The sequence below is a fragment of the Dunckerocampus dactyliophorus genome, chromosome 12, assembly GCF_027744805.1.
Source record: "Dunckerocampus dactyliophorus isolate RoL2022-P2 chromosome 12, RoL_Ddac_1.1, whole genome shotgun sequence".
Classification (NCBI taxonomy): Eukaryota; Metazoa; Chordata; class Actinopteri; order Syngnathiformes; family Syngnathidae; genus Dunckerocampus; species Dunckerocampus dactyliophorus.
In genome coordinates this window covers 11,539,569-11,683,747 of record NC_072830.1, presented here as the reverse complement: position 1 = coordinate 11,683,747, position 144,179 = coordinate 11,539,569, and the positions used below count along the sequence as shown (strand labels likewise).

General features: G+C 42.0%; 2 protein-coding genes across 9 annotated transcripts in view; both read right to left on the bottom strand.

The window, feature by feature from the left end:
* The window catches only part of si:ch211-213d14.1 (POU class 2 homeobox associating-factor 2), a 24,630-nt gene extending 8,999 nt beyond the window's left edge, over nt 1-15,631 (bottom strand). Inside the window, exons 1-4 of the mRNA XM_054795346.1 lie at nt 15,359-15,631; nt 12,691-12,791; nt 3,267-3,306; nt 811-1,094 (exon numbers count right to left, since the gene is read on the bottom strand). Coding sequence (XP_054651321.1) covers nt 811-1,094; nt 3,267-3,306; nt 12,691-12,791; nt 15,359-15,368 — 435 coding nt within the window. The 5' untranslated portion in view covers nt 15,369-15,631. The remainder of the gene's footprint in view (nt 1-810; nt 1,095-3,266; nt 3,307-12,690; nt 12,792-15,358) is intronic.
* An 18,194-nt stretch (nt 15,632-33,825) lies between these two features.
* LOC129191217 (kinase suppressor of Ras 1-like) lies at nt 33,826-116,265 on the bottom strand. Of its 8 annotated transcripts, none has more exons than XM_054794360.1 (18): nt 116,055-116,264; nt 95,675-95,822; nt 89,063-89,333; nt 78,549-78,715; nt 78,404-78,470; nt 64,568-64,651; nt 64,439-64,500; nt 62,983-63,089; nt 61,654-61,849; nt 60,756-60,813; nt 60,621-60,681; nt 60,214-60,423; nt 53,949-54,145; nt 46,551-46,647; nt 46,325-46,458; nt 46,112-46,243; nt 43,451-43,586; nt 33,826-38,285 (listed from the first exon to the last, which is right to left on the bottom strand). In XM_054794360.1, the coding sequence occupies exons 1-18, from the start codon at nt 116,145-116,147 to the stop codon at nt 38,163-38,165; spliced, it is 2,343 nt and encodes a 780-aa protein (XP_054650335.1). In that variant the 5' UTR covers nt 116,148-116,264; the 3' UTR covers nt 33,826-38,162. The 8 variants fall into 8 exon arrangements, with proteins under 8 accessions (XP_054650335.1, XP_054650337.1, XP_054650339.1 ...); XM_054794362.1 differs by having other exon boundaries at nt 60,651-60,681; XM_054794364.1 differs by having other exon boundaries at nt 60,651-60,681; nt 61,675-61,849.
* Nucleotides 116,266-144,179: the final 27,914 nt, after the last annotated feature.

The following is a 144,179-nucleotide window of genomic DNA, read 5'->3' as shown; positions in this document are numbered from 1 at the left end:
GTTTTCTCCATGTATTCCTGCTTCCTCCCACATTCCGAGAACATGCATGTTATGTTCATTGTACAGTGGAACCTTGGTTTTCAAAATATTCAAGGAAAAGTGAAATGTACAAATGCAGAGGCAATTTTTATCATGTAAAAATTTTACAACAATGGAAATCCAATCAATGCGTTCCAGAAACCCAAAAATATGAAAAGGTAATCTATTTAATAACTATAGCTAGTTGGCCTTCAGGCCAACCTGAAATCTAATTGGTTAAAGAAACAGCCCCATTGCTAACAGTGTGTGTGTGACATGGGCCAGCAGTCCTGATTCTGAAGGCCCTGGGCAGATTACAGTACATTGACATGGCAACACATAGAAGCTGAAACGTGAAACACACACACACTGGAAGCACTGCAGCCAAGAAACACACAACTAAATGAAAATAATAAAAATAATACAATTTCCTGGAACAAATACACTGGAACCTCGGTTAATATATGCCCCTGTTAGTGTATTTTTCAAACGTACACAAAAAGTTTGCCTCGGTTTACTTCCATTTTTTAGTTAGTATACAATATGGCACACGTCTTGCCGTGTTATGAATAAAATGCTTGCGTCCAACTGTGTTTGTAAAGTGTTCCATCACAAAACATGCCTGTTAGCCCGTTAGCGTGCCCTGGCAAAATAGCCACCATGGCGCCACAGAAAGTTGCAAGTGGCATCACTTCCATAAAAAAGATGGGAAACACCATTGAATTCAATAAATAACTCAGTTTGAATGCCCATTGTTTTCCATTAAACACATACAGAATGAAAGATTCCTACCCCGTATAAATGTGAGGACTCTCCACTGAAGGGAGGCAACAGAGATGAAGGCAGGAAAGATCCTCCGGAGGTGGAGAAGGTTGCGCTGCTGCGGTAATCGGAGAAAGTCTCAGGGTAGTAGGTATCAATGAGTGAGGAGAAGGTAGACGAGTCGTAACCCAGAGGTCTGCCTCCGAAAGTGGCTGGGTACACATCTGCGGAAAACTGCTTGGTGGATGGACCCAGGTCTGGGTCTGACAGGAAGGGACGTCTCATCCCATAGTAGCTTGGCAACATATGAGATCCTGTAGGGAAAAGCCACAAATATTTCTACACAAACATCTTCAAGCTTTTGGAAGCATTTCAGTCTTTCCCCTACCTTGACATACAGCCCTTCCTGATTTCTTATTGTTTTGCATGTTTGTCACACTTAAATGTTTCAGATCATCAAAGAAATGTAAATATTACTCAATGACAACACAACTTAACACAAAATGCAGTTTTTAAATTAAACTTTTTATTATTAAGGGAGAAAAAAAAAACATACCTACACGGCCCTGTGTAAAAAAGTGATTGCCCCCTAAACCTAATAACTGGTTGGGCCACCCTTTGCAGCAACAAGTGCAATCAAGCGTTTGCGATAACTTGCAATGAGTCTCTTACAGCGCTGTAGAAGAATTTTGGCCCACTTGTCTTTGCAGAATTGTTGTAAATCAGCCACATTCGAGGGTTTTCCAGCATGAAACGCCTTTTTAAGCTCATGCCACAGCATCTCAATAGAATTCACGTCAGTACTTTGATTAGACCACTCCAAAGTCCTCATTTTGTTTTTCTTCAGCCATTCAAAGGTGAACTTTCTGGTGTGTTTTGGATCATTGTCCTGCTGCAGAACCCAATTTGGTTTCAGCTTGAGGTCACAATTTTTGGTGTGTCAGTGAATGCATCTCGTCTAGTGACAATGAGGAAGTGGCTGTGACGTGTTTGTGAGTTGGAGTTACATATATGGTGTTGGAATTGTACTGCTGTTGATGTGTTCAGGTCAGAATAAAGTTATACAAGAGCGTAAGACTCTGTGTGACTCTGTTGTGGCTCCATCTGCCATCATAAGAGAGATGTGGTTTGACATGTTGAGCATGTGTTAATGGATGCTAAAATATTTCACGTAATGAATGAAATTAATTAGTTACTGCCGTTAACAAGCTATTTTTGACAGCCCTGAGCTACATATGCATATACTAATATATACACTCCTGATTGAAATCTAAGGACCAGTTGAAAAATTGCGAGAATTTGCATTTTGCACATTTGGATCTTAATGAGGTTTTAAGTAGAGCTACAATATGCAAAAACAAGAAGGGGGAGTGAGACAAAAAAAAATTGGAGATTGTAATTTAAACAAAAAAAACCAAAAAACTGAAACAGGTTGTGTCTGAATAAAGTGCACTTTGTCGGGCCACAGCAGGTGGCTCCCTCTGCTCTATACTCTGGTTCTCCTGATAGTAGTGATGTGGTAGTAGTAATGTCATGATGTTTGATTAGGACAAATCAACAGGTACAGTTGGTCAAATCCTAATTTGTTCCAGTCCTTCTAACCTCCAGGTGTGCACAATCTACAGTTAAATCTAAATTTTAAAAAGTAGATATAAAAAATATTATCAGTACCATATCTGTCTTGAGGAGTAGAAAGGTATTGGTATTAGTTTGAAAAAAAAGATTTTGCATCTCTAATAAATATATAGCACATGACCTAGAGAGGGCCGCACGGCGGTCTAGTGGAGATCGGGAAGACCTGGGTTCGATTCTCCCTTGGGCATTTCTGTGTGGAGTTTGCATGTTCTGCCCGTGTGCGCGTGGGTTTTCTCCGGGTACTCCGGTTTCCTCCCATATTCCAAAAACATGCAGGTGAGGTTAGTTGGTGACTCTAAATTGTCCATAGGTATGAATGTGACTGTGAATGTTTGTTTGTCTATATGTGCCCTGCGATTGGCTGGCGATCAGTCCAGGGTGTACCCCGCCTGTCGCCCGAAGTCAGCTGGGATAGGCTCCAGCATGCCCCCGCGACCCTAATGAGGAGAAGCGGTATAGAAAATGGATGGATGGATGACCTAGAGAATGAGGATTGGGGTGGACTGTTCATACTGTGCTCTGAGACTGCTTACAGTACCGTATTTTCGTTGATCTGAGTTCATACTTGAGCGGGAATGTTTGGTCCAAAACGTTGCAATTTGTCTCATAGTTTCACTTTGCCACTTTTTATTAGTGCTACGCTCTCTGAGCGTCTGACACAAACCACCTTTGTGCTTCCAGAGGGAAGAAGGAACATAAAATGGCTTAACTCGCATGCAATTGGTCAGTGGATTTCCTGATGTGATCAACCAGAACCATAAAGTGTTGATATTTCGCAGTGCATGTCGTGATTACAAGTGTGTCTGTATAGCAGGCCTTTATTTCGTTGTGAAAAAATTGAATTTACTCACCTGACAACTGGACTAAAGAAGGTGGACTTGTTGAATCCCCCTACAATAAAAAAAAACAATCACGTGACTCAGAATGAAATGGATTTTTCATGTCATTTGTACAGTCATGGAAAAAATGGTTAGACCACCCTTGTTTCTTCAGTTTCTTTTTCATTTTAATGCCTACTAAAGGTACCTTTGTTGGGACAACTATAACAATGACAACATAAATAGCTCATAAGAGTAAAAAGTTTTGGCAGTACAATGCCATAGCTATTAATGTAAGAACTTACGTGATTTTGGTTATTATCAAGAAAACAATGGAAGTTGCTAGATATCAGCTCTTAAATTAAACTCTTATGAGCTATATTTGTTATCATGATCATATTCATCCAAGCAAATGTACGTTTAGTTGTACCAGGCATTACAATGGACCAATAAATTGAAGGAACAGGGGTGGTCTAATCATTTTTTCCATGATTGACATGACATAAAGCGTTCACAACTATGGAGCATGTGTGTTTTTGGAATGTGGAAGGAAACTGGAAAACCGGGAAAAAAGCCACTCCAGCACGGGGAGAGCATGCAACGGCGTGACTGTTTTTAGCTGCAGTGGAACCTTAGTTAGCGTCATTAATTCCTTCCAGAAGGTCTGACTCTAACCAAAATGTACGCTAACCAAATATATTTTTCCCATAAGAAATCATATAAATCCAAGTAATCAGTTCCAGAAAGCCAAAAATGTTAACACAAAACATGTATTTATAGTTTTACAATTACAGTTTACATGCAGAAAACAATTACAAATGCAAATACGTATGCATATATGAATGAAGTCAGTCAGTCTCTTAAAATTGTGGTGAACATTTTTGACATAACCAAAAAACAGGCTCACCGGTTTGACTTTTCAAAAATATGAAAGATCAGATGATTAGCCTTTTAATAAAGTGTATATTACATTTTAGTACGTATTACGTGAGACAAGTAGACTGGACTGACATTTCAAGAATAAAAGCTTTTTAAATGATATTTGTCCAGTCTTCAAGAATACTGCAAAGCACTAGATGTAAGATTTAAAGGAAAAGTCCACTTTTTTAAATTTTTCCATCCTCCACAATCGTTACAGTATGTGAGATATGAACACACATTTCTTTCTCTTTTCTGTGGATTCTAAAGATATAAAAACACCTAAAAGGCAGCTAATGAATGCACTTAATGGGACACACCTATTCCACCTAGAAAGCCTGCTATTAAAACACCTCCAAATAACTCCAACAAGGTTTTATGGTTTCATATCCATTCTGTGAGCATGTAGTAACAGGCACATTCATGATAACATGTAATACAGTATTCTGCCATATTGTGGTCATTTTAAGCATTAGCAGAACTTCCATCCTGGGTGCATTGACTTCACATAGCAACATAGAAAGGAACACCTAGCGTTAAGTTTTCCAAACTCAAAAACAAGTCAACAGTGGTGGCAGGTCCAATATGTAGCATTACCTTTTGGTAGTGGCCTGAGGCATTGTGAGCGAGTGTGTGACTAGCTTCAGCTAGTCGCTAGCCGGCTAGCAGCTAGCTGGAGTGGTATGGCGAGGTAAAGTAAAGTAGTAAAGTAGTTCGGTCGCATGGTTAGCATGTTGGGCACACAGTCAGGAGATCTGGAAGATCTGGGTCGAATCTCCGTTGGGCATCTCTGCTGTGTGGAGTTTGTAAGTTCTCCCCGTGTGTGCGTGGGTTTTCTCCGGGTACTCCGGTTTCCTCCCACATTCCAAAAATATGCATGTTAGGGTAATTGCCGACTCTACATTGTCCATTGGTCTGAATGTGAGTGTGAATGCTTGTTTGTCTATATGTTCCCTGCGATTGGCTGGCGACCAGTCAGGGTGGACCCCGCCTCTCGCCCAAAGTCAGCTGGGATAGGCTCCAGCATACCCGTAACCCTAGTGAGGATAAGCGGCAGAGAAAATGAATGGATGTCACTGTAGCATGGTTAATATGCAAGTCACAATATTTAAATGAAGCGTTGTTGGCGCTTTTTGAAGGTTTTTTCAGAAGGCTTTATAGGCGGGAATAGGTGCATCCCATTACGTGCATTCTTAGCTGCCTGTTTTTATATCTTTGGAATGCACGGAAAAATAATCATGTAAGGATTGTGGATGATGGACAAAATTTCAAAAAAGTGCACTTGTCCTTGAGCGGGAATGTTCTTTTTTTCCCCCCTTTTTTCCTTTTCTTTTAGCACTACTTTGAATACCTTCTTTCCTGTTTTTCAGTCTTGTTCTGTTAAAAGTGACTACTTTTTTTTTTTTTTTACAACACACACTCCTGTGCAACTTGTTTGCACAGGAGTGACATGAAAGAGTTGATATTAAGCCATGAAGGCTGACAGGCAAATTTTGAGGAGAGAATTTGAATGAGATTTGCCATTGCTAAGACTTCCTCTTATGGCCCGCATACGGCTCAGTGCATCTCTGAAGGCTGCGTATGGAAATCACACGCTCAGACTATATATGTGTGTGTGCCGTTTGTGCAAAAACATGTCCTTTCTCTGAGATTTTTTGGCTAGTAATACTCCAGCAAAAAGTGAAAATCTAAGAAAGAACAATTGTGTGTTTTTTTTTTTTTTTTTTTACTAAAATGAACTTTTGCCTAACCGGAGACTTTCTATGTTAGACCAATTTGCTTTTCTAAACTTTATTTTGTTGCATTTCCATTTTTTAGAAGCTTGGCCGCAGGAAGTCAAGGGGTGAAACTAACACAAAACGGGATCTGGAGGTAAAATAAAAGCACAAAACAGGAAGCTTTGGAAAATGAGAATGACACAAAAGAAGACATAAGCTGTCATGCGGAACATGACACTCAATTTACCTTTTTTTTTTTAAAGTTTTTGCTTTTATTGGTTTGGTTTGGTTTAGTTTATTTGAACATGAAGGTTACAATGGAATACATCTGATGAATCATTCTTTCACAGTTCCACTGAAGTTCCAAAAGGAGTAGGAAGAAGCAAAGCTTATTTAATCCTACCCCCCATCTATTCCACATCTAGTACAGTACCTGTTGTTCACTTGCTGCATTCCATGTCTATGATAATCAGAATAACAATACATAATAAATAACAGTAAGAAGACAAAAAAATGTATATATATATAAAATGTACATATATACTCATATTTATAAATAAAATAAATATATTGGTCCCTTTGGGGATGCATGATATCTTTTTTTACAAACCGATGCCGATAACTATGTGCTTCTCAAGAACAATATGGTACCTATAACCTTTTTATATCTACTTTTTTAAATTTAGATTTAAGTGTAGTTTGTACACACCTGGAGGTAAGAAGGACCTAGAACAAATTAGGATTTGACCAACTGTACCTGTTGATTTGTCCTAATCAAATATCATGACATTACTACTACCACATCAGTACTATCAGGAGAACCAGAGTATACAGCGGGAGGAGCCACCTGCTGTGGCCCAGCAGGATGCACTGTATTCGGGCACACGCTCCGAGCAGCCACATGGCGGTCTCAGGCAAACCTTTCGCACTTTTTAAATGTTGTGGTGCTGGTGTTTCAGGTGGCTGATAAGGTTTTTTGTGTGCTCGATGTTTTTTTTCCCCCCATCATTGCAGAGCATTTGATACAACTAGCACGTGAAATGTCTTCCTCGGAAAGTGAATGTTTGTTTACACGTGAGATCAGGGGCCCTTAATCTCACAGGCAGGAGAAAAAAGGACTGCTTTGATTTGCTCACCCGCACAGTGCGGTTAATGTCACCTCATTGCAGCGTTTTTTTAATTGGTAGAGCTGTTTTTAATGTTATCAGATTTATCGGTATGACGTCAAAATTCCCTCATATCGACCCAGCAACTATCATGCACCCTTACTCACTTCCCATTCTTGCTCTTTACTGAAGTACAGTGGTTTGTGTACTTTGTGGCTCCTGTTACAGTTAAGTTTGACCCCAAAGCAGAGACAGACAAAAAGATCTTATGACAATATTTATTAACAAAGCTCAAAGAAAAGCAGAAAAGGTGTACAACTAAAAGTGCAGAAAGGGGGTGCACACAATCAAAATGATCTACCTCTTACTATAAAACTTATAGCGAAAATAAAATCTAACCAGTAAACTTTGCAACTACTATACTAAATACTAATGATTAGTATTTCACATTGAAAATGTCAAAGTTTACAGGTCATCAAAATAGCTGATATCGTTCACAAATAATTCACAATTCAATTCAATATGGCAATAACGATAATTACACATAATTCCTCCATAGTTGTGTACATAAACTGAGTAATATGTAATACGAAGCGTTGATCATGTGTTCGCGATAAGGATATTGTATACGAGAAATGAAAAGGATTATGTAAAAGAAATGCAGCTGTAGTCAAGGCGATATATTAAAAAACTTTCAGCAGTGGGCACATTTTCCAATTCATCGTGAAATAGTAGTTTAACAAACAAATATGGAGAAAACACATTTCATGACGCGAAGCGCAGCCATAAAACAATTTACTTTTTTTTCTACATCAGTAACATCTACAAGTGAACGGATAACTTTTGTTATAGACATAGGCATCCTCCCCTGAGCTAGTTTATCCGTAATCGTAATAATTGTTGCATTATCCGTGTGTGGCTGCTGACGTCTGTTCTCCACTTTTTTATGCCGCCTCCGAGGCACACAAGCGAATCAGGAGGAGGCTTAATGTCAGCTGACTGATGTTATATGACATAAACAAAGTGACGGTTATGATGTTGGTGAGACGCGACCAACACTACCTTCGTGATCGCTGTAATGGGCACCCCTGATATAGCATATATGTCCATTCATACACTGTATTACTTAACATTGTTTAATGTAAAAAAAAAAAAAAAAAAAAACATAAAAACTCATTTCCAAGATCTGATATTTCCAAGATATTTATTGAGGCGTGGCGCGCAGCCACGATCCATTACATGTAGCAGAAACCCTGCCAAATATATGCAGTAATATATGCGGTATATAATCGAACATGTGCTGCCTTTATGAATTTCTCTTGGAGATAAAGTATCTATCTTAAAGTTAAAGTGGGGTGGAGGTTGGCTTTTTGCAATAATTCATTGCATTGAGCTTGTAAGTACAGTCGTCCCTCGTTTATGGCAGTTAATTGGTTCCAGACCCGACCGTGTTAAATGAATTTCCGCGATATCGGATTCAATAAATAATAATAAATAATAATGAATAAATGGAATATATTTTCAGAGTTTTCATAGAAAACCTGTTTATGAATTTCTAAATACGTTTTTTAACATTGTTAGAGGCCTATAGACATTAAATAACACCCCTATAGTTACCTTTACACTCCTATTATTCTTTGTTTACACCACGTTACAACTCTTATGCTGCAAGGACTCGCGATGTTCGCTAGCTAGCGAGCTAGAGAATTAACAAGCTAGCGAGCTAATGAGCTAGAGAGCTAAATAGTTTGCCTCAAATTTATTTCTTGTAAACCTAAGAAACGAAAAAATTACCACTTCCACATGGAATGGGAGGACACATTTTTTTTACTCTATCATGTCGGACATGCCATGCAATAGAAAGGCCGCTATTAAAACACCTCCAAAAAGCTCCTACAAGGTTTTATGGTTTTATATCCATGCTGTGAACACGTAGTAACAGTCACTTTCAGCATTAGCGGAATTTGCCTGAGGCATTGTGAGCGAGTGTGTGGTGAAGCTAGTCACTACGGCAGTAAAGTAGTCCTTCGGCAAAACAACATTAATAAAAATGTTAATGTAATGTAAGGTCATATCTCAATGTTTTGTGTCATTACTGTCATCTAGTGAGCAGAATACTACATATCACTTGTATTTCTATGTGTTTTGACTAATAATAGACCATAGTCTACCATGAAACAGCCATCATTTATTCATTAATTCATTTTTGAAAAAACGCAATATAGCGGTAATCGAACTGCAGTATTGCAAGGGACAACTGTAGCGTGCAAGTATAATGATATGATAGCTGTGTGGATTGAGAAATGTGCTATTTTAGACAGCAATGTTGTTTCATTAGGACACTAATTATGTCGAGCTTGGAGACTGTAGCTGCTGAATCAGCCACTGACTAACTAAATACACACATAAGATTTTCAATTCATTTTCGTTCATTTATGAATACAAAACCAGAAGTAGATGCGAGCGTCTTCGTCACATACACAAGAATGCACAGGCGACAGTGCGCAGGAACGCAGAGCATTTTAAGGTCAGATTTTTTTGAGAAATCATTTTTGTGATGCAAATGTATTAATCTTTTCAACGCATATTGTGCTGAGAAGGCAAACTCTTGACTGAATTGTCCCCAGCAACTAAGTGGAACTACGTTCTTCATCACAGAAATCTAACCAGAACTGGACTTATGAGACCAAGTGGGGGGTAAGTCGCAGTTAATGGACTACAATGCTGATGGGGATGTTATACAACATCATGTCAAAAAATCCGAACTATCCCTTTAAGCCTAGATCACAACTGGACCTACAATTTTTCCGGCCGTGCGATTTGTGGCATTCCCCCAAGTTTGTTTTTTTTGCTGATGGAGAATGTAGTTGTGATGACCATGACAGAGTAAGATCACCATGCACCCAACGTACAACCTGTAAGTTGTACGGGCGTACCACGCACAAAATCTGAGGCTGCTTGAATGTACTTCATTCGTAATTTCTAAATCCAACATCTGTCAAACTTACAATAAAAGTACTGACCTTGCGTGCGGGCTTCGTATGAAGGCTGCACAAACTCCGCGCAAGCTATACGTTGTGCGTACCAACGACGTAAGATCTGTACTGGAAACATGATTGGTTCTGCACATGTGCGAGACCTACGTCACTTCTTCCACTCACAATTTTTTATGACAGAGCTCCTGCGGTGTCATGTGCCATGATATTTATTGTTATTCTTTTTCAATTTATAACCATAAATGGTCAATAACCATACGTAATATGTTGCGGTGGGAATCTCTGGCCACCTCATGAGTCAGGATTACAATTCAGACGCCTGCGATGCAATGATAAAATGATTATCGATGAATCTTGATGCATCTTTTTTCGTGATCAATAGTTTGTACATTTTTTCATGTTTTTTTCTATATAGTTATTTTTACTCACTGTGTACTACTAAAACGAAGCATATTTGTAATGATCCACAATTAAAATAAACATGAAACTGATTAATTTACTTCCATTATCGTTTAATAATTGGAAGGTTCCATCTGTTTTGTATTGTATTGTATTGTACTTTATTTATCCCACAGCAGGGAAATTCACTTGTTACAGCAGCAAGCAAGATACGCAAGTAAAGAATACATAGTGACATAGTGACTACAACATGGTTCAAGTGGTGCAGGTGTTGTAGAGCCTGACAGCGGTCGGAACTATCTATCAACATATTTCCCATTGCACAGAACCAGCAGGAAAAGTAAAGTGCACTAATAGTAGCATGTATAAAATTAACAACCTTCAGCATATTCCAACATAAAAAGATCTGCCATTATTCACAAATAAATAATAGGCTTCTGAATTCAAACTAAAATCCTGAGCATAAAATCTCTGACCAAATAATGTTTTTGGTCTATAGCAAAGTCAAAAACAGCTTTCATACAAAATATACATTTCTTTACCAGCGGCTCTCATACAAAAATAATGCTTGCAGGCGTCAGTATATTATGAATAACCAAAAAACTAGGCTGCCATTATTCACCATTGCAGTGTCAGTGAAATAACGTTGTGATGGGACGTTGTATATGGGTTCCAAAGTGCGCACTAAAGCACAAAAGCCCTGCTTCTCAACAACCTAATACAGCCACAATCCTTCGCAATAAAGGTGTTTCAAGCAGAAACACTTTTCTGAGTTGGGTGGAAAATTTGTTATCACCTGTTTAATGGTTCTCTGGTTGGCAGCAACTTCAGCTGGCTGTTTTTCCTCCTGTTTCGGGTGGATTGCATGTGGTTTCTCATAGTTGTCGTGTTCCCAAAATATTGTAATAGGAATGTCCCGATCCACATTTTCTATCTGCCGATCCGATTAATTTTTTTTTTGTCTTGCTGATCCGATCCGATCCGATCCGATCTGGTACTGATCCTTTTCTTTTTTCGAATAAGCTTTTGTTACAAACATGAATTTTGTGGAATTGAATATGGTTATGAAAATAGCTCTTCAAAGCATTAAAAACAATGCAACCAAAGTATTGCTGAATTTGAAGTCATGTTCCTAATCCAATAAAAGACAAAATGGGAAAAAATGGCCGTGCAAAATACTTTTAGGGTAAAACTAATCATCTGACATGGTTATAGATCAATTTGGTGCGAGATGACTTTTTTTTAAACAAACTCCTCAGCGCAACAGTAATTTATTGTCAGTCCCCTAGTGTAAACAAGCAGTGGTTCGAGCAGCACTTCCTGTGTGAGCAGTGGCGGAGTCAGAGATTTTTCACTGAGGTGGCCAAGGTAAGACCATTTCTGAGCACCCCTGGGTTGAACGCTCTCTTGTGATATGTGCCTTCTCATCATATTTTTTTCCAGGTCATGTTATTGTGTAGATGTGCATGTGTACATTGGTAAACCTCACTCCCCAAACTTTCAGAGTCGCTGTGGCCATCAAGTGGCAGTGCAAGCTTTTAGCTCGATGGCTGAATCCCTGGATTCCGCAGGACCTGGGTTCTACGGGTTACACGTTATAACATAATTATACTTCAGCCACATGCTTCATTCAGTCATTAACTCGGATGACTTAGCTTCCTTTCAGGTATCGTTCTAGTCAGAGAGCTGTCACATAACACACGCTATGCATCTACCGCCAATTCCCGAGTTGTTTCTCACAAATCACTAAAAGACACGTCCATGTAGAGCCGACTCAAACATAAAATAAATACAGTCCTGGAAGAGACTCGTTCTTGTCTTATGTTTGTGAAGCAACAATAGAGGGGTTGTCTGTGGCCTGTGCATGGTTGAGGACAATGCAGGCTGGCAGGTGTGTGTGGATCAAACTTTGCATAGGCAACCTCCTTCTCCAGTTGTTCAGCGTCCAACCTGCTCCCTCCTCTACCCCATACAAGGTTTTTCACCATTGCGGCTATTGTATCAGCATTCTTTTGTCAGGATGGGACGCAGCCCTTTGTTAGGCCTCTCTGCACCATGCTCAACTATTTAGAGATTGGCTTTGCAAGAGCTTTTCTCAGTAAAGAAAGATGCGGGGGGGGGGTGATTACAGGTATACAAAGGCTCAACCACGGATCATTAGTCTGGAAAACAAGCTTGAACGTCAACACACGAATAGGTTTTTCAAAGACAAGCAGCAGAATGTCAACTGTGGCTGTGAGCTTTGGTCAGGGAGAAAAAAAAGAAGTGGGGACAGACAAGAAGGGACAAAGCAAAGTGGTTTGGAGGACGTTGTGCTTACACTGTATCTTGGCCCATTGGTCTGTCGGGATCGCTTCTCTGCCAACAGGTCTTTGACTGTGTGCTTGACTCGAACGCCCTGGTACACTCTCTTGGAATATTCTACAAAGGGCATTGTTCACTTATATCATGCCACGCAAATGCTCATGCATTGCCACTCATGCTTTCATTTCACAGTTTGATGTACATAAATGGATACCTCATTGTGTGTAAATGTCATGGAAGTTGTTTTTGGCTTGGTCAATGCAATTATTCAGCCAGCGAGAGCTACTTTATAACTGATGGTGGATAGAATCCAATAAAATAAAAAGTTGGATTTGATAGAGGCACAATAGATGTTTGACACTTAAATATTATACATGCAATAGAAAGTAGAGCTGCAACAATTAATCTGTGAATCTATGATTAATCGATTATCCAATTAATCCACAACTATTTTGGCATTCAAGTCATCGGTTTTTGATGTAAAAATGTAAATATCCTCTGATCTCAGCCTCTCAAATGTGAATATTTTGTCATGTAAAGCATGTCAAGCAGAGCTATTAGCTGAAGCCTAGGTCACAACTAGTTGTACGGGCTCCTACGGCCAGTCTATGTGCAAAAAACGCAAGAAACGCACGGAGTCGCAAACTGGCCAAAGAGTTTCTTTTTCATGTCAAACAAACTACAGGTGCTTACATTTTTTTCATTTTGCATGACAAACTTGTGCAATTCGTACATCTTTGTGCGTCATCTCTACGGCCAACGTGTTTCTTCCGTATGTTTTGCTGTTATCATGTTTGGGCCAGTGGTCATTTTTTTGGTACGTCGCACTTGCGGACTCCGTATGTGTGTCGTACGCCACGTATGTGTGCACGTACACCCCACATACGGAATTAGTGCAGCCAACGTATGTTCGTTCACATATGTCTTATGTGCTCCGTGTGTGTCGAGTAAGTCGGTCATTTGTTGCCCGTACCCCGAGAGTGCATCAAACACACAAAACCTTGGATATATAAAGCTGCAGGGGTGTCTATGGCTTTGTTTTACAGTACAGGCCAAAAGTTTGGACACACACAGTACAGCCCCATGGTCCCAACCCCATTAGTAAGTCAAGAAATTCCACTAAGTAACCCTGACAAGGCACACCTCTGAAGTGAAAACCGTTTCAGGTGACTATCACATGAAGCTCATTGGCTCACCAAGGGTTTGCAGGGCTATCAAAAACAATTATAAGACATACAAAATACGTCTAAAATATAACACATATTAGTTATTTACATATTTTTTTCCACGTGTTCCTTCATAGTAAATAGTCATAAAAATAAAGAAAACGTCTTGGAGTGTGTCCAAATTTTTGGCCTGTATTGTATATGCGTTATTGTATATGTATTTGTAATTATCAATGTATATTTGCTTTTTCCTCTGTTTGCTTTGTCTCTATTGTAAATTAATTCCTGTTGCAATACATATTGTTATTTACGTGACCAGATATGATTTATATACTTGTGGTACATCTGCGCATGTGCTGCATGAGGTCACGGTTGGTGAGTAAAGACAATTTACATGCTGGCAAAGTATTTTAATAAGCGTAATTAAGGAAAATAACCCCCAATATATTACCCATATTACTTTTTGGTGATTGACTATTTATGTTCATAAATTGAAAAAAATATATGTATATATCACAGCACGTGACGTCACAGAAGAAAATTGTAGAGGAAGTGACATAGGTGTCATGCATGTGCAGAACCAATCATGTTTTCGGTACAGATCTTTACATCATTGGTACACAAAACGTACAGCTTGCGCATATTTTTTGCAACCTTCATATGAAGGCCGCATGGAACGCAAGGTCAGTACTTTTATTGTAAGTTTGACAGATGTTGGTCTTACAACTTACATGAATCGGCTGTACGAATGAAGCGACAGCCGTACGCCTGAGTGGCCTCAGATTTTGTGCTTGGTAAGCACGTTCAACTTACAGGCTGTACGTTGGGTGGGCAGTGATCTTACACCTTCATGGTCACCACAACTCGATTCTCCACCAGCAAAAAAAACAAAAAAAAACGCAGTGATTTGGTAAATGCCACAAATCGCACAGCCAAAAAAAAATTGCACGTCCAGTTGTGACCTAGGTTAGCGTTTTCGCCAGACAAGATATTCATCCAGATTTGATGCTGGAAAACAGTGATGGAAATTTTTGCCTCTTTCCTAATATGTCGCCGAGCAAACCACTAACTGTGTTTTATTTGGTCTGTCTCGCTTACCATTGGAAAAAAAAGGTTCCGATTAACCTAAATAAAAAAGTAATCGTTAGTTGCAGCCCCAACGTTTGCATGGGCTACTACTGTATGAAGTATTAAAGTTGTACTGAAATGTACGTATACCAGAAAATATATAGTACCGTGTTTTAGATCAACTGTGTTATTAAATTTGGGGTTTAAGTGCAGAAAATATAGTTATGATTCCTCTACAATGAAAAAAAATGTTTGTATTATGGAATAATATATTATGCCCATGTTATGTTTATTATACATTATTATTTTTTATATTACTGCATATAACAAACTCATGACAAGAAATAAAATAGTTATTCATCCTTGAACTTTTATGTCTTTTATATATCCCCATATCCTTCAACAAAGTAAAATGTGAAAGTAAATGAAATAATAACAAAAGCTTCTTACCGGTGTCCATAATGGTGTTGAGCAGTCAGAGACACACACACACACACACGCAGTCCTCTGTGTTGCGATGCTGTATTTGCCTACAGTAACTAAATACAGTTGGGCAGTCAATGCCTGAATGGGAGCTTTAGCCACGTCGTCAGGAGGGCAGGGACGCATAGAACACGCCACATCACACTGCAAGCATCAGGAGAGATCTTTTTTTCAAAGGTCTGTACCTATTTGTTTAAATGCAAATGTTTGGTAAGGACGTTTTTTGGACTATTTGCATCTGCACTCAAGATCTGGTGTAATATACATGAGGTAAAAAAATACATACTAAACCAGCTAGTTGATGACATAATGCTGAGTACATCTGGCAAATATATTTCGTTAAAATTTATTTTATTTTATTCACTGATATGAGTAGTGATGGTCGCGTATTGACCGAATCGTTGAAAACTTGCAAGTTTTTTACTGAGCTAGGAGTCACGCGGATATTCGCCTCTATAACTCATTCACTTACCCTGCTGATGCTAGCTCAATGCAAATGGAAAGCAGGTAACAAGACATTAATTGTGCAACTGTTAAGTGTATTAAGCCCATGGAAAAAGCAACACATCTGTTTCTTGCCTCAAATCAACTCTCCTTTCCACTTCCTGTTCCTCTCTGAGCTGCTCGCTCGCAAACCTAGACTCACTAGTTTTACTTGCTACTGCCACATGAGGGCACCATCAAGTGAATCGTGAACCTGACGTGGGCTCAGGGGTTCAGTGAGTCGGGTAGGTGGACTTGTTGCGCATGTGCAAGTTTCTCAGGTGACATAGACACCGCATTGAGCTCTGAATCATACATCAACGGCACCGCCATATTGCATGTGTCAAGAGAGAACAGCGAAGATGCGAAATTCATGTTCTGCACAGAATTGTACCAACCGGTTCATTCTGTTCATAATTTTCATGGACAGAATTTCTAGGCGTCAAAGGAGTCCAGTTGGGGGGCCTTAGGACCTCGTCTCTGCTATTTGTAGACGATGTGGTTTTGATGGCCTCATCGGGCTGTGACCTCCAGCGTTTACTGGGACGGTTTGCATCTGAGTGTGAAACTTCTGGGATGAGACTCAGCACCTCCAAATCCAAGGCCATGGTTCTCAGTCGGAAAAGGGTGGATTGCTCCTTTGAGGTTGGGAATGAGGTCCTACCTCAGGTGAAGGAGTTCAAGTATCTCGGGCTTCCCTACTGAGACTGCTGGCACCCGGACCCGGATAAGAGGAGGAAAACGGATGGATGGATGGGTTTACAGTCCAAACAAGATGTCACACAGCCTTACCTTTCACAGATAAGGCTGAACAATACTTTGGCCATTCCAACATCATTATACCAACAGAATTTATCTATTTATTTTTTTTATTATTTATTTATTTATTTTCCCCCGTCCTGTCCAGCCTTTAAGGCAGATAGAATTGTAGATCTAAATGCCCTTGAGTGCTCAACAGATTTACTCTGTCAGGGAAAGTGTGAGATACACTTCCCCTGTTATATGTCTGTGTAGGCTCTCAGTCCAGAGTTGTCCAACAAGGGAAAAGCTTCTTGAGACGTCATCTGTACTTCTGTGAAGAAGGTGTCGGACGTTTCGCTCCTCATCCAAAGAGCTTCGTCAGCAAACTAACAAGTGCTGGTAGCCTAGGCCTTAAATACAGTAAGAGTGGGCGGAATTGGTGTGCAAACGCCCTCCTCCTATTGGTTCCTTACACTAAGACTGGGAGGAGTTGTGGTCTAATCCTCTCCTGCCATTAGCACCTCCGATCAAAGGGAAGTGTAGCTCCCTGTAGTTGGGTATGAACGACTCTGATACTGGCTCCCCTCATTTGCATGCCTAAGAGCTGTGGGTTTTGGTCTCAGTAACCTGCTGAACACAGGGTCCAAATTAAACCAAATTGCCATAAGGATCTTATGGCAACACAAAATTCCAACCTATAGTGCATCCTAAAGACAAGGCTCCAAACCAAAAACAGAGCAATGTGGTCTATTCCATCCACTGTAAAGATGAGGAATGCAAAGAGCACTACATTGGGGAAACTAAGCAAATGCTCCAAAAAAGGCTTTATCAACATCGCAGGGACAATTCTAGTGGGCCTCAATCAGCAGTACATCTACACCTTAAAGCAACCAATCACTCTTTTGAGGACAGCGAGGTAAAGATTTTGGCCAAAGAAAACAGATGGTTTGAAAGAGGAGTAAAGGAAGCTATTTTTGTCAAACAACAGAACCCATCATTGAATCGGAATGGTGGTTTGAGGTTTAATTTGGACCCGGTGTTCAGCAGGTTACTGAGACCAAAACCCATAGCTCTTAGTCTTGGGCCAGGGCCGAGCCAGAACAATAGATGCTAACGAGCCAGTATCATAGTCGTTCATACCCAACTACAGGGAGCTACACTGACGAAGCTCTTCGGATGAGGAGCAAAACGTCCGACACCTTCTTCACAGAAGTACAGATGACGTCTCAAGAAGCCTTTCGCCTGTTATACAGAATTTATTTGGTGGTGGTGGGTCCGGAGACCAGAGACCAGAGACCAGACCAGCAAAAAATAAAAATAAAATAAAATAAAACAGAAAAATTAAAAACAGCCTTCCCTCAACCCACCCTCCCATCCAGGGGAGATAGCTCCGCAGGAGCAGCTGGGCTCAAGCACCTGTGCCCCTGGTGAGGGGAGAGGCTGCCCCCCACATCCCACACCGGACGACCCCACGCGACAGCCAAGCAGGAGGGCCCAGGGTAGACCCCGTCCCACACCCAGAAGCAAAGGAGGCCGAGGGAGAGCCAGTGCCACCAGACGCACACGGGCCCCCCCAGCAGCAGTAGGCAGGATGCGGCTCCCCGCCCACCCACCACCCCGGAGGGCGACCCGCGCCGCCCTGGGACGGCCACCCGGACCCCTCCCCACCCTCACTCACCAGCCCCCCCAGGAAGGCAGCCCAGCAAAGAAGACCAGGGACACCAAGCCCGCGCCAGCCCGCCGCCGAGGCACCAGGGCCACCCAGCGACCAGGACCACACCCCAAGCTAGACGAGTGAGACTCTCAGGGGCAGAGCCAGACGCCCTCAGCCCCTCGAGAGTCAGGTCAGGGAATGAATTATTGGTGCCCATATAGACTGAAATTCTGACATTTGTTTTTTAAATTCAGCCGACATTCTCTCAATAGCTATATGATCTAACAGGAGATTTTTGTAAAGAGCTATGTTCAGTTTCTTCCTTGATTTCCAATTGATGAGAATGTTTTTTCTTTGGTCAATGGTGGGATTGCTTTCCCATGATATAGTCCTGAAACTTGCTCTAATTATAGATTTAATTTGTATGTATTCAAGAAATTTGTTATGATTTATTCCATACTGTGTAACAAGGTCGTTAAATGAGATAAAGTTGTTTCCTTTAATAAAATTTTTCATACAACTTATTCCTTTTTCGTGCCATGTCGGAAAATGTAATGGTTTCTTTTTAAGCAAGATGTCAGGATTATTCCAGATGGGAGTGTATGGCAAGGAGTGAGCGAGCGAGGTTATTTTTAGAAATTCCCACCAAGCTGTCAGAGTGGTGCTTATATTTATACAAACAATTTTTTTCCCGGAGGATTTGGCTAATGAAGGGCAGATTAAAAATTGGGATTTCATGGCTAAGTGATTTACTGACCAGCTAAGTGACCAACAGAATTTATTGACTTTGTGGCATAATGCTGTGGATTCCCGCGGTGAAACCAGCCCCACAGAACTTTATAGAAAGGCTCTTTATTAAGTTTGCTACATTTTCTTGCATTTTTTTCAGGGGCAGATCTAAATCGCGTTCTTCATTCTATTTAGTGAGTGACTCATAAAAATTTGAGTTTACCATCACTATAACCATGCATGTAGTACATGCATGTAGATTACAAGTGTACTACAAATGGGCTTACCTAACATGTGACTGCAGAAAATAGGCCGACCGGCTGTAGATGCATTTTGCACATGCGTAGAACCGATTGCGTTTCTGCAAACTCGCTGTAACGACAAATATTAAGCACTGAAGGCCGTTGTAAGGCAAGCTAGCAAGCTAACTGGCACACTGTGTTGCTTCGCGACAGCAACAATGCCAAGAAGAGAAGAGAAGATGATCTGATGTCAGCTCGAGCAGCTCTGGTCAAAGTGCCCCGGAGTCGATAATAGACATGGAGTCACACATGATGAAAGAAGGTGCGGCATTTATACCGGCTCCGCCACCGAGACCGGCCGTAGAGCCCTTAAACAGTCTGAAGCACCAGCTGTCCATGCACGCAGAATCACTACAGCAGAGATTGGAGACGCAGTCGTCAATGCAAATAAAGGATATGAAAACCAACTAGGAATCCTTGAACAAGTACTACTGAAACTACAGAGGCTGGATGACCTCGAACAAAACATCGAATCCATGAAACAGGAGGTTGAAAACATTAGGAATAAAGTTCAAAGTCTGAGAGTGGAGAACAAGGTATTACAGAAGAAAAAGAAAAAGAGAAAATCATTGAGCATCTTAAGAAAACTTAATAATAAGTGGTTTAATAACCACAATATTAGACCAAAACTGGAAGGAGAGATTCCAAAATCCTGGCCGGGTGGAGGAAAGGAATGAAACTATAGACAGGAATTCTAATTCCATGTTCCTCACTGATGTGAAAAAATTGTCAATAAATGTAAAGCACAAACATCAAATGATTGTAAGGAGTCAAAATGGAAATGATAAAAAGGTTCAACGAGATCATAGCACCGCGGACGTACATCAGTAATTTATAATTCCGGATTAGTAAAATTCCAAACAAAAGGAAAACAGCTAAAGTACTTCCAATTTTCAAAAATGGAGACAAAAATCAATTCACAAACTACCGACCAGTTTCCTTATTGACACAATTTTCTAAAATTATCAAGAAGCTTTTCGATAACAGGTTGGACAAATTTATTAATAAAAATGAATTACTCGCGGACGGCCAATACAGAGCTAACATTTCAACCTCCATGGCACTGATTGAAATTACTGAGGAAGTTACCAACGCTGTAGACCACAGAAAGTGTGCAGCTGCAGTATTTAAGGATTTGACAAAAGCTTGCGATACAAATAATCACAACATCCTACTTACAATATTAGAAAGATACAAAATCAGAGGGTTAGTTTTGAATTGGGTCAAAAGCTACTTAGCTTGTGAAGCTAGGAGAATACACATCTTTAAGATTAAATATTACGTGCAGAGTATCCCAGGGGTCAATACTGTGACCAAAACTGTTCAACTTGTTTATTGTGACGAAAGACTCAAAGTTAGTACTATTCGCAGATGATACTACTGCCTTTTGTTCCGGAGAAAGCACACAAAAGCTAATTAAAAAAACCATTGATGAAATATTATACTAAAAAGATGGTTTGATAAAAATAGATTATCCTTGAACATGAGTAAATAAAATAATCTGATTTGGTAATAAAAAGGATACGCATGCGCAAATACAAATTGACAGTGTGGACACTAAAATAAAATACATTTTTAGGGGTCATAGTAAATGAAAAAATGAGCTGGAAATCTCACATTAAAAATATACAGGGTCAGGCAAAATGATCTGACACATTTGTAGGTTAAATAAAAGGCAAATAAAGTAAAGAAACAAAAATGCGTTTTTATTTTCGAAAAGTACATATAATGCCATTTTTTTCATATAATGCCATTTTGTTTTGTTTCTTTATAATGCCATTGTTTATCGTTTCTTTTTCAGTTGCTGCCATGAATTGGACTGGTGAGCATCGTGTTTTCATTGTGGAAACGTTTATCAAAACAAACGAATCTGTAACTGCAACACGAGTGTCCGTTTGCACTTCAATCTTGGTAGACATGATCCCGTACCAGCTCGAAACACCATCTTGTTATGGGTTACCAACTTCAGAGCTACTGGATCTGCATTGAGTGTGTGGACAATAATGGATCCCATGTGACTGATTTAATGTTTAAAACATAATGAAACAGAATGGCATTATATGTACTTTTTGAAAATAAAAACACTTTGTTTCTTTACTGCTAATTAGTGACATCAGTGATCATCTTCCAGTGTTCACAATTTACAATGAACATTATAAGAAAAGACAGGAGGAAAAAAAGACCTTTCAAAGACTGCATACAGAGGACAGCATCCGTGCCTTCAGGAAAGGACTAGAAGAACAAAGTTGGGAGAGGGTCTACAGTGCAAAAGATGTGGATGAAGCATATGACAGCTTCCTTGGTTCCTTATATGGAGCTCTACGATAAGAACTGTCCCTGGCAAGAAAAGCCCAAGAAGCAAAAGAAAAACAACCAGCCATGGATGACAAAAGGACTAAAAAACGCCTGTAAGAAGAAGAACACATTATACAGGACATTCATCATTCAACAAACTAAAGAAGCAGAACAAAAGACTTACAAAAATAGGCTGACAACTATCTTGAGAGCGTGTAAGAGGGAATATTATAGTCACGTACTTGATAAGAACAAAAATAACATGAGAGCAACTTGGGGCATCTTAATAGTATTATAAAGAACAACATTAAGAAAGCAGACTACCCTCCCTATTTCATGGTTGGAAACACTAACAGGAATGACATGAATGAGGTAGTTGAAATGTTCAACAATTATTTTGTAAATATTGGACCAAAGCTGGAAGAAGAAATTCCAAAACAAGACACAATTGATGAAGGGAATGCTATTATTGATAGGAATCTCAATTCTATGTTTCTCACTGTTGGAACTAAAAAGGAAATCACTGACATTGTTAAACATTTTAAGGCAAAAACATCAACTGATTGTTATGGAATCAAAATGGAAACAATTAAAAGGGTCATCAATGAGATCGTAGACCCGTTATCATGTATTAGTAACTTATCTTTTCAGACTGGAATATTTCCAAGCAAAATGAAAACAGCCAAGGTGGTTCCAATTTTTAAAAAAGGAGACAAACATCAATTTACAAATTATCAACCAGTTTCCTTGTTACCTCAATTTTCAAAAATTATGGAGAAGCTATTTAATAATAGGTTGGACAAATTTATTAATAACAATGAATTACTTGCAAGCAGTCAATATGGATACAGAGCCAACATTACGACACTGATCGAAATCACAGAGGAAATCACTACTGCTATAGACAACAGAAGATGTGCAGCAGCTGTATTCATGGATCTGACAAAAGTTAATTAATCACAATATTTCAACTTCAAAATTAGAAAGGTACGGAATCAGAGGATTAGTTTTGAATTTGGATAAAGCTACCAAGCAAAGAGGAAACAATTTGTAAAACTAGGAGAATATACATCTGGGAGTTTACACACCACGTGTGGAGTACCCAAGGGGGCCATATTGGGACCAAAACTGTTTCATTTGTACATCAACGACATTTGTAAAGTAACAAAGGACTTAAAGTTAGTCTTATTTGCGGATGATACTACTTCTTTTTGTTCTGGCGAAAGCACACAAGAACTTATTAAATAGGTCAAGGATGAAATGGTTATATTAAAGACATGGTTTGACAGGAACAGATTATCCTTGAACTTAAGTAAAACAAAAATAATGCTATTTGGAAATAGCAGAAGGGATACGTATGATCAAATACAAATAAACGTAGTGGATATTGAAAAAGTGAAAGAATATAATTTCCTGGGGGTTATAATAGACGAAAAAATGCGTTGGAAATCTCATATTAAATATATACAACAAAAGGTGGCGAGAAATATTTCTATATTGAATAAAGCAAAATATGTTCTTGATCAAAAATCACTCCACACTCTGTACTGTTCCTTAGTATTAGCATATTTAATGTATTGTGTGGAGATATGGGTAATAATTACAAAAGTAATCTTCACTCACTCACTGTACTGCAAAAAAGATCTGTGAGGATAATTCATAATGCCAAGTATAGAGAACATACAAACCCTTTATTTTTACAATCACAGATATTAAAATTTGCAGATTTATTATTCTTTCAAACCACTAGAATAATGCATAAAGTTAATAATAATTTGTTACCCAAAAACCTCATACAGTATTTCTCTATCAGAGAGGAGAAATATGACCTTAGAGGAAAATTAAACTTAAAACATTTATATGCGAGAACTACGCTGAAAACCCACAGCATTTCTGTATGTGGAATTCAATTATGGAACGGATTGAGTAAGGAACTCAAACAATGTACAGAGATGAGCAAATTCAAAAAACAATACAAGCAGTTGCTGTTTGCTAAATACAAGGCAGAAGAGTCTTGATCATCACAATGGTTGTTCTGTCATGCTGTGCATTTTTTTTGTTGTTTTGTTTTTTTTACTGTTATTTATTATTTATTATTACACTGATTATTATAGAAAATATGAGATGGAAAGCAGGAAGTGAACAACATGTACTGTACAAGATGTGGATGAGGATTAAATAAGCTCTGCTTCTTCCTTCCTACTCCTTTAGGACATGTGGAACTGTGAAAGAATGATTCATGAGATGTATTCCATTGTAATCTTCATGTTCAAATAAACCAAACCAAACCAAACCAAATACTTTATTTGCCTTTTATTTAACCTACAAATGTGTCAGATCATTTTGCCTGACTCTGTACAACATGTATTAAAAAGACAACATATGAAATACAGGAAGTGAATAAATGTATTGCAATTGATGTGAAACAGACGAGGGTAGGATTAAATAAGCTTTGCTTCTTCCTACTCCTTGTGACATGTGGAACTGCGAATTGTTATGCATTGTTATGAATTATTATAATGATTGTTATGCATGTTCAAAAAAAATTAAACATGAAATGGCAGGCTTAGGAAAAGGCATTTTTTCCCAAAGTGCGTATGTGGCAGGATGGACTTGGCCATCCAGCCTAATAGTGCTTGTTGCTACTGAGGTACGCCCCTTTTCTGGTCGCCTCGTGCAATCCGGGTCCCCAGGAAATAAAGGGTAGGTAGTAGTTGTCGTACATGACCATTAGAAAAGTGTAGGTAGTTACATTGTGGCCCTACTGTCATAGAGCTCCTGTCATTGTCAAGTGGCTTGTTGGCTTCAGGGTGTCTCGTTCTCCTGGTGCTGCAGTCGACAGGTACGTCCCGGTTGTTTGTGGCGTCCAGTCACCCGTTTAACCTCTTCATTTTGTCGACAGTTTTGCCATTGGTGCATGTGCCTGATCTCCCCTTTTTGCTGTGCGGACACCTTATGGATGTGGAGTTGTTGTCGTGTGCTGTTTAAGCGCTCCCCTCTCTCCACCAGTGTCCATACTCACGGCGCCCCCCTGTAGGATAACAACCGGCTGCTGCTTTGCCTTCGGAGACTGACACGGTTACCACGTTGCCCTCTCTGTTGCCAGAGTTTTTTTTTGTTTTAACCCTTATCTTGTTGGCTGGGCTTCGCTCCTTTTAACTGATTGTGGCCAAGTTACCGCAGAAGGAGGACTGTGTGGGTGCGTGTGTGCGCGCACACGGTCGCAATTTTGGGTTGAATTAATAATGTAGTTAGTCAATAACTGTATTTATTGCTTTTGTTATGGTTGTTGGTTTGAATTTCTCTTAGTATGTATATTATATATACTGTATTTGTTTTTTGGTTCTTGATTTTTTTCTCCTCTTGTTCTTGATGATTTGGTGATTTTCTTTGTTTTTGAGTTTGACTTAAATTTTGTTTAATTTGATATTTTAATTTCCTTCGACATGGTAACTTTCAAAGTTCTTAACGAATTGTAATAAAATAACTTTTGTATCTTCGGAAACCACGTTTCTCTGCCTCATTCGTGGAATGAACCAAGTGTGCCCTTTTTAAACAGGTAATTATTTCCTTGGGTGAAACTCCCAAGGTGATATTGTCGGCTATTGTTTACAATTTACCTCTCATCACCCTCGTATTGCCACACTTAACATCACCTTATTAATTTATGTAACCCAGGTCTCATGTAGTTAATTTATAAATACTGGAGTGGTTAATACAATAAGACTGGGCCTGAGTTCGTGTGTTTTGTACACAATAATTCGGTATGTATATTTCTGTTTAATCTGTAATAATGACCTCCACAACTGTATTTTAAATATAACACATGAACACAAATTTATTTACAATATTTACACCCAAAATTGAAAATGACTCTTTTGATGAAAATAATAAATTCAAATAACATATGTCCCAAATATCAAATAAAATTTCCCAAATAAAATACCGGATGAATTTGTATGCTTTGACGTCTTTCAAATTACCTCTTAGTCTCAATAAAGTGAGCAAAACTAACTTACAATAATAACTGAAAGTGTCCAAATAGTACCACTATTTAGTTTCCTCGTTTAAACCCAGTTCAAACTTAGTTCAACCAGTTGCAGGCCTGTGTCGTTGCTTGGGTGCGGTGAGGCCTAAAACCAAAATGGCCACTTCACTCAAGAAGAGCAGAAAATAAAAGCACGTGCACAATAAGTCAATTGGGTACTCACGAATCCTTATGAGTGGTTAGGGATACCGATAAGGTGTGGATATGCAGTCTTCAGATGCTCTCTTTGATGTTAGCACACTTAGCGTCCAGCAGCAAAGCAAGGCAGAGCAGCATCACTCAGCAGGCCCAGCCCAGAATCATATCCGAAATACAGCAAACAGGGCAAGAACACAGTTCAGCAGCACAACTGGAACAGCCGAAACAGCAGGGACAGCAGAAACAGACAGAAACAGCAGGGCCCATCCACCGGGAAAGCATCATCTCCTTTAAGCACATAAACTCCATGAAACACTACCTCATGTCGAATTAGCGTTAGCTTTAGCTGGATACACATCACAATGCTAAATTATGATACCAAGGCCTAATCACATGTGCGATTGCTAGGCTAACTAGCGATTGCTAAATGGCATTACATTTCCATACTTTTACAGCTACAACAAGTAGTTACAGCATATATTCACCTTTTGCAGTTCACAAGAAGTTAATATCAGGACCACGGGTAGTCGACCTTTGATGATAAACTTGTTTGTTACTACTTAACGATGTCTCGTTGTGCACTCTCCCGACGATAACGTCTTTCTACTTCCCGCTCCCTCTGTCTAACCAGCACTTTCTCTTAGTCCCGCCCCAACACTTTGGATTGGCTGTCACATTTACAGAGACCCAATGACAATACAGAAATGAAATGATTGACAGACTGCTCCTAACACGTTAGAAAAAGAAATACATGTTGTACATCAACCACACTTTCAAATAACAGATATTGAAAATGACCATAAAACGTTATTTATTCAACTATTAAACTGTAAATAGCTTAACTTATGAAACTGTACATATGAGATGTAAATATTTTAACCATTTAAAATATTATGAACTCTTTAATGCATTATCACAATAATTAACTTCCTATCATGCACTGTATGTTGGATAATTTTATACAGGGCTACATTTATACAAGTCACAAAACATAGAATCATCAATATCACAACAAAGTTATGTAATTTACTGTGTAAGTTGTGTGCAAGGAGTGGTGATTCCGTAGTGTCCCTTCTCAGCTGCCGTAGTGCCGTAGAGTTGTGCAGTGTTGGACAAGCAAATGCGATGAAGCAATAAAGAAGATGGCTACCGCCTGAGCTCACGCAAGTCGTGTTGAAATTGCTCAGCAGTTTGAGCTCTCCCAAAAAGAGATGAGGATTGTCAGGGAGGAGGACACACATGTGTAGATTGTGTCAACAAAGCCAAAGCATTTTGTTCCCACCAAGAAAATGCACAGCAAAAGAAACGCTCACACCACGCAGAAAACACAAGTGCCAGTCAAGCATGCAAAAACCTGCACAAGTTGTGGAAAGGACCCCATGCACAAGTGGAACCAAGGAAAATGTCCTGCTAAGGCTCTATGTTTTCTTACTACCACAAGCCAAATCACTGGATGACTGTATGTCGGAAGTGTGTAACAAAGGCAGTGAGTGTTGAGCCAGAGCACTATGAAGAGGAGGAAGTACTAAATATAAATGTGACGCAGACTGAGGATGATCCAGGTGATAAATGGACAGCTGCAGTGGATGTAATGTCACAAGAAGTCGATACCAGGTGCAACACGCTGACTTTGGACAGGTGTCAGCGGCTTGAGCATCAAGGGAAATTAAAACGCTCCAGTAAAGTACTCCGCTCCTACTCCAACCACAAGATTAAACCTGTTGCTGCAGTTAACCTGCCGACAAAGCATAAATCACATAAAGTGAATGCAGAATATGAGATTGTAGATATTGTGCAAGAAAATGTGCCAAGTGGTACCACGGCTGAAGAGCTAGGGCTAATTATCCAAATTGACAAGCTACAAGCTGCTCCAACCAAGGCTAAGAAGAATAACAATGTCACATCCTCTCATGTTGTTCCAGCCGGCCTGAGTGAGTTTCCAGAACTAACTCGCACCACCGGAACCCTTCCAGGCACCTACACAATCAAAATTGATCTGGATGCCAAGGGTGTGGTCCATCCTGTCCGCCGACAGCCAGCGGCACTAAGAGAGCAGATAATAGACAAGTTAAAAGAAATGGAGAACGACGGCTACATCACGACAGTTGAGCGTCCGACAGAGTGGGTGAGTCCCATGGTTGCTGCAGTGCGCAATGGCAAAATAGGAATCTGCATTGATCCTAGCAACCTGAATAAAGCTATAAAAAGAGAACACCACCCCATGTGCACCATAGAAGAAGTCATCTCTGTGATCCCTGGTGCCAAAATCTTCACTGTACTGGATGCAAAGTCAGGTTTTCTACAGATCAAGCTGGTAATTCTTACCTCACGACATTCAACACTCCAAATGGGCGATACAGATGGCAGAGGCTAGCTTTTGGCCTAAAGTGTGCACCAGAAATATTCCAGCGCATCATGGATGGAATGCTGGAAGGCATAACAGGAGCCATCAGTGTGATGGATGACATACTCATTGCCGCCCCAACTGTAGAAGAACATGATGCTATCCTGCACAAAGTAGTTGAGAAAGCTATGAGCTACAATCTGAAGCTCAACTTCAACAAGTGTCAAGTTAACAAGCTTCAGTGCCATATGTAGGTCACCTAATAACGGCAGACGGTTTAAAGCCAGACCTCGGAAAAGTGGAAGCTGTGCGCCACATGTCACCCCCGTCAGACAAGGATGGTGTTCGTCGCTTCCTTGGATTTGTGACCTACCTGTCAAAATTAATTCCAAACCTGAGTCAAGTGGCTGTACCTTTGCGGCAGCTTCTAAAAAGTGATGTGGAGCTTGCATGGAATCCAGAACAGCATCAGGCCTTCAACACCTTAAAGGAACTCTGCACGCACCCCCCGGTGCTGAAATATTTCAACCCTGACAAACCTGTGGAAATATTCTGTGACGCAAGCAGCAGTGGGCTTGGAGCAGTGCTTCTGCAGGAAGGCCAACCTGTAGCGTACTCCTGAAGATCACAAATTACCAGATGCACGTTTGTTGCTCATGCCAAAGGCTTATGACCCCCGCTCAGTCAAACGCATACTGGACCGGACCAAAGACAGACAGAAGTTCTACCACGATGTCAAAAGAGCAGCCAAACCCCGAGTCACTCTCCAGCCTGGTGATGAAGTGCAAATGCAGCCACATCCTGGATGCAGTGAGTGGTCCGCAGCAGTTGTCGTCAGAGCCCATAGCGCCCCTCGGTCATACATCGTCAATAGTGGAGGGAAGAACTATCGTCGCAACATCCAAAATATTCGCTCCAGCACGGCAGCAGCCAACTAACACCGACACAATGCATTTAGTATTGGGTGTGGTAAAGACACCTATGGAAGTGATGTGCTGGTAACCTCTCCTTCCTAGTTCAAAATGTAAATGTTTGCACATTCATTGATCACTTGTGTAAAGTTGAGTAATTGAAAAAAAAAAAAGCTAAAGAATTTTGAATGTGAATGCTAAGTGGTAAAGTTACAAGCTACAGTTTCTTCTAGAGGGGGAGATGTAATGTACTGTGTAAGTTGTGTGCAAAAGTGGTGATTCCGTAATGTCCCTTCTCAGCTGCTTTAAATCGACACACACCTGTTAAAACAGGGATAAATGAGTGAGACGTACTATTGGTGTCTTCTCCATCAAGCCTCCTCAGTTGTGATGTGTCGGTCGTGAACGAATCGGCTGTAAGAGACGGTTCTTTGAAATGAACGATAGGAACCTGCTCACGTCGTCGGGAGCCAATTAATTCTTTCCTCGTCTTTTTTTCTTTTAAAGGCAATGTCATTGGTCAAGATGTGTGGCGGCGTCTCTGTGTCCACACTGAGCAGGGGGAGGGGAGGGGTCAAAAAAACGCTGCGGTGCTCTTACAGCCGATTCTTAAGTGAGAAATTTGTATGAAGAGATTTGACCTATTTTGACTTAACCTGTCTATTGAGATGGGTCTTTGTTTTTTTTATTTTATTTACAATATAACATTATGCATATAACATCATTAGCTGCTCAATGAGGTTTAAATAAATCAACTGAAATAATAATAATCATATTTTTTTTACGTTCGGAATTCATTTTACACAAGACACATAATTTGGTAATGAATTAATTTCAGACAACATAAAAAATCTGGGCCGCACGGTGGCTGAATGGTTAGCATGTTGGCCACACAGTCTTTGTCACAGTCACAGTTTGCATGTTCTTCCCATGTGTGTGGGTTTTCTCCGGGTACTCTGGTTTCCTCCCACACTCATTAACCTAACATTCATGTTAGGTTAATTGGCGACTCTAAGTTGTCCATAGTATGAATGTGAGAGTGAATGGTTGTTTGTTTACATGTGCCCTGCCATTGGCGGACGAACAGTCCAGGGTGTAGCCAGTCAGCTGGAATAGGCTACAGCAGGGGTGCTCACACTTTTTTAGGGTGCAAGTTACTTTTAAAATGACCAAGTCCCAAAGATCTACCTACTACTATAAATATAGAAAGTGCATATAACATACAAAATGTAACCAGTAAACTCTGAAATTCTATTGTAAATATGAATGATTAGTATTTCACATTCACATTTTCAAAGTTTACAGGTATTCAAAGTAGCTGCTATCAAAAGGTTTCACCAATGGGTACATTTTTAATTTCATCATGAAATAATAGTTTAAGAAGCGAACGTGTAGAAAATACCGATTTCTGTAGTAGAGTTCATGACGCCAAGCAAAGCCGGTAACAATACATTTTTTTTCTACGTAACTAGCCGCTACAAGTGAACAGATAACTTTTGTTATAGATATAGACATCTTACCACAGAGTTAGTTCATCCATAATCACAATAATAAAGATGAAAGTTGCATTTTCATGTGTAGCTTCAAACACTGCGGGGGAGCAAGCACGAATCAGGAGGGGAGCTTAATGTCAGCTGACTGATGTCATATGACAACTACAAAGTGACGTTTACGCGATCGACCAAAACTACCTTGCCGATCTACCGGTAGCTCGCGATCGACGTAATGGCCACCCCTGGGCTACAGCATACCCCCGCGACCCCAGTTAGGACAACCTGCATAGAAAATGGATGGACAAAAAATCTGAGGAGCCGAGCCAGAAGAACCGGCTCTCTAAAAAGTGCTGTAATTCAGCGGAATGAAGAAGTCACGTCAGTCCTTTAGCAGAGAGAATCGCTGCACTGCCCCGTAGTGGCGAAACTAGGAATGTCCCATTAATTATAATGTACTTGGCAAAAACAATATTGTTTCAATGAAAGTGAAATTGTGCTTACAAAAACAATGTCCCAAACAAACAATTTATCTGTTCTATTAATTCAGACCAAATAAAATACATCTCTTTGCGTCACATCAAACTTCTTTAATACTTGGGGTAGAGAAGTGAATGAGGTATGAAATTCAAGTTCAAGTAATGTTTTATCAGATAGAATGAATCAAAGATTTAATTCAAACTGTTAATTCATTCATTGTTAAATCAAACTGTGTTGGTTGCATTTGCCATTAATTGTTGTTTACTTGTTTGTTTATATCCATAAATAATTTGTACCGGATTCCCTTACAAAAAACAACAGGAATCTAGGAAGTTTTACCTGCACCGTCCAGTATCCAGGTATCACACTGGTTGAATTTTTGGCTAAAAAGTAACTGAATCGTTTTAAAGTTACTGAATCTTTTTGGATCGTTATCGTTCTAAATGAACAAATATCGTCCTTGAATTGTATCGGTAACCATGAATCTTGTTACGAATCGAATCATTATTATAACGAATCCTTACACCCCTTGTAAACAGGTTTTCTATGCTGTAACTATGAAAAATATTAGATTTATTAAGAAGGAATCACACTTTTGCGGAAATGTACTTATCAAGGTCGGGTCTGGAACCAATTAACCACGAGAAACGAGGGATTACTGTATCAGAGAAACACACTCAAATATTACAATCTTCACAGCAAATAAACGAGTTTTTAGACTGTGGGACGGTTCTTGAAAAAAGCTTGGTGTCTACCCAGACTGAATGGCAGAAACACTGTGCTCCCTTGAGCAATTCTTCACTCAAATTACTCTTCTATCGATTTGTATAAAACCGTTCACGCAAACCAAAAAGCAAATGAGTCTTGTGTTCACTTGCATTATGAGGACATTTGAGAACAGCCGGGGCACGTTAATTGTTACCTGTATGAAGCTCAACCTGCTTTGACGCATACAGTACAATATAATAAACTATATAACAACTCAATATCACCCTGGTTGTGTCAATGTTGGTAAAGGCAGCTACAGCATTATAGTCATATAATAGTATAGTTTTCAGACAAGGGAGGAAAGTCACTGGTTATGTGTAGTTGTAAATCTCAAACAGGTATTGTTGTTTTGTTTGTAGTTTGGACAAACAGGAAGTGATTCAGCTAGAAGATGTGTGTGATGTACCTTAAGCCAAGCATGTACAGTGGTGTGAAAAGTGTTTGACCTCTTCCTGATTTTTTTATTTCTTTGCATGTTTGTTGCACTTAAATGTTTCAGATCATCAAACAAATTTAAAAATGAATCAATGACAACACAACTGAACACAAAAAGCAGTTTTTAAATGAAACTTTTTATTATGAAGAAAAAAACTTACATGGCCTGTGTGAAAAAGTGGCACACAACACACATACGGAGTACAAAAGTGCAACATACGGAAAAATGTACATTTTGCCCAAACCAGACACCAGCAAAACGTACGAAAGACACACTTAAGTTTTTCTTGCAACCTGAGAAAATCGTAATCGTCCGTGAGTTTGTTTGACATGACAAAGAACCTCTGCAAATCAGCATGTCACACGCGCGCCCTTCGTGCGTTTCTTGCACGTAGACTGGCCGTAAGAGTCTGTGCAACGATTGTGGCCAAGGCTTAAAGCGACTGATGCGCCCCTTCAGCTAAGCAAGGGCAACTCCACTGTAGCAATGTCCAACAACCAGTTTATTTGATTTTGTTCTGTAGCAGGACTCACATCATATCAAATGTATTAATTTGTTTCAGGACACCCTGCATTTTTGGGAAAAATGCAATCCAAAGAAATGCACTTGAGCTTGTTTTGTTTTGGGTATTTTTTTTACTTTTACTGGTAGAGCTTGGCTTTTCTGAGCTATTCTTCTATGACGCTGACTGAAGAACACTAATGTACTGACTGCCCTCTGCTGGACAAAACTAACTACTGCAGCCAAGAAGAGCTACTGAACATTTGAGGAGGTTGTGTTGCGATTATTAATTTTTCATTATTAATTATTATAATTTTAATAACACTACCCCTCTGCCAGTGAAGACATTTCTATACATCTGCTTGGAGAAAACAACTACAGTAAGACAACTCGGTCCACAGCTGATAAAGGACTAAAAGAATTGCAGCCTTCTCATTTAAAGAACCGTCGAAGAATGGGATAACCTTCCAGATAGTCTGAAACTATGCTCTGACCTGTATGATTTCTCTTGAGACATCAGAAAAGCATTGCTGGGGAATCAGAAATGTCAACATGAAATATGTATAGTAGTCCCGCGGTTACTGTATTGGTTCCACAGTCGACCGTGATAAGTGAATTTCCACAATCAGTAAGAAAAATGCTGATAATACTTCTAAATCATGTATATCGTACAGAAACAATTTGGGGTGCACAATAATTACCGGGCCGATAACATTAAAAAACAGCTCTGATAACTGATCATTAAAAAGAAAACGCTCCAATGAGGCGAGATGACTGGTACTGTGCTGGTGAGCAAATCAAGCGTTCACTTTTTCCTGCTTGTGATGTTAAACGCCTGTCGTACCTGAGCTCATTTGTAAACATTTGCCAGAGACCTCCGGGGTGGCACACCTTCTGCTTGGACCGTGTGCCCGAATACAGTGCACCTTGCTTGGCCACCGCAGGTGGCATCCTCCACTCTATACTCTGGTTCTCCTGATAGTAGTGATGTGGTAGTAGTAATGTCATGATATTTGATTAGGACAAATCAACAGGTACAGTTGGTCAAATCTTCATATCTTTGTTTTGAGTCCTTCTTACCTCCGCGTGTCCACAAACTACAGTAAATGATAAAAGTAGACATAAAAAAGTTACCGGTTATTTGTATCATATCACTCTTGAGAAGCAAAAAATTATCGGTATTGGTTTGGAAAAAAAAAAAGATATCGTCCATCTCTAGAAACAATGCAACACTATGTTGTAAATTGGCTCATTATGTCTGACATGCACTGCTCTTGGTCTGGCGACTTCAACAACATGGAAGTAAGACAACGTGGGTGGCTCTTGCAACATGCAGGCTTTATTATTTTGTCTTTGACAAACACAGCAGTTCAAGCACAAACGATATTCCCTTGTGTAACAAATGCCAGCTAGTGCAGCTGTGTGAATGTATGTTGGTAAACCTCACTAAATGACACCTTAAAGGAGATGGGCACTTTTTTTAGTTTTGCCCATCATTCACAATCCTTATGTGAGACATGAACACATGTATTTCTCTTTTCTGTCTGTTCTAAATAGTGATGTCCTGATCTGATCTTCAGGATCGGGATCGGCTGCCGAGCCGCTGTATTTTGAACATCGGATAATGTCGGCTTCCGCCATGAGATTGGTCCGATCGGGTTGCCATATCACGTTCGTAACTCTGAGCCACACTCCAACATGGCAGGTGCAGTGATGCACCTCAACGCTGGTTGCCACTTGACTCCCACCACCCGCAAGAAGAAACCACAACACCACCATGCAGCCATGTCCACAGTGTACCGTGGTGAAGTTAGTTTCACATTGGAGGTTGGATATTCGGTTCCATAGCTACAGCGGTTAGTTCCGCCTCACTGTGCCTGGACTGCTGTGACATTGTGCGGGGGGGCTCGCATGCAGTGGCGGAGCTATGTGGTGGCCAATGGTGGCCGTGGTCACCCCACTGGACATTTAGACATTTCAGGTATCAACTTATTGTCAGAGAAATGGTCTCACCTTGGCCACTCCAATGAAAAATCTCTGGCTCTGCAACTGCTCGCACGAGAATTGCTGCTCTAACCACTGGTTGTTTATACTAGGGATCGTCAATAAATTTTTACGCTGAAGCGAGTATGTTAAAAAAAAGATTCATTCATTTTAAACCACCACAAATTGATCTAAAACCATCAACCAATCAACAATCTATAAAAGTATTTTGCACGCCTATTTTTTCCAATTTTATCCTTTATTCTATTATTTTATAGGATGGATCTATTATTGGATTAGGGACCTGAGGTTTGTTACAAAAGCCAGACAATATTTTGGTCAAAAGTTAATTCAACAATACTTTAGTTGCATTATTTTTAATGCTTTGAAGCTATTTTCATAACCATATTCAGGTCCACAAATTCATGTTTGGAACACAATCTTATTATAAAAAAAACAAATAAAGGATCTGATCGGCAAGACTATAAAAAGAAAATTGGATAAAAAGAGACAGCTAAGAATGCATGTAGTGGGACGCACCTCCAAAAAGCACCAACGATGCTCCATTTACATAATGCAACTTGCATATTAATCAAGCTGTTATTTTCATTATTGTTATTAAGATTGTTGCGCCCAAGAACTACTTTCCTTGTGTAGTGACACCTTGCCACACCACACCGGTTAGCTACTAGCCGGCTAGCGACTAGCTTCACCATCCACTCACTCACAATGCCTCAGACCACTAGCGAAAGGTAACGCTACATGTTCCGCCACTGCTGCTGTATTTTTTAGTTTGGAAAAGTTAAAGCTAGGACTAGCATTCCTTTCTATGTTGCTATGTAAAATCAATGCACCCAGGAAGGAAGTTCCGTTACTGCTTAAAATGACCAAAATGCGGCAAGTATTACAGTACATGTTATCATGAATGTACCTGTTACTTCATGGTCACAGGATTAATATAAAACCATAAAACCTTGTTGGAGGTTTTTGGAGGTGTTTTAATAGCCGGCTTTGTAGGCGGAATAGGTGTGTCTCTTTACATACATTAATTAGCTGCCCCTTTTTTTAGCTGGTTTTATATCTTTAGAATGCACAGAAAAGAGAAAGACGTGCGTTCATGTTCACATAAGGATTGTGGAGAGATGGGCAAAATTTAAAAAAAAAGTGAACTTTTCCCTCAAGAGTCGCACTGGTCATCGGGTTGACAGCTTGGGCTTTTAGCTTTTAATCAACTTTCAGTCTGCAGACCTTGGTTCGAGCCCAGGCGGAACACGGGGCTGCTTGAACTAGGTGGATTACACTTGCGCACCTGCCTTCTCCAACTGACGCACTCCCATTTTGACCTGAATGACTTTCCTTATCCAAGTCACTGCTGTCGTGCCTTTGGGCAAGACCTTGCCCCCAGTGTCACCCACACAGGCATGCTATAACCTGGATCCGCTTCCCAGCTGCAGCATGATTGAAGTTGTTTGAAGCCTTAAAGCTGGGGTGGGCAAACTTTTTGACTCGCGGGCCGCATCGGGGGGCCAGACTATATATTTGATACATGCACTCTATTTTACGCTTATAATTATCACAGTCCACCTGGAATTATAGTGTCATACAATCTACTATATGTATGTGTTTGTGTCCCCTTTTTCAGGCGCACTTTAAATATCAAACCTTATCAAATAACATAATAAATTTTACTGTTTTTTTTTACTGAATAAGACACCAGGTATGTACATGAATAAAAGATGTGATATACAATATGAACTATGAACCCTAAAACGTTGACGATTAAAGAGAGAGACGATTAAAATTCCCTCCTTTTTTACTTCCCAGACAGTGCAGTGGGTAGGTTAAGTTGTGTGACACTTATTTTTTTTACTTGTGTTTGTTTGGCACCATGGGTAAGGTAGTTGTCTGGATCGCTGCGAGTGAAAAGCTACTTAAACCATCAAAAGGTTGTCTCAGATTGGCTGATTACTAGCAAGTCATGTTGCCAGCTTGTATGTTATTTAATTACTTTGGAAGCAACTGGCGGGCCGCATGTGGCCCCCGGGCCGTAATTTGCCCACCTCTGCCTTAAAGGGTCCCAGACATGATTCATCAACTTTGCTTGAATATGTTATACATTGCTTGTAATTATGTTCTACATTGTTTGATTTCTTGAAAGCTAGCAGTAACTTCACAAAAGGCTCCATCATACCCGCAACCCTAATAGGATAAGCAGCATAGAAGATGGATGGATAGTAGTCACGCCAAAACGTTGGGTTGCTCCTGAATGTTCACAGTTATCCAAGTGATACTGTAAGTTTATTTTCTTTTCCAAAAGACGAAGATTTAAGACAACAATGAACGAAGCGCAGAGAACGAGAGGCAGATGGATGGCCGCCTCGAGATCCGTCCTTTGCAGTGATCATTTCACTAACGACTGCTATGAAGGAACATCTTTCCAAAAGCATTTTGCTTGAAAGTACGATATAAACACATTTTGAAAAAGGATGCTATTCTGCTTGCTTCGTCAATTGTTGTCTTAAACCTCCGTCTTTTGGAAAAGAAAACAAACTTACATTATCACTCGGATACTATAAACATCCAGCAGCAACACATTTGGCATAACTACTATTTTGATGAAAATATACTGAACCAAGTTGATGATCTACCTCAAGAAGCATTAATTACTCTGCTTTAGCTGAGAGGTGTCACCCCGATGATGTCACACCCGGAAATGAGGCTCAACTGATGCCATGAACTACAAATGTAGTTTTTGCAAATTTACCGTTCACCTTCAACAAATTGAACAATGTAGAACATTATTACAAACAATATATGACATATTCAAGCAGGGAATCTTTAATCTTTACTGCTGATCAGAAAATATCTTCATCCTTGGTCATGTTTGCAAGAATTCCAAACCAGGCAAATTAACAGCACACAACCCTTGAACAGTGGTAGGTTCTGCCTTGCCTTGAAGATCAGAACAGAATTCTTAGCACTAAGAACAGCATTATAGCCACAATATTTTTGCATCATCCATAATGATGGTCATAACCCATAACCCAACCCAAGACAAAGAAAGAGGAAGAATAAATAAGTGGAATAAATAAAGAGAAATATTTGGATTCCAAGGGGGATCATGGTGATCATGTGTAGCAGGAGCAGGGAAAGTGGATGGTTAAATATTCAAATAACAGACAGAGGAGTGATATGGGGCCTAATAACAAATAACAGAACATTTTCATATTATAAAGACAATCCCAGTCCACCTTACTTCATAAATGTACAAACTTAGCAGTCACAGGAGAAAAAGTCACTTACTGTACATAGTAATGTAGTAATACATGCTAATACGGCATCATTACATTTCTTGCAAAAAATCTTTACAAAAGCTGATCAAAATTCCTCTTTCTTTACATTAAAATATGTTGATTTACCCCAATTACATACTCCCTTCTTGAATATACCCAGTTGCCCAGTAAAGTTCTAGAAATGTCCAGGGTGGGACAGCCGGCGGTTCAGTTTTGGTAGCCTGTCCAGTAACTCAGCAAGTTCAGTGAAGGTTGGCCTGTCAGCAATTTCAAAGGACCAGCAAGCAGAAAGGATCTCCTGTTGTGGCACCACATGTATAACATGATGACAAAGTTGCAAATCATCACAAAGCTTATAAATATACAGGTATGACTCTTTGCATGAGAATTAGGCTATCATGAAAGCTGAATGTTTATTCCTGTAAAAGCGTTTTTGTTTTTTTTTTTAAAGGAAAAAGCCGAAAGTATAAAGCCTTGTTTACACATAGTCTCTGCAGTGGTACGCAATTTTGTGTGTCAATGGTCAAATGGTCAGTGTCAATTGGTGAAATATTCCAAATTTGTGGCATGCAGAATTTCTGTGAACAAGTTTGCACGTGAACATTGTTTGCACAACCTATGTGATTTTCTGTTTTCTGTTCAGAACTAATCCAATTCCCTCTCTCACACTGTCTGTATATATATTCTTTTAGTTTATTGCCTCCTTCCTGCTCTTTGCTCAGTCTCTACCTGCAGCTGGGAGAAAATATAACATACCTTTCTTTATTGAATGAGCTTCTTCAACATCTTGTAGGTGCCTTGCAAATAGAGGAATTAATGAAGCCATAGGGCTGATGCCCATCAAGCAAGACGCAGCGGGACCAAATAATGCCACGACTGCTTCACAGATGTGTGAAGTGGTGGTGACAATGCATACCCATGAGGGAGCAATGCACGTCGTGTGTACTATTGTCGTGCACTACACGTAAACAGTACTTGACAAGGTGTAAATAAGTTGTGTGGGAGCGTGGTCATTTTGTACCAAAGCGCATAATTTTCGGTCAGGAATTGCGTGCCAAGTGCATAATTTATGCAAACTGTGCACAAATTACTCTTCACGCTTTTCAGGCGTGCCATAAATAAATAAATAAATAAATGACACACATTGCCACAGCAAATTGCAGGACAATGCAGATTCAAAATGCGTGCACATGTAAACGCCGCTTAAGGTATATTTAACAGAAAAAAAGAGTAGAATATAGAGTTGTAATTTTATTCTGCTTGTCCGGTTAGCAGTCTGAACAAAGTAACCCATATTTTCCTGTCTCCTGCCACCTCCTCCAGTCCATTCAGAGTATCCTCCTGGTTGGGCATGACCTGATTACTTCACCAGGAAGGCATTGAGGAGGCATCTGAAACTGAGCGTGAGTCCAGCCATAATGTGGGTGTAAACTCATTTAACCTGCTTCTATCCACTATCTTGCTCTTTCGGTCACTACCAAAATCTTGTGATCATATTTGATGGCAGTCATGTGGAAAATTGACAGCTTTGCCTTCTAGCTCAGCCGTCCCACCACAACGGTCCGGTACGGCGCCTGCTTGACTGCAGATGCTGGACTGATAAGCCTGTCAGTCTCACATTTTGGCATTCCCTCACTAGGTTGGGTGAAGGAGGACTAGACCATTGAGGCACCTGGACCACCGCCCAACAGACATTGCAGTGGAACCCATATGCTGTGTCCCCTCCATGAGTGGTGGGTTTGTGGAGGGCCGGGCTGGATGATGACTCAGCCACCAGGCGATTTGACTGTGTCAAAGTTTTCATCGTATTGATATTTTTTGTGGTATTCCTTGGTGTGGCCCTAGTACTAGTTTGTAGAGAAGGGACCCCTGTAGCTAGTACAACCAATAACCAATAATGACCTGTCCCTACAGGTCATTATTGGTTGTTGGCGTCAACATTGCAGTTTTTTCTCATTGTGCCTTTTGCTTTATTTTTACCATTTTTGCTTCACCTTCAAACCTCCTTATTTGTTCCTTGCTTGGGTGACGTACGCGATTCCTCAATGTAGAAAAAAAATCCTTGATTATTTTTTGTAATCGACGTACTCGAATTATTCAAGGAATCGTTGCACCCCTACACTAAAACATTTCAACCATTCATCAAAATATGATTATATATTGGGGTTCACAATAATTATCGGTCTGATAATTTTCGAATTATGACATCATACCGACAAATTCCATAACATTAAAAGTAGTGCAGATAACTGAAAATGCTCCATTGAGGTCATCATTACCGGTACTGTGCAGGTTAACAAATCAAATGCTCCTTTTCTCTCCTGCCTGTGATGTTAACGGCCTGTCGTAACGTCCCCTGACCTCACATCTAAACAAACTTTCCGAGGAAGACATTTTGCGTGATAGTTGTAACAAATGCTCTGCAATGAGGGGAAAAAAAACCTGATAAGCACACAAAATGCTTATCGGCCACCAGAAATTCCAGCAATGCGCATTTTGCAAAAGGTTTGCTAGAGACCTTCGTGGCGTCACACCTGCTGCTCGGAGTGTGTGTCCGAATACAGTGCACTTTGCTGGGCCACAGCAGGTGACTCCCTCCGCTCTATATTCTGGTTCCCCTGATAGTAGTGATGTGGTAGTAGTAATGTCATGATATTTGATTCGGACAACTCAACAGGTATACAGTTGGTCAAACCCAAATTTGTTCCAGTCCTTCTTACCTCCAGGTGTGCACAAACTATAGTTAAATCGGTTATCGGTACCATATCGGTCTTGAGAAGCACAAAGTTATTGGTATTGGTTTGAAAAAAGATATTGTGCATCTTTATTATATATAATTATGATATACACAGTAATAACATTAACAAGACACTTTACAAGACACTTCAGTCCACCTGTAACCCAAAAACATAAACTCAACAGCAGATTATAGATTACCTCTTTGAGGTCAACCTAAAGTTGTGCTCCATGGCCTCACCGAGCTCCGCCCACACCCGAGTTTTTGCCTCGACCATCGGCGAAGCCGCGTGCCACCTAGCCTGCCGGTACCTGTTAGCTGCTTCAGGAGTCCCACAAGCCATCCATGCTCGATAGGACTCCTTCAGTTTGACGGCAGCCCTGACATTTGGTGTCCACCATTTGGTACGGGGCTTGCTGTTGCAAATGGCACCGACCACCTTGCGGCCGCAGCTCCGATTGCTTACCTCAGCAATGGAGGCACGAAATACGGCCCATTCAGACTCGATATCCTCGTTCTCGTCCTCCCCACTCAATCTCAATCCCACTGACATACCTTCCGTAGAGGAAGCAGAGTCAGAGGACACGAACATAAACAGTTCCATCACCGTGGCAGAGGTATCTGGGGTTGTCAAAACGCTCCCCAGAGGCAACGCTCCAGGGGTGGACGAGTTTTGCCCTGAATTCCTCAAGGCTCTGGGCGTTGAGTGACTGTCTTGGCTGACACGTCTCTTCAACATTGGGTGGAAGTCGGGAACAGTAGATCTGGATTGGCAGACCGGAGTGGTGGTCCCCCTTTTCAAGAAGGGTGACCGGAGGGTGTGTTCTAACTATAACCTTCTCAGCCTAGCTGGGAAAGTCTATTCCAGGGTGCTGGAGAGAAGGGTATGACTGCTAGTCGAACCTCGGCTACAGGAAGTGCAGTGTGGTTTTCGTCACGGTCGCGGAACACTGGACCAGCTCTACACCTTTGAGAGGGTCTTGGAGGGTACATGGGAGTTTTCCCAACCGGTCTACATATGCTTTGTGGACTTGGAAAAGGCATTCAACCGTTTCCTTCGCGGTGTCCTGTGGGGGGGAGTATGGGATTGGTGGCACGCTACTACGTTCCATTCGGTCCTTGTACAACCTGAGCAGGAGCCTGGTTTGCATTGCAAGCAGTAAGTCGTGCCTGTTTCCGGTGAACCTTGGCCTCCACCAAGGCTGCCCTTTGTCACCGAGTCGTTCACAATTTGTAGGCGCAGACAAGGGAGTCAAGTTTGGGGGCCTTAAGATCTTGTCTCTGCTATTTGTGGTCCGATGTGGTCCTTATAGCCTCATCGGGCTGTGACCTTCAGCGTTTACTGGGGTGGTTAGCATCTGAGTGTGAAGCCTCTGGGATGAGACTCAGCACCTCCAAATCAGAGGCCATGATTCTCAGTCGAAAAATTGGATTGCTCCCTCTGGGTTGGGAATGAGGTCCTGCCCCAGGTGGAGTTGTTCAAGTATCTCGGGGTCTTGTTCACGAGTGAGGGAAGGTTGGAGCGTGAGGTCGATCGGCGCAGCATTTGCAGTAATGCGGTCGCTGTACCGGACATTCGTGGTGAAGAGAGAGCTGAGCTGGAAGGCAAAGCTCTCAATTTACCGTTCGATCTATGTTCCGACCCTCACCTATGTTCATGAGCTTTGAGTCGTGACCGAAAGAACGAGATTGCGGATACAAGCGGGTGAAATGAGTTTCTTTCGTAGTGTGGCTGGACATCCGGGAGGGTCTCAGAGTAGAGCTGCTGCGCCTTCACATCGAGAGGAGCCAGTTGAGGTGGCTTGGGCATCTAGTCCGGATGCCTCCTGGACGCCTCCCTGGTGAGGTGTTCCGGGCATGCCCAGCCAGGGGCAGACCTAGGACACGCTGGTGGGATTATGGTAAATGGTCTTTCACTTGTATCGTGCTTTTCCACCTCCAAGGCACTCAAAGCGCTTTGACTTTGCTAGCATATTTACCTACTGATGATGCAGCTGGGGGGTTAGTGTTTGCCCAAGGACACATCGACACAATCACAGGAGGATGGTGGACGAACCCACAACCTTTCAGGTTGGGAGACGACTATGTCACACATGTCTGGCCTGGTAACATGTCTCACAGCTGGCCTGGGAACACCTTCGTGTCTTCCCGGTGGAGCTGGAGGAGGTGGCCGGGCACCAGGAAGTCTGGGCTTCCCTACTAAGACTGCTGCCCCCGCGACCCGGATAAGTGGAGGAAAATAGATGGATGGATGGCTTATAGATTATTTAGCAGATTAATGTGTATGTCTTAAGACTTTTGCCTATTTTACAGTGTCGGACAGAGGCAAAAAAGCAGCAACGTCCATACACCCCAAACACAGAAAAGATCCAAAACCAGGCACACACAAACAAAACAGAATTTATCAGGGCTATTAGGGGTGTCAGACCTTTTTCTATTGCATTTGTTTTTGATCCTGCAGAGTATATGTAAATGCAGCATTTTTAATTTGCAGCCATTTTTCCGTTGTATGTGTTTTTGTGTTTATGTTTGTGTGTTTTTGTTCTTGGATGACTTCTGTGTTTGGAGTATTTGGATGTTGCTGTCCATTTGCCCCTGTCGGCCAACTTTATATTTTGGATACTTTGGATACTTTTTGGATACTACTGTCACATGAAGTGGCAAACTCCAGCTAAAAGTTCATTAAACAATAAAAACAATGCTCGGTCCCCCAGTTTCAGACTCACCGTAACTTCCTTGCCCAGAGTGGCATCTGCCAGCACCTTCTTGATGCCCTCACTGCTGCCCACTAACCAGATTTGAGCTTCTGTAGGCTGGTTGGTCATTGGCCAGTTTCTGAAATGCAGCTCATACCAGACTGTGCTGAAAAGACATCAAGTTAAATAAAATATGATTAAGAATATTGCAAACACGTTTTAAAAATATGTTTGCTGTGGGAAGTGTTAGTTTAGTTCAGAGGTGCTCACACTTTTTTAGCCTGCGCGCTACTTTTAAAATGACCCAAAGATCTATCTACTACTATAAATATAGAAAGTATATATATTTACTATTTTTTTTAAAATATATGTATTTATGTACGTTATACTTGTACATGTACGTATATCAGGAGCGCACACACTTTTTCAGCATGCAAGTACAAGTCAAAATTATCTCTTTCTATAAAACATAAAACATACAAATGTAACCAGTAAACTCTGAAATTCTATTATAAATATGAATGATTAGTATTTCACATTCACATTTTCAAAATTTACAGGTATTCAAGGTAGCTGCTATCACAATTCACTTCAATATGGAAATAAATATAATTACACATAACTCCAAAATAGTTGCATACATAACCTGAGTAATGGTAATATGTCAGTCAAATTAGCTATGTAACGTTCCTTAGGGCACACAGTTCATGGATTACATCCAGTTAGCATTTGCTATCAAACATTACATACATACAAGAATTTAAAATGATTATGCAAAAGACAATGCAGCCTAAGTCAAGGCAACATACTGTATTGAAAAGGTTTCACCAATGGGCACATTTTTAATTTCATCATGAAATAATAGTTTAAGAAGGGAACGTGTAGAAAACACTGATTTCTGTAGTAGAGTTCATGACGCCAAGCAAAGCCAGGAAACAATACACTTTTTTTTTCTACGTAACTAGCCGCTACAAGTGAACAGATAACTTTTGTTATAGATATAGACATCTTACTGCAGAGTTATTTCATCCATAATCAGAATAATAAAGACGAAAGTTGCATCTTTATGTGTAGCTTGAAACGCTGCGGGGGAGCAAGCACGAATCAGCGCTTAATGTCAGCTGACTGATGTCATATGACAACTACAAAGTGACGTTTACGCGATCGACCCAAACTACCTTGGCGATCTACCGGTAGCTCACGATCGCGATCGACATAATGGCCACCCATGTCAAATAATTATGTTATTCTTTTATCTTCTTACAGTCCACAATTTTTTTAATGGTAAGTTTATTGTAGCAGAGAGACAAAATATTAATTTTAAAAAATCAAGAACAAACAAAGGTTCTAAATTAAAGTGTGTCGAGTGCAATAACTCCTCCGTGAGCTACATTTCGCAGTGGAAGTTGCGTGTCCCAGTGCCTCTTTTATGCCTTTGTCACCTAAGACAGTGGTTCCCAAACTTTTTACTTTTTTCTTAAGTCGCGTACCCCTTCAGACATTTGACTTGAAGCCAGTACCCGCTACTGTTGCACCCTTAAAAAACATAAACCATTTCTCCATTTGATTAAATTGAAATATTAAACATGATTAATTGGTTTAGTTAATTTTATGGTAAGCCATTTTGGTTCAAAATTTCCTTTAGGTGGGGGGGTCGGGTCCTGATTGTTCCATCTTCTTTTGTTTATCCGAGATTGGGTCGCGGGGGCAGCAGCCTAAGCAGAGAAGCCCAGACTTCCCTCACCCTGGCTACTTTGTCCAGCTCCTCCCGGCGGATCCCGAGGTGTTCCCAGGCCAGTTGATAGACTGGTGTCTCCAACTTGTCCTGGGTCTTCCCCGAGGCCTCCTACCAGAAGGACGTGCCCTGAACACCTCCCCAGGTAGGCGTCTGGGAGGCATCCTGACCATATGCCAGAGCCACCATGGCTCCTTTCAGTGCGGAGGAGCAGAGGTTCTACTCCAAATTTCTGCCGGATGACAGTGCTTCTCTAAGGGAGAGCCCAGCCACTCTACAAAGAAAACTCATTTCGGCCGCTTGTACCTGTGATCTTGTCCTGTCGGTCACTACCGAAAGTTCATGACAATAGGTGAGGGTAGGAACGTAAATGGGCCGGTAAATTGAGAGCCTTGCCTTTTGGCTCAGCTCCCTCTTCACCACAACGGACCGATGCTGAGTCCGCATCACTGCAGATGCCCCACCAATCCGCATGTTGATCTCGCGTTCGATCTTTCCCTCACTAGTGAACAAGACTCCGAGGTAAAACTCTTCCACTTGTGGCAGGACCTCATCCCCACCCAGATGGCACTCCATACTTTTCTGAGCGAGAACCATGGACTTGGACTTAGGGATGCTGATTTTCATTCCAGCCGCTAAAGTTGAAGATCATGAAAGTTGACGATCATGGCCCACATCATATGCAAAAAAGGTCTTCAAGTTTTTACTTTAAACTGGCCTTCCATTGGACATTGAAAATAGATGTGATTTACAATGGGGGTTGAGTGCAACTGTACATATGGTATGGCCACAGTGATGGTGATGCACATGCCTTTGCTGTTCCCAAGACGAGATACTTGGGATTTTATACTTTGCTTTCAGGCCCATGACCAAATGCATTTGTAAAATGTGCTGGATACTTTTGTTGATTGACATCATTTTTTTCAACAAATTTTGTGTCAAATTAACAACAATACCCAAAAGCGTAAACATCAGCGGCTTTGGAGAATGGCAGCTGGTCTTCTTCAATCTCTGGGCTCATTTTGCGAACAATCTCTGGCGAGAGATAGTGGATCCAGCCTTGAGGAATCCTTAGCACATTCTTTACTCTAATCATACAAACATACAAGAATAAATACAGACAATTACATAGGCACACATTCATTGGTTAATATCGTTTTCATTCTTACCTGCATTCTTGTACGACACCGGACATCCCAAATAGACCAAAATCTGTTAGAACCACCCTGTTTGAGTCATAGAACACATTCTTTGACTTCAGGTCTTTGTGAATTATGCCTTTGGCATGCAGGTAGCCCATGCCCTGTGGAAAAAATATAAATATACGGTATGAGTATACAAATTATAATTAACAGTTTCCTCCAAAGAACCATTCTGAAGCTTGATGGTTCTTACCTTCACAATCTCTTGTGCAATTTGTCTGGTGTTATTGATGTCCAACAAATGACCCCTTTCTCTTACCAAAGAGTATAAAGTCACACCTTTACAGAAACTGCAGAAACATAAAAGGTATGCTGCATCATCACTGAATATGTTTTTTTCACACACAGCAGAACATACTCTAAATCAGGGGTGGCCATTATGTCGATCGCGAGCTACCGGTCGATCGCGTGGGTCATCTCATAATGTCAGATGACATTAGTAAGCTGACATTAAAGGGTCATTGACATGATTTTTCAACTTTGTTTAAATATGTTCTATGTTGCTTGTAATTATGTTGTACGTTGTTTGTGTTTTTTTTAAAGTGAACGTTAAATTAGTAAAAATTACATTTTTGTATGTCCCAAGCTGCCATTTTGGTCGGAGCTCGTCAGAAGGGGGCATCTCCCAAGTGAGGTCGGTGAAGGAGCAGGATTGCAAACAAACGCTAGCTAGTCGACTTGGTTTGGTATATTTTTCATAAAAATACTTGTCATGCCAAAACGTTGTGTTGCCGCTTGCTGTTCACAGTGTCCTAGTGATACTGAAGTTTGTTCTCTTTTCCAAAAAACAAAGGTCTAAGACTACAATGAACATTTGTTAGCAAATGGTACCTGGACGTAATACATGAACTGTGTGTCTAATGAACGCTACGTAGCTATTTTGACTGACATTACCGGTACTCAGGTTATGTACACAACTATCGAGGAATTATGGAATTATGGAATTATCTTTATTGCCATATTGAATTGAAGTGTGAATTATTTCATTATATCAACTACTCTTATTAGCTGTGAACTCTGAAACTGTGAATGTGAAATACACATTAGTATGTGGTATAGAAGCTTCAAAGTTCACCGGTTAGATTTTATATACACACTACTGGTCAAAGGTTTTAGAACACCCCAATTTTTCAGTTTATTTATTGAAATTCAAGTTGTTCAAGACCAATGAATAGCTTGAAATTGTACAAAGATAAGTGGTAAAGTGCCAGAGGTTAAAAAAAAGGTGAGGTTACCCAAAACTGAATAATGTATATTTCAGAATTCTACAAAGAGGCCTGTTTCAGGCTCCTTCCTGAGCCACCACCGTATCGTGGTGAAGGAGTTTGCATGTCCCAATGATCCTAAGAGCTAAGTTGTCGGGGGGGTTTACACACCTGGTAGGGTCACCCATGACAAACAAGTCCCAGAGGAGGGACCAGACGAAGAGTGGCTCAACAGACCCCAATGACGAGACACAACTTTGGACCAACATTCCCCTCACCCCCCCCCTCTGGAGCCAGGCATGGAGGTGGGGAACGATGGCGAGCGTCTGGTGGCCGGGCCTGCACCCATGGGGTCCGGCTGGGCACAGCCTCCCATGTCCCCCCTCCCATGAGCTCACCACTCGTGGGAGGGGCCAAAGGGGTCCGGGTGCAAAGTGAGCTGGGTGGCGGTCGAAGGCGGGAGCCTTGGCGGTCCAATCCTCGGTTGCAGAAGCTAGCTCTGGAACGTGGAATGTCACCTCTCTGATGGGGAAGAAGCCTGAGCTGGTGCGTGAGGTGGAGAAGTTCCGGCTAGATATAGTTGGACTCACATCAACGCACAGCAAGGGCTCTGGAACCAGTCCTCTTGAGAGGGGTTGGTCTTTATTCCACTCTGGCGTTGCCAGCAGTGAGAGGCAACGGGCAGGGGTGGCAATTCTTTTTGCCCCCCAGCTCAGGGCCCGTACGTTAGAGTTTAACCCGTTGAACGAGATGGTAGGTCCATTGGTGGTCCATTGGTGGGTGGGGAGACGGGTACTGACTGTTTGTGCTTATGCGCCAAACAACAGTTCAGAATACCGGCCCTTTTTGGAGTCCTTAGAGCAGGGGTTCCCAACCCCCAGGCCGCGGCCCGGTACCAAATGACCCACAGCCCGGTACCGGACAGAAAGAAAAAGTAATTTACATGATTTCATTTTTTTTGTTTTATTTTGAAAAGTGGCTGGATTCTCTCTGTTACATCTGTCTCACTTGATGCATGTCCATTGTGCGTGTGCTAACTTTATCTCATGCCGCACAGATAGACTACTACTGTATTTTTAGCATTTTTGTTTCATCTCATATTTGGTGTCAAATGCTGATACTATGTGGGAATGCATAAAGGTAAGTTTTGATTACTTATTGAGTGCTAATGTGCACATTTGTCTCAAGTTAATTCATGCTAGTGCACTGCCTTTTACCACACACGTCAAACAGCGATGTAATAATCTTTCTGGAAAAACTTAGCTGGAACCCCCCCCCCAGTACAGGTGAGTGCTCCCTCTAGGGATTCCCTTGTTCTGCTGGGGGACTTCAACGCTCATGTTGACAGTGACAGTGAGACCTGGAGAGGTGTGATTGGGAGGAACGGTCCCCCTGAGCTGAACCCGAGCAGTGTTTTGTTTTTGGACTTCTGTGCTCGTCACAGAATGTCTATAATGAACACCATGTTCAAGCATAAATGTGTTCATATGTGCACCTGGCACCAGGACACCCTGGGCCACAGTTCGATGATCGACTTTGTGGTCGTGTCGTCGGACCTGCGGCCACATGTTTTGGACATTCGGGTGAAGAGAGGGGCAGAGCTGTCAACCGATCACCACCTGGTGGTGAGTTGGCTCAAATGGTCAGGGATGATACCGGTCAGACCTGGCAGGCCCAAACGTATTATAGGGGCTGCTGGGAACGTCTGGCAGAGCCCCCTGTCACAAGGAGTTTCAACTCCCACCTCCAGGAGAGCTTCGACTGGCAGACATTCAGTCAGAGTGGGCCATGTTCTGTTCCTCAGTTGTCGAGTCGGCTGATCGGAGCTGTGGCCGTAAGGCGTTCTGTGGGGAGTACTCCAGGAATACAGAGTACCGGACCACCTAATTCAGAGGGATCGTTCCCTGTATGACTGGTGTCAGAGTTTGGTTCGCATTGCCGGGAATAAGTTGGACCCGTGTCCAGTGAGGGTTGGACTCCGCCAGGGCTGCCCTTTGTCACCGATTCTGTTGATCACTTTCATGGACAGAATTTCTAGGTGCAGCCAGGGCGTTGAGGGGATCCTGTATGATGGCTGCAGGATTGTGTCTCTGCTTTTTGCAGATGATGTGGTCCTGCTGGCTTCACCGAGACATGACCTTCAACTCCAAGTCCATGGTTCTCGCTTGGAAAAGGGTGGAGAGCCATCTGCGGGTCGAGCATGAGATCCTGCCCCAAGTGGAGGTGTTAGAGTACCTCAGGGTCTTGTTCACAAGGGGGAAGGATGGAACGCGAGATCGACAGGCGGATTGGTGCACCGTCTGTAGTGATGCGGTCACTGCCTTGGTCCGTTGTGTGGAAGCGGGAGTTGAACCGAAAGCAAAGCTCTCAATATACCGGTCGATCTACGTTCCTACCCTCACCTATGGACATGAGCTTTGGGTAGTGACCAAAAGGACAAGATCGCGGGTACAAGCAGCCGAAATGAGTTTTCTCCCTGGGGTGGCTAGGCTGTCCCTTAGAGATAATGTGAGAAGCACTGTCATCCAGGAGAAGCTCGGAGTAGAACTGCTTCTCCTGCATTGAGAGGAGCCAGATGAGGTGGTTTGGGCATCTGGCATCTGGTCAGGATGCCTCCCGGACGCCTCCCAGGGCACATTCAGGGCACGTCCAAGTGGGAGGTGGGAGGTCTCGGGGAAGACCCAGGAAAACGTTGTCGAGACTATGGGCGGGGAACGCTGGGAGGAGCTGGATGAAGTAGCTGGGGAGAGGGAGCTCTGGGTTCCCTGCTTCGGTTCGCCTGCTGCCCCCGTGACCCGACCTCGGATAAGCGGAAAAAGATGAATAGATGAATAGGTGGATGGATGGCCTGTTGCAGGGACCACAAGATGGGTCAACAATTTAAAGCTGTTCTGCAGAAATGCAGGTTGATCAAGCCTACAGGTGTTCCAAGTTCTGGAGTACTTACTACCTCCTCTGTCTTCATAAAAACAGCGTTCGGAACACACTGTAGGACTCAGTTGAGCATCAGTTGAACATCATTGTACTGGAGAAAGTAATTTGTTGCTACAAATATGACAAGAAAAAGGGAATTGGAATGGAAGAGAGACAATCTTAACCCTTAAAAATGTAGGTTTTTCCTCCAGAGAAAATGAAGTGTTCTAAAACTTTTGACCGTTTTGGCAAGTTTATATATATAATATACAGTATATATATTGACCTTTTGTACATTTTTTTAAATCAAAAATAAATTCAGATTTGACTACCAAATTCTTGTTTTTAAAAATAAGTGAACATTGTCCAAAAATTCCACCACAAAGAAAAAGTGCTTAAAACAGAGGATTCAGAATGAGATACATGAGTGCATGTAAATGTCTGATCACAAGTAGGGATGCTCTGATCAGGGTTTTACGCTGCCGATTTTGATACCAATCATCCATCAGCGAAATCCTCCGATTCTGATACCGATCACATGGATCAATTATACATTTTTGCTATTGGCCAGGGGTGACGTATAAAGGGGAAAAGTTAGGACAATTCCAAAGTCCCCTGACTGCCAGTTACAAGGTAGTTACAAGGACTGTCAAACATAAAATTTCCTTTCACAGCACTGTTTCTTTTTGAGGCGCGATTAATATCTGCAGGTCCTGTTTGACCCTTGGCCCACAACGTAGTTTGAGGAAGCAGCAGTGACTGTGGACCCAAAAGCGGGAAAAAATATTGAGCAGAAATGGCCAAAGAAAAGGGTATTTTGATTGGTAAGTTTAGATTCAAAGCCCTAGCGGATGGCTCTTGCAACAAGACCAAAGTTATTTGTATCTACTGTTGCTGTGATTTTAGTTATCACGGATTACGTGGCTTGCCAGAGAGAAGCGAGAAGTCACTGGAGCACGGCTGGCATTTTTTACTTTGAACTACGAGCTAAAATTCAGGTTACGGCCTGCTATTTACAGGCAGGCATAGCCAAAGACAGTTATTTGGGGGCTTGTATCAAAGTAACAGTTGCTGATGAAGAGAATGGCTGTAAATAGCATTAGCAGTAGGGGTGGGAATCTCCGGCCACTTCACGATTCGATGCGATTACGATACCGAGGCCTATGATGCAATGATAAAATGATTATCGATGCATCTCGATGCATCTTTTTTTGTGATAGTCCATTTTTTCATGCATTATTTTTTTCTATAATATTTTAATCACTGTGTACTACTAAAACACAGCATATTTGTAATGACCCACAATTAAAATAAACATGAAACATGAATTTACTTCCATTATCTTTTGATAATTGAAATGTTGGTGCACCAGTAGCAGCATGTATAAAATTAACTTCAGCATATTCTGAGAAACCAACATAAAAAAATCAGTCGTTATTGAAAAATAAATAATAGACTTCTGAATTCAAACAATAATCCTGACCATAGAATCTCTGACAAAATAATATTTTGCTGTTTAGCAAAGTCAAAAACGGCTTTCAAACAAAATATACATTTCTGTGCCAGTGGGTCTCATACAAGAATAATGCTTGCAGATGTCAGTATATTATGAATAACCAAAAAAACTCGGATGCCCTTATTCACAATTGCAGTGTCAGTGAAATAACGTTGCAATGGGAGAGTGGAACTGTATCTGGGTTCCAAAGTGCGCAACAAAGCACAAAAGCCCTGCTTTTCAACACCCGAATACGGCCACAAATCCTTTGCAATAAAAGTTAGTTATCACCTGCTAGATGGTTGTGTCTTACACAGGTGTACCACCATAAACTGTCCGGACGGCACTTACGCTTTCTGCCTTTTTGTTTCATTTTCTTTTGTTCCTTCAGCATTGATTATTGACATTTCTGAATCGATTAATAATCAATGTCTGCATTGCAATGCATCCAAGAATCGATTATTTCCCCCAATCCTAATTAGCAGTGCACTAGCTAGTCACCGGGAAAGACTTTCAACGCATCAGTAAAACATACGTACATTATAGCCATTTAATTTATTTAATTTATTATGTCTTGCGTAAAACCACGACAGCAATTAAAAGCACAAAATGAATGTAGACCCACCATCCACTAGAACAGGCCTGTTTTTCAGAGAGGTTGTGTACCACAAATATGCACATTAGCACTTAATAAGGTCAACAAATCTCACCTTTATGCATTCCCACATAGTAACAGCATTTGGGAGCAAATATGAGGTGAAAGAAAAAAGTGAAAAATATCGTATAATAGTCTATCTGTGCAGTTTGGGGCAACATTGCATTCAACGACGATCAAACAAAGCGGGACAAATCGCTGCTCGCATTAAACATTCATAAACTGGGGTATTTCTAACTGTATATTATTTTTTAAATAAAATAATGGCCCATATTTCCAAAATTTATATCCCTTTACATCAAATTTGATGTCACTTCTCCTTTTCTCTTTTTTGTCTTTGCCTCTTTTTAGTTTTTTAGTTTCCCAAGCAGATCCTCAGATTTTTTTTTGTTGTCTTAAATGAATTTATTACCAAATTATGTGTATTGTGAAAAATTAATTACCAATGTAAAAAAACACGATATTGAATGTTTATTATTTAAATGGATTTATTTTAACCTCAATGAACAGCTACAAAACTATGTTCTAATATAATATAATATGTTATAATATAATGTTATATTATAAAAATAAAGACCCATTGACAAATTAGGTCAAAATAGGTCAAATCTCTTCATGCTAATTTTTCATGAACAAATCGGCTCTAAAGAGAACCACAGCGTGTTTAACCTTCTTCAAGGAAACTTTGGATGGGCGATTGAGTATATTGGTGGAGCTCTAGCAGGACTTCCAGTAGCACAAAGGTGGGCTCCAAGTGAGCAGTCGGCGAACCCGGTGTCTTCCACCGCTGAGAAAGGCTGCTCATCTTGTCTGATGTATTCAATTATTTTTCGGGTTATTTGTTCAGCCTCCTGACTGTGAGGCATATACGAGCAAGTGTTGTCCAGCGTTTAGACTTTGTTAGCGACTCAAAAACTCATCTGTCAAGGGTTTGTTCTTCAAATGCCATATTAAATTAAAGCTTTTTAACATGCGACTCACGCCAGATAGTTTTCGTGGCATATGTTGGAAGGGAAGTTCCACGTGGCAGACATGTTTGTTTTTGTTTTGGCACGCGTCCGCAGTGTGAAGGAAAGTGAGCGGAGGACTTTAGGACAAGACACTCCACACACGCAGGGGTTGCTGCAGACTGCAATAGTACGAGCCACAGGTGGTCGGCTTTTGTGATCGAAATTGAAAGGCATGCATCGCCATATGCTGATCACATGATTTTTCACGGAAATCGTCCGATATTGATCGATGGATCAGAGCATCCCTAATCACAAGTGTGACTTCCAAGTGCATGTGTTTTTTTAATTGAAAGAAGTTATCATTGCACTCTACCTGGTGACAATGGCAAGGTGGGGCGGGGCCATGCAAGCACCCATGAATAGGATGACATTTTCATGTCTGGTCTGCCTGTAGTTCATCACCTCCTTCTTAAAAAGCTTTAGGTGCTCCTGGTTATTGCCGTCAATCTCCACAAGACGAATGGCCACCTCACCATGCCAGCGACCCCTGTACACCTTCCCCCAGCGACCCTGGAGTACAAAAGCCACTCATGTTTTTACACCCAAACATATCTGTGTCCACAAACCACAACCTCCTTTTCCAAAGATGATTGGCAATGTGGTGTTACAGATGTTTGTTATAATTATTACCTCTACCAAGAACAGAATCAAATTGTAATACACTCCTGATCAAAAGCTTAAGACCAGCTGAAAAATTGCTCGAATTTGCATTTTGCACATTTTGATCTTAATGAGGTTTTAAGTAGAGATACAATATGCAAAAACAAGAAGGGGGAGTGAGACAAAAAAAAATGTGGAGCTTGTAATTTAAACAAAAAAAAAATTGAAAATAGGCTTTTTATCACCTGATCAAAAAGACCACAGGCTATAAAAGCCAAAATCTGTTCAAAATGTTCATTTTCTATCAGGCATTCACACTGTCATGCCCTCCTGATGGCTAAAGCTAAGAAACTGTCTCTTTTTGAACGTGGTCGGATTGTCAAGCTGCAAAAGCAAGGCCTCTCGCAGCGTGCCATTGCTGCTGAGGTTGGGCGCAGTAAGACAATTATTCGACATTTTTTGAAAGATCCTAAGCATTATGGAAAAAAAAAGTCAAGTGGCAGACACCAAAAAATGATATCTGCGCTGAGCCGGAGGATCCAGTTGGCTGTCCATCAAGACACAGGGCAGTCTTCGACCCAAATTAAGGCCCTTACTGGTGCCGACTGCAGCGCCATCAGATGGCATCTGCGGGAAAAGGGTTTAAAAAACAAAAAACTAATTCAAAGACCTCGTCTCATCCAACGCCACAAAACTGCCCGTTTAGACTTTGCCAGGGAGCATCAAACATGGGACATTGAAAGGTGGAAAAATTCTTCCATTATTATAATTCTCTGATGAGAAAACCCAGCACATTGGAGGGGGTTCCATCGTGATCTGAGGTGCTTTTTCATTCAGTGGTCTGCAGATGTTGCAGCAAGCATCCTTCATGACTGAGGGCCCTCGTCTGTGTGGTAACGGCTGGGATTTTCAACAGGACAAGCTGCAGTTCACAATGCTCGCTTGACGAAGGACTTCTTCAGAGAGAATAACATCACTCTTTTGGACCATCCTGCATGTTCCCCTCATTTAAATCCCCGAGAGAACATTTGGGGATGAATGGCAAGGGAAGTTTATAAAAATGGCCATCAGTTCCAGTTCCCTTCCTGAAGCCATCTTCACCACTTGGAGCAATGTTCCCACTAGCTTCCTGGAAACACTCGCATCAAGCATGCCCAAACCAATTTTTGAAGTGATTAACAAGAATGGTGGAGCTACTCATTACTGAGTCCTACTGAGAACATTTTTTGTTCTGGTTTGGAGAGTTTTTTGTTATTTTTTGAGCAATGGTCTTAAACTTTTGATCAGGTGATAAAAAAAAACCTATTTCAGTTTTTTTTTTTTTAATTTAAATTACAAGGTCCAATTTTTTTTGTCTCACTCCCCCTTCTTGTTTTAGCATATATTATTACATTATTATTACATATTTAGCTCGACTTAAAACCTCACTAAGATCCAAATGTGCAAAATGAAAATTCTAGCAATTTTTCAACTGGTCTTAAGATTTTGATCAGGAGTGTATATTGATGACTGGTAATGGTTTCGTTTATTCCATTTGGAAACATTTATCCATCCATCCATTTTGTTCCCCTCATCTGGGCCCGGCTCACGGGGGCAGCAGCTTCAGCAGGGAAGATTTCCCTGTCTGTGGCCACCTCTCCAGTTGCACCGGAGGGATACTGTGGCATTCCCAAGCCAGCTGCAAGACATAATCCCTCCAGCATGTCCCAGGTCTGCCCCGGGGTCTCCTCCTGACTGGGCACACCCTGAAAACCTCACCAGGGATGTTACCCAGGAGGCATCAGGGCTAGATGCCAGAGAAACGTCAAAAGGGTCCTCTCGATGTGAAGGAACATCGGTTATACTCTGTGCTCCTCCCAGATGACCGACCTGGTCACCCTATATCTTAGCGTGAGTCCTAAGGAGGAAACTCATATCTGCCACAATCTTGCTCTTTCAGTCATGATCAAAAGCTCATGACCATAGGTAAGGTAGGAATGTAGATAGACCAGTAAAGCGTTCGTTGCCTTCTGGGTCAGCTCTTTCTTCACCACAATGGTCCGGTACAGCGGACATATTACTGCAGACACTGTGCTGTCTCACTTGTCGATCCAGCCATCCCTCACTCGTGAACAAGATCCCGAGATAATTGAACTCTTCCACCTTGGAACTCTTCCACCTGGGGCAAGACCTCACTCCCAACTTTCTGGCTGAGAACCATGGCCTTAGATTTGCAGCTGCTGAGTTTCATCCCAGAAGCTTCACACTTACCTGTGCACTGCTTGAGTTAATGCTGAATGTCAAAGCTTGATGAGGCATTTAGGCATTTCATCAGCAAATAGAAATGAGGTCCGAGGGCTGGGCAATGGTTTTAAAATATCGATATTGACTTTAAGCATGATATCAAAACCAACTATATTGTTGATATCGATATAGGCTGGATTTGTGCAGTATCTCTGCATGCAGGAGAGGGAGGAGGACGGAGCAGAAGCCCGGTGGCTCCAGTCCAGCAAGGAATAAGCGGTAGCTCAGTAATGTGGAGGTACTTCCAATTCAGAGCATAAAAAAATGTTTTTCACCACGTTGAAACTTGGCACAAACTCCAATACGACGAATGTGTGAAGCTGAGCGCTGTCTGCCGCACACCTCATGAAAAGAAAAGTTAAAGATTTCCTATCACATTGCTAGGATCTGGTCCCCGTTGCAACACTGAAAAAAAATGCCTTGTGAATTGACACACATATTTGGCTTTGATTTTGTCTAAACTCACTGTGTTTAAAAAATATTGCGATATATATCGTATATCAATATTCAACCTAAATATATCGGGATATGAGTTTTGGTCCATATTGCCCAGCCCTATAAGGTCCTATGGCCCGCAAAACTGGACACCCTCAATGCCTTGGCTGAACCTAGAAATTCTGTAATGAACAGAACCCGTGACAAAGGCCAGCCTTGGCAGATGGCCAGCATTCACCAGGAACAGGCTTGACTTGTTGTTGGCAGCACTCTCCAGCACTCTGGAATAGATTTTCCAAGGGAGGTTGAGGAGTGTGATCCCCCTTTGGATATAAATACACCCTCCGGTCAACCTACTTGAAAAGGGGGCCCACTACCCCGGTCTGCCAATCCACACGCATTGTTGCCGACTTCCATGCAATGTGGAAGAGACGTGTCAACTAAGAAAGTCCCACAACATCCACTCTGTATATAATTACCTGAGTAAAGAGGTTGGAGTGACCAAACAGGTCCTAGGTGACAGCACAGACAAACAGTGATTCGGAACATCCCATAGAAAAGAACTTAAAGGGAGACCGCAGTTTGCCCGGACGTGAGACACTGGGGTCTTACTCTGGAGTGAGGCACGGAGGAAGAGCTCGCAGGTGAATGCCTGCTGATCAGGCCCATGGGGCCTGGCTGGGCCCAGCCGGAAAAAGCTTGGGATCTCCACCTGTAGACCCACCACCTACTGGGGTAAACATAAAGGTCTGGTACATTATGTGTTGGATCAGTCAAGGACGGGTGCCTGGGTGATCTGGTCTTCATCGGCCAAATCTGGATCTTGGAACATGGAACAGAGGAGCCTGAGTCATCATCATTGGAGTCATCCCTAGTGAACAAAATGGTTACATCCCTATGCCTTGGGGTCAGGGAAAGGGTCCTGACTGTCGTATATACAGTATATGCATATGCACGGCATACGGCAGCTCAGAGTACACAGCCTTCTAGGGGTCCATCAGAGGTGTGCTGGAGAGCATAGTTGCGTAGTTCTACTGGGAGACTTCAGTGTCCATGTTGGCAATGTGTGTGATCTGGAGGGGCATAACCACAGTTTGTCCAAAACACACCACATGTTCGAATATAAGGTGGTCCATAAGTGCACCTTAGGACACCAATCCAAGTCTATGATCGACTTCCTAGTCGTATCATCGACCTGTGTCTGCATATTTTAGATACATGGGAGACGAGAAAGGCAAAGCTGTCAACTGGTCACCACCAGTTGGATTAGATGGTGGGGGAAGATGCCGGACAGACCTGGGGCCTCATCTATAAAAATGTGAGTGGAAATCTGACTAAAAGTCTGTGTACTCCAGAAACCCAAAATGTGCGTACAGACAAAAATATTCCGACCTATAAAAAGTGGCGTACACACACATTCACACAATTTGCCGCGCTGCGCTGGAACATCTTCACTCCCCTTTCCATGTTCATGTTGTAAAGTGTGTTTATTTGTACTTTTTTTGCTGGATTTTTTGCCAGTCCCACACTGTACTCCCCCACAGGGGCGTAGTTTGGAATTGTTTTTTTTTTCTCCTCCTCTCTCCACTTGTTGTTCCCTTTCCTCTGCCCCCTTTTATCACCCAGTCATCCTGTCCTATCTACCCACTGTCATATTGTATGGTATGTTGTATATGTACGGAAGGGTGATTGCACAATTTAGCTTATACCTCTGTGTAAGTGACAAGTTTGATTCTGATTTGTGGTTCATAGATTCCAGCTTGGGTAGAAGTGCGTGTACGCAACTCCGCCTCCAGTTACGCCCGTTCCACACCTCCACTTCACCATAGAAGGTGAATGCAAACTGACACGTAAATGTGGCGTCTATATTTAAAGAGCCTTGACTGCATTGGAATCACGGTTGAAAGATGACGAGGATGAAGAAGCAGACTTTCACGAAAATGGAGGTGGAAATACTGCAAAAAGCAGCAGTGGCATAACAAATAAAACAAAGATTGAATGACAGATGATACCTCATTTTCGATCTATATAAGCATCGCAAAATCAGTTTAATTTAAAGTTGGACACAAAGACTCAAAACAGGAATGACGTTATGTCAAAAATTAATTGCTGAAATTCCACACCGATATTTCAAAAATATTTACTGTAATGATGATTTTAACACCATCAAAATATTAGGTATATCCGAATTATTTTATGAGGAACTAACACTGTGTTAGTTCAAAGCAAAACAAAAGAAAACCCCATCATTTGTGGAAAAGGAAAGACTAAGTTAACACACACGGCCTTGACACTGTTCACACAACGGCCGTGCATGGTACAATCAGTAAATGCTATTGATGACATGCTTGACATATGTAACGAAAAACTCATTTTCTGAGAAATTGTCCAAAACAAAAAACAAGAAACAGTGCACTGAGGACATATTAGCTCTATATCTTGTAAACCTAAAACCCTTAGAACCCTATGTCGTGCGTAATTCACCACTTAAAATGTGTGTCGCCTTTTTTCCATGTCTCTAAAAAGTGCATACGCCAGCTACAAAGGTGCCAGGTTGTGTTTTTATAGATCACATACTTTGTGTGGAAAACGGCATAGGCAACTTTTCAGCCCTGTTTTGTACGTATGCAAGCTTTATAGGTGAGGCCCCTGGCAGGTCCAAACGTTATAGTGAGGGTGTTCTGGGAATGTTTGGCCGACTCTCTCATTGGTCGAGTCTTCAACTCTCACCTCCAGCAGAACTTTGCCTGCATCCAATCCTGTGATACTGAGCATGTATGGCTTGTGGGAGTCTTGCAGCAGCTGACAAGTACCAGCAGGACAGGCAGTGCGGGTTGAACTAAAAACTCTGGTGTAGAAAGTCTTTGGTGAAGCCATGGAGCATGATTTTCGGTCGGCGCCGACAAACCGTCCAACACTTTAGAAAGGGGAAGTAGTGTACTGTTCACAGTGGGTACAGAGGCCTGCTGACGTCAACTGAGGATCTAATCAGGTTTGCCCATCCCACTGACATACCTTGTGTAGAAGAAGCAGAGTTTGAGGACAAAGCATGTCCATCGCCATGGTTGAGGTAGGTCAAAAAAATGCACTGCAAATTATATTAACTTTAAGTTTTTCATGTCTTTAGAGCAGAGATCGCGAACGAGTCCAGTCCTTTGAAAGACTTTAGTGAATGATGAGAGCCGATTCGCAGTTGCATATAACGTCTTGTTCATGCCACAAGATTGAAAAGAATATGGAAAACATATGTTGGTCTTCACCTTGCCTATAAGCTCTCCTAGCTGCAATTCCTCATACGGGATGTCCCATTCCTGCAGGTAGACGCTGGTCTGACTAGCCTTACAGTTGATGCTCCGCCTCCAGCGCCCAGCCGTCCCACGACGGCAGATTGATGCGGCCAGATCTTGCAGTCCATCTTCATCAAAGTCATCCTCAGTTAGATACTTGACCACTGTTTCCTGGTCCTGAGACTAAAACCAAAGACAGTGAAGGCTTGAAATTCTTCATTAAAGCTTGGAGAAAATACATATTTAGTTTATCACCCTGGTGTGACTGTGGAGTGAATGAATAATATGTTCATACAAAAGCGCTATATAAATCCAGTATGTACTTTTTGTGAACATAACCAATGACTGTGCTGTGTGTAACTTAAACTGCCACTACTCACCTGTCCTGTCCTGTCCTCATCTGCATTTACCTGCATCTGTGTGGTGGCTGTCTGGGATTCTCTGATGAAATTATTCAAAAAAATAATATTACACACCACAGTAAAGTTGGTCTCATTACTACTGTGTGCCTTTACCCAGAGTCATAGGACGTGTCAAACTGCTGACCACCAGAACATATTGAATCAGAAATATCTATTGACAGCGGGGAAAAAAAGAATTAAGTTTAGGATTATTCTCTTTTTGCTGTTCCTTGTCAGGTTGTAATGCATGTGAGCAATAAACAAACACATGGAACAGATTTTTGGGTGCTCCAAGATCCATTGACACTTTTGAAGTTTTAACGTTTCAGCAGCTCTCTCTTGCTCTTTCTTTATGTCTCTCTTATCGCTCTCTCTTATTGCTCTAGCTCTCTCTTTAGCTGTAGCTCTCTAGCTCTCCCTCTAGCTTGCTCTGTCACACTCACACTCACATGCACACACACAGACGCAGGCGCACGCACGCACACACACACACACACACACAAACACACACACAGTAAATAGGGTGTATACAAAAAAGCAGGATTAATACACAAGTGATTTCTCCCTAAGTGTAGATGGGTGGTACATGGACCAAGCAAGAATTCATTAAATGTTTGTGAAGCTCAAGATCAAGGTGCTGATACAGGAATGTATGATTACGAGGGGTGTCACAAGCTCTCACCAGATCAAAACGTGACAAGATTTCTCGTTCTGAAAAAAAAATGTGGGCACTTGGCCCGGGACGATAATAAATTAATAATTCATCACACAAATACATGAAAATGAAATGGATAATTTTGATAGCCTCAACTCCTCGTCTCTCGCCTCCAAACAGGCAGGAAGAAGGTTCATTTGAGAGGGTTCACTTTTCCATAGAACAAGTCAGTGATACAGTCTCTTTGTCTCGGAGGGTGGCCACATAACGTAATCATAATAACACCCCCTGTCTGTTTGTCATTCTCATGAAGCAGGAAGTAGTAGCCTGCTCCAAAACAAGACAAAATACACTCACCAGTGTGTACAGTGGGCTGACCTGGGAAGTGAAAGCTGTCATGGCAGGAAGACTCAGGTGATGTGTTAAGTGGGGGTGTGGCACTGACACTGGGAGTGTTACTCCGCTGGGAATGTGCTGGAGAGGAAGGTGTGGAGGAGGCGGCTGATGATGGGTTACTACTGGAGTCAAGTTGGATGGAAGAGACAGGAGGCTCCTGTGTGAAAACACACACAATCGTGTTGATTGCCCTTACCTGTCCCACATCTTAAGGCTCTGTCCCATACTGCCTTTTTACGATTCCATCTGCCTATAGCTAAATATTTACATCACACGGCAGAAAATTAACATTTCTTAGACATAGACGGTAGCGCCAACATCACGACTAAACGGTCTAAATGGTAAATGGCCTTTCACTTGTCACCTCCAAGGCCCTCAAAGCACTTTGACACTGTTAGCACGTTTACCTACTGATGACGCAGCATCAGGAGCAACTGGGGGTTCGCTATCTTGACCAAGGATACTTCGACATGATCACGGGAGGACGGTGGACGGAACCCGCACCCTTCAGGTTGGGATACGAGCATTCAACCACCTGAGCCATGCCGCCCCCACCTGAGCCATGCAGCTCAAATACACATGAGAAATATCTGCTCAAGTATGAGTAACAAACCAAACGACTAAAAAACATCGGAATTGCGTAGTTCAACATCCAGTTTAAGATAAGAGGCCAATCTTCACCCATTACCTCATCACAACAGTCATAGCTCCTAGACGATACATGTCGTACGTTTTGATATTACACTAAGTTTATATACTAAGTATTACACTAACACTAATTACACTAACTAACGAACACAATTGGTTCCAGACGACCGTTCTTATATTATTTCAGATCTCTATTATATTGGAATACTATTATTTTGGAGTACTATCACACTTGGAGGTAGTGTAGAAGGAGTGTGTTGAGTACCATAAGTGCCCATTCACTGCTCTGCAGGAAAGGGACTGTGATGACGGGCTGCCAACATGAAATACGTGAGTATAAAACATGTCATGGCTGTGAAAATATCAATTTTTTGATGCTATTGTTATCAAAATGTTGTCATGTTGCGTATGATAAGTTCCATGGCTGGATGACAATGAGTTGTCCGATTGACCAACAGCCAAAAAGTCCAAGTCCAAGTCCAAGAAGCAGTAAGATTCCACACGATGAGCGATGATGAGCGTGTCCAATAAAAAACATATAGATTTTTTTTCAGACAGAATGGTTAAACAGCGCAGTGGGACACAGCCTTAAGTAACAAAAGGATGGTGACTGAAAAGATCCCTGGCACAATTTATACATACCCTTTTGGCCTTTGGTAAAGTGCCAAACTGAAGAGGGCTTTTTGCTGTGTGATCAATTCGATTATTGATATCAGACGGCACTGATTCTGCTCTGCGCATCCTTGGCACTACACGTCACATAAAACAGGAACATCATGAATGTACACAAAAGGTATTCCGCACTCCTTTACTGCCGGGGTTGAGTTTGTAGGTCCTACTGCAAATATGTGGCAACCACTGACACAGATGAACAAATAGCACTCCATTTTCTTTTTCAAGTTTTATTGGTGTACCCCGCCTCTCGCATTGAAGACACCTGGGATAGGCTCCAGCATACCCATGACCGTCGTGGTGACAAGTGGTATAGAAAATGTATGGATGTTGTAATTATTAGATTGGATTCTGCTCTAGAACTCTCCCCTTCTCTCTTCAATCGACATTGTTTAATCCCTAATTATGCCTCACTTGCATTTAAAGTATAAAATGTATACGTAATACCTAGGAGTGCAGCGTTACACTATACCAGACCGTTCGGTCCGCCCTGCACGGGACAGTACAGCCTATGTTTGCCTGTATTATGATGTATTTATTATTCACTTGGGGTGAATGAGATGTGTTTTCTTTGGAAAAAGGGGAACAAAATCAGAGAGGCACATTATCTTTTTTTTCAAAACTCAATACTGATACTGATAACTTTCTACTTCTCAAGACCGATGTGATACCAATATCTAAATATCAAGACATTACCACTACCATATCACTACTATCAGGGGAACCAGACGGAGCCACCTGCTGTGGCCCTGCAAAGTGCACTATATTCGGACACATGCTCCTAGCAGCCGGTGTGACACCAGCGCTGGCGTTTTGGGTGGCTGATTTTCGGGTAGCTGTTTTTTTGTGTGCTCAATGTCTTTTTCCCCCTCTCATCGCGTAGCATTTGGTACAACGAGCACGCCAAATGTCTTCCTCGGAAAGTGAATGTTAGTTTACAAGTGAACTCAAGGGAAGTTATGACAGGCCGTTAACATCACAGGCAGCAGAAAAATGGAGCGCTTGATTTTTTAAATTATCGGTTATTTGAGCTATTTTTATGTTATCGGATTTATCGGCATGACGTCGTAATTACCTCATATTTGCCCCAATAACTATCGGACCCCCTCCAAAAAAAATCTACTTTACCAAAAATCAGCAAAATTGCGGGGCCGTGAATGTTGAATTGCAAATGTACGTGGATCCACCCTATTTATTTTTGAGTGGGAAGAAGTATTTCAAAATGAAAGAGGAGGTGAAACTGACCTATTTGAGGAGCACTCCCACTGAGGAAACTTTGTTGGGTAAAATCCCTTGACGTTGCCAGGATGTCAAATGCTATCATGTGACTAATTTTACTGTGTTTTATTGTCATTTCTGGAATATGCGAGCTATTGGCATAGAGGAAGTGTGAATTGAGTATGTTCATACATTCCATGTTGCTTACATGTGAGAAATGATATCCGACAAGACGGAGCACCTTTGGTACATTTGTTGTGACATGTTAATCTGTGGAGAGAAAAATGGAAGTATGACATTCATCAAACAAGCAAAGGGTGGATATGAAGCATCTTACTTGCAGTGTTTACACTTGACACCAAACATCATATTCTTGCCACACACTTGGCATGTCTGGGAGAGCCAAGATTTTGTTGAAAACCTGAAAGTACGGACACACACAATTAATGACATCTTCCATCCACCCTTCTTCATTCATTCATTTCTTTATTTAATCGCTTATCCTCTTTATTATCATTATTTTTATGCTTTTAATGGTTTATTTGAAATAGTCTTTTTTCCAGGGTGGAATGGAGTTGAAGAACGGCGTGCACAAGTGTGAATTTAATTTGGACCTATTCATGCAGGTAGAAAAATATAGAAAACACAGTACACCCAGAGACAACTGTCTGCTTTTCATGTTGCTTTTCACCTCTAAATGCATGCATTCTACACAGGTAAAATCTATCCTACCCAATCTGAAAGTGAGGGTTGACAGTCAGTGCTATTTAATGATTGAGTAAGTCATGTAATGGAACACACCTGGGAACAAAACACACCTGTCAGTCACTTGTTCCAATACTTTTACTCATATACACTGCTCACAAAAATTAAAGGAGCACTTTAAAAAACACATTAGATACATCAGATGTCAATATGAAGTTGGATATCTATACAAATAACGACAGGGCAGTGTCTTAGGAACAAAAGGATGCCAAGTCTTTTAATGGAAATAAAAGTTTTCAGCCAACAGAGGGCTCAATTGTGTAGACACCATAAAATCAGAGTGAAATGAAGATGTGGCAGGCTAGTCCATTTTTTCCAAAACTTAATTTATGCAACTCAAAATGCTTTTCAGTATCTTGTGGGGCCCCCACGAGCTTGTATGCATGCTTGACAACGTCGCGGCATGCTCCTAATGAGACGACGGATGGTGTCTTGTGGCATTTCCTCCCAGATCTCTGCGACGGCATCCCTGAGCTGTTGTACAGTCTGAGGAGCAACCAGGCGGCACCTAATGGACCTAAACATAATGTCCCAGAGGTGTTCTATTGGGTTTAGGTCAGGGGATCGTGAAGGCCATTCAATTGTTTCAATTCCTCCATCCTCCAGGTACTGCCTGCATACTCTTGCCACGTGAGGTCGGGCATTGTCGTGCATTAGGAGGAAACCAGGACCTACTGCACCAGCGTAGGGTCTGACAGTGGGTCCAAGGATACCTTATGGCAGTCAGAGCACCATTTCCTAGGCAATAGAGGTCTGTGCATCCTTCCATGGATATGCCTCCCCAGACCATCACTGACCCACCACCAAACCTGTCATGTTGAACGACGTTGCAGGCAGCATAATGTTCTGCTTGTCTTCTCCAGACTCTTTCACGTCGATGACAGGTGCTCAGGGTGAACTTGCTCTCGTCTGTGAAAAGTACAGGGCGCCAGTGGCGGACTTGCCAATTCTGGTGTTCTTGAGCAAATGCCAGTCGAGCTCCACGGTGCTGGGCAGTGAGCACAGGGCCCACTACAGGACGTTGGGCCCTCAAGCCACCTTCATGAAGTCTGTTCCTGATTGTTTGGGTAGAGACATTCACACCAGTGGCCCTCTGGAGGTCATTCTGTAGGGCACGAGCAGTGCTCAGCCTGTTCCGCCTTGCACAAACGAGCAGGTATCGGTCCTGCTGAAGGGTTGAGGACCTTCTACGGCCCTGTCCAGCTCTCCGAGAATAACCACCGGTCTCCTGAAATCTCCTCCATGTTCTGGAGATTGTGCTGGGAGACACATTAAACCTTCTTGCTGCAGCAGGTGTGGATGTGCCATCCTGGAAAAGTTGGACAACCTGTGCAACTTCTGTAGGGTTAAGGAATCGCCTCATACTGCCAGCAGAGATAATTACGCAAGCCAAAATCAGCACGAGTGGAAAACCAGTCAAAAAAGATCAAGAGGGAGAAACTTGAAATGACCTCCACATGTAAAAACAGTCCTGTTTTGAGGGTTTTCTAATTGTTGCCACTGAAGTGCACCTGTTGTTAATTCCATGAACACCAATACAGCTGAAATTGATTAACGAGGCCCTCAGCTGCTTAACCAACCAGAAAATTATCAGACAGGTTTAATTCAATTCATGCCAGGCCCAATAAAAAAAGTCGTCCTTTAATTTTTGTGAGCAGTATATCATTCAGTCAAAAGGTGCAGATGTAAATATCTGGAAATAAATGCTCAAATGTTGCTCTCTGCTCTTATTTTATCTTTTGATGTCAAACCCAAACGTTTGCAGTCAACAGCAAAAATAAAGGAATTCGCCTCACTGTTCCAATACTTCTGCAGAGCACTTTACTACTTAATTTGTTTACTTCTTGATTACAAATGTAGTCTTTGCTAGTTTAACATGCATAGGAAAATTATAAGGTAATATGATAATATGATAAGCTATATAAGGTAATATATGTCACACTCTACGGTGACGCAGGTTTGTTCCTTTTAAGTTTGTCTGCATTATGCTGTTTCAATATATTGTTTTGTCGTCTCATGCCTCGTATGCTGGTCTTGCAGAAGCAGACACCTGAGCTGGGCGGAGCTACTGGACTCCTGCAGCTGTTCCCCAATAGCACCCTTTATTATCCTCACAGGTGCTCCTGGCCAGCGCTGGATTATTCCTCCTATCTGCTCCTTCTGCTGCATGTTTGTTCTGTGTTCTGCACTCGCCTCTGCTCAGGTGCTTCAGCTGCCGTCCTGCGGCCCAGTAGCCCATCCAGCTCCTACGGTGGAAACTGCCGAAGATAGTTTTGTGTCTCTGGTATATCCACGGCGCCTGTCCTGTTTTGTGCGCCGTTGCCTTCGGTTCTTGTTTTTTCTCCTCTGTTTGGATTATTAAACCTCTCTCACTGCTGGAACTCTCTTGTGATTCATCCACATCGCCTTTCATCGTGACAGAATAATCTAGCCATTATATGGATCCCACAGAGCAGGAACATGTGCAGTTTGCCCACAAGGCCCAGGGCCAGATGCTTTCTCGCCACGAGCAGATGTTGGTGGACCTTCCTCCTCTGATCCGAGACATGCACGCCCGCATGACAGGGTTCTCCCACCTTTGGCTCCGGTTCCCGCGGCACTCCCACCTCCAGTCAACAGGCCCGTGAACCCAACCTGTCACACCCTACCAGGTGTAAGAGGGACTTTGGAGGGTGGCGGCTTTTCTTACATCACTGCCTCCTCATCTTCAACCAACAACCCCAGACCTTTGCTTCAGACTCTGCCAAGGTGGCTTACATTATTGGCCTGTTATTAGGCCGCGCCGCAAAATGGGCAATGGTAGTATGCGAGTGCAAGCCGGAACTCCTCACCAACTTGCCCATGTTCATGGAGGAAATAATGTGTTTGACCACCCTATGAGAGAGCGAGAAGCGGGTCTACGGCTCGTGGCATTGCGCTAGGGCTCTGGCTCAGTGGCCGACTATTCAATAACATTCGACATCCTGGCGGTGGAAAGCGGCTGGAATGATGAGGCCCTCCGCTGCGGGTTCTTGGCCGGCCTCAACTCCTGCATGCAGGACGAGTTGGCTTCCCGTGACGAGACCCGCACTCTCGAGGAGCTCATTTGCCTCTCCATCCGGCTGGACGGTCGCTTGCAAGAATGCCCCTGACAACGAGAGAGGCGCCACAGCACAACAAGGCTGTCACCCCACGGTCAGGAGTGCCTCTTCCTGCTTCACTCTCTCGGGGGGCTCAGTCGGAGAGGAGAGGAGGGGATTCCCATGCAGCTGGGAGCCCACCGACTGTCGGCCACGGAGAGGAAGCGTTGTTTGTCGCTCCGGCTGTGCCTGTATTGCGGAGTGGTGGACCACCCCATATCGTGCTGCTCCCACCGCCCTCGACCCAGGCGTTCGCCTCCATCGCCGAACTCCACCCCGGCAGGACAGGCCTCATCGCCTCGCTCCGCCTCTACTATAGCCGTGGGCCGCCTGCAGGTTGAAGGTACGCTGTCCTGAGGGGAGGGGGGGTCTTTTCCCATTTGTGCTTTAGTGGACTCGGGAGCTGATGAGAACTTTATTGACAGTGGGCTAGTGGAACAGCTTAAGATCCCGGTTGAGCTGGTTGACAGACGCAAAATCGTTCGGTCGCTTGATGGACGTCCCCTTGCGAACATTACGCATCAGACACACACCGCGTCGCTCCTCCTCTCGGGTAATCACCACGAAGCCATTTCCTTTTTTGTCATGTCCTCTCGTTCCGCCCTCGTCGTTCTAGGTCTCCCTTGGCTGCAACATCACAGTAATCTTATTTACTGGTCCACACTTAAGATTAATAATTGGAGCACTTACTGCCACTCACACTGCTTACGCTTGGCTTCTCCTCCCATCTCTTCTTCCAGCACTGCCGCGCTTGCGCCTCCCGACCTCTCCTAGTCCCCAGGCAGTATTACACTCTTAGCGAGGTGTTCAGCAGTGATCGTGCTATGACACTCCCTCCCCACCGCCCGTACGATTGTGCTTCCTTGCGGCTGTACATGCCTCTGCCTGAACAGAAATCGCTTGAGAAGTACATCTCTTCCTCCCACGCTGCGGGGCACATTCGACCCTTTTCCTCCCTGCTGGCAGCAGGGTTCTTTTTTGTAAAAAAAAAAAAAGGATGGCACATTTCGCCCATGTGTTGACTTCCGCGCCTTAGGCCACTTCAAGTACTGCGTTATGCCTTTTGGCCTCACCAATGCCCCCGCGATCTTTCAGTGCGTCATTTATGATGTCCTGCGCGACATGTTAGATCGGTCCGTTTTTGTCTATCTCGATGATATACTTATTTATTCCTCCTCTTTTGAGCTTCACCGTCAATATGTGCTGCTCGTCCTTCAGTGCCTCCTAGAGAACCGGTTATTTGTCAAGGCTCAAAAATGCTCCTTTCACACACCTCCTTTTTCCTTTTGGGGTTTTATTGTGGAGAAGGGGCAAGTTAGACCAGATCTTGCTAAAATCCAAGCAGTGGTCGAGTGGCCCACTCCTACATCCAGGAAGCTTCTGCAAAGGTTCCTTGGGTTTGCAAACTTTTACCGGCGCTTTATTCGGGATTTTAGTAAAGTGGCTGAACCTCTGAACAAGCTCACATCCTATAAGGTGCCATTTTCATGGACTCCTGGCGCTGACTTGGCCTTCAGTAGTCTTAAGAAATTTTTCACCTCCACTCCTGTCCTTACCCACCCTAACCCCTCTCTCACTTTTATTGTCGAGGTTGACGCTTCGGACACGGGAGTCGGGGCCGTGCTCTCCCAGCGCTCCAGCACCGATCAGCGGCTGCACCCCTGCGACTTCTTCTCCAGGAGTCTGTTGCCCGCTGAGCGCAACTATGATGTTGGCAATAGGGAGCTGTTGACAGTGGTTCTTGCCCTTCAGGAGTGGAGGCACTGGTTGGAAGGAGCATCGCATCCCTTTGTCATCTACACGGACCACAGGAACCTGGCTTACATCTGCTCCGCCCAACGCCTCAATCCACGCCGGCACGGTGTTCCCTATTCCTGACAAGGTTTGACTTCACCCTCACCTACCGTCCTGGGTCGCGCAATGGAAAGCCGGACGCACTTTCTAGGATGTTTGCGCCACCAGTTGAGGATCCCTGCCCCGAAACCATCCTTCCTCAGACCCGGATTCTCGGTGCCGTCCAGTGGGAGTTGGAGAGGCAGGTCATTGAGGCAGTGAGGGACACACCTCCACCTACCGGTTGCCCTGCCGGGGCTCTAAGCTCGCTTGCCGGAGCCAGGCGGACGGCGTTCCTTCTTTCACAGCATTTTTGGTGGCCCACGCTCCATGCCGATACCAAGCGCTTTGTGGCGGTCTGTTCCTTCTGCGCCCGAAGCAAGTCCTCCACCAGGCCCCAGCGGGTTTCCTGCAGCCCCTCCCCATCCCCCACCGCCCACGGTCTCCCTGGACTTTGTCGCTGCACTCCCTGCATCAAAAGGCTTTTTGGTCATTCTGACCATCGTGGACAGGTTTTCTAAATTCACCCAATTTCTCCCCCTTCGCAAGCTTCCCTCCGCCATGCAGACCGCCAAGCTTCTGGTCCAGCATGTGGTCCGCCCGCATGGCATCCCCAGTGATACTGTGTCCGATCGGGGTCCACAATTTTCCGCCTCCACATGGAAGGCCTTCTGTCAGGCCCTGGGGTCCACCGCCAGCCTGTCCTCGGGTTATCACCCCCAGTCAAACGGCCAGACGGAATGGGTCAACCAAGACCTGGGGGCTATCCTTCGGTGTGTGGCTCACCAAACCCCCACTTCGTGGTCCGTCTTCCTTCCCTGGCTGGAGGAACACGCCAGTGTGTTCCTCCATGGGCGTGTCCCCATTTCAGGCAGTCTATGGTTTCCAGCCCCCAATATTCCCATCCCAGGTGCCAGGAGGTGCCACACCATCACTGGTCTCCCATATCCGTCGTATCCACCGGGTCTGGCGCAACACCCAAGCCGCCCTCACCCGCACAGCCAAACGTAACCAGAGATTGAACGATCGCCATAGGAAGGCGGCACCCGACTATAAACCGGGACAGAAAGTGTGGCTGTCTTCCCGGGACCTCCCCCTGGCAGTGGAGTCCAGGAAACTGTCACCCAGATTTGTCGGCCCATATGAACCCGGTATTGGCCCGGTTGAAGATCCCTCAAGCCGGTCACCTCCTGTGAGTTCAGCCCTCCGCCAGTGCCTCCTGTTCCACCTCAGTTGATCACGGGTCACCCTCACGCTCTATGGTGACGCAGGTTTGTTCCCTTTAAGTTTGTCTGCATTATACTGTTTCAATATATTGTTTTGTCCCCTCATGCCTCATATGCTGGTCTTGCAGAAGCAGACACCTGAGCTGGGCGAAGCTACTGGACTCCTGCAGCTGTTCCCCATTAGCACCTTTTCTTATCCTCTCAGCTGAATGAGTTCTACGCACGCTTTGACACCAAAACTCCTGATGAGCAGAGAGGGTGGCTGGGATTGGGCACACGGGACTCACCTCTCATGCTGACATCAGCAGATGTGCGCAGGGTTCTGAACAAAACAAACCCATGAAAAGAAGCAGGCCCAGACAACATCTCAGGCCGTGCACTTCGGGTTTGCTCATCAGAGCTGGCTGATGTGCTTTGACATATTTAACCTGTCGCTTCCATAAGCATCTGTACCGGCCTGCTTTAAGTCCACCACCATAGTGCCGTACCCAAGAAGAGCAACGTCACCTGCTTGAATGATGCAGTGTTGACTGCATCATCAGTGGACCGGTTCTGGCGGTATGCAAACTGTAGAGGGTCCACAGTGGCCGGGATGCTCTTTTTGATGTGGGTCATGACTATCCTTTCAAAGCACTTCATCACAATACAGTTAGTGCCATAGGGCCCTATAGCACTAACACTGTCAACACTGCCATCCACACAGCCCTTTCGCAACTACAGGGCCAGGACACATGTGTCAGAATGCTATTTATAGACTATAGCTCTGCATTTAATACAGTCAGCCCCCACAAACTCACAGATAAGCTCCTTACGCTTGGCCTGTCACCCCCCCTCTGTAACTGGGTGTTTAACTTTCTCACAGGCAGGCCCCAGTCAGTCAGTCTACAATCGCACATCCAGCTCAAGAATTGTGAGCACTGGGACCCCACAGGGGTGTGTGCTGAGTCTGCTCCTCTACACACGCTTCACCTATGATTGCGTGGCCTCCCAGAACACCAGCATCATTAAATGACACTACAGTCATCGGCCTGATCACTGGTGGTGTTGAAACATCATACAGAAGAGAGGTGGCGGACCTCATAGTTTGGTGTCATAATAACAATCTCCTTCTCAATACAGATAAGACTAAAGAGATGATCATTGACCCAAGAACAAGGGAAAAGGAGCCGCATAGACCCCTGTTTATTGATGAGACTGAGGTGGAGAGGTTGAAAACATTCAAGTTCCTTGGCACACACATCAGCGAGGACCTCACCTGGTCTCACAACACCCAACAAATTAGCAAGAAGTCCCAAAGGAGACTGTACTTTCTGAGAAGACTGAGGAAATTTGGCATGTCCACCAAAATCCTTAGTTGCTTCTATAGATGCACGAAAGTGTCTTGGATTCATGTCTCTTCTGTTGTTGTTGCTTAATTTATTGGTATTAATGTTTCTTATGTTCTTATTCATTTTCTTGTGTTTTCTTTCTTTTTTGGGAAAATGAACAGAACAAGAATTTCATTGCATAGCAGAACTATCTGTTTTACAGTGCATATGACAGTAAAACTCTTGAATCTTGAATCTACTGCAAAATAGATCAATGAGGATAATCCATAATCCATAAGTACAAATCCTTTATTTCTAAAATCACAAATTTTAAAATTTGCTAATCTAGTAAATTTTCAAACAGCTAAAATAATGCATAATTATATTACACAAAAATGTTATACAATACTTTTGTACAAGAGAGGAGAAATATGATCTCAGGGAAAAAATAAACTTAAAACACTTATACGTGAGAAGAACGCTACAAACCCACTGCATGTCAGTATGTGGAATCAAATTATGGAATGGAGTGAGTAAGGAACTCAAACAAAGCACTATGGTGAGCAATTTCAAGAAACAATACAAGCAGTTAATGTTTGCAAAATACAAGGAAGAAGAGTCTTGAACTTGTTCTGTTGTGTCTGTTTATATTTATTCTTACTTATTTATGTTATACTGATTATTGTATATGATTATTATTTATTATGATTGTGAGAAAATACAGACATTTATATTACCACATGGATTCATTACTTATCAATTTTCTATGTATTAAAAAGATAACATATGAAATACAGGAAGTGGATAAATGTACTGCAACAGATTCAAAATGGATGCGGCATAGGATTAAATCAGCTTTGCTTCTTCCTACTCCTTTTGGACATGTGGAATGTAAGTCAATGACAACACAACTGAAGACATAATGCAGTTTTTAAATGAAACGTTTTGTTATTAAGGGAGGAAAAAAAATATACAAACCTCCAAGGCACTGTGTGACAAAAGTGATTGCCCCCTAAACCTAATACTGTACACTGGTTGGACCACCCTTAGCAGCAACAACTGCAATCAAGCGTTTAACTTGCAATAAGAGATAATAATAAGAGATAATAAGAGATAATAATAAGGATAACTTGCAATGAGTCTCTTACAGCACTGTGAAGGAATTTTGGCCCACTCATCTTTGCAGAATTGTTTTAATTCAGCCACACTGGAGGGTTTTCCAGCATGGACTGCCTTTTTAAGGTCATGCCACAACATCTCAATAGGATTCAGGTCAGGACTGGCCACCTTACAGTTTTTCTCAATTGTTTACACACAAAAACTGGTGCTTGAGAAAAAATGAAATGAAACATGTAACTCATGCACCAACGAATTCTTCTTGACTACAAGCACAATTCCTGCTTTGCACTGAAATTTCAGTTCAAAAACAAACTTTTTCCAAAACAAAACACACAATTCTCAGCATTTGGCACAATCTTCATGAAGAAATTATCTTGTTTTCACAAGGAACACACTGCCAGTCAAAATTCTAAACTTAATTTCTCTACAATGCTCACTGACTCATCACATGGGCAAACACCTGTCACATAGTTTTACAATTAGCAATCAGAGCTTTAGCATAAAAGGGAAACAGGTGAGCACTTCTGTTTTGGAGCAATGCATGCTAACATTGGAATAAGAGGCAGAGCCAGAGGAATGAGACTAAGAGGAGGAAGACGGAGAGGACAAGAAAGAGGAAGAGGAAGGCCAAGGACTATAATCTCTGATGAGATCTGAGCCACTTTGGTTGACTATGTGGTCAGCTATGGTCTAATAATGAGGGAGGCTGGGCAAAGAGTCCAGCCAGATTTGAGCATGTAAATTGTAACATCCATCATCTGGACTTTGCGAAATGAGAATAGGTAAGACATTTATTCACACTAGAAAATTGCAGTACTACATATCAATATATCATATGTTTTATAACACTGTAAAAATAAAGTATAATTCAAGTAGAGTACTTATGATATTGGGAAATGTACTGTATAGGTATTCCTACACAGTGTTTACAGTATTTTTCTATTTGTATTACAGAACGGAAAGATTACCAACACAAGGTGGCCGGGACCGTCTTCTGTCCCTCCTGAACTGAAAAGTGCAATCATAAACATGGTCCTAAAAAAATAACGTCATTACATTATGGCAAATACAACGATATAATAGAGGACAATGACATATTTCCACCGGGCTGCTGTGGTTAGTAATTGGTCCACTGGCTACGCACGCTTTTTAGTTATCGCCCTCCATATTCTCCATTCTTCAATCCTATTGAAGAATTTTTTCTGCCTGGAGATGGAACGTGTATGACTTAAATCCACATACATCAATACCCTTGCTCCAAGCTATGGAAGACACATGTGGCGATATAGCAGTCGATGCTTTTCATGGCTGGATTCGCCCAGCTAGGCGATATTGCCTGTGATGTGGATGAGGTGCTGTGGCCAGACCGAAACAGAAGAGAAGATGCAGCAGTGTTTTTTTGTGCTGTCAAATGATTACAATTTTTAATCAGATTCATCATGGGTTTCAAATGAATTAATTATGATTAATCAACATTTGAAATGTCTGAAATATGCCCATTTTTACAGTATTTTATTGAACGGTAGATAAAGGGATTACATACAGTATACACTAGGTCCCCAACTTACAAACATCCGACTTGCGAATATTCGGAGATACGAACGCAAGCTGACTGGTCTATATTTTCATGTATTTTGCCTTTTGGAACTCAATATTTATACTGCTACATGCTTGACCAGTAGAGGGCACTGTGATTAAAGTTTATGAAGAGTTACAGTTTTTTCTAATTGCTAAAACACTAAAATGACATGCATAACACAATTATTTAAACTGACACACAGAGAGCAAAATCTCTTCTCAAGTCTCCAAAACTCTAAACACATGTTCTGCTTTAGACACATTTTGCAATTCAAAATGGTACTTTTTAAATGCACTGAACACGGTTCTCTGCATAAAAAACTACAATCTGACATAAGGTCGCATGTTTGCCATTTCAAAACACTGCCATTCAAAATGACAGTACATGAGCTAATTGGCCAATATATGTGGCGCCTGGCCAAACACCTCAATGCTTATTTGTTAACACTTCAGTCAGGAAGCAAGCACTATGAAAAGACAAGTGAGTTCTTTTGGGCATGGCACTGAAAGGAATACGCCTGGCATCTCTTTGTGCGCATGCATGTTGTTCAGGCTATGGAATGGGCATGTGATGAGATTGATGTGGGTGACATTCAGGGGTGGATAAGGCAATCAAGGCGCTTCTTTACCTCCATGTCTGGCAAGGGAAGATATTGCCTGTGATGTGGACGAGGAGTTGTGGCCAGATCCAGCTGTGTGGCAAGATGCTGCCTAATTTTTCTTGCCTCTCTTTTATTATGTATTTTTTTATATATATTTTATCTGCACATTTTTTCTGCAATTTTCTTTTTCAGTTTACTGTTTCGTGAGCATATATTTGTTCACTCCAATGTAAACATATCTGCGGTGCATATGTTGCACTGACTGGTGAAAAATAAAAGTAAATGTTTCAACAGCGTGTGTGTATCTGCAAATATTTCTGTGCATGTGAACAATCTGAAGACTGTTCTACAATTTGAACTATTTTAGTATTATGGCAAAGCATACTAAAGATGAGAGTGCTTTTCATTATGCCCAACAGTGTGTAGTTGATTAGACATGTTTTGTAATATGAATGACGTGTGTGCCACTTGGTACAAAAGTTTGATTTTGATGAAGCTATATGTAGTTTTGGTTGCAGTGCTTCATTTTGCAGGATATATGAGGGATTTTGCAGTTCGGGTGTATGTATTTTGTATTTAAAATTTTGTATTTTGTGTATGTATTTTGATAAAACAAGCCAAGTTTCCAAACTCATATTTACATACATACGCATATGTTGTAAGCACATACATGTAGTACCTATAGAATTGGTAAATTACTTTTTGTTAGACTTACGAACAAATCGACTTGCGAACGGTCGTCTGGAACCAATTGTGTTCATTAGTTGGGGACCTAGTGTATTTGCATGTATCACAGTAACAGCTCCAAATGAACTGAAAATTTCAATCAAGGTAAAAGATACAGATAACAGTGAGATGTGGCTTGCGATAAGGTGTATGCTTAATCACGCAAAAAAAAAAAAAAAACGTAATTAATTAAATAAATTAGTTACCGCTGTTAACGCGCTACTTTTGACAGCCGTAGTTTTTTTTGGTTTTTTTTTACTGTAACTGTGTGCAGTAAATTCTTGTTATTAGTTTTGTATGCAGACCAATGTATGTAATGTAATGTGCATATTTGTGTGTGTTGGTTGGGATGTACATTTGGTTTTACTTGGGAAAATCAAATATATTTGCTGAACAAAAAAAGCCCCACCTGTAAGTCATACAAGTGTTTTCCATTTTTCATAGTGTTGAGCACATCAGTGTTGAGCTATACATATGATGGTTTGTGCGTGTCATTTGAACACAAAATACCATTTTGAGAAGAGATTAATTTGGTTTGAATGTAAAGTTTCATTTTGCAGGAGAAGTGAGGGGTTTTGCCCATTGTGTGTGTGTTTTTGGATTTGTGTGTAGAGAGAATATGATGCATGCTTTCAGAAAATGTATGTAAACAATTGAGAAAAAATTGTAAAGGAAAACTGCAATTTTCTTGGAATATTGCCCATCATCCACAATCCTTATGTGAAACATGGACACATATTTTTTTCCCGTTTCTGTGCGTTTAAAGAGAGAAAATTAGTTAGCATGAAGGAGCTAACAATGGACGTCCTGTTTTGACGACAAAGCCCTAGAAACCCCCCCCTAAAAAACGGCAACAATATCCCATTTACATAACTGACCTGTATATTAACCAAGCTACAGTGATATTGTTATTGTAGCAGCTAACACGAAGAATTATACTCTTATGATGGAGTAACACAACCCCTCGCTAGTCTCAGCGTCACTCACAACACCTCAAGCCCGTGCCGAGCAGAATACTGCCTACGCGCTCAATGTGCGGCGGAAAGAAGTTCACGTAATGTTTAAAATTATCAGAATAAGGGAAACTACTTTAAGCATTACACGTTATCATTAATGTATCTGTTAATGCATGATCATTGGGGGCATTATCTTCGAAATAAGTGGGTCCCATGACGTGCATTGTTACTGTAGCTCCGTCATGCTAGATCCTTTTCTCTCTTTAGAATGCACAGAATAGGGAAAGAAACATGTGTTCATGTTTCACATACTGTAGGTATCGTGGATGATGGGTAAAATTCCAAAGTTTTCCTTTAAAAAGATTAGATGATTGAATGCACCTGTCTATGAAATTCAAGTTTTCATTTTGCGTTCCAAATAATCAGTGCGAGGTAGGCAGAGGCAGAATCAACAAAATGACAGCGGTGCCCAAATTTCTGCACCCATCAAATTTTGCTTTGACACATAATCCAATAAACATCATTTCACACTTGAAATATGACTGTGTCCATCAGTTGTGTGATATATCAAAATGCAATAGTAGCGCCAAACACCCAATGATTTAAATCATGAAAATGATGGAAATTGTCAGGGGTGCCCAAACTTTTATATAAGAGTGTATTTATTTTTTTGAAACCTATGTGTATAATTCTGTTCCTGTGTGGACTGGATAAAATTTTAATTTTTGTTTGTAAAAAGCATTCAACATGTATGTTGTATGAATCATTCCAGCCTGTAAAAGAATGCTTCAAATTATGACCAATCCAAAATGAATAAGACATTCATGCCCATGACGAGCGTATGTAAACTTCTGACATGTAGAAATTGTTATATTTCTACATTCTTTTACGTCTTATAACACACTGCAGTGTGGTCTGGGAAGCATGAGGGCAGGTACTAACCTGTGTGTAACAGCCAAGCCAATATCTCGTCTTACTGTATGAGGAGAAGTGCCTTGAACAACAGAGTCTGTGAAACACACCAACATGGACTGAATGAAGATCCAAACTCTTCTGAAATACCAGATATCATAGCAGGGTGACTCACTGTCCAGTTGGGTGGGGGCAGCCGTCATTGTGTACGGTGCTGAGACAGGGACAGGACTGTATGTGTGAGCAGAAAGCAGGGGAGACCGTGGGTTTGAATCCTCAGGACTACTGCCAAAGCCATTGACCTGAAGAGCAGCCAATGCCTTCTTGTTCTTCTTATTGGCCCTGCAAAGACATAGCCGTCAAAACCATTTCTCATAAAAAGTAGATTTTCTATCTAATCCAAACTGACAAAACTAAATATAACCCAATTTAACCCAAATGTTAAACTCAAATTTAACCCAAGTTCCTAGGTGTCTTAATAACATGTTTGAGACATGCTTTGGTCAAAATGTTCCAAAGGTGATATGGGTTTGTTCCCTGTAGTTTGTTCACACCTTGAGGTAAGAAGTACTGGACTTTGACCAATTGTACCTATTGATTCATCCTAATCAAATATCATGACATTACTACCACATCAGTACTATCAGGAGAACCAGAGTATAGAGAGGAGGGAGCCACCTGCTGTGGCCCAGCAAAGTGTACTATATTCGGGCACATGGTCTGAGTAGCCGGTGTGCCGCTACGGATGTCTCGGACAAACCTTTTGCACTTTTCAAACGCCACGAAGCTTCAAATTAAATTTAAATAAAAAAAAGTAGATCTAAAAATATAATCGGTTATCAGTACCATATCGATCTTGAGGAGCACAAAGTTATTTATCGGTATCGGTTTTTGAAACAATATATCGTGCATCTCTACTGAGAGTAGCTTGTCTGTGATACATACACTGTGGTGGAGGTGGACACCTTGTATCGGACCTCATGGCCTTGTCATGAGACAATTAGAGCAGCTATCTTCAGCTCCACAACTGCCATACATTTGAGTGCAAACTTAGTGTCATCCTGCATGGCTGCCAAGGTATGACCATGAAGTATCTGAGACATGCCTGCAGTTCCCTCAGGTAATTTTCTGAAGGAGGAGGACAACGAAAGTGGGCCGTGCAGCAACACGTCTGAAAAAGGCATATATGTTTGGTTGTGTGTGTATCCAGTTGCAGGCTTGCCAGTGTCATACGAATAACGACCCTCTCCTGTGAGGACTGTGTCGCTGAAGCCTGGTGCTTCACACCATCGTCCACGTCATATACACCTAAATTTGTAGCTGAAGCAGTCAACAACAACATATGATCCACATTCCTGTTTAACAAAGTTATGTAAAGGGATAGGTTGGATTTTTTTACATGAAGTTGGATGACATACCAGGGTTTCCCCGTGGATTTTTCAAGCTGTGGTGGTGGGCTGCATTGGAAGTGGATTGCCGTCGCTGTGGCAAGATTTTTTTTTTATATATTTAAATTTACTGTCGGTAATCATGTCAACATTAAGGTCGTTTTCACAGGCTTGAACAACAAATGCATTAATTATCTTTAAATGCCTTTGGCTCTGCCTTTTCTTCCACTCCTGATTTGTCAAGTGCCAACAGGGCAGACAGGTGATGTCGGTGCTTGTTTTTTAAAATAAAGTGTAGTGAAACATTTTTATGATATTTTACAGATATTTTATTTCAAATTAATTGTGGTCAATATGTAAATAATAGGTTATACATGTATCTACAGTATACAGCACAGGGGGTGCACGATAAAGCACGTACAAAAATATATTCAAACAACAATAAAGTCCCACTCACAGTGACAGGTTTTCACTGCTGCACAGTGCGGGGATTGGAACACCAATATAAATAAAAATAGAAAACATCTCAGGTGGGATCTCCTTGTCATGCCAGTAACGTTGGAAGCCATCCGGACTGTTAAGGTTACATTTTTTCTCATCAGAGAATAAAACTTTTTTCCACCTTACAAAGTCCCATATTTGATGCTCCCTGGCAAAGTCCAAACGGGCAGTTTTGTGGCGTTGGAGACGAGGTCTTTGGATTCCTTTTTTGTTTTTTAAAACCCTTTTCCCGCAGATGCCGTTAATGGTTATTGCGCTGCAGTAGGCACCAGTAAGGGCCTTAATGTGGGTCGAAGACCGCCCTGTGTCTTGGTGGACAGCCAATTGGATCCTCCGGCTCAGCGCAGGCGTGATCTTTCAAAAAAATGTATAACGGCTGATTTACTGCACCCAACCTCAGCAGCAATGGCACGCTGCGACAAGCCAATACGACCATATTCAAAAAGAGAAAACTTCTTAGCTTTAGCCATCAGGAGGGCATGACAGTGTGAACGCCTGACAGAAAATGAAAATTTTGAGCAGATTTTGGCTTTTATAGCCTGTGGTCTTTAACTTTTGATCAGCTGATAAACAGCCTATTTCAGCTTAATTGTTGTTTTGAATAAATTACTTTTTAAAAATACTTTTTGTCTCTTTTTGTGCCTCAACAATGACTTTCCCCCCACTTTGTCCCATGAGCCGAGTTCTGGTCGGATTTCAGTGTTGAGGAAAGTAGTCACTCAAGTCCTGTAAAACGTTTTGCTTTCTCAAAACAGTATGCGTTCAAAAGAGTAATACATTTGCATCACTAAAAAATGTGGAAAAGTAAGACCTCGCAATCGCACTGGTACACACCCTTTATAGCTGGCGTACACACTTTTTGGAGATGTGGCAAAAAGGCAACAGACATTTTAAGTGGTGAAGTGAAATCATATGTTAGTAATAAACATGCAATGGAAGCCAATAAAGATTGGAAAGACGTGAGTATTTCATTGCATGAAAACATAACGCCATTATTAACTTAAAATTGTTGACTTAAAACTGCACTGGTGTATAAGCCACACGTGTCTACGTCATAAAACTATATATTGTAGCAAGCACAAGTCCGTGAGGACCGGGTAAGTCTTTGACAGGAGCCAATTATGAGCTATGAAAAAAACCTCACAACAAGCTTGCACACCCAATGGGAATTGCAGGATGCCATTACTCAACATAAAAGTCTTACACACGGTTTCATCTTACAAACATTAAACTCATCACACAGCAAATTAACACTCAAACGTTATACCACAGAAATATAAAAACATGCATCATTATCTTTCTTATGAAAAAAACCCAACATTTCAATGTTTTCCCCTAAGGCATTTCGTTTGCAAAGAAATTGGTGGATGGTGCTGCAATGCTGCCTGTGTCCACCGGAGGGAGCCAGAGGACCCGGAGCCCAACGCCCAGAGGGAAGCTGACAGCTGTCATTGCAGCGCCACAGCATTGCTCAGCACACAAGGACTAATTTTAAAAAAAGTCACGGATGAAATAGCCATATCAAAAAGACGGTTTGATAAAAACTGTCCTTGAACTTAAGTAAAACTAAAATAATGCTATTTGGTAATAGCAGAAAAGTCACGTACAACCAAATACAAATAGACGGAGTGGACATTGAAATGGTGAATGAAAGCAAATTTCTGGGGCTCAAAATAGATGAAAAAATGAGGTGGAAATCTCACATTAAAAATATACAACAAAAGGTGGCGAGAAATACTTCAATATTGAATAAAGCAAAATTTGTTGTTGATCAAAAATCACTCCACAATCTTTACTGTTCTTTGGTATTAGCATATCGAACTTACTGTCTGAAGATATGGGGTAATAATGATAAAAGCAATCTTTACTCACTAAATGTACTGCAAAAAAGATTGGTGAGGATAATTCATAATACCGTGTATGGACAACATATAAATACTTTATTTTTTAAATCACAAATATTAAAATTTGCTGATTTAGTAAATTTTCAAACCGCTCAAATAATGCATAAAGTTAACAATAACTTGCTACCCCAAAATATCACACAAGTACTTCTTATAAGAGAGGAGAAATATGATCCGAGGGAAAAAATAAATTTGACACACTTATATGCGATATCACGCTAAAAACCCACTGCATTTCAGTATGTGGAATGAAATTATGGAACGGATTGAGCAAGGAACTCAAACAATGCACCAAGATGAGTGAACTTAAAAAAAACAATACAAGCAGTTGATGTTTGCTAAATACAAGGCAGAAGAGTCTTGAACTTGCTTTATTATGCTTGTCTCTAATTTTATTTTATTTATTTATTATTATACTGCTTATTATATTTATCGTTCTGTTATGCTTGTTCCTATGTATTATGATTTATTTACTATTATACTGAAAAAAATCTTACTAATTACATCATCATATTGTTACATTACCTTATCATTACTCTATAAAAAATCACATATGGAATACAGGAAGTGAATAATATTTACTTTACAAGATGTGGAACAAATGGGGCATAGGATTAAATAAGCTTTGCTTCTTCCTACTCCTTTTGGACATGTGGAATTGTGAATCGAATCATGTGATGCATTCCATTGTAACTTGCATGCATGTTCAGATCAAATTAAACCATCCATCCATCCATCCATCCATCCATCCATCCATTTTCTATACCACTTTTCCTCATTAGGGTTGCGGAGCATGCTGGAGCCTATTCCAGCTGACTTCAAACCAAACCAAATCTAAAATGTGGTATCAGTTAGGAAAAATGTAGAAACATGCCCACGAAAAAGGGATACCGGACCTTGATATCGGACCGCATTTTTTTTTTTGCCTCGGTTGGCCTTGCTCCATTCACACAGATGGCAAAGGACGTGCTGTCACTCAATCTTTATTTTATATTTTAGGCCAATGCTGTGTCTTCCAAATTTGGGACTTTTTCAGTGTTTCCACCTCCATTTCCATGAAAGTCTGCTTCTTCATCGTCGTTGTCTTCCCACTATTTGTGATGCAAATGTATTATTCTTTTGAACAGATTGTTTTGAGAAGCAAAACGCTTTACTAAAGTGACCCCACCAAGTAGTTGGAACTACTTTCTTTCCCACCTGATGTTTTCTACGGAGCCCCGGAGGGGACATGGAGAAAAAAATATATGATGGGTAAAAAAAAAACAAGAAAACAACGAACTTTTGCGTTCCCTCGCAAAACTTTTGCGAGATAACGTAAAACAGTTTTGCGAGGGAATGCAAAACAGACTGTAGTAAAGCTGGAAACATATTCATATATTCAAACTTCCGGGATCAATAACTCCCAAGTGAATGGTTCGAACACAGCAAACCATACCTCTTTCCAACCGTGGCAACACAGACAAACAGCTAAAACCCAGTTTTTATCAAAACAAGTCGTGTTCTGTGCAGTCTGAATTATATTGATCTCTTGGAGAAGCCGACAGCGACACCGGAGCACAGGGACCGTCTACAAATGTCTTCTTCTTCTTCTGTATTATGGCAGTTGGCATAAATGTTGACAACTCCTCAGAAAGACAAGTACAGTCAAACCTGTCTTAGCGGCCACCTTTATAGAACGGCCACCTGCCTATAGCGGCCACTGAAAAATCTCCCGCAGCAAATTTACATGTTATAGACCCTGTGTATAGCAGTCATCCGTCTAACGCGGCCAGCGGCCACCCATTTTGTCTCCCTTTGTCAATATCTGACCGCATATAGCGGCCAAATTACCGACTCAAGTAGAAGCTTCATGCACGAAAAAGTTTCGTTTTTCAATCAATGGAGCCGTCGTGTGTCGACTTGAATTACTGAGTCCTAGCTCAGTCACAATCATTCACAAGATCCACACAAACTGTCAGTTGTTCCACATAAAAAAGCCGTCTTCTTTTGAGCTTGCTATTTCCTGGTCAAACATGTAACTTTAAGAGCATTTGCACCAAAACATTACCGCAAAGTAGGCTGGGAACAGGACGTGCTCCCAGCGACGCTACAATACAATATAATACTACTATACTAAAACCATGCTAGCATATGTTTTTAAAAATGTTGCTTCTGCCAACTTTATTCATTGAACACGGCCACCACAGAGCATCTCAGAACCCACACACATCTCGTCTCTCCTTCCTGCTTGCCCACAAAGCAAAGGTTAAACAAGCCCCACTACATAGCTGTCCAGGCAATGCCTGTAACAAGTGACACCGTTTATTTCCTGGTGTGAGACAGTGTGCACTGGTCAATACTGTAATGGCGCTTGTTGTGGGGAAGGAGAGACTCACGTCGCCGATGCACTTTAATCGCTTTATTAACAGCGGAGAACACTGCAGGACTTTACATCCACACCAACATAAACACACTTCCAAACTCTCTCGACACTCACAGCTAGCACTGAGCCTAGCTCTCCTGCTCGGGACGCCCACCGTCACTTCCCGTCACTTCCCATCACTTCCTGATGAACTAAAGCTGTAATGACAGTCTGCCGTATAAAAAGTAAAATATTCAAAACAAGCGGAAGACATTACTGGAACAGCTTTGTTCTGTGGGTCGTGGATAATAACAAGCCTAGTAGTGCTGTACAACTTTTATCCGCAGTCACACAGTGCCCTCTACTGGTCAACATTAATTTTTCCCCCTTTTTTTTCTTTTTTTTTTCCTCTACTGGTCAACATTCAAACTGGACACCAACCTGTCTATAGAGACCACCTGTCTATAGCGGCCACTTTTGAAGTATCCCTCTAGTGGCCGATATAGACAAGTTTGACTGTATCTATTGGCTGTTCTGAAAGGCGATATATAGCGTCATTGGCTAGAAATATATTTATGAAGCAACAAGTTTGTGAAAATTGACTTTTGCATAATTTAGGGCAATTTTCATAAGGTTGTTACAGTTTTTTCTAATTGCTAAAACACTAAAATGACATGCATAGCACAATTATTTAAACCGACACACAGAGAGCAAAACCTCTTAAGTCTCCAAAACTCTAAACACATGTTCTGCTTTAAACACATTTTGCAATTCAAAATGGTACTTTTTAAATGCACTGAACACGGTTCTCTGCATAAAACACTACAATCTGACATAAGGTCACATGTTTGCCATTTCAAATCACCGCCATTCAAAATGACAGTACATGAGCTAATTGGCCAATATATGTGGCGCCTGGCCAAACACCTCAATGCTTATTTGTTAACACTTCAGTCAGGAAGCAAGCACTATGAAAAGACAAGTGAGTTCCTTTGGGCATGGCACTGAAAGGAATACGCCTGGCATCTCTTTGTGCGCATGCATGTTGTTCAGGCTATGGAATGGGCATGTGATGAGATTGATGTGGGTGACATTCAGGGGTGGATAAGGCAATCAAGGCGCTTCTTTACCTCCATGTCTGGCAAGGGAAGATATTGCCTGTGATGTGGACGAGGAGTTGTGGCCAGATCCAGCTGTGCGGCAAGATGCTGCCTAATTTTTCTTGCCTCTCTTTTTTTATGTATTTTTTTAATATATATTTTATCTGCACATTTTTTCTGCAATTTTCTTTTTCAGTTTACTGTTTCGTGAGCATATATTTGTTCACTCCAATGTAAACATATCTGCGGTGCATATGTTGCACTTGACTAGTTGGTGAAAAATAAAAGTACATGTTTCAACAGCGTGTGTGTATCTGCAAATATTTCTGTGCATGTGAACAATCTGAAGACTGTTCTACAATTTGAACTATTTTAGTATTATGGCAAAGTAAACTAAAGATGAGAGTGCTTTTCATTATGCCCAACAGTGTGTAGTTGATTAGACTAAGTTTTTTAATATGAATGACGTGTGTGCCACTTGGTACAAAAGTTTGATTTTGCTGAAGCTATATGTAGTTTTGGTTGCAGTGCTTCATTTTGCAGGATATACTGTATGAGGGATTTTGCAGTTCGGGTGTGTGGTTTTGTGAATTGTGCTAAGTATTTTGATAAAACCAACCTAGTTTGCAAAATTGCGTTTTAGCAATTGGAAAAAACTGTAATAAATTGACCTCTGTGAGGAGTAGGACCACAAAACTCACCTCACACATCAACGGCCTTCTTCTGTTCATACTACAGCAAAGACTTTGTGAAAATGTGCTTTTAAATAATTTTGGGGAAATGTTATTGTTTAATAAATGCAATTGTGCAACATGTCCGTTCAATAGCTTCACTTGGCCATTGTGAGGTGAATTTTGTGGTTTTAATCTTAACAGAAGTGAAGTTATTGAACGGACATGTGACAGAATTGAATTTATTAACCAGAATTCTTATGAAAATTCCCAAAATTATTTAAAAGCACATTTTCCAAACGAATTGCTGTAGTAATACCAGGAAGGAGTCACTAATGTGTGAGGTGAGTTTTGTGGTCCTACACTTTACAGAAGTGAATTTATTAACAACCCAATAAAAATTGCCCTAAATTATGTGAAAGTCCATTTTCACAAACTTGTTGCTTCTTTTATATTTTTGTAGTTCTTAACATAATCAAGGTGTTTTGATTTACTTTTGTTAATCTATCATACTTATGTTTTTTTCCTACATCTCTTAAAACATAATTTGCAAAAAACATGCAAACTAGCCAACAACATCATCTATGGCCTTCCAAGACAGCCAATAGATAGCTGTCTTTCAGAGGAGTTGTCAACATTGATGCCAACCCCCAGACGGTCCCTGCGCTCCGGTGTCGCTGCTGGCTTCTCTAGAGATCAATATAATTCAGACTGCACAGAACATGGCTCGTTTTGATAAAAACTGGGTTGTAGCTGTTTTTCTATGTTGCCACTGTTGGAAATAGGTATGGTTTGCCGTGTTAGAACCATTCACTTGGGAGTCATTGATCCCAGAAGTTTGAATATCTGAATATGTTTCCAGCTTTACGTTCCCTCGCAAAACAGTTTTGCGTTCCCTCGCAAAGCAGTTTTGCAATGAACTTTTGCTTTCCCTGGCAAAACTTTTGCCAGGGAAAGCAAAAGTTCGTTCTTTTTTTTTTTTTACCCATCATATTTTTTTTTTCTCCATGTCCCCTCCTGGGCTCCGTAGTTTTCTACCCGGCACAGCGGAGGGGGGTCCATTATGATCTGGGGTGTTACTTTCTTAAACACCAAAAACCGACCACGGGACGAAGTGGAGGGAAAGTCACTGTTTATGCACTACAACGCTGATGGGGATATCACACAACTTCATGTCAAAAAATCCCTTTAAAGGAAAACAGCACTTTTAGCAAAAAAAACTGTCCATCTCCCACAATCCTTATGTGAAACATGAACACACGTCTTTCTCTTTTCTGTGTGTTCTAAAGAAAGAAAAACAGTTAGCATGAGGAAGCTAACAATGCAGGTAATGATGGGACACCTACAGTATTTCGACTCTAAAGCCCTCTAAAAAATTTCCAACAAGGTCTTATCATTTTATATACGTGCTGTGACCATGCTGTAACAGGTACATTCATGATAACATGTAATAGAGTATTTTGATCATTTTAAACATTCACAGAACTTTTTTCCCATGTATTTCACCGAGCCCATAGAGAGGAACAAACGGTACTTCTGTCAACAACAGCAGCATAGAAAGTGCGTGTCTGTTTGCAACTACTAATCATGGCAGACTTTGTGAGAGCCTCTGACGACTCCTTTTGGACAAATGAGGATCCAGCACTTTAGCTTTTTGAGCTGGACTATACGGAGAATGAGCTTCAGGTTTTAGAAGCTGAGTGGGTAAGACGAGAAAGTGAAGCATCAGAGTAATCGGCATGACTTTGTGGTGTAAATGTGGAGCTTGTTAAGCAATGCCTACAGAAATTGAGTGTTTCTGCTGCGAGTGGCATACAGTTACCATCGAGGAAAGGCTTTGTGTGTAATTGCATCGCAACAAAAAAAGAGTTGTTAGCGCTAACAAACCCTGCAGTGGTAGAAACTTTCAACTGGCAAATACACTCCAAGCCAGCTGGACCAGACGGACAACTCTCCATGAAGTAAGTCACCATGATATTGATTGTGATACATGGAGCACATAGTGCTTAATATCTCAGCTATATACACAGTCCATGTGGCCGTGTATAAACAAAGCATGGAATGTGGGCTAATACTTCACACATCATTTGGTTGTTGGTATCCTTGTTCTCGTTTCCCAGTCAGTACAGATTGGTGTCCTATCACATTGTTTTTGAGTGGGCCCGTTACCTCTTGGTAGTGGCGTGAGGCGCTGTGTCACAATGCCAGAAAAATACTTCATGTTAGCTGCTGCAAAAACAATTTCGCTGTAGCTTGGTTTATATACAGTACAGGTCAGTTATGTAAATACAACGGTGTTTTTTTTTTTTGTTTTCTTTTAGGGCTTTATAGTCTAAATAGGTGTGTCACATTACGAGTATTGTTATCTCCCACAAGCTAGCTGTTTTTCTTTTTTTTTAGAATGCACAGAAAAGGGAAAGACGTGCGGCCATGTTTCACATAAGGATTGTGGATGACCGGCAAAATAAAAAAAAAAAAAAGTGCCGTTTTCCTTTAAGTGCTACTCCAGTCTGCAAAGCGAGCCAATTAAAGGGGATAGATATAACACGTCTTGGGGTCATCGGGGTGACTTTGTTGGTATAGCTACCTGACCCATGCATGTGAGAGACAGACATCTCCAGAAATGATGGATACGGATGGATGGATAGGCCTGTGTGTCAATATTAGCTTGTTAAAATATGTGCCTGAAACATGTCATTGAAATGTCAACTGTGCTTTTTTGAGAGTACACTGCAATCCAACAACAATACAAACATCGGCATAAGTGCAGCACTTCTAACCTACTTGGGCTTTGCAGGCTCCTCAATGCGGTTTGCAAGCTGTGACTCGTGACTCTTGCTTCGTGTCAGAGCAATGGAGAAAGGCAGGAGCTGCAACAGTTTGCGGGAGGGTGGCGGAGGTGTAGGGATAGTTTTGGTGGACTTTGGCTCCAATGAGAAGGCTTCAACCATATCCTCAGTAGGTAGGTTGTCATCCGAGTTTGGAACCACAGATACTGAAATCAAGCGGCCATGGCTGGCTGTGGGCTGCTGGGAGTCAGGCCTCACATCTTCACCTTGGGTTAAAGACAAAAGCAAGTTATAATGTACCCACACAAAAAACAATTACATTACTAATTGCTCAATTGAAAAGCCCAATGATACACATGTTAGGCATCATTTGACAAAACACTCTTTTAGCAAATTTCAAACTTAATTCCATAAACTATTAGGCCACACTTTTCCAGCATACTGTATCATTTGTTAAGAGAAAAAAAACATATCTAAACATACCACATATTCCAGGGTAAAAATCACACTTTTTTCCAGAGTTTGGCTGGTCCTGTGACTTACAGTCGGCAGTCCCATGGAGCCCACCACCACAACTTCAGAATATCCTAGGGGAAACCCTGCAGTCAGGTGCGGCATATACCGTAATTTACAGTGTATAAGCCTCTACTTTTTTCTTAAACTTTGGACCCTGCGGCTTATACATCGGTGCAACTAATTTATGGCTAAGTTCTATCCCAAGTCTACCCCTAAACCCTCATGTTACTCCTTACCCCTAGGCTTTGCACGTTCACGAGAATCAAGTGGTGTCCCAATTCTCCTTAAATCGAGGGATAAGGAGTAAGTACTAAGGGGTATACAGCCCTTGAAATATAGTGTGGTCAGGGAGCAGACTTGAAATGAAGGGGAAGACCGGAAAGAAACATATACAGGTAAATGTAAGTAATTACGCATAATTATTGAGTTTCACAGTAACGTCACTCTTGTTTTATTATATAATCAATCATTTGCTACTCCATGTAAATATTTGCCATGTTTTGAATTGTTGCTTTTCGCTAGTCATAATTACCGAAAATCTTGGGCGCCAAAACCTTGGGGACCACTGGATTAGAGAATTACTATATAGAGACAGCAACCACATTAGCCTGTTAATTTTAATTTGTATTTTGAAATTGCTCGCTAGTAAGGGGAATCTACATTACTGAACTGGCCGAGAGAGTGCCTTGTTTGTGTCCGACTAAAGGGCGCCCTTTCTCGTCCACGTTGGGTGGGTATCCCTGCTCTATACTCTGGTTCCCCCAAGCTCCATGGCAGCTCAGAGGTTGCCTGGAGCATGTGTCCGCTTACAATGCACCTCGCCTGGCTGGCAGGTGGCTATCCCCGCTCCAGAGTGTACAGCGATGTTGTCGTTTTCTAATCTAATCCGTCATGTAACACAGCACATCATAGTGATGTCTGTTTGCTGTGAATTAGAGCCACCATACTCCACTCACAATTCTCATGGTGAGATACGTTTATTGTATTCAGCATAAAGTATGGATGGTAAGGAAGTGAGCTAAATAAAAGATTTAAACAACAATTACATATTTGAACAGCACACCACATTTTCAAACTTTATTCAACTATTGGAATCTAATGTCCCATTATTTTTTTTAACATCACTCTATTTGTTTTCAGCACACTGCTACTATATTACTATTATTATTGTATTTACAATTTAGCGCATCATTCCTGTTTAGCGCATCATTAGTGTTTCATTCCTGCAGGATATGATGAGCCAATTGAAGTCAGCCTTCTGCTACACACTACAGCACTCCAGTACCATTCAAAAGCTACAATCCTGGCTATTTCGGGTGGGGCTTGCTGGATGGTGGAGGGGGGGCCCTCTTGTTTCATGCATTCTCAGTGACAATTACACGCTCACCCACTCGCGCACCTTTATATATGTATGAAGACTTGCACACATACAGCGCTACCTGTACACACGTACATATGCACACTCACAATACACTAAGTCCCCAACTTACGAACATCTGACTAGCGAACATTCGGAGATACGAACACAAGCTGACTGGTCTATATTTTCATGTATTTTGCCTTATAAGTCCATATTTATTGATATTTAAGTCCATATTTCACATGCTTGACCAGTAGAGGGCACTGTGACACTGCTAATGGGACCAACAGGCGATGAAGTCCAGGGGGAGGAGATGTGAAGAAAAGCTAGGTTGTAGCTGTACCATGCAGCTTGTGATTAAAGTTTATGAAGAGTTAGTAGGCCTGCTTAATTCTACACCACCCACAGAACACTACCTCTTTTAGAAGAGTCTAACGACGACGATGATTTGTCCTTTTTTTCAATCTCTCCTCCTCCACCACCACGTATGAGCGACCACTCCTCTTCAAAGGTAAATAACATTTATCATTACATATTATTACATCATTTTTGTTATTGTTTTTTTCATTAATTATCCTCGATTAGCATTACATACACATATACTGTATATGTATACACGTACATGTAGTTGTCACGCTTCGCAGGACAGGAGCGTCTACTTCCTGTCCTGCGTCATTATTCTGGCAAGCGATGCTTCCGGGGTGGCGTAAGGAACTGCCGCTCCACGCCTGGTGGCCGCACAGCTGCGGTCAATACTAATCAGTGACAGTTAAGAGCCAGCGCCGTCGTATGCGCAGTGCTGGTTTATTGTTGTCATTTTCATCGTTGACTTTCCAGGGCTGTCACCTACCTGTTTATATTTTGTATTTTTCCCCACAGAGTTTTTCCTCTATCACTTTTAGTTTTTTCTTGTCCTGTGCAATAAAATTACTTTTATTTTTGCACTTTGCCGCCTTCTCTCTGCACCCTAGGGGTCAACCTCCCGACAGCTTCAACGAATCGTGACAGTACTACCTATATCATTGGTAATATTACCTTTTCCCCTACTTAAGAACAATTCAACTAGCGAACGATCGTCTGGAACCAATTGTGTTCGTTAGTTTGGGACTTAGTGTAGGTACGTACTTCCCCACATTACTCACTGAATTAACCAGGGTGTTATGTTGTTGGTTTCAATTACAGAGACAGTGATGTCTGCAATATGTTTACAGTTTGTACAATGATGGGCATTGCAGGTATTGTCATTCTGATCACTAGCATAGTTAATAATTTCATTACTACCATTATGTGTGACTGTTCCAATGCAGTATTGTCATTGTGGTTGTTGATATTATTTTGCCTCTTCCGTCGGGGTCTTTATAGTCGTCACAGACATTTTGATCTAGTCCTGTTTGCTTCTGTTGTTCTGTTATTGTTGTCACAATTGTTGTTGCTGCTGTTGTCCCTGACTTTGTCTTTTTTTGTGCCCCTCTTCTTCCTGCACACCCCACGCTGTTTTCTTTACTCTTCTTCTCTATCCCCTCCTGCTCCGGTCCGGCCGCTCCAAATTACCATAAGAACAAAACATCAAAGTCAAATAAATTCTGTATAACAGGGGAAGTGTATCTCACACTTTTCCCTGGCAGAGTAAATCTGTTGAGCACGTGAGGGCATTTAGATCCACAATTCTATCTGCCTTAAAGGCTGGACAGGACGGGGGGAAAAAAAGCTACAATCTAAAATGCCATTCTTACAAAACAATCTGAGGGAGAACATCGACAGGAGAAGGGGCCAGAACAGGGAGGTTTTTGAACTTCAAAATTATGCTTGATAAGGTTTATACATTTGTTGATGAAGTTTGTTATATTTATTTCTTTTTCAAAAATATATTTGATACATTTTCTATTTTTATAAATGTTACAGTGCTGGTTGTAAGCTGTTATTTATTACAGTTGTTTGTTGTTTTGCAAAAAATGTCACTGTTTGTAAAAATGTGTGCCTTTTAATAAAAAAAAGTGTTGTGAGGGATGCTATATAACATTGAAATAACGTAGAAATGTGTGCACCTTACTTTATCCTAGAAAATAGTCATTATGGACAATTTAATACAAATATACAATACAAGTACCAAACATGTTTAAAGTAAAAAAAAAACTATTTTAAAGTTTTCCCATAATGTATAGCGTCCAAGCAAATCATTCATCAGCACACCATCCGTAGTTTCATTAGGAGCATGCCCCGACGTTGTCAGGCTAGTGGGGGCCACACAAACTACTGAGAATCATTTTGAGTTGCTACAATGACATTTTGGCAAAATGGACCAGTCTGCTGCATAATTTTTTTCACTTTCATTTTTGGGGTGTCTTTGATTTGCCCCCTCTATAGGGTGATTATTTTCATTTCTATCAAATGATGTGGCATCATTTTACTAATACATCACCTACTTATCAGGAAACATATTCAAGATCATTTTTCCTCCAGTTTAGATCTGATGCGTTTTAAAAGTGTTCCTCAAATTTTTTTGAGCAGTATATATGTACAAATCATTTTTTCCTCTAAATTTAGTGGGTGGAATTTCCGGTATATAATATATATATCGGATGCTTTTCATGCAATACTTTCTAATTAATACGCTGCTGCTTTGGAGAATAGGACAAAATTCGATATCAGTATCGGCCGATCTCAAATGCTCCAAGGAAGCGAGATCACCTGCACTGAGCAAGCGCTTCTTTTTTCTCCTGCCTGTGACTTCCCGTGAGCTCATATTCAATATTCACTTTCGGAGGAAGCCTTTTTGCGCACTAGTTGTACCAAATGCGCCGCGATGACGGGGAAAAACATTGAAAAAAAACACTCAAAAAAACATTGAGCACACAAAAAACCTGAAACACCAATGAAAAGTGCAAAAGGTTTTCCAAAGACCTCGGTGGTCACACCGGCTGCTTGGCGTGTGTGCCCAAAGACAGTGTACTTTGCTGGGCCACAGCAGGTGGCTCCCTCCACTCTACACTCTGGTTCTCCTGATAGTAGGGATGTGGTAGTAGTAATGTCATGATATTTGATTGGGATAAATCAACATGCACAGTTGGTCAAGTCCTAATTAGTTTAAGTCCTTACCGCCAGGCGTGCACAAACTACAGTTACAGAAAATCTAAATTAAAACGTAGATTAAAATAAGTTAGCGTATCAGTCTTGAGGACAGGAAGTTATCGTATTGGTTTGAAAAAAATATCTCTAGTGTCAACTATAATATTATAGTTTCAGTTTCTGATTTATGGTCTAAGAAAAGAAGTCTTCCACCAAAACTATAAAACCAACATTGGGCCTCATTCATGAAACGTTCTTAGGCAAAAATGTGTTGTTAAACCTTCTTATGAAGATTTTTGGCATTCACAAAACGTGTTCTTAACTCACAGTTCTTAGATCTAAGAACAAACTCCACAAACGCTCAGGAGGACTCTTACGCACAAATACAGCTTGCACTTTCAATGCGCAATGTGCAAATAAAATATCCCGACAATTATTTATCATCAAAACAACTAAAATATACTCCATCGATAAATATACTTTCAAATCCCAATTCATTCATCCATTTTCCTACCTCAATCGCAAACGGTATCACTCACTAAATATCCAAATAATCTCAGATTCGCAACAAGATTCTGAATGTTGTTGCAAATTTCCCTGGAGGTACACACGACTCCTCCATTTTCCTGAGTAATGGCGCAGCATGCGATGGATGGTTAATCGGTGCGTGAAATGTTAATTTCTTGCCTTTTGCGTGTTGTTATGTGGCCATTAACTTATTTTACAGGTGATCGAGGCTATGCCCTGGCACCTTGGCTCATGACACCATTGAATAATCCGCAGACCCCACAAGAATAAATGTACAACCTAAAGCACACACGTACACGCTCCTGGGACGCTGGATGTGTTTGGACACTGCAGGTGGAAGGCTGCTCTACAAACCAGAAAAGGTAGGTTTTGTAGTATTTAATATTACGTTTTAGTTTATTTATGCTTTGGAATGGCAAAAAAATAAGAGGCAAACATTCTGATTCTTTGTGAAGGCTCTCATTAATCCAGGTATTCTCCATTGCAAATATGTTTTATTTGGTCAACTGGATAAATAATTGATTCTCTGTTGTTGCAGGTGTGCAAGTGGCCTGCTGCGTCTTTCATAACATCGCAATGAAACGTGGTGTGCCTATTGCGCACGAGCACCCCCAGATATCGACATGCGACCCCAGCCACGTCTTGAGCCAGAGCACGGGGCTGCTGTATTAATTAGGCAGCGTCTAATCAAATTTAACCACAGAAAAAATAAATTGTCACACACAAACTATGTATTTTGATGTTATTTTTCCATCATGATTGTGTAAATATTTTCTAGAGTTTCCGAAATGGTTTGGTTTCTGATTGATGGCCCACCTCCCGTTTCCTCCAGATCCCTCCGGTGCAGTGCAATCTTTTTTTAACTCTGATTTTAAGTCAAACCACTTCTTTTTAACCTCTGCGGTGGTGCGTTTCTCCGTGGAAACAGCATTTATGTTACAGCATTTATGTTGCCTGCAATGGTGCTCCATGCCGAAACTTTTTGGATGGCCTGATGACCGGTGGATACACTTGAAAATAAGGTGGTCCTGTGTTCGGTCACTCCTTGTAAAAGCACCTCTATTTCTGTAGAATTGAAGTTTTTCTTTCATTTGTTGTCCAGCTGCTCCTCAGTCTTGCCCATTTTTCTTGGCTCACCTGTCTCTGCAGGACTCTTTAGACAGGAGAGGGCGGTAGCGAGGCGTGAACGATCATCAGCATTGGAGCCCAGACGTTTCATTGTGTCCTCCACCTCACTGATGGCCATCTGCAGCACAGCGTCTGCTGAGAGTTTCCTTGTCGCAGCCTGCAGGACACAAGGAATAAATTTATGTCTGTCATGAAAAAATACTCCAGCCTGCAAATTTCAACAATTCTGATTATTGTTTTATTGCTGCTTTAAGTCCACCACCATAGTGCCCGTACCCAAGAAGAGCAACGTGACCTGCTTAAATGACTATCGCCCTATAGCACTCACTCCTATTGTTATGAAGTGCTTTGAAAGAATAGTCATGACCCACATCAAAAAGAGCATCCATGGAAGATGCAGTCAACACTGCCATCCACACAGCCCTTTTTTACCTACAGGGCCAGGACACATATGTCAGAATGCTATTTATAGACTATAGCTCTGCTTTTAATACAGTCAGCCCCCACAAACTCACAAATAAGCTCCTCACACTTGGCCTGTCACCCTCCCTCTGGAACTGGGTGTTTAACTTTCTCACAGGCAGGCCCCAGTCAGTCAGAGTCCACAACCGCATATCCAGCTCAAGAATTGTGAGCACTGGGACCCCACAGGGGTGTGTGCTGAGTCCGCTCCTCTACACGCTCTTCACCTACGATTGCGTGGCCTTCCAGAACAACACCAGCATCATTAAATTTGCGGATGACACTACAGTCATCGGACTGATCACTGGTGGTGTTGAAACATCATACAGAAGAGAGGTGGCGGACCTCATAGCTTGGTGTCATGATAACAATCTCCTTCTCAATACAGATAAGACGAAAGAGATGATCATCGACCCAAGAACAAGGGAAAAGGAGCCACATAGACCCCTGTTTATTGATGAGACTGAGGTGGAGAGGGTGAAAACCAAGTTCCTTGGCACACACATCAGTGAGGACCTCACCTGGTCTCACAACACCCAACAAATTCTGAAGAAGTCCCAAAGGAGACTGTACTTCCTGAGAAGACTGAGGAAATTTGGCATGTCCACCAAAATCCTGAGTTGCTTCTACAGACGCACTATCGAAAGTGTCCTTACCGCCTCCATCACTGTTTGGTACGGTAACTGTACAACACGTGATAGGAAGGCACTCCAGCGGGTGATCAAGACCTCACAGAACATTGTTGGGGCAGCCCTCCCCTCACTGCAAGACATTTATAAAACTAGAGTCCTGCGTAGAACACACAACCTCATCAAGGACAGCACACATCCACAACACTCATTATTCACACTCCTACCGTCAGGCAGACGCTACAGGAGTTTGAAGTCCAGGACCACAAGGCTGGCAAACAGCTTTTACCCACAGGCCATCAGGCTTTTCAACCAAGCACTCACACACGCCGCACGCAACACACGCATACACTTTAGCACTTTATTTATTTATTTATTTATTTGTATTATTTATTTGTATTAATGTCTCTTCTGTTGTTGTTGCTTAATTTATTGGTATTTGTGTTTGTTTCTTATGTTCTTATTCTTTCTTGTGTTTTCTTTCTTTTCTTGGGAGAATGAACAGAATAAGACTTTAATTGCATGGTATAAGTGCTGTTTTACCATGCACATGACAAAACTCTCTTGAATCTCTTGAATCTTGAATCTTATTATTATTGTCTCTGTAACATGAATGTTGCAAAGTTCACTTGTAAATGTATTTAAAAAGTACACAAAGAACAGAATAAAAAAAGTAAAAATGCATCAACACATGAAACATGGAGATCACTGTTTTTTGTTTAACATTTCTTTTAGGATGAAGGGATTTGTCATTTATGTCATCATATGTGTCATGTATTTGGGAATGTTTGACTTTAGCTTCAAAACAAAATCTTATCAATGCATTTCTTTCAACAGGAGTGCACTCTTCGTCATTGTTTTTAACTAACTGTTCTGCACTGTTAATTAGCAGTGTTTGGGAAAAACATATATTTTATTAAAAGTTAAAACGAAAAAATCTGTGTGTGTAACATCTTTCCGTGCACTAAAGCATTAAAGCACCAGTCATGCACCGGTATATATAAAGAGGTCCTAGAACCTTATCAACCCAGGAGAACACTGCACTCCCAGAATTTACAATTACTTGCCATTCCTAGAATGTTTAGAAGTAGAATGGGAGACAGAGCATTTAGTTATCAGGCTCCTCTGTTGTGGAACCATCTCTCCCACTCGATCCAGGGGGAAGATACCCTGTCTCTATTTAAGAGTCAACTCAAAACTTTCCTCTTTGCTAAAGCATATAGTTAGAACTGATCCCTGATATGCTGATATGCATCAGAGACACTCTTCTAAGTTCCTTGGACTAAGGCTAAGACTTTTGGCATGATCTACCATGTGTAGATCTCTACTCTATTTTTATATCTTAACCCAACTGGTTGAGACAGACGGCCGCCCCACAGAGCCTGGGTTCTGTTCAAGGTTTTTTCCCCAGAGGCTTATCCACCGGTGTGACTTATATAAGAACAAATCTGCTTTTTCCGCTAAATTCAGTGGGTGCGACTTATACACTGGAATTTACGGTAGGTTTTCTTTTTTTTTTTTTTAGATTTAAGTGTAGTTTGTGCACACCTGGAGATACGAAGGACTGGAACAAATTCGGATTTGACCAACTGTACCTGTTGATTTGTTCTAATCAAATATTATGACATTACTTCTACCACATCACTACTATCAGGAGAACCAGTATAGAGCGAAGGGACCCACCTGCTGTGGCTCAGCAAAGTGCAGTATATTCGGACATACGATACTATGTAATAAAAAACCGTGCATATTTTTTAAAATTTTAGCGAATACGATTTTTTGATGGTCATATTCTTGTGCCACCTGTATAGACAGGTGGCACTTTTGCCGTTTTCCTTCAGCGGCCGCTATAGACAAGTTTGACTGTATATATATACTTCAGGGTTTAAAATAAGTTTTAAAACGACTTAAATTAATTAAATTACAAATTTATTTACATTAACCCATCCATCCATCTTCTATGGCACTTATCCTCACAAGGCTCGCGGGTATGCTGAAGCCTATCCCAGCTGACTTTGGGCAAGAGGTGGGGCACACCCTGGACTGGTCGCCAGCCAATCGCAGGGCACATACAGACAAACAACCATTCACTCTCAAATTCATACCTATGGACAATTTAGAGTCACCAATTAGCCTAACATGCATGTTTTTGGAATGTGGGAAGAAACTGGAGTACCTGGAGAAAACCCACACACACGAGAACATGTAAACTCCACACAGAAATGACCAACGGAGATTAGAACCCAGGTCTTCCCGATCTCCAGACTGTGACTGTGTGGCCAACATGCTAAACACTAGACCACCTTGCGGTCCACAATTGACTACAGATTTTATGCATTTTTTTTTTTTTTGCATGATAATGAGGAAAACAGTGAACGTCAACACAAGACGCTAGTGCTGCATAGTGCCGACCCGGAAGAGAGGCGATTCTGGTGCATGTTTGGTTTAGTTTATTATTAAATTATTAACTTTCTGCATTATTCTAGCGGTTTGAAAGTGTACTAAATCTGCAAAATCGCCCATAACACAGTCAATGCATGACGAAAGAAACACTTCATTGCATCTTTTAATGCGCGCTGCGCGGGAATCCAGAGTGGCGTTCCGATGCATATAAATGAAAAAAAAATATTTTTAGTGGGACAGCACTTACTCAGAGAGCAGTCACCTTTCCTGCATCACTCCAGTATACATCTGATAACGAAGCTAGTCAGCTACATGTGCATATTGTGTGGCTAGGACGTCATCGGTTGCCGATGTGAACAAAGAAAAGTTTGAGGAGACTTGTAGATTTATATGCAGACGCGCAAAAATGTGACTCTAGTTTGATTCACTTTGTATGTACTTATTTCAGCAGCAAAATGCGAATGAAACCTTAAAACACCTTAAAAATTTACTTGAAAACAATGTTAAGTAATATATTGTATGAATGTATATACTGCATATGCTATATAGAATACAGAATTCTTCTTCTAGAATATAGAAGAAGAATACATTATACAGGACATTTATCATTCAACAAACTAAAGAAGCAGAACAAAAGTATAAGACATAAAAATAAACTGACAACTATCCTGAGAGTGTGCAAGAGGGAATATTATAGTCATTTACTAGATAAGAATAAAAAAAACATGAGAGCAACTTGGGGCATCTTAAATAGTATTATAAAGAACAACATTAAGAAAGCAGACTACCCTCACTATTTCATGGTTGGAAACACTAACAGGAATGACATGAATGAGGTAGTTGAAATGTTTAATGATTATTTTGTAAATATTGGACCAAAACTGGAAGAAGAAATTCCAAAACAACACACTATGGACTAATGGAATGATATTATTGATAGGAATCTCAATTCTATGTTTCTCACTGTTGTAACTAAAAAGGAAATCACTGACATTCTCAAAAATTTTAAGGCAAAAACATCAACTGATTGTTATGGAATCGAACTGGAAACAATTAAAAGGGTCATCAATGAGATTGTAGAACCGTTAACATGTTAACTTATTGTTTCAGACTGGAATATTTCCAAGCAAAATGAAAACAGCCAAGGTGGTTCCAATTTTAAAAAAAAGGAGACAAACCATCTTTTCCTTATTACCTCAATTTTCTAAAATTATGGAGAAGCTATTTAATCACAGTTTGGACAAATGTATTAATGAGAATGAATTACTAGCAGGTACTCAATATGGATACAGAGCTAATAGTTCAACTTCTATTGCACTGATTGAAATCACGGAGCAAATTACTACTGCTATAGACAACAGAAGATGTGCAGCTGCAGTATTTATAGATCTGAGAAAAGCCTTCGATACAATTAATCACAATATTTTAACAACAAAATTAGAAAGGTACGGAATCAGAGGATTTGTCTTGAATTGGGTTAGAAGTTACCAAGAAAACAGGAAGCAATTTGTAAAGCTAGGTGAATATACATGGGGTCCATATTGGGACCAAAACTGTTTAATTTGTATATCAATGGCATTTGTAAAGTAACAAAGGACTTAAAGTTGGTTTACATTCATTTTACATTGACATTTATGTACGTTTATCTTCAAAACCGTGGGCGACTTGTACAATTAGCTCTGGATGTAAACATGTCGCTTCACGGGTGTCGCTGGTCACAGATCCTCGTCGCCTCCCGTGTGCATGGTTTGCTACGCGTTGGAGAGGAGTTTCACCAATCGCAGTCGTTTTTCGCCTCCCGTGCCCATAATCTTCACGAGAGGCTTGCTGCCGGAGCTACCTCCTCAAACTGGTATATGTGCCTGTATGCATCCTTTGCTTATAGCGGGGGTCTTTTAGAGGTCACTCATTTGTTAACACTCCCCCTTCCCTGTGAAATATGTAAAGCAGGGATGTCCAAAGTGCGGTCCGAGGGCAATTTGTGGATTGCATTTTTATGGGCCTGTGAACGGCACATTGTTGAAACAAAATATAAAATAAAACTGGAAAAATAAAACAAAAAAGCAGAAAGTAACTAAGAAAAAACTGAAAGTTGTAAAAAAGTTGATACTAAAACCTAATGTCTTACAGACCACTTACACAGTACACATATAGCTGAATAATAAACAATAAATATAGCAACTTCTGATCTACCTACTTCAATTTCAGACTTAAAATAATGTAACGATTTAAGCCATATCCATTCCGAGTACAGATACAGATAATTAAGATAGTGGCTCATCCCTACGAAAGAGGTCAGGTAACAAAAGGAGGCTCGACAGCTACAAGTGCTCTCAGCAACTTTGTCATTAAATGAACAGTTTTGCAATGTTCTCCGTTAATGTTCTGCTGGTTGTTAAAAGTTCAATAAAAAAAAGTTAATAAAAAGTTGTTAGGGATTGTGCGCTGCTCTGCTCTCTCTCTCTCTGCTCCTTGTTGCAGTGCACCTCCAACCACCCAGCTTCTAATTGGCACACCTGCAGCATTGAGGGAGGCCGTTGATAAGCAGCAAGCTCCTGCAGCATGGTGACAGATTGTTGTGAACCCTTGATCAACGCAGGCTCTACTCTCCTTCGCACCAGAACTTTTGCCTCAGCCTCTTGTTCCAGCCTTACGCTGCGCCTTTTGTTATTCCTACACTTGCCTGTTGCGGTGTGTTATTTGTGCTCCTAGCCCGCCTTGTACTGCTAGTGTTTTTTGTCAGCCTATCGAGGAAAAGGCTTCTTGAGACGTCATCTGTACTTCTGTGTAGAAGGTGTCGGACGTTTCGCTCCTCATCCGAAGAGCTTCGTCAGCAAACTAATAAGTGCTGGTAGCTTAGGCCTTAAATACAGTAAGAGTGGGCGGAATTGGTGTGCCAACACCCTCCTCCTATTGGTTCGTTACACTAAGCCTGGGCGGAGCAGTGGTATAATCCTATCCTGTTATTCACACCTACGATAAAAGGGAAGTGTCGCTCCCTGAATTGGGTATGAACGACTCTGATACTGGCTTGTTAGCATCTATTGTTCTGGCTCGGCCCTGCCTTCACCTCATTTGCAAGACTAAGAGCTGTGGGTTTTGGTCTCAGTAACCTGCTGAACACAGGGTCCAAAGGTTACTGAGACCAAAACCCACAGCTCTTAGTCTTGCAAATGAGGTGAAGGCAGGGCCGAGCCAGAACAATAGATGCTAACAAGCCAGTATCAGAGTCGTTCATACCCAATTCAGGGAGCGACACTTCCCTTTTATCGTAGGTGTGAATAACAGGATAGGATTATACCACTGCTCCGCCCAGGCTTAGTGTAACGAACCAATAGGAGGAGGGTGTTGGCACACCAATTCCGCCCACTCTTACTGTATTTAAGGCCTAAGCTACCAGCACTTATTAGTTTGCTGACGAAGCTCTTCGGATGAGGAGCGAAACGTCCGACACCTTCTACACAGAAGTACAGATGACGTCTCAAGAAGCCTTTTCCTCGATGGACAACTCCTGTACGACTGAGAGCCTACACAGACGTTTTGTCAGCCTAGTTTAGTGTTGCAGTTCTACCTCTCCTTTGTCGGTAGCTCTTTCTGTTTAGCCCAGTATTTTTCCCCGTGAATCTCCGGGTGATTTTCAGTTGTACTTTTTCCTAGTTTGTACTTTTGCTCCTCTGTTTGTATTTTGGCTTGTTTTTTGTAATAAATATTATTACACCCTATGCCGGCTCTCGCATCCTGGGGTCCTCGTTCCGGCCTCAGGCCAAATCCTAACATAAGTCATATAAATTTCTATTTGTCATTTTAAAAAAGGCAGATACAGCAGCGGCATGACACAGCAGCGGCAGTCCGCCCTCACATGCAGCCCACCACCACAGCTTCAAAAAATCCTGAGGGAAACCCTGTTAATGTTTTTTTTATAATTACTTCCACCAAGGTGGTTATGTTTTTGCCTGCATTTATCTTTTTATTTGTTTGTGTTCAAAATAACTTGAAAAGTTCTGAATGCATTTGGAGGAAATTTTCAGCAATTGTCGAAAATGGAAGAACTGATTAATTTTCGAGGTAATCCGCATCACAACTTTCCAACAGGTTATATAAAAATACCAAAGACTGATCCAAATAATGGAATAATTCCGCATACTATGATCCAGAATATGAAAAAACAGGGGACCTTTGAAATTTTCATCACAGGAACACAACAAATGAGGCTTAAACATGTAACAAATACCATTATATATAGCCTAAACACTGTAGAATATGGAGTGTGGCAACGGATTTGTTATATCTTCGAAAGCTATGGAGCTAGATCCAGAAGAAAACCGCCACTACGGAAAATGTGATTTTTGTGAATAACTATTGAACTAATATTTATATCATTATGAATCTATTGCAAATGGTATGTTTTCATGGTCAAGTAATCTAAATATGTACATAAAATAAATGTAGGGCTAATACTTAGGGTGTAAATCACAATATGGGGGGAACTATGAAGCTTGGCAGAGGTCTGTGTTCTTCGAGTGCTTTTCTAGTTTGTTTCTAGTAAGTCAGCATCTGCATGTTCTGGGCACGCAGGTGAAAAGAGGGGTTAAACTCTCCACTGATCACTACCTGGTGTTAAATTGGATTAAATGTCAGGGGAGCATGCCGGACAGATTTAGGAGACCCAAACGCTTAGTGAGGGTGTGCTGGGAATAGCTGGCACAGTCTCCCGTTCGTCAAGTCTTCAACTCTCACCTCCGGCAGAGCTTTGCGTGCATTCTGGGGGAGGACGAGGACATAGACTCCGAATGGGCCGTATTCTGTGCCTCCATTGCCGAGGAAGCTGATCGCAGCTGCGGCCGCAAGGTGGTCGTGACAGTCGTAGTGGCAAGCCCTGAACCCGATGGTGTACACCAGTGGTGAAGCCTGCCATCAAGCTAAAGAAGGAGTCCTATCGAGCATGCATGGCTTGTGAGACTCCTGAAGCAGCTGACAGGTAGCGGCAGGCCAAGAGGCAAGCGGCTTCGGAGGTGGTCGAGGCAAAAACTTGGTTCAGTGAGGCCAACAGTTAGCACGACTTTCGGTCGGCCTCGAAGAGGTTCTGGCAAACCGTCCAACGCCTCAGAAAGGGGAAGCAGTGCCCGTTCCACACTGTTTACAGTGGGGACGGAAGCCTGCTGACCTCGACTAAGGATATAGTGGGACGGTGGAAGGAATACTTCTCAATCCCAATGGCATACCTTCCTTAGAGGACGCAGAAACCGAGGACATGAACGCAGACAATTTCATAACCGCAGTCAAAATGCTCCTCAGTGGCAAAGCTCTGGGGGTGGACAAGTTTCAACCTGAATTCCTAAAAGCTGTGGATGTTGAGGGACTGTCTTGGCTGACACGTCCCTTCAACATTGCATGGAAGTTGGGAACAGTTCCTCTGGATTGGCAGGTGGTCCCCCTTTTCAAGAATGATGACCGGAGTGTGTGTTCCAATTACAGGGGGATCACACTCCTCAGCCTCTCTGGGAAAGTCTATTTTTATTTCAGGGTGCTGGAGCTCTACACCCTTGCAACTGGAGGGTACATGGGAATTTGCCACACCAGTCTACATGTGCTTTGTAGACTTGGAAAGGGCATTTGACCATGTTCCTTGCAGTGTCCTTGTACAACCAGAGCAGGAGCCTGGTTTGCACTGCCAGCAGTAAAGCCTGTTTCCGGTGAATGTTGGTCTCCGCCAAGACTGCCCTTTGTCACCGATTCTGTTCAGAATTTTCATGGTCAGAATTTGTAGGCGTAGCCAAGGCATCAATGGAGTCCAGTTCGGGGGCCTTAGGATCTCACGTCTGCTATTTGCAGACGATGTGGTCCTGATGGACCCATCAGGCTGTGACCTTAACATTTACTGCGGCGGTTTCCAGCTGAGTGTGAAGCGTCTGGAATGAGACTCAGCACCTCCAAATCTGTCGGAAAAGGGTTTATTGCACCCTCTGGGTTGTGAATGAGGTCCTGCCCCAGGTTCAAGTATCTCGGGGTCTTGTTCACGAGTGAGGGAAGGTTGGAGCATAAGATCGACAGGCGGATCGGTGCAGCAGTTCTCAATTTACCATTCGATCTATGTTCCCACCCTGACTTATGTTCATGAGCTTCGAGTTGTAACCCAAAGAACAAGATGAAATTAATTTCCTCCTTTTATAATCTATTATACTGTCTATATTGCAGTTTTTTACAATTATTGTTTTGTTTTTTTTTCCAAAAGGAGAACTATGGAGCAATAGACAAATTGAATTACATAAGATGTATGCATGAAAGTATAAAATTAATTCATCATTGATTTTATGAATCCATTTATTCAAACTACATAATAACTTACATTCACCAAATAAACCCAAAACTTCAAAGAAGCCAAAAATGTAAACAAAGAATTGCTGACATGTGCAACATAAAAAATTAGCTCTGCCTGATGTCCTGCTCTGATCATGATGGCTCTTGGAGACATGACACTGCACAGATATGAACTTGCCTGTTGCTATCTGATGTTGAAAGTGAGAAGTGCAACAGAGTTAATCTCAGGCTTCTTGTGCAGGCCATATTCAGTTATATATTCAGAATTATTGGACCGCGCCGTAGTTTGGACACCCATGCCCTAAGACAGGGGTCGGGAACCTTTTTGGCTAAGAGAGCCACAAAAGCCACATATTTTAAAATGTATTTCCTTGAGAGCCATATAATATTTTTTAAACATTGAATACAACTAAATGTGGGCATTTTTAAGCAAGACCTCTAAAGGCTCTAAAGTTGTTATTTTTATTAACATTGTATAAAATACAACATACATACATAAAATACTTCTTACCATTAATGTGACTTCTGGTGCTGCGTGGTTTTGCACCGTACTTCGTATCTTTTTCTTTTCACCATCTTCTTCGTCAAAAGGGTCGGCTCTACAGAATTAGCTAGCTGACTATTTGATTAAAGGAAGAGAAGTTTACTTCTTGACATCTCAATGATGCGAGTAGGCTACCGCATTATTCAGTGATAATCGAATTTTTGTGCCTGACCCGGAAGGACAGTTGGCACTTGTTCTGTCCACCCCACATTGTGGTAGAAAATGGATGGATGGACTAAAATGCATAAGAAAATTTTATATTTTGATTGTTATTTTTAACACTGGGATTTCTGTCGTGTACTTTAAAAAGTCAGCGAACAAAATAACTACAATACATTTTTATCGTGTTAAGACATGTTTGAGAGCCAGATCCAGTCATCAAAAGATCCACATCTGGCTCCCGAGCCATAGATTCCCTACCCCTGCCCTGCCCATAGGGTGAGGAGCTCAGTCATACGGGAGTGGCTCAGAGTAGCGCCGCTGCTCCTTCACATCGAGAGGAGTCAGTTAAGGTGGCTCGGGCATCTCGGACGCCCGGTGAGGTGTTCCGGGCATGCCCAGCCAGGAGAAGGCTACGGGGCAGACCGAGGACACACCAGAGGTAGTATGTCTCACAGCTGGCCTGGGAACGCCTTTTTGTCCTCCCGGTGGAACTGAAAGAGGTGGCCGGGGACCGGGAAGTCTGGGCTTCCCTGTTGAGACTGCTGCCCCTGTGACCCGGACCCAGACAAGTGGAACAAAATGGATGAATGGATAATTATTAAGAACTACAATAAAAATGTGCTTATGCATTTTGCAACATTGTATGATTTAGACAAAATCTCAAGAATTTAGTTACTTTGCACTGTGCTCCTGTTATGATATATTATGTTATGATATAGGTTACTTCAAATGAGTGAAGTATCAAAAAATCAATATTTTGATTTGAGAATCAATTTTAGAGCCGAAAGATCTGGTATCGGAAGTATCAATATTTCACTATCGATCCAAACATCACTATTTTACAATATTTATCCATCGGCCCAGTTACGCACAAGTCCATACTGACAGTCAGGCATATTTACTTCTGCTTTTGCTAGCAAGCATAAGAAACAGCCTTTGGCTTGACACTGCAATAGCAGCAGCATACCAACACCTGGGCAGTGCCTGGGCATGTCTCACATGTCTTTACAGCTAACACAACAGTTGCAGAATGGAAAGAAAGACTAAAAAGACAGAATACACGGATGAAAACAGCAACCTCTTATACTAAAAATATCATCCTGTTATGTTAATCATTAGTTTGTCTCTCTCTCGCTCTCTCCCTCGCTCACTCTTTCTCACACACACGCACACACACACACCCGCACACACACAAACACTCTTTCAGGTAAACAGAGGAGGAAACGATGGACTGGGGGGTGTCAGAATGCACCCTAACAGGCAGGCACTTTTCAGTGTCTGCCTCCAGCTAGCAAGCAAATAGAAATTGTCTCGGCCAAAGAAGGGTACACAAGTGCCAGACAGGTGAACAAACACAACAAAAGTGCTGATACAGCAGAAATCCTCCTACCACAAGGAAGTACTTTGTTGCCCTTACAGGAGAATTGATAGTACACATGAAGTAACGTTACCATGTTGGCAGGATGTACAGGAAGTCAGGGAGCGCGCTGTCATAGCCTACTCCGAGTGTTGTTACACAATCAGAAAGACACTCTTATCACGCTCCCTGTTTCTCCTCCCACATTTACTCCCTCCCAACCTCAGCAAGTCTTTCCACATTGTTGTCGAGCTGCTTTGTCTTCCAGGCATTTGAACGCCGCACATGAGAGCCTTTGAGGTAGTGATGGTCCAGTATTGACCGAATCGTTCAAAACTCACAGGTTTTTTTTACTGAACCGGGACTCACAGGTATTCTCTAGTCTCTGTTAACTCGTTCACTTACCCTGCTGCTACTAGCTAAATGAAAAAGGAAAGCAGGTAACATGACATTAAGTGTGCAACTGTTCCTCTAACTTCACTTGTATAAATGCATTAACCCCAACCATTTTCTATACCGCTTCTCCTCATTAGGGTCGCGGGGGGATGCTGGAGCCTATCCCAGCTGACCTTTGGGCGACAGGCGGGGTCGCCAGCCAATCGCAATTGGCGACTCTAAATTGTCCATAGGTATGAATCTGTGAATGGTTGTCTTCACACATTCATACCTATGGACAATTTAGAGTCGCCAATTAACCTAACATGCATGTTTTTGGATGTGGGAGGAAACCGGAGTACCCGGAGAAAACCCACGCACGGGGAGAACATGCAAACTTCACACAGAAATGCCCAGGGGAGAATCAAACCCTGGTCTTCCCGATTTCCAGGCTGTTGGCCAACATGCTAACCACTAGACCACAGTGCAGTATTAACCCCCGTGGAGTGGAAAAAGCGACTGGTCTGCTCTTGCCTCACATCAACTCTTCTTCACTCTTGCTGCCCCACAGCAATGGTGAACAGAAGTCTCAATCTACACACAGAGATGTAACAATCTTTATTTTTCTGATTAGGGATAACTAATTCAGTGGTAAGATGCCTATATCTACAACAAAACGTATCCGTTCACTTGTAGCGGCCAGTTATGTAGAAAAAAATGATGGCTTTGCTTCACGTCATGAACTACACTATAGAAATGCGTGTACACTTCCATTTCTTATGGAGTGTTTTTAATGGACATATTAGCGGTACTCAAGTTATGTACACAACTATCAAGGAATTATGTGTCTATTGTGTATATATGCATGTTATGTATGTATCTTTATTGCCATATCGAATTGAATTGTTAATTTGCGAATGATATCAGCTACTTTGATTACGTGTGAACTTTGAAACTGTGAATGTGAAATACTAATAATTAGTATTTAGTATAGTCTAAATGTTTACTGATTAGATTTTAACATGTACATTACAACATTTGTTTTTATAGTATATGTATATAGTAAAAGATAGACCATGTCGACGTATAACTTGCATGCTGAAAAAAAAAGGACTTGATATTTTAAAAGTAGCTCGCAGGCTGAAAAAGTGTGAGCACCCCTGCTCTAAAAGAATCAGTGCCTCACCAGCTACTGTATGAACCTCACCTCACATCACTAATCACACCTGAGCACACTACATCACACACTACATCACACCCTAACACACTACATACTACATTACCCCTAGATCAGGGGGCACCAACCCACCAGTCAATCTTCGGGACTTTGCCGGTCAATCACAAGAATATTAGAATAAAAATATATAAAAATTGTATAAAAAATGTATTATTACATCATACATACATTTTGAACACTGAACGCTGCCCTCCAGGCACGCAACCTGCAAACTCCAGGTACCAAGCGCACACACACCGGCTTGCCTCGCCCCGCATCAACATATGGGACAAGCATGCAGAGATTGAGAGAGGGAGTGGAGCGGTGTGCAAACTCACACAACAGTAATTTGCACGTTAAAAATGTCTCAAAATCTGCCTTTGCTACCTCAAAATGAAGGCACAAATAAAGCTCCACACATGTGCACAATCACAATCACACTGTACAAAAACATAGCATAACATAGCATAACTGTTTCCCAAATATATTAGTGCTTGCGTCAATGTATAAACGAGAGGAATTAACTTCAATTTCTTTGTAGAAAGGTGCGTGATAAAAGTAAGTACATTTCCTTGTATTCACTTACAGCACAGCCTTGCCACATCCAATATGGCGGCGACACTGACATACGGTGTCTACGTATATGGTTTTGACAGCAGAGCTTCCTGTTTCCCAGCGAGCTTTGCTGTATTGTTGTTGTAAATAGCCGCTAAGTTATATGTTTAGAGCTCAAATAGTTGTCGGTTATTCTGCATTATTTGTTAGTATTGTCTTGTCTGTTGCTATCTACAGTACCTATTACGTTGCTGTGTGATGTTTTTTTTTCAAGTCTTTCACAGTGGGTAAGATTAGTGTGCGAAATGGTAACCTCCTACGGTTTTTAAGGCACTGGTTTTCTCCTTGTACCCAAGGATCTCCTTGTCATGCCAGTAACGTTGGAAGCCATCTGGACCGTCAAGGTTACATTTTTTTCTCCAATATACCAAGGAGATGCTCTGTCCTTGTATTCACTTACAGCACAGCCTTGCCACATCCAATATGACGGCGACACTGACATACGGTGTCTACGTATATGGTTTTGACAGCAGAGCTGTATTGTTGTTGTAAATAGCCGCTGTTATATGTTTATTATATGAAGCCATCTGGACCGTCAAGGTTACATTTTTTTCCTCCAATATACCAAGGAGATGCTCTGTCCCCGCTGCTGTTCGGCATAGACCTGAACCCCCTCAGCCAATTAATCAACAAGACTGGCTATGGATACCGACTTAAGAATGGGGCCACCATTAGTCACCTCATCTACATGGATGACATCAAGCTGTACACTAAGAGCGAGCTGCAACGGTCAAGTATCTGCAACGTGTAAGGCAAATCCTGAGAAGTCAGCTCAAATGGAAGAACAAGATTCGGGCAATTAACAGCTATGCCCTGCCAGTGATCTGATACCCTGCTGAGATAATAAGCTAGCCAAAGGGGGAAGTTCAGACCACAGATGTTAAAACACGGAAGCTACTCACCATGCACGGAGGGTTCCACCCTGAATCCAGTATCCAGAGGCTATAAGCGCAAAGAGGGAGGCCGAGGATTAGTGAGCATCAGGACCACTATCCAAGACGAAACATCTAAGCTCCACGAATACATCAGAAAGATGGCCCCAAGAGATGAAGCACTTAGTGAATGTCTCAGGCAGTGGAAACTGGAAAAGAAGGAGTTGCAGGAACCATCATAGGAGGAAAAAGCCCTGCATGGGATGTACCACCGACAGATAGCTGAAGTGGCGGATATGAACAAGTCCTACCAATGGTTAGAGAGGGCTGGACTGAAGGACAGCACAGAGACGCTAATCATGGCAGCACAGGAGCAGGCCTTGAGCACCAGAGCAATAGAGGCCCAGATCTACCACACCAGGCAGGATCCTGGGTGCAGGCTGTGCAAAGAGGCCCCTGAAACAATCCAGCACCTAAAAGCAGGGTGTAAGATACTGGCAGGAAAAGAATAAATGGAACGCCATAACGAAGTAGCCGATTTAGTGTAGAGAAACATCTGTGCAGAATATGGACTGGAGACCCCGAGATCTCAATGGGAAACACCTCCCAAGGTGGTGTGAAATGAGAGGGCTATGATCCTGTGGGACCTCCGAATACAGACCAATAAGATGGTTGTGGCCAACCAACCGGACATCATGATCATGTATAAGCAGCAGAGGACAGCCATTGTGATCGATGTAGCCATCCCCAATGACGGCAATATCAGGAAAAAGGAACACGAGAAACGAGAGAAATACCAAGGGCTCAAGGAAGAGCTGGAGAGAGCCTGGAAGGTGCCCGTGGTCATAGGAGCACTGGGGGTCGAGTCCCCCACACCGGAGAAGTGGCACCAGCAGATACCTGGAGAAACATCAGACGTCTCCGTCCAGAAGAGCGCAGTCCTAGGAACAGCTGAGATACTGCGCAGGACCCTCAAGCTCCCAGGCCTCTGGTAGAGGACCCGAGCTCGCCCAGGGCGGGCCGGGCTCCGTTCCCTGGGGGTGGAGGTGGTGGTGGTGGTGGTGGTGGGGGGGGGGGGGGATTGGCGCTTCCGGCTTGGGTGGGCTTCTTTCCTGTTGTGGGGGCGTCTCTGGGCCTGCCAGTATGTGGCCCCTGGTACTCGTCTGCCTTTGTGGGATGTGATCTCTCGCTGGTCTCAGGGGTTGGCTGTCCTCCGGCCCACCGGCACACTGTCTTTGGCTGAGATTACCTCTCTGCGGCCCCTTGCTGGTATTCCCGGGGGGAAGGGCTCTCTGGGCTGGCTCTTGGGGCGCTGATCTTTGTGCTGCCTGCCCCTGTGGGCCTGGTGGCCTTCTGGTGGCGGGGGCTCGGCCTGACTATTTGGGGCGGGGCTCTCTGGGAGGTGGATGGCGGCCCCTTTCCTTTTATGCATTCTCAGTGACAATTACACGCCCACACATTATTGCACCTTTATACATCACATTTTATACATCACAGTCTTCCCCACATACAGAGATACCTGTACATATGCACACTCACAGTACATAAGTACTTCCCCACATTACTCACTGAGTTAACCAGGGTGTTATGTTGTTGGCTTTATTACAGCAACGGTGATTTCAGCAGTATGATTATAGATTTTTTACAATGATGTGCATTACAGTAATTATCATTCTGTTCACTATCATAGACAATTATTGTCATGTTCTGTGTTCTGCTTTGCTGCCCTCTGTCGTTTATTTGTTGCAGCACATCCCTGAACATGACCCGGACCTAATTACACACACCTGCAGCTCATTACCACCAGCCTACTTAAGCTCCAGCCAAACTCCAGACCGGTGCCAGATTGTACTCCTTGACTCCTTGACTACCTGCTCCCTGTACCGCTTTGCCCGGCTCCCTGCTCCTTACCCTGCTCTCTGGCTCCCCGCTTACCTGTACCTACCTGCTAGCCCTTTTTTGTGATCTTCTCCTGTAAAGTTAGCCTGCAGTGTATTTTTGTTATTCCTAGTTTTGTCCTAACAGCCTTTTGCTGTTAGTGTTTTTTGTTGTTGACTCTTGCCTTGTTGGATTTTCCTTAGTTGTACTTTGTATTTTTGTTTTGGACTCTCTTTTTGCACATTAAATTATTCTTTTGTACTTTCTGCCTCTTTTGTCTGCATTTGGGATCCTAAGCTACTCGCCGTGTTCCACGGCCTCGCATGACAATTATTTAATTACTACAATTATGTGTGACTGTTTCAATGCAGCATTGTCATTGTGGTTGTTATTATTTTGTCCTTTCCGTCAGGGTCTTTATAGTCGTCACAGACATTTATTTGCTGATGTAGTCCTGTATGTTTCTGTTGTTCTGTTGTTGTTGTCACAATTGTTGTTGCTGCTGTTGTCCTTGTCTCTTATCCCCCTCACCCCGTTTCTTTTCTCTTCTTCTCTGTCCCCTCCTGCTCCGGTCACTCCAAATTTGCTTAATAACAAGCATCTAAGTCAAATAAATTCTGTATAACAGGGGAAGTGTATATCACACTTCTCCCTGGCAGAGTAAATCTGTTGAGCACTTGAGGGGATTTAGATCTACAGTTCTATCTGCTTTAAAGGCTGGACAGGACAGGGGTAAAAACAAAACAAAACAAAAAAAACAACTGTACTCATTTAGAATATTGTTACTGTCATTGTTATTGTTCAAACAATTTTACTCGAGAAAAACATGTGATGTTACACGTATCGGTATCGTTTATCAAAATCGGAAATTCAAACCTGGACAATATCGGTATGTCGGTTATCGGCAAAAAAGCCAATATCGGACTGCTTATAGGGATCAATGTTCCCTACAAGCTGCACGCCTGCGTAATCACGCACTGCTCCAGCGTTTTCAACGCTCCGCAAATTTATGCAGTGCAAGAAATAAAATCCAACATTAACTGTAAATAAAATAAGATATTCTATAGCATTTTGCAACGCAACTGCGTAAATGCCACGTGACCAACAAGCGGTAACATTATATAAACATGATAATACTTGCTGCTGTTTTCCAGGTTAGTGTATAGCTAATGGGGCAGCGAAGTTAAGAGTGCTGCAGGCTGCTTGCTAACCCATGTTATGGTGAAACGAATGACCAGTACCACATATACACGCCAAGCCAAAGCGGTTCTTTTAAGATGGACTGAAAGAGATTCATCTGGGTGAGATTTTTTCTTTTTTGAATGAGGGCTGTTCTGAAAATTGTGCTGCAAAGCTAAAGTAGCAAGTGTGGACAAAATGTGATGTGTAGTGTAACTGTGCACGTAGTACTAACGTGCTTTTATTTTGATGGCCAGATTTACCGGAAACAGGAAGTTTTACGCCGACTTTTCCCGAGTGTTGCCGAAGAGACCGGAAGTAGGTTGTTTTTTTTCGGTTGACATTTTGTAATACATTTTTTTATATAGACAAAAGTGAACATGTAAAACAAATATGGCATCAATTTCAAGTAAATTACCTGGATTAAATAGTGCCACAACAGAAATGAAATAAAAGTATACATAATTAACAAAATAAATAGTAAACAAGAAAAAATGGAAAATGAAATTATAAACTAAGGGTTTCCTGCAAGATTCAGATAGTCAGATAGTTCTACGGCTTGCTTTGGCTGAGGTTGACAGTAAAGTTAGTTTATTGTAATAATAATATTTGCATATTTGTTTGGTACACAACATCTCTGTAGATGGTGGTTCTGTGTTCATTTAGTGTTTTTAATTTGATGTTGTTCTTGTCATAGTTTAACACAATACATCATAAATAGATAAATTACATCGCTATCATGTACATATGTTTTACTGATGTATTAATGACTAGCTAGTGTGCTGCTAATGCTAGCGCTGCTAGCTTTTCAGCCATGGTCCCATTGACATAAGCCCCCAAATAGCTGTCCTCGGCTATGTCTACCGTTGAGAGACGGCTCACATCTAAAATAAACACGCGTTAGTTGGGACACTTGTATGCCAAGGCACCACTGTATAAAAACACCGGCAGTGCCTCAGTACCTTCTCGTTTCTCTCTGGCAATCACTGCGACAGTAGACACAAATAACTTTGATGTTGTTGTAAGAGCCATCTGCCAGGGCTTTGAAGCTATATTTACCAATTAAAATACCCTTTTCTTTGTCCATTTGTGCTCAATATTTGTTGCCGCTTGTGTCTCCACATTCACCGCTACTTCTTCAAACTATGATGTGGACCGAGGGTCAAACACGTTAATCACGTGTCAAAAAAATAGTGCCGTCAAAGGAAACTTCTGTTAATGTGTTAACAAATATACTTTGACAGCCCTAATTTCAAGGAAAACAGCAATTTTTGGGAAATTTTACCCATCATCCACAATATTTATGTGAGACATGAACACGTGACTTTCTCTTTTCTGTGCATTCTAAAAATTTAAAAACAGATAAAAAAAGAGGCCGATAAAAATGTATGTAATGGGATGCCTATTCCGCCTATAAAGCCTTCTGAAAAAAACTCCAAAAAGCACCAACAACGCTACATTTACATTACCTGCATATTAACCAAGCTAAAGTGACATTGTTATTATTACTACCTTACTGGCATAGTAACACCTCGCCCTAACCAGCTAACGACTAGCTTAACCACACACTCGTTCACAATGCCCCAGGCCACTACCAAAAGGTAGCGCTACATATTGGAGCTGCCGCCACGGCTGCTGTGTTTTTGTTATGAATTTGGAAAAGTTAATGCTAGGTGTAGCGTTCCTTTCTAAGTTGCTATGTGAAATGAATGTGCCCACGAAAGAAGATCCACTCATGCTTAAAATTACCAAAATATGGCAAAAATACTAGTATTTTTAAGTATTGCATGTTATCAGGAATGTGCCTGTCACGACATGGTTACAGCATGGATATAAAACCATAAAACTTTGTTGGAGATTTTTGGAGGTGTGCCACATTACGTGCATTAATTACCTTCCTCTTATTTTCTTTTCTTTTATTTTCTTATTATCTTTAGAATGCACAGAAAAGAGAAAGACGTATGTTCGTGTCTCACAGAAGGATTGTGGACGATGGGCGTTACACCAATTGCTGTACTACACAATAATCTGGAAGCTTCAACAGATGCTTCATGCAAAAATGATCATCAGGCAAAAAGTAAGTAGTGTATGAGGCCAATGATAACTGATATGTAGTTGGCTTGGTTTTACCGCATGTCATACAAAAGAAAAGTGACTTTACAAATAGTAATAAAACATCTCATTGACTGACATTTTGTCAGCTTGCTAATAAGATTCACTCATTTTACAGCCACAAATGTATGAAGCCTAGAAAAGCTGGTATACAAATCTACAGAAATAGTTAGGTTGCAAATTAGGATGACAGAACAGAAAAGAATTTGGACTCCACGGTGAAATGTTAGAGAGCACGAGTTATTTCAAAAGAAACGTTTGTCCTACCTCGGTGTAGGCGATCTCCTGAGATTTGCTAGAAGTTGCTTCATTGAGGCTGAGGTCAGTCCAAGTCTTCACTCTGCACTTACCACCTGCCATTCCTCCCCTAAGCACACAGGAAAGTCAAAAACCTGTAGCACAACTTCAGTCTGTCTTTGTGTGCTCTGTTATTTCAAGAACTGCTGAGCTCTCTATGCAAGTGTGTGCCTGTGGGTATATTTGACAAGTTGTGTGTGCGTGTGTGTGTGCGTGCAGGCATGTAGTGTGTTAGTATGTGAAAAGTGTGGTTTGGGTGTGTATAAATAGTGTACAGGGCAGGGACAGAGGCTTACAGAGCAGCTGACTCAACACATTCTAGTTTGGATGAGTGCTCATCACCAAGAAATGCTGGTGAAGATGTTCCAAACTCTGCTATACTCACTACATCACACCTTAACGCACCACATGACAGCCCAACACTACACCACATCCAGACATACTTCATAACACTCTAACACACAATAACACTACAATACATCATAACACACTCCTCATCGCACCCTAACACACTATACTTTATACATATAAACTATATACCCTGGGTACCCAAAGTGGGGTACGCATACACCCAAGGGTACGCCAATTGCCATTGGGGTTACGTGAATAAAAATGAAAAACGTGAAAAACAATTAGCGCTTAACCTTCACAACTACGAGCGCACCTAAACGCCTCATAGCACAGAGCGCACCGTCCTAGTAGAAAGAAAGAAGGTGACACGGCATGAAGTTCTTCATTGCTCTTTGTCACCTATATGAATGAGTAAGTTTGATGATTATGTTGTGTATTGAGAGTGTTTAATCTTGAAGGTTTAATTTATATTGGTGTTCCAATCCACATACTGTGAAAACCTGTCAATGTATGTGTGTGTCAGGATGAGAGTGTCATGTTCTCTGTGCTGCTTTGTCGCCATCTGTCTGCTGTTCCGTTGCAGCACACCTCCATTGCACCTTGATGAGCTGATTGGTCTCACCTGTGCCTGATTAGCAGGTCTTCTTAAGCTGTGTGCAGACGCTACTTCAGTACTTACAGGAATCTGGTTTTCAGCGTCTTCTGCTTTCTGGTCAATTTCTCTGTCACTTTTTGTAAGTACCGTGTTCCCTGCTTGGCTTTCTCCAGCAGTGGTCTTTTTTCGTTCAACCGTTTCTGCTAGTTTTTATGCAGTCTTTGAGAATGAAGTTCAGGAGTGCTTGATCAAGCAACTCCTTCCTGGACGCTTGATTGTTAAGCACAAAATCAATATTACTGATATCTTATCTTTCAACTAAGAAACTGAGAGAACGTTTGTATACCTGGATTTATCCGGGGTGTATTAGGAACTTCATTGTCGTCCCTATAATGCCTCAGTATTGAGGAGGTGCTTTGTTGGTGTAAGACAATTCTGTCGCACAAATGCGACATTTTACCTGCAGAAAATAATATGAATAATAAACTAAGAGTTATATTGAAAATAATTTCACTAGAACAGAATAATTGGAAGATATGACAAGAAGTGGGTAAAATGAGGAGATCGATATAAATACCTTATTTTCCGGCAGAAGGTCAAAATGATCCCACACAGCAGAAAATTTACGTTTTCCATGGATGTCCTTCATCTTTGACCGCAATATTCGCCAAGCAATAAACGCGTCAATACCTCGATGCTCGTTTTGCGCTTCCATCCTATTGACAGATGCGCTTCCTTATAAACACAGTTTGGCGCGCGACTGCTGCGTCGACACAGTGCCGGCATTGGTCACGTGACTATCTTAAAGCGATACGCGCACCGACACGGGGTTTGCCCTGGGAGCCCTGCGCACGCACCGGCGCATCTGTGTCGCTGGACCCATCACTACACTTTGCGTTCATGAACTTTTTGTTTCACGCAAGCTCTGTCTCCGCATCTTGGATTCCATTACTACAAAGAGAATAGAGATTCCCCTGAAAATGAGGTTTTAAAGTTGCTTGTATATGTTTTTGCACTTTGGATACTGCTTTATCTGTTTGTTCAACTTTCCCTTTCAATTTGGTATCAAATTAATATGCACATTTCAATCGCAGCGATTGTAAGTGGACAAAAGTGAAGCCCAAGTTCAACCCATTCAAAAAGAAGCATCCCAACATCGGCTGAAATAAAAGATGCGTAGTACAAACACTTCCATACTTTGTCATCTCCCAAGAGAAATTCACATTATCAGTGCTCATGTAAAACCTTTATCAAACTTTGGCCATGCACAATGCAAATTTTTGAGCCAGAATTACATACTATAAAATGTATTAACTATTACATCATGCTTAATATTGCAATTTAATGAAATTAAAATGGTTTATGTTTTTAAGTGTGCAGCAGTAGGGGGTACATTGCATCAAGTCAAATGTCTTAAGGGCTATGGAACTGTAAAAGTTTGGGAACCAGTGCTGTATACTGTATGATACTATTGTATATACATTAACTATATACATAGACCCTAACAATAAATTACACCCTAACGCACTACGTAACACTATCACATTGAGTGCAGTCGTGTTGAATAATGACAATCATCGCAACATAAAACATTTAATATTTGAACATTGAGCTGTATTCTACATTTAGTCCAATCATATTTAACATTTTCTTAAGTAAAACTGGCTGAATTTGTACATTTCCTGATCAAGTGAGGCTGCCGCGAGCGTACCGTCACACTGCACACTGAGTTGGATCTTGTGGTGTGTCGGTCGTGAATGAATCGCCTCCAAAAGCCTGCTCTTTGAAATGAACGACACGAGCCAGCTTGCGGCGTTGGGAGCCAATTAGTTTTGCTTCGTCTATTTTTTTTTGGAAAACAGCCTGAATGTTATTTTTATTGCTTAAAAATGCGTTTCAGACCGAATGGAGTGCATTTACGCACGTTGCCCTTGCCTGTTGGAGACTGCGTAAAACAGCTGCGACCTTCTGCAAATTAGAGCGGCCTCTCTTCTTCTTGTCTGTAGACTACTGGAGGTTATTGAAAAAGACATTAGCCCAGAATTCTGCATTGCGCATTCTATAGCACTGTATTGCCAAAAAATGTACTCTAATGAGCTATTTTTGTTGTCTTTGTTATACACTGTGAAAAAAAGGAACACTTCGAAAACACATCAGATCTAAACTTGGGGAAAAATGATCTTGAATATCTTTCCTGATAATAAGTGGGTGATGTATTAGTAACAAAATGATGTCACATAATTTGATAGAAATGAAAATGATCACCCTGTAGAGGGGGGAAATCAAAGACACCCCAAAAATGAAAGTGAAAAAATTATTCAGCACACAGGCCCATTTTGCTAAAATGTCATTGTAGCAACTCAAAATGATTCTCAATAGTTGGTGTGGCCCCCCCACGTGCTTGTACGCATGCCTGACAACGTCGGGGCATGCTCCTAATGAGACTACGGATGGTGTCCTGGGGGATCTCCTCCCAGATCTGGACCAGGGCATCACTGCGGTACCTGGACGCATGGAGGAGATTCCAGGAGACAGGTAGTTACTCCAGGAGAGCTGGACAGGGCCGTAGAAGGTCCTTCAACCCTCAACAGGATCGGTATCGGCTCCTTTGTGTAAGGAGGAACAGGATGAGTACTGCCAGAGCCCTACAAAATGACCTCCAGCAGGCCACTGGTGTGAATGTTTCTGACCAAACAATCAGAAACAGGTGAGGGTGAGAGAAATTTAGAGAAACTAAATGACAAAATGTGATGACGTCATATAAATTTAATCATAAAAAATAATCGTCAGAAACTAACTGTCAAAATATGATTGATGACTTGACACATCAGATGACATCATTTGGGAGGGGCGTGGTGAGGGGGTGTGGGGAAAAGGAAGAGGCGTGACTTTGTTATTTACATTAGAATGTGGCTATTATTCTAGAGGAGGGTTGATGGGCGTGGTTAAGGTGGTGAGGGGGTGTGGAAATATATGAGATGTCTTATATAACGAGGAGTGTTTCAGTCAGACTATGAGTGACTGCTGGAGAAAAAAAAAAATGGCGGTGTTCAGGAAAAAGAGTCTGCATCTTGACGGGGGACGTCTGGTGGTTAGTGAGTTTAGAGGTATGGGAGTAGTTCCCTTTGTGGATCTATACAGTTATGAATATATGGAACCAGAGGTTACGCAGCTGAGAATTTATTCTACTGAATTTGAAAAACTGAAGAGCTCCATTCAAGATTTCATTGATTACATGCAGCATGTGCATGACGAAGGGGAAGTAGGACTTACAAGAATGCCGCCAAGTGTAGCGGTGAGAACGGATTCGCTACAGCGTGAAGGGGAGGGATCTTTTTTCGTCGATTGTTCGAGATCACACATCTGGCTACTGGTGAGATATGGCTCCTCTGATGCTAATAGTGTCAGACCAAGAACTGTTATGGAGAAAGAGCTGCATTTCCCAATTCACCTGGCGTTCAAGGTGGAAGACTTCCCAAAGCTGGGTGATCTCTTGAAAGAAATGAGTTTGTTTTTCACTCAAGATAGTGTGAAGCGGAGGCATGACCTGCTGGAGAAGAGGTTAACCACTCGAGCTGAAGGCGGTGTTGGAAGACAGAGGCTGGCTAGTGTTAAAAGGCGGATAAATCTGAACCCCGTTTTTGACAGAGAACTGGAGGCTGATGGATTGGCCAGGAGAGACTATGTTTCTGAATTGGAGACTGATTCCGCGTAATCACGCATGCGGGTCTCCGCCTTCTACACAGACCTCCCAGTCCTGCTTCTCTGACCCCTCCCACCAGAACCCTCCTACCAGACCCGCCTCCCACTAGGCCCTCCATCTACAAGACACGCCTCTCAGACCGGCCTACCAGACACACCCACTCGTTTTAAAATATAAATACAGAAGAAGTGGGAATAGAGAAAGTACTTTACTTCATCATGGCTGATTTTTCCTCGGACAACGCTCTGACCTCTCTTGCTGGAAACAACGTCGGCAGCAGCAGCACCAGCTGCAGCAGCTATGAAATCCGGGATGAAGAGCTTCTCAACTGGCTGTCAAACATTTCTCAGACATCTTCAGGACACGCTGAGATGTATAGGCCACTTTTCCACCGCTATCATGAGAATGATTCGACCCTTGTCACGACGTGTGAAGCGCAAGAGTACCAGACCGATCCCTACGCGTGCATGGTGAAGGGGGACATAGCGCTCACCCCTGGTCGGATCAGTGGAGGATCCATAGCCAGCTCCGGTTCTCCACGCAAGGTGACTGAGCGAGAGGTGCCAGAAGGCTCACCGATGTATACAGTCGGTTGTTTTTCCCAATCCCTCGACAATGGACAGAGCCATGGCGAGCTACCATGCGGACCTCCATCCTACTGTCCATACTGGGGGGATAATGACAGCGGGGAAGAGGCAGCGCCTGCTCCAGTCTACACCGTAGGAGCACACAAAGCGGTCCTGACGCCTCCAGACTCGCCCGCGCCTCAGTCTCCGATAGCGGCGAGTGGCGGATTTCTAGACACTGTAAAGGCGTGCGTGGCTAGCGCCGTGCAAGTGGTGGTGCAGGAGCAGATAAAAAAAGACTGTTACGGCTGTGAAGTCGATCACCCTTCTCAACGTCAGCATCCCTGTCTCTATCCTCCAGAACCTGGATATTTCAACACTAACTTTAAACTGTTAACAGAGAATCTGATGACATGGGAATTTCTTCCAGCTCTCAAGTATACACTGGAATTACTTGGGTTAGACATACTGGATGCTAGAGTGGAAGGAGCAGCGGAGGCTTTTCTTTACGATCTGAAGCCTGAAGAAAACATTCTGGAGAAAGTTGCAGAGATCAGGCGCGCCTACATAGAAGACGACACGGATAGGGAAGATCTGCTGCAGCGTTTCCTCGGTTTCTGGAATCCTTGATTCATCAAAATGGGAAATTATTATTTTAAACCACCCCCTAAACCAGTTGACAGTTTTCTTTTAAAACATGCAATTGCTAATCGGATCAATGATGCATCGTTATATCTGGCAAGCGGGGATGTCGATACAAAAGACTTGGAGCGTTTTGAAAGAGTGATGGCCATTGTAAGGGATAAGGGTCCTTTAGACCACTGGGAGAATCTGGTGTATCTCGGGTCAGACTTAAACAGCGATGGTTTTGAAGCAACATTACGGGGCATTATCGGGAATATTTCTGTGTGTAGTCTCAACTCTAGTCTCATGCACGTCTTGTATACCTATGTAGTCGATGTAGCGGTGTGTAAACTGAAGAATGGAGATAAAGTTGATGTTGATCAGTTGCTAAATGTATTACATGCTTTACACGCTTCAATTTTGAAAAAAAAAAAAAAGATTTTTTGTTTTTTTGATTTAATATAAAACATGTATTGTAATCACTAACTGTCTAATCACTAATCATGTGTGGTCATCAATAAAGTCGAAGTCAAAACATTGTCGTATGATCTTTTCTGTTCACTAGTAGACATGACTTCAAAGAAGACAGAACGCATACTGAAGAGTATATATTATGATCCTGCAAGAGCTGGATCTTATGGTGGGGTTGAAAGACTTCAAAAGGCTGTCGAAGAGCAGACGGGAAAAAAAGTTAGCGGGGATGAAGTGCGAGACTGGTTGTCAGCTCAGGATGCATATACCTTACACAAAACGGCACGAAAAACTTATGCTAGAAATCGTGTTTTTGTTCCTCGTCCTTTGTATCAATTTCAAGCCGATCTTTGTGATATGAGTGCTCTGTCTAAAGACAATGATCGGTTTAAATTCCTGCTTACAGTAATAGATTTATAGTATTTTCCAAGAAAGCTTATGCACGACCACTGAAAAACAAGACAGCCTTTGAAGTTGCAAAGGCTTTTGCTTCAATTTTAGACCAGAGTGGTATTCCGGGTAAAATTCAAACGGATTCAGGGAAAGAATTTTTTAATCGACTCTTTGAAAAACTAATGAAGAAGTACAACATTCAACACTTTGCAACAGGAAGTGAACTGAAAGCATCAGTGGTAGAAAGATTTCACCGTACGTTGAAGGGAAAAATGTGGCGGTACTTCACTGCAAAAAACACTCGTAGGTATATAGACGTAATTCAAGATTTACTCGATAGCTATAACAACAGTTATCATAGTGGAATAAAAATGAAACCTGCGGAGGTAACCCCTAGCAAGACCTCGCAAGTGTTTGAAAATTTATATGGGACACTATCTCTGAGCGCAAAACCATCCGTATTTAAATTCAAAGAAGGAGACATTGTACGGATTTCAAAATACCGTGGAGTATTTGATAAAATGTATGAACAGTCATTCAGCGATGAATATTTTATAGTGAACGAACGTATCCCCAGAGTCCCCCCTGTTTATAAATTAAGGGATATAAGAGGTGAAATTCTGAATGGAACATTCTATGAACCAGAACTGCAGAAAGTGATAATTGGTTCTGACACTCTTTTCCGCATAGAAGAAATTTTAGACCGGAAAATTAAAAATGGTCAGAAGATGGTTTTAGTCCGGTGGCAAGGATGGCCTCGTCAGTTCGACTCTTGGCTAGCTGCTAAAGAGGTTGTTGAGCTCAGGAAGAAGAGAAACAAGAAAGACCAGGAAACAGCACAATGACAGGACGAGAGTCTTTCTACGTGACACTACCGTCGAATGCCTGTAATGACATTTTCCCGAGCAATACCAGCTCGAACTATATGACAACATTGTCACAACCTATAGAGCTGGATGGAGCTTACGAGGTCGCTTTAGCTGAAATTATGTATTGTCATACATGGAATAATATACGTGGGGGTGAGAATGGTTATGAATTATTGGATCATTCGAAGCCAGCGAACCCTCCAATGTATATGAAAATTCCTAGGGGACATTATGACAGCATTGATCTAATACTGAGGGAGATAAATTCTTTATTTAAGTCAGTAAACATTGATCTAATTTTTCATTACAATTCTATAAACAGAAGAATTTATATATTAGGGAGTGCTAAATATTCTATCAAGTTCGAAGCGCCGCTGTCCTACATGCTGGGTTTTGAACCCGGTCAATGGATTAAAACAGAAGGAAATCCCGTGAGTAAATATCCCTGTGATATTAACGGCGGTCAATATAATTTTTTCGTCTATACCAATATTGTGGAAGCACAACATATCGGGGACTATGTTGTTCCCCTTCTAAGAATTGTTAAAAAGGAAGGATCTTACGGTGATCTGATCACTTTCTCCTACAACCGCTTACACTACGTTCCTGTCAATAAACAGCGCATACAGGATATCCAGATTGAATTAAAAACAGATTTAAATACCCCGATTCGATTCACATACGGGAAGACCATCTGCAAACTACACTTTAGACCGGTATCAAAGATCTTGATCTGAATTCAACAGAATAACGCAGAATGAATTCGCAAAGATTTGTGGATTATTATGTGAATCAGGCTGGAGGCGGATCACTCAACGGATTTGTTGGTGCCCCGGTTCTTTACGGCAGGGGATTTGGTTCTATGCTGAGTAGGGCATTCAGATTCGTCTTGCCTCTTCTTAAACGTGGAGCTAATATTGCCAGGCCGCATTTGAAATCTGCTGTGAGAGGGATAGCATCTGATGTTGTTGGAGCTGTAACCAGCCATATTGCCAATCGTCAACGTGACGAAACTCAGGACGGATCGGGACTACTACGAATAGCACGTGGAAGAGGAAAAAGAGCTCTAGCAGCATTATCACACGCTATACCAAAAAAGAAACGTAAAACCTCATCGAAAATACACCGGAAAGTTAAAAGTCAACGAGGCGGAGGGGATATATTTTAACCATGTCTCTTACACATCACCTCTCGTCAGAGTGCACCAAATCAGAGCTCGACCTCTTTGCTCCTCCGATGACACAGCTATCTATAGATCAGACCAATTATGTAGAGATCCATCCTTTGAACTCTATGGCTGATCAAGAAGTGTTAGATTTCCTGATACCTGGAAACTGGAGTTTCTATCTAGATCTAAACTCAACACTACTCTATTTACGCCTCAAGATTACAAACACCGATGGGACTAATCTCGGAAATGCTGATAACTGTGGAATAATACAGTACCCTATATTTTCACAGGTAGATGTCAGTCTGAACGATGTTCTCATTAGCTCTTTGTCCGCAACTCATCCTTACAGATCTATTATTGAAACCCTCCTCAACTTTTCACGACAAACATTGGAGAGTCAGTTTTCAGCAGGTCTGTGGTACAAAGACGATGGCGATGATTTAGATTCAATTGACACGACACCTGGGGGCCCTAACAAAGGCCTTATCAAGCGTACAAGCTTCACTCGTGGTTCGCGACCATTCGAGTTAATTGGTCCCCTGCACAGTGACATTTTTTTTTCCGAAAGACTCCTGCTAAACAATGTGGATGTGCGATTGAAACTTGTAAAGGCTAAAAGTGCTTTTACACTGATGTCCGCTGCAGCTGACGAGTTCAATTTAAACATTCTGAGTGCTAGCATTTTTGTGAAAAAGGTGCAAGTTTCGCCGGATGTCATGCTAGGACATTCAGCCGCTTTAATGAAATCCAACACAATTTACCCGATAAGTCGTGTTGTTGTTAAAAATTTTAGCATTCCAGCGCAGTCACGTGTATGTTCACAGGACAACTTGTATCTGGGTAGACTTCCAAAATATATAGTCGTCGGAATTGTCGACCACAGAGCATTTGTCGGAGCAAGGGAGCTGAACCCATTTAAGTTCCAACATGCAAATCTTGAATACCTCTCTCTCAGTGTAAATTCACGCTTTATCCCGGCGAAACCTTACCAACCCAACTTTAATACACATCAGAGTGTTCGCGAATTTTACAATCTCTATCTGGGAACAAACAGACACCTCAGAGACGCTCCCCTGAGTATTGACCGCGAAAACTTTGAAAATGGTTACTCACTGTTTCTGTTCAATCTGTCAAGAGACGATGAAATGGATGCTGAAGCTCTCTCTCCTGCGCTACATGGAACATGCCGTTTGGATTTAAGATTCAGAATGGCGTTACCGAGAACTATGACATTGATTGTGTACGCTTGTTACGACAGTGTCATAGAGATAAACTCGAAGCGTCAGGTTCTGATCAACTACTAAAACTGGAGAAATGAACAACCATCAAATAGATTCTATCCTGAGACCGATCTTGGGCGAGACGTTTGGAGGGGTTTGGCCTAGTGATTTACTGCCAACTAAGATTGATAAACGACCGTGCTATCTCGTCGTTAACACCCATGACCAAACCCGTGAGGGTGAACACTGGGTGGGGATGATTATTGAAGCTGAACAAGACAAATCATGCTTCTTCGACAGCTATGGCCACGAACCGGATTTTATATTTTATCCTGAAAGTTTTATAACTTTCCTCACTAGAAATTCTCATGAAATACGCTACAACAAACTCCAAGTACAAGATGACAACTCTTCGACTTGTGGCGCCCATGTTATTTTTTTCCTCTGTCAACGCTTTAAAGGACTCTCTTTTCAAGAAGTAATGAGGCTGTATTCTGATAATTTAAAAAAGAATGATGCTCTTGTCACCAAGTTTGTCAAGAAAAATGTTAAATGTATTTCACATGTGAAGACCGCTAAAACCTGTAATCAGAAAGCATGCTCTTTAAAACTATTTAATGAGTGTTATATCTGTTCTGAATAAATGCTCTTACTCCGATGTATAATTCCCAATAAATTTTTATTGGTAAAAAAAAAACATACAGTCTGCATGAATTCATTTGTATCGAGTGAAATCTAACCAGTTGGAGGGGATCGGTGTAGACAATCGCCATTCAGACGCTGTAGGTGTATACAGTTGATGAACGAGATTCGGGCTGTCATAATCTCTGTCTAACGGTGATGCCGCCCCAGATTTTTTCCCCCCGCGTTTTCTCTTACTCCGTCGTATCTGAGGGCGAGGTTCACTCGTGGTATTGGAGGGTTTAAGTCGTAATTGCTCGCGTGCGTGAGTGTTCATAACAGTTGTGATTGGAATATTTAATTCAGAAATTGTTTTTAAAAATGTATCCCATCCGCGAGGTACGGTCCGTCCGTGGAATCGACGGTTTGTCAGAGTTTTCATTAAATCGAAAATATGAGACCCTTTAATGAGGTTGTCCTGCACAATTATCTCGCCTGAACGGTTCCATCTTAGAAGGTCTGAATTACGAAGCTTCTGTAGAATATATGCCGCATTTTTCCGATTGCGTGATCCTATGTTGTCTAAAATCTCTTTTTCAATGTTGTCAGGACGTTCTTCCTCTTCAACTTTGACATAGTCACCTACATCTTCACCTCCTTTCTCTGTGGGTGTAGTAGGTAGTTTCAAAAGTATTTCACGACTGCGACTCTCCTCCTTTCTGAGTAAGGCCAGATATTTTTCAAGTAGATCGTTATAATGTAGTGACTTGCTGTATGCAGGTCCAGGTTGTTTTAACAGACGTTCCATTTTCTCTTCCAAAACATGCTGAGCTTTCTCGCTGATGTTTTCTGCATGCGTCTTCTTCTGGGTTAAAGTCTCTAGTTGATGGGGGGAAATCATGTACATTTTACTAAATGACGCCATGACGATGGTCTGTGTCTATCTCCCACCGGTAAACAAACTGGTTAGGAGTGGGATTGCTGCTCCTAATAACGCCCCAAGGAAACCACCGGACTGTGTCAACACCTTACGCTTATGTTTTATGGCAGTTTTACGGTTAGCAAAGAGTTTGATGATTTTTTTCTGCTTTTTTAACCTACTGTACTGCTCGGAGGATAGTGGGATGTTCCCCTTCAAAACATTCAAAGCTATCTCACAGACTGCCAGGACGAGATCTTTCGATGCATGGCTTAGAAGGCCCTGTCTCTCTTTTGGTTTTAGACCGAGCAGGGCTTTTAAAATGGGGAGGTTTCTTTTAGTCCGCTTTGACATGGTTTAAATCACTTTTTATACTGATACACTACAGGCCACTCGTGTGGAAGTATGCCGCTTCTCAGTCGGAAATGTTCTGGACAGTCGGGTCTTAAGTCCACGATTAAATATGAGTAGGGGTCTTTAGTCGCGTCATTAAAACTCTGAAGAAAATATTCTCTTCGTCCGGGGAACATTTGCTGAGCCAGAATTCTAATCTGCAGTTTATCACGAGGCGATTTGAAAAGGACCATATAATTAGTGTTTAAACTAATAGTTCTGCTATGTTTTCCTTGATGAAACAAGTTTTGAACTAGAAAGATTACAGATAATTTTCGATGATGTCTATACATTGTAAATGCCTTCATTAATTCATCATGATTCGCCCCAACATCCATGCAATCATCGACAACTAAAAGACTGTGCTGATTTGATGGAAAAATATTTTCATCCGTCAAAGAGTCAGGGATTCCTTCAATAAATTTAATCTTTACATCTCTAGCCAATTCATCATACATGGGTTGGTAGGATGAATAGCTCCAGATGATTCGATCGGGAACTCTGGAAAAAGTATCCTTCATATTTTGGAGTACATGTTTCACAAAGAACGACTTCCCACTTCCACTTGCCCCTACAAGGAGAGCGGTGAATGGAAGTTTGAAACGAGGATCAAAATATACTTCTTCCATGTTACGCATCTGCTGTTTCTGTAAACTGGCAACCTAAATAACCAGAACACTGATTTTATTCACAGACATCAAGATGTAAACACAAACAAATGAAGAAGGGTTTATTGATATAGCATATGTGCATATATGATTTACTACAGATTATATCATGACTAAAAATACAGAATACATCTTCAAGAAAAACACAGAATACATGATAAAAAATATAAAAAACAGAATAGAATTACAAAACAATGATATAATTCTAAAAAGGTCTGGGTAGAAAAGTCATCAGGTCAAACCGTCATAAATCTACACAGTCCTTTTCAGAAATTGCTGCCGTTTCATCCTGGAACTAATAACCAAATGGTAATGTTTTTCCATCTGCAAGGAGTCGTCTTTTATCATAGACAACTGCGAAGTTGATTATGCGTTGTTTATTAGTGAGTTCAAAGGCTTTCATATTGCGAGTAATTTTATTGTAATGTGTAGAGATTTCACGCCGATTGTCCGGCTCTCTGAGATATCCCTCTACCAGATCTGTGAGGCTGTCAAAGTTAATTTTTTTACAGTTTTCATAATTTTGTGTAATCCCTTTAGCACGTAAAGTCACCTTACCCTGTTGTGTGAGATAGGCATACGATTTGGGACCCGCAGCGCTCCAATTGCATATGTAGTCTCCATGATCTAATTCTGATGTCAAATCTCCGAGATAATTACCGAGTGGAGGGTTATATTGATCAGAGGGGGTGCTTGTGTAAACGATAGAATCAGTGTCACAGTACAGAACACGATCTTGGAGCAAATCTAATTGCTTGTAAAGTTCAAGTCGTGCATAAGAAGTTGTGAACGCCGCTAGAAAAATATTTGCGTCGCCTGGGGGTAAGACACACCTAGAATTATGGCGCCATTGAACAAGTGCAATATCGTCATTTATGAAGTGAAACTGTGAAATGTCGTACTTGCTAGAAAAGAGAAATTCAAAAAAGCGTTGCGGTGTGCTCACCAGACTGGTTGAGAGCTGGTTTGATCTTTGTGCTAGTTTTCCCCAGAGAGAATTTAGCAGTAGTTTGGCAATCTGTCTTTTTGCGGGGTTGTAGACAATTTTCTCCGGATCGAGATCGATACCTTGCTTCTCTTTATAGTCACGGATGTAACCCTGTTTAGTCTGAAGAGTTTCAACTCCGCTAGGGTAGCCCGACGCCTCTTGCTTCTGTTTAAGGAAAGTGTAGATATAGTCTTTAAACAGCACATCTGATTTCTCTTCGAAGTTCCATATTTCGTAAATTTCAGCCAGAAAATACCCCTTTCGCAGTGCCTCGATTACTTCTATCGTTACCCACACCCCTTGGAGGGCCCGTTCTTCATCATTGTGTGTACAGTCAGTAGTTTGATTGTTCACGAGTGCACATAATCGACACAGTGTGAAAATAAATTTCCCTTTGTCGTTTCTTATAGGCAGTACAGGGAAAAACAGTTGACGTGGAGGGTAAACTTTAGCATGTATTAATCCAAAGTAATTTTCAATGCTGTCAAAATCCTTTCGAATTATTTTCGGATGCCCTAATGGGTAGTGAAAATGTGCATTTACAAACGGATACAACGATGTGAAATCAACGTAATTTACACGCTCACCTGGGCTGACAACATGGCGGAGACGGATAGCAGCCGTACGGCCTCCATATAAGGCTGCTCTGGGATCTAAAGGAATTGGTTCTTGAAACCTCTCTAAGAAAGATTTAACATTCGGGTCTGTTTTTTTCTGTACACTCCATTCGTGTTCCCACTTGATCACCACAGTTTGCACCTTGTAATCATTTTGTAATCGATCCAGCCTTTTCAAAGTCTCAGAGTACACCTCACTAAAACAAGTCTTTGACAATGGAGAAACATCACTTCCCATATAACACTTTGGACAGCCATGAAAATAACAGCCTAGAAATTCAAAGACAACTTTCCCTCCATTTAACTCTCCATATCCATCAACTGAATAACGCCCAAATTTAACTTCACCTCCGTTCAAAGCATGTCTTATTGAAATCCCCCGTGAGAAGGCCTCATACTCAAGCCACTGTATAGACGCATGTGAGAAAGCCTTGCTGTTTGTTTTGTAATTGTTAGGACAGGGAATCGCGATTGTATTGGGTTTTAAAAATTTTGTTTGAAAGACATTCAAAGCTGCTGAAGCAATGGTCACACTGTCAAAAGGATCACAGTCGGTTGTTTTTATGAATTCATTACGGAAATTGCTTGCACCCTCGGCTAAGATTTCAACATCGTTTTCACAGTAAGATACTAACTCTGCATCATAGTCAAACTCTTGATCTTTGACAGTCTGATACCAGTTAAGGAAATCCTCTCTTTGTTTTGGACTCATTTTGTCAGGTGAGTACATCTCGGCCGGTGGATAGCTTCCTCTATAGCCATTTTTTGAAAGATCGGTAAATCTGTGTGGGAAGTAGCCTTTTTTTAAGCTGTGTCTTACATCCCAACGCCTTGGAAAAGTCTCTGAGTGGGATAGGAATAAATGAGAACGAGTCAATAAATTTAAGTTGAAAGTCATTATCCAGGATCAGGATTATTTTACTCCCTTGTGCTATCACAGACGGTGACAAACCTTGAGTTACATAAGCATTCAAGATGATATGATGATCAAAACCTTTGCCAAAATGGGAAATGAAAGTTGTCTGTTATGTTTTTTCTGTCGGAAATGGAGAAGAAATTTTAAAGCGCATGAATGCCCCTTCCAGACACGGCGCTCACCATTAAGTGACTGAGCCACTACAAGCACCGGAAGATGGGTTCCAGTGGTTTGAGAAGTCTCAAAATCAAAAAATACAATCTTTTTTTCATGTATTTCTTTTTCAGATTTGATTGGTTTTGTACGCATGTAACAGACATGTTTATCTTCGCCGCTTTCAATCATAGAGTTATTAGCTGATGTCTGCTCTAACTCATTGTTACGAGACGACAATGTTGTTTTAGGTTGTTTACAAATTGTGCACATCTTGATAGCACAAGTATGCTCTTTAGGATCTCTGATAGATGTGTAGTACAATGATTTACATCTAGGACATGTTTTATTGGTCTGACACTTGCTGGCCATCTTTTTGATTTTCGGATGCCATTTTTTCTCGCGATGTCGTTCGTAGCATTGTCTATTTGTACAGAATCGATTGCAATCAGCACAGTAGGTTTTTTGAATTGGACCCTGTTTACAATCTGTGCAACAGATGTTGCAGCTTTTTTCACAGAAATGCTTATATTGACACTGATACCCTGTGTGACAATGTTTACAGAAAAACTTCACACCTAGAAATCCCTTAATATTATTTATCCCGTAAAAATGATTATTGTGTAAAAGCAGATACCGTATTGTGTCTCGTTCGGGAGTTCCTGTTTGAAATGTAACCAGGTTGTTGTTTTTTTCTCTGTCAGACGATTGGTAAAAGATAACAATTTTACACGCTAACAGCTCCTCAAATTTGACAACATCATCGAATGTGACCATTGTATCAGCAGTCAGACCTGCTCTGGTATGGATGTCACAACCTGCCTTTATTGCCTCCATAATCGTCAACTTGGGATTTGTCAGTAATGCCAGATTTACAGCAAAACATGTTTGATCAGGATTGGGGAGTACAAATAAATGTCGTGCTTTTTTCTTCACAATTTCGCTCGCAAGACATGATTCAATTCGTCTCTTACCCCCTCCCCGGGAGCCTTCACAAAATTGACAATTAGCTCAAGCGATCCATCGGTGAAAACAGACATATTACTCTGGACTAATCTGTCTAAAAGTTCCTGTAATTGTGACACTGTCCCCTCTCCATAACGCACGCTCATTGAGACATCGTCTTGCAAACGATCAGCACGCAGATTAACTTGGATAACGTCATTTGGTTGGACATCAGCTCTGTGAATCATGCTTGAAATCTTATCGCGAAAACCATTTGTGACATTCAAATAAAATTCACGAAAATTGGGAATTGCAGATGGTGATGGAAAGCGAAGGAAAGAGCGAATCTCAACATTATTAAATCTTTCACGGTTTGTGACATGCATGTCATCACTAGTGCAAGGTGCTGGAACATTAACAGCCGCACTATTTGTGTTGTTTATCCCCATAGATGTGGATTGACCCTCATTACTCTGATTGATGACGCTCTCTGTCTGTTCACCCTCGCCCCCACCCCCCACCTGATGACCTCTTTCCAGAATGTTGAGTGCATCACAACACTGACTGTCTGATGGAGACCAAGGTCCTGAGTCAACATTGCTTTGCGATACGGGCGAAGGAACGGGGGAGGGGTATCTGTACATTTGGAGTAAGGAAATTAGCTCATCAGGGGATGGAAGAAAAACTTCTCCCCCTCTTTCAGCTGAATCATGCTGAGGCAGAATTGGACTGTTTCGGGGAGAACCCTGATTAGCCCCGCCTTCAGATCTTTCTCGGTTTATCTCAGAGATCAAGTGGAGGAGATGCTCTCTAATTTCAGGGGAATTGTTGTGATCTGGTTCAGCCATTTGTCTTTATCACCCGATCAAAAATTAGTCTTCAAATTGCAACCTGCGATGGACTCTTTGTGGCAGTGTTCTTTGTTCACGAGTGGCACGTCTAGCGTTAGCTGAATATGAATTGACGGAATGCCTGCGTCTAACGTTCTGTCTAAGTTGATTATATATATTCTCAATCATGCGGCGATTTAAACATGCTATATCATACATGTATCTTCTGAACACTTGTTCGACAATTAGCACAGAGGTGTTGAAATCCACTGTTTCAATTCCATCACTGTCTGAGACTATATCCCTCTGATTTAGAGCTTGCATGTCAACATATTCACTTTCACTATCTGGAAAATAATGAAATCTTTCCTGGTTGTAGACTCCAGCGTCAGATGTCTCCTCCTGTCCCGTTTCTTGTCCCACATCGGACTCTGCTGTGTTTTCCTCGAATTCTGTGTCGTTTTCTCCCTCTGTCACATCCAGCGTTGAGGGCGTCACTGGCGCAATCCCTATAACAGAGCAGACTCTGTTATTCATCAACATTTACACAGTACATACAGAGATAATTGTTGACATAAATATGAATTCATTAAAACCGACACACATTTGTTTAACTTACCGTGACTTGAGTTTGGACTTGTAAACCCCACAATAAAATGCAGTGGGTTTTGGACCGGCGGTGTTAAAGTGTTTTCCACGAATCCCGAAGTCTGTCCCCAAACTCCCCCGTCTATCGTAGAGCGATCGCCCTCTGCAAATCCTGTGTCAGAGAGGATCTTGTTAGTCATCAGCATTTACACAAAACATAAAGAGCTAATTCCCGACATCATCCTGTATTAAACTAAATCTACACACGATTGTTTACCTTGTGCCTGGTTTTGAGGCGTTATAAAGTCCACATTAAATCCCTGCATTGGGTTTTGGACCGGTGACACTAGGGCCACTGGTGGCGGTGAAGTCAGATCGATCACTGGAAATCAAACATACTCAATTTATTTTATTTTCCCCAATATATATTATATAATCAACATCCTTGCTCGCTCTCTCTCTCTCTCTCTCTCTCTCTCTCTCTCTCTCTCTCAGAGGTAGAGAGACATGCGCACACACACACACACACACACACACGCACACAGGCACGCACGCACACAGACACGCACGCAACAGGCACGCACGCACACACACGCACCCTGAGAAACATAAACCTCTAAAAGAAATTTCTTTCAGCTACATGATTTGAAAACGTACCTTCAATTGGTGAAGATGCAGCTCTCCTGTAAGTAGAAAAAAATTTTTACCTTTCAGGCTAAACACCCTAGATAAATTATATACAATATGAAACTTACGCACATGCAACAGCCCATGTCAATGTCCGATGTCTTGTAGTCGTCTCCAGGCTCTGTGTTCAAACTCTCTGTCTTGACGTTGTTCGCTGATTTTTGCGAGTGATCTGGAAACCTACCGTCGACACTTGCCTTTTACACCATTTTATACAATAGGGGAGGAATGTTTAAGTGCCAGATATGTTTTTTAAAGCCTCAATCACATTGTCTTTTTTTATACAAACCATGAGGCCCCTAGTATTGATTAGAGTTAGCTAAAAAAGACCCCCACGGATCAGTCCAAAGAAACCCCCATCTACTATAAAAATGGTATTAAAATGATCTCATGTGAACCATGGGCCCCCGCTATTGACACGGGAGCCATGAGGCCCCCGCTATTGATTATAGTTTCCTAAAAAACACCCCCATCAGATATGTTTTTTAAAGCCTCAATCACATTGTCTTTTTTTATACAAACCATGAGGCCCCTAGTATTGATTAGAGTGAGCTAAAAAAGACCCCCACGGATCAGTCCAAAGAAACCCCCATCTACTATAAAAATGGTATTAAAATTATCTCATGTGAACCATGGGCCCCCGCTATTGACACGGGAGCCATGAGGCCCCCGCTATTGATTATAGTTTCCTAAAAAACACCCCCATCAGATATGTTTTTTAAAACCACAAGCACATTGTCTTCTCCCGTGGGAAGTCGAGGCCCACCTTATTCATAATATATACCGCACACACCCACACACTCAAGAGTCACACACACACACACACACACACATCAGCCCCCAAGAATCTCGCCCACACCTCCCTCCCCTTCCGCAGCCCTCTAAGACCTCTCTACTCACAGTTTAAAAAAATGATGTCATCTGATGTGTCAAGTCATCAATCATATTTTGACAGTTAGTTTCTGACGATTATTTTTAATGATTAAATTTATATGACGTCATCACATTTTGTCATTTAGTTTCTCTAAATTTCTCTAGGGTGGCCTGAGGGCCCGACGTCCTGTAGTGGGCCCTGTGCTCACTGCCCAGCACCGTAGAGCTCGATTGGCATTTGCCATAGACCATCAGAATTGGCAACTACACCACTGGTGCCCTGTGCTCTTTCTTGATGAGAGCAAGTTCAACCTGAGCACATGCGACAGACGTGAAAGGGTCTGGAGATGCCATGGAGAACGTTATGCTGCCTGCAACATCATTCAGCATGACCAGTTTGGTGGTGGGTCCATGATGGTCTGGGGAGGCATATCCCTGGAAGGACGCACAGACCTCTTCAGTTGAGATAACGGCACCCTGACTGCTATTAGGTACCGGGATGAAATCCTTGGACCCATTGTCAGAACCTACGCCGGTGTAGTGGGACCTGGGTTCCTCCTCGTCCACGACAATGCCCAACGTCATGTGGATAGTGTATGCAGGTAGTTCCTGGAGGATGAAGGAATTGATACCATTGACTGGCTCCCACGTTCACCTGATCTAAACCCAATAAACACCTCTGGGACATTATGTTTAGGTCCATCCGGCGCCGCCAGGTTGCTCCTGACTGCCCAGGAGCTCATTGATGCCCTGGTCCAGATCTGGGCGGCGATCCCCCAGGACGTCATCCGTAGTCTCATTAGGAGCATGCCCCAACGTTGTCAGGCATGCGTACAAGCCACACAAACAATTGAGAATCATTTTGAGTTGCTACAATGACATGTTGGCAAAATGGACCAGTCTGCTGCATCATTTTTTCATTTTCATTTTTGGGGTGTCTTTGATTGCCCCCCTCTATAGGGGGATCATTTTCATTTCTATCAAATTATGTGGCATCATTTTGTTGCTAATACATCACCCACTTATTATCAGGAAAGATATTCAAGATCATTTTCCCCCCAGTTTAGATCTGATGTGTTTTTGAAGTGTTCCTTTAATTTTTTGAGCAATATATTTGTCCAAACAAAGGTACCTTTTAGTTGTATCAGGCATTAAAACAAGAAACTGAAGAAACAAGGGTGGTCTAATCATGTTTTCCATGACTGTACTGTATAACGAAAAAAGTACAAAAGTGTAAAAAAAAACAACTGCAAATTTCTTGGTCTGACCTCTTTCATTCCCAGCTGACATAAAAACAAGAACAGGTTTCAGAACAAGTTCACGAAAGCATGACAAATTGCCCTACTACCAACATTGGTGATAGACATATTTTAGTTTTAAAAATATGTGAACAACGTACTTCTCTCCAGCTCAACTTGTTTTTCCATTAATTCATCTATAGGGACATTTGTGAGAGTTTATATTAGTTTTTATACATGTGAACATACGTGTGTGTCAAGTACTTCTCTGCATCCTAGCAATAGCTGACATCTTGCCCCCCCTTCCCCCTTTCATGAGTCAAAGCTGAAGTTTGTTTAAAAGTCAAAGAAAGCCACCAAGAACATCCTTGAGGCGGCAGAAAAGGCCTCCCAGTGGCTGTGGATCCGTAGGGGGGTTCCGTGGCTTGGACACAAGCCGGGACCTGATCAATCCCGGTTGGGTCGCCTGGGCGAAGGTGTATGATGATTAAAGACCCGAAACACCCTATTTATCACTGATGATTTGTCCAAGTATCACCGTGAGGTGTATTTAAATCTATCACATCTGGCCTAGCCAGTGACCTACAGGAAAGGCTGGATGACAACCACGAAAGAGTGGTGACAACTGGAAAGACAGTGGACAGTTCGGAGAGACGCCGACCGGGTTAGGAAAGGCCATCCCCCTGACCTACAGCTCCCGTGAGGGGGCAACCAAATATTGCTACAAAACACCCCCAGGGATGCCGGAGAGGGGGGGGAGGATGAGCATCCCAATCGGACAGAAATATTGGTAACGACCCAAGCAAATGATCAACGGACTACGAGCGCAGTCTGCATATGCGGCAAGGTCTGTAAGAACCCGAGTGGCGCGACGCTCAGGAACGACAGCCGACAGCCGACAACTTTGCAGAACCCGGTCAGATGGAGGAGGAGACAGGTCCGGAGTTCCCCGACAGTACCCGAAACCTCCGAGCAACACAATTCCCCCCACCAAGAAGGAAATCGGAACATTGTCAGGTGAAGTGGCCTGCTGCCAACAGCAAGGATTGGAACAAGCTGGTTGAGTATGTAGATGAAGCCCTGGAAGCCATATCAAACTCCAAACTATGTTCTCCTTCATAATGAACATAGGAGCGGAACGTTTCGGAGTGCAACAGAAGCAAGGACCAGGAAACCCAGCAAGGCTCAATTGGTGGGAAGTCATGATAAACCAGCTGAGGCAAGAGCTGAAATGCTTGAGACGTCAGTTCAAGGCAGCCACGGAAGAGGAGAGACCTGCTCGGTTGGAACTCACCAACATCATCATGTTGATGAGGGCTGAATGGCACCGAAGGAAGGGAAAGGAAAGTGTTTGGAAGCGGAGTGCCTCCATTGGAAACACCTTTGCCTTTATGAAGAAGCTACTGGACCACAAGCAAAGTGGCCACCTTGCTTGCCCCATATGAGAGATTGACAACCATCTCAATGACACCACAAGAAACCAAGAGCTTGGCCCTTGCAAGGCCCTAGTGACAGCTCCAGAACCAGTGTTCCAATTCAACAGTGATGAGCCCACCCTGTCAGAACTACAAGCTCTTGTTCGGTCCACGGTCCCAGTGGTGTACCCTTACAAGGTGTATAAGCAGTGTCCACGGCTCCTCAAACATCTCTGGAAGATCTTGAAGGTCATCTGGCGAAGAGGGAACATTTCCGCCCAGTGGAGACATGCGGAAGGCGTCTGGATCCCTAATTAAGAGAACTCTAGCAACATCAAGCAGGTTCGTATAATCTCGCTGCTCAGCGTTGAGAGCAAGATTTTCTTTAAGATCGTGTCCCAACGACTAACAGCGTTCCTCTTGAAGAATGCGTACATAGACACCTCAGTAGGCACCAGGAGTGCCTGGATCATACAGGAGTGGTGACGCAGTTGATCCGGGAGGCAAGGGAAAGCAAAGGAGACTTGGCAACTGTCTGGCTTGACCTAAGCAACGCCTATGGATCCAAGCTTGTTGAGACAGCATTGACAAGACACCACATCCCTGGGAAGATCATTATGGACTATTACAACGATTTCAATAAAGTAACATTTGGCTGGCACCGCCTGGAGAAGGAGATAATCACCGGCTGTACAATCTCAGTGTCATTATTCTCCTTGGCCATGAACATGATTGTCAAGTGCGCGGAGGTTGAATGCAGCGGTCCAAAATCAAGATCAGGGACCCGGCAGCACCCCCAATAAGGGCCATTATGGATGACTTGACAGTGATGACTACATCTGTTCCTGGGTGCAGGTGGCTCCTTCAGGACCTTGAACAGCTCATCTCCTGGGCAAAGATGAGCTTCAAGTCAGCAAAATCCAGGTCTCTGGTACTGAGGAAGGGTAAAGTGGCTGACCATTTCCACTTTATACTTGGCGGGACCAAAATTCCAAAGGTCACCGAAAAACCTTGGCAAAATCTTTGACAGCTCCCTGAGGGATGCAGCAGCTGTGCTGCAAACCAAGAGTGACCTGACTTCTTGGCTCACAGCCATAGACAAATCGAGTCTCCCAGGAAAATTTAAGGACTGGATGTACCAGCAAGGTGTTCTGCCCAGGATACTCTGGCCCCTGTTAGTCTATGGGGTACCAATAACAAAGTTTGAGGCACTAGAGAGGACCATTAGCCAGTTTCACGGGAGATGACTGGGGCTCCCTCGGTCCCTGAGCAGCACCGCCTTTTATGGCCATTCCACCAAGCTGCACCTCCACCAAAGTGGACTATCAGAGGAGTTCAAGGTCACCCGATCAGTGAGGTGTTGATGTACAGGGGCTCCGCAGACATCAATGTGGCATCGGCAGGGATTGTGGTTAAAACTGGAAGGAAGTGGCAGGCACAAGAAGCCGTGGGCAGGGCAGAGGTGCGGCTGAGACACAAGACCTTGGTGGGAACCGTGGCAATTGGGAGGGCAGGCCTTGGAAGCTTTCCCTGGCCACACTACGACCAGGCTCGTGACAATGAGAAATGCCGACTTGTCCAAAACGGGATCCGGGCATACGTGGAGGAACAACGCTGCTGCAGGGGGCATGGACAAGGTGGGAACATGTGGAACCACACAAACTATCCTGGGCGGAGCTCTGGAGAACTGAATCTCTGCGGACAAAGTTCCTCATACAGTGTATGATGTCCTCCCAAGCCCAGCTAATCTGCACACGCTTTGCCAGAGGAGGGGAACTTTGGAGCACATCCTGAGCTTTTGCCCAAAGGATCTAGGGGAGGGGCGGTATTGCTGGAGCCACGACCAAGTTTTAAAAGCCTTGGCGGATTCTATCTGCGCTGCAATACAGTACAGCAATTCCCAGGTCACCCCAAAGCAGGCAATCACTTTCATTAGAGCAGGGCAGAGGGTAAGCCACCAGCTCAACACCGCAGGAGGGCTTCTCACCATCGCTCGTGACTGGCAGCTCCAAGTGGACCTGGGAAGGCAACTGAAGTTCCCGGCAGACATTGCTACCACCTCGCTCCGGCCAGACATTGTGCTGACATCGGAGTCAACTAAGTAGGTGGTGCTATTGGAGCTGACAGTCCCCTGGGAAGACCGGGTCGACGAAGCCAATGAGCGTAAGCGGGCCAAATACTCTGAGCTCATTACGGAGTACCGGCGCAAAGGCTGGAGGGCCCGCTGTGAACCAGTCGAAATCGGTTGCAGAGGTTTTGCAGGCCACTCACTACAGCGAGTGTTCAAACTCCTTGGAGTTGGACTGCAGTCAAACAAAGCCACCAAGAACATCCTTGAGGCTGCAGAAAAGGCCTCCCGGTGGCTGTGAATCTGTAGGGGTCTGATCAATCCCGGTTGGGTCTCCCGGGCAAGGGTGTCTGATGATTAAAGACCCGAAACACCCTTATGACCCCGGGTTTATCACTGATGACGTGTCCAAGTATCACCATGAGGTGTATTTAAATCTTTAAATCTCAAAAAGAAAAAGTTTGTTTTTTTGACTTCCTGGTGAAACTGTGTTAAATGCAATAGTCTTTACAAACCTGAAAATTATACAGCTTTGCCTTTGAGGGGAAAAGGCTTGGTACTAACTAGTACTACATCATCACAAAACTAAAAACTAAACTAAGTTACTGGATAGTTGACGCGACACCGTTATGTTGAGATTTAACACCAGAGGGGAGGGGTAAAATAAAGCAAATAACTCCAACACTGACATCCATCCATCCATTTTCTATGCCGCTTCTCCTCATTAGGATCACTTCGGGCGTCAGGCAGGGTACACCCTGGACTGGTCGCCAGCTAATCGCAGGACATACAGTATATAGACAACCATTCGCATACCTATGGACAATTTTGAGTCGCCAATTTACCTAACATGCCTGTTTTTGGAATGTTGGAGGAAACCAGAGAAAACCCATCCACGCACAGGCAGAACATGCAAACTCCACACATAAATGCCCAACGGAGATTCAAACCCAGGTCTTCCCGTCCTGACTGTGACTGTGTGGCCAACATGCTAACCACTAGACCACCGTGCGGCCCTTGAACACTCACATTTCAAAACATAAGCTTTTTTTTAGCATTGTTCCACTCATTCGCAATTTTTTTTTGTTTTTATGCATCATGACATGAAACTATGATGCGAATTCCCATGCACCTCCACAAGCCCACACACCACACACCACACGCAACACTGTGGGAGCCTAGACTTGACTATAGTAGGAGTCATATGGTAAAACACAGCATAGACATTTGGTAGCAATTCCCCCCTCCATGTGAACTATGTAAACCAGGATGTCCAAAGCGGCCCGCAAAATGTTGACTACATTTTTATGGGCCCGTCAATGGCACATTGTCGAAACAAAATATAAAATAAAACTGAAACAACAGTAACAAAGAAACTGAAAGTTGTAAAACACTGTATATTAAAACTAGTAACACAAGTATTTTGGATTTTTTTTATAGCCTTTAAAAGAAAAACATATATACATCATGGCCAATTATGCAAAATTGACAATTCACAAATAAAGAACAAGTTAATAAAACATTATAAAAGCATCTATAAGAAACTCTGATTAGTTTGCTGATGGGAGCAGTTTTTAAGGATTCCATAATTTATTTTATGTCACTAGTAAGTGGTCACATAAGCAACATGAACATGTGGAATTGTCCTGTCATTGTGTAATTCACACATTTAACATGACAAGGGAATGGCCCCCATGGGGTTTTCCGCTCATTTTGGGTGCGAATTGTCACTTTTTCAGCAAATGCAGTGCAAAGCATGTGGGGGGGGGGGGGGGGGGGGGGTCAACAAAAGGGTGAACAGACTAAAACCAAATAAAGTTGCAATAGCTGGTCCAGCTCCTGCGACCTTTTTAAACTGGCTGAGTGTTCCTAATGATATTGCCGCCATATGGTTTTCAGCACATTTTCGGTGCAAATTGTCAAATTGTCTGCAAATGCACTCCAATTCAGGTGGGGGCAGCGTCGAGGGGGGACACAGACTAAAACCGAATAAAGTTGCAATAGCTAGTCCATCTCCTCCCGCCTTCTTAATCTTGCTGAGTGTTCCTCATGTTATGGCCGCCATATGGTTTTCAGGACATTTTCGGTGCGAATTGTCACTTTGTCAGCAAATGCAGTGCAATTCAGGTGGGGGCAGCGTCGAGGGTGGACACAGCCTAAAACCGAATAAAGTTGCAATTGTGATACCCACTGAAGTGTGATCACAATTTTGTGCAATATTTCAGAATATAATTTATATCTTTCCACCATGTTTGTATTAAAAAAAACATTATTTTGCACATAACGGGGGTAGTAATGAGCACTCGCCAGCAAGGGGCAGTGTGGCGACTTGCCAGGCTTCAGGTGTATTGTCAGTTGGTCTGCTTGGTGAACTTCCTCTTTCTGCTTAGCAAGACGATGGACAGACGTGCAGTTGGCTGTGTCTCATTAATATATCCTGTTTTCAGGTGGGTGGAACACTAAAGTGAGCCATGTGACTAAAATGCACGATGTAAATATGTTGTGAAAAGCTTTTATAGGGCATCAACAGTCAGATCGTCCTTATTCATCAACATGTCTTTAAAAGTCCCTGGCTTGATGGCTCGGAGCACTGCTAGAACAACCTCTGCATCACTAAAGTACTCCTTTAAGCCTTCTTCCATCTGCCGACACACACTGCTATAGCTAAGGTCTGATCCCTGGTCACCTATCTGACACCCTTGAATCTTTAGTTCTCTGCAATTAAGGTATGGCAGCGCTTTCAGGGACAGCAACTTGTCGTGAGCATGTGTGGAGTTTGTCATGTGGGTTAGACTGGCAGTTAACCCTTAGATGCACGAGTGACTGGACCCTACACTCTTCCATAAGTTGGTCAAAAATGACCCATAATACAATCAATGCGTTTTTATGAAATTTTTGTAATTTTGGTTAAGAATAATCACTTGCATAATATTTAGTATTATATTTAGGACCATACAAGAATGATTTCATGTTTGAAATATCTTTATTTTTCACTTTTTAACATTTTTGAAAAAGAAAATTACCCAGAACAGCAATAGAAAAATGTGAGCATCCATTGTGTGTGTGTGTGTGTGTGTGTGTGTGTTTGTAATCATATCTTTGTGGGGACAAAGATCTGTTTACACAGTCACGTCATGGGGACCGATTTTGGTATGGGGACCAAAAATCAGGTCCCCATAAAGAAAATGGTATTAAATTAACCCAGAAGCTGTTCTGAAGGTGCCCGTGTGGTTTTTAGCATTGGCCCACAACCCATGGTTTTCAATGGCTGTGTGTGTGTGTGGCATGCCCACAAGCTCCCCCAGTAGTTTGTGGCTGGTACTGCACACACTCGCTCTCCACACACACTTTTCCATAAATGGTTGGGTGCCGCCCACTTCCTGGTCCCCATAAGGAATGATTATAGAAGAAGAAAAAAGGATAATTGAAGGTGTGTGACAATTTAAAGTAAAGAATTTGTGTGACACAAGGTAAGTGCATTTGTGTGACAAATTAGAATTACTTGAATAAGTGTTCAACTGTCATTCAACTTAGAGGAAAGTTATAGTTAGTGCAGCTAGTTTGCTGCAGCAGGGGAGTGCATAATCTTGAGAGGTGTGTATGCTTTTGGCCTTCTCCTGTATGTTGATAGACTGTTAAAAAAACAAACACATGAGGGCCAAAAATAGATACTTCTCAAGATTATGCACTCCAACTTTACAACAGTTTAAAACTAGATTTCATAGCCAGTTTAAGACAAGTGCACAAAGAGGTTCATTGTAATATATCGAATAATATATGCACTCGGTGTGTTGAATGTGTGTTGTGGGGACGCCGTCAAGGCCCAGACTACATTGATGACAAACCAAAAAAAAAAATCCCTGTGAAGTTTAAAATTCTGCTCAAGTACTGCATTTGCACTAAACTTCTAAATGTAGTATGTTAAACACCTTAGGGTGCAAGTACATTGCCATCACAACAAACACTTTCCCACATAACAAACGTTTAGAAGACATTTCACCAGTGTGTGCCCCCAATCTACTGCGTACAAGTACACAAAGATTGAAAATGGAATATATGTAGAAATGTAGTGATCGTGCAATACTTGTAGCATAATTTAAACTTCACAGGAATATTTTTTCCTTGTTAATAAACAGGGTATTTTGGACATTTACGGGGTCCCCACAACACACCTTCCACCAGAGTCTGGGTACACACTCTTTGTGAAAAATTG

What these genes read in the sequence shown, in the direction of transcription:
- LOC129191217 (XM_054794360.1), bottom strand. Translation starts at nt 116,147, where the DNA reads ATGGCAGGTGGTAAGTGCAGAGTGAAGACTTGGACTGACCTCAGCCTC. An exon ending in AAAGAGTCCTGCAGAGACAG is followed by an intron (nt 89,334 to 95,674) that starts GTGAGCCAAGAA and finishes CTTTAACCCAAG; the next exon opens with GTGAAGATGTGAGGCCTGAC. An exon ending in CTCTGGGCAAGGAAGTTACG is followed by an intron (nt 38,286 to 43,450) that starts GTGAGTCTGAAA and finishes GTGCCACAACAG; the next exon opens with GAGATCCTTTCTGCTTGCTG.